We start from the raw sequence: 127622 nt of genomic DNA, 5'->3' as shown, positions 1-127622 counted from the left end.
TCAGGGCGATCCGAGCGAGGGAGAGCTAGCGCGGGCTACGTCGGGGGGTCGGTGGGCGGCGGGCGGCAAAGAAAACAGTCATCTCGAATTGTACAAAATTGCCTTTGAAAAGTGAATCTTCCGCAGTTTGTCTCGCGAGGATTCGCTGACACCACAATCACGTTTAGACTGCACCGAGATATTTATTATGCAATGTTATACTTAAATAATAAAGTTAAGCTAGAGCCGGCCCGGGGCGGAGTCGCGGGCGGCCGTCAGACGTCACCCTCTTTAGCGTAAGCTGTCCAAATAGATACGTCGACCGCGGCTCTAAGGTGTTCATATGACAAGCATAGATATATATACATACATACATATTATACTTAATAAAAGATAACATAACATAATATTAGGTAGGGAGAAGACGGAGCCGACGCGCGTAATAATAATAATAATAATTTAGTGAAATAGTAAATAGAGACCTAACGGTGTACTAATGTGTAATAATAATGAGAGAGAGCGAATAGGCGGAAAAGGCAGGCGCCGCCCTCCGTTGGACGACAGGGCCTTATTCATGATAATAATTAACTATACGAGTACTCGCAGGCGGCCCTCCCTTTTTTGCCACCCCACCACCCCCCTTTGTCCCCCTCCCGACTGTCGCATTTCAACATCTCCCGACCCCCCCACCCCCCGACGCCGGTCTGTTGTGCCCGTCTCATTTCATTATATATATATTTGATACGATATATATTGTATACTCTGTCCCTGATCGTTTACAAGACTGACTTAACAATTAAAAAAAATGGTTGACATTATTATTATTACATTATGATTATTATTATTGTATTCACGTTTTGTTGTTACTGCTAACTTACTACTACTACTACTATATTATACTATTACGAGTGCAATCGCAATTATTGTGTATTTTTCTCTTTTAGGTAAATGTGTCGCGGCAGATTCGCCCCCGAGGCTGTTTTCTTAAAGTGTTATCTAGTACCGTTGTCGTTTTGTTATATTGTCTTAAATCCTCTATATCGCATCGCACACTCGGTTTGATATTATATTATATTCCAGTGTATGTTTGTGCCGGCGTACCTCCTGTTTTATATTAATCACTTTCAATCGACAATCTCGACCCCTCCTCGGCCCCTGTCCGTCAACGAGCGCGGCTGCGTTTGTAGTATCATGAATTGCATTTAAAAAATACTTAATTTTATTATTATATCTTCCAAAAGCGTTCGAGTCATTAGTTCATTTCGTTAAGTTTAGATTTATCTTTTATCGTTACCGGAAACTGTGTTTCTAGCGTTTACCAGTCACTATGATACGGCGCAGTCGGGCGTGACGACGGACAGGTCGTTTTCCGTAGTTTAAATTATATTGTAAGCGAAAATTCAATCACGTGTAGTGCAAAATTAATCTAATCAATCCCCTATCGCGTAATGTAGCCCATCAGCTGCATAGTATAGTATTAAATGATAAATGTACTCTTATTTTTACCATATCTACTACGCCGACTTCATCATTGTGGTGCGTTTGTCTGTCATCATCAATCAACTGTCAGTCATCGAGGTGGAGCTCAGTCTCTGATATCAGTGAATATTAATTAAAAGTATCAACGATTCGTATTAGAAGCGTCAGTCAATTGCGGAGAGACGATTCCTGCCAGTCCGCGAGGCCGTCTATCCCCATTCTATTGTGCAATAAGCAAAATCTGCCTCGATTCGTCTCGCTCGGCTATTTAAGAATAATTATTGGCTTTAATAAATTATATTATATTTAATATATTATTATTATTATGTCGATGTGAAATTAAAACAGATTAGAAAAATAATTAAAAAAAAATATTTAAACAATATTATCGTATAGAGAAATTTAGATATAGTCTAAAGAGTCGACGGGATTATATTTTCCTTGATTTAATTAGCCGTAAATGACTGTCTGAAGACACTGAAAAGCGGAACCAAAAAGGTATACGATACCTTGCACAACGTATTAACTGTTATTACAATTATAATTCTGTCGGACGCAATAATATGGGAGGTATGCCTGCACTCGGAGGGGAGGGGAGGGATGAAGGTAACGCGGGGGATCGAGCGGGCGGACGGTCGGCGGGGAGACCTCCCGCGTCACTTACTCATAACAAATTAACTTTTTGTATTAATGTACAACTGTGCTGTGAAATATGAGTGGCTTTTTATTTGTAAAATACCACAAAAATATAAAAAAAAATGTAATTTTATTTAAGTCTCGAGGAGAGAGCTCTCGTTTTGGTAAATTATATTAGAATTACGCCTATAAATATTTATATCATCGGATAGAGCTGGCAGCAGCTTAACTTTACTATGGTGCAAACGGTGGCACCGCTCGGGGTCTGGCGAGGTCGGGCGGGCGGAGATGCGCCTGCGTATCAGCCGACGGCCAAAGTCGCGACCCGCAAGGGCGGGGTCACCTCATACACGGTTCCATTTCTAAAATATCTCTAGTTTTGTATTTATAGAAGACAGATATGAATGAAATGCCAATTTTAGCTCGTAGGTATTAAGATAAATATTTTTGTTAGACTTAGGATTAACTATTCTATTTAATAAATACATAGGAGGAAGAAGGAGAGGAGAGAAGGGATTATTAGCGGGCGTGTCTGCGGTCCGCAGCTCAGTCGATAAGAACCCGTCGGTGGATCTCGATGCACAATAGATATAATCATGTTTTGTGCTTAATACTTTTAATCGCTAAGTTTTCTATTTTTTAAATTATTTTCAAACTACCAAATCTATAAGGTAATATTATTTTCATCTCTAAGTATATATATATTTAAACGTAATTATAGTATAAAAAGAGTACCTTCGGCGAGAGGGGCGGGCGCCTCTGTCCGCTTTTTATTTTGGGCTTTTGTTGTGTTGGTAAAATGATACTTGGACCGGCCCCCCCACCCCCCTACCTCGTCCGCTCGCGCAGCGGTCGACCGACGATTCTCAGTGTTATCTTTTTTAATAGAGTGATATTTTTATTCAGCAATAAAAACAATAAGTGCATTTTGCCAACAGACAAATATTTGTAATTTTAGAGAATAGCGTACGATAGCTCATAAAAGACGCAGTAATTATGAGATTCAAGTGCATTCTTGTAGGCGTAAATTCCTGTTATCTACTACGGTCTGAAATTTTGAAAATTCGTGTATATTGATTAATGAATAATATATATTTATGGACTTGTTTTGATTGAATCGGGGCGCCTCCGCCCCCCTACTAAAATGATTAATGTTATTTTAATAAATGCAAACGAATGAAGAAAATCGTCAACGGGAAACTCGCGCGCGGAACGTCCGCGACGGTGTGACGCGAATCAATATACCTCTACGACCCGACCCGGTGGTCTTGTGATTTCTTTATCTTGCTAAAAATCAACGTACCAAAATTCTCAATTATTTGTTTATATAAATGAAAAAAAAAAAATGAAAAAAAAACAAAAGTATTCCTGAACCGAATCGACCCTCGGCAATATCAATTGGTGTATTTGTAGTTATTTGTATTGGTAATGTGTAATAAAGTAAAGTAACGTAAATAAATAAAATAATAAAATAAAGAGTAATGAGGGGGATGGGATATCAGAAGACAGGCAAGGCACAAAGTATTTGGCGGGCGTGCCGAGCGAGACCTACCGATGAATAGTATTTCCCTAAGTTTTTCCAGTATTTGTGATTCAAGTGCCACTTTATGTTTAACAATATTAAATATAAATAAAAATAAAAGAGAAACAATTATCTAGTAATAATTAACGTAAGGGTAATTTAGAAAAATTATTAAAATACAATGTTTTTATCATTTTAAGACATATAAATCACAAAGAATGTATTAATATAAATTTATTATCAATATACCTTATTTAAATATTGAACATTTAACAGTAATTATTGAATAATTTAATTTTAGCCATATCAGTCGGATATATTGTGTACATGTGTATTTGTATTTGTAAGGTGTACTTTTTAGAGAGACGAGAGACGGAAGACGGGTGCGACTCGCATCGTGAGCTATTTGTATATTCTAGTGCCGGCGATTGTGAGTGTTTTCGAAACATCTGTGAAATTAAGTGATTTAAATAATTTTAAGTGTTGTTTTGTATGTTGAGTTTTTAACGGGGCCCTCGCCGCGCCGCATCTCATGCCGTGTTACGTTTGCGTCTCGACAAATGCCCGTAGGGATGTTTTATCTGTTGTTTTCATTTTTCTTTTCAAAGTAATTAGTGTGCCACATTCAAATCTGCCAAAACGTCATTACCAATATTTGAACTGTAATCTTTTCGACATACTTATTCGACCTATTTATTTTTACTATTTTTAGAGTAAGGCAGTGGCAGTACGCGTCTCGCCCCGAGTCCCGGAGCGAGAGGCGTCCGCTTGCACATATCATCTGTGATTTAAATTTGTCGTTATCACGCGTATTATTTCAATCGTTTAGGGAAGTATTATCTTACGGATTCGTACAATTAGAGAATGTCAAACAGCAATCGATGCCATTTCACACAAAGACTCTCTATTTGAATCTCTACAATAAAGTGAGTGAGTAACCTGTAATAACAATAAGCATTAATAAGTCATAGTCTGGTCCATTTATCCATTTAGGTATTAAATATTTATCGACTAACGGCCGGCCGGCAGACGCGAGGCCGCTTCATTTCAATACCAAAACTGAATTGACAAATTATCTACTGTAACGTTTTATATTTTACGGGCTCCGCCTTTTATATGTAACTTACGATTAGACTTTTAGCAGTACCTTGAGAATGAGGGGTACGCCCCGCAGCTAGCATTTTACTTTTTCACAAAATCAATATTATATGTACCTATGTTTTTAATTTTAGTCAAAACCAGTGTTTCAAACTATTTTTCCCAATTATATAGCATAAAACATATTTGAGAATAAGTATTTTAAGTAAATGAGTGTTTAGATAATAATGTTATGCCTTCCCATTAAATAAATAAATAACTAAGTATGAATGGAAAGTGTCGGTTTGCATGTGATGTGATGTGGGCATGTGTGCGGAGCGCGGCGCCCCTCTAGAGGGGCGTCGTCTTTGCGTTTTCCAATAAAAGTGGGTTTCGGTATTTGTGATTTAAAATGTTTGTAGCTCCCTATATTAATAAATGTGTATATGACTAAACATTGATTATTTACAAAGAAACTTAAAATAATATAAAATACTGTATTGTATTGTATAGTTGTTACACTTAGGGAATATTCATATTCATATTTCACTACTGTTCACATAAATGTGCTAGCGTTAAGAATGATACGATTAGTAAGTGGAGCACGGCGATCCGCACACGCGTCGCGCGTTGCGTTACCTCCGAAACGATTCACATTTCATATATCATTACATTAACGTTGTTGTGTGCTGTACCTTGTATTTTATATTATACTTACATATTTACGCTTTACGCTTCGAGTTGAAATTAAATTGTCTGTGAATTCTTGTCATACATGATTAATATTTAACTTACCTTATTACAAGTGTTAACGTAAAAATCAAAAAAGAAACCAATGATTGTGCCTCCCTGTTGAACTGTGGCACGTTACCTAAAAATGCAGCAGTTTCACTCATTTCTTTTTTTAAGTGTAAGAGTTTTGTTTTAAGAATGGTCTACTTCAATTTTTTATATGAAGCCTATTGATTTACGAACAAAGTAGATAGAGAATTTATATTCATATAAACGTTTTAAATAATTTTTGTAGTAGAAAATACCTGGACTGTGAAACAGAATTGAATCGAATAAAATAAAATAAACCGTAATTAGTATTTGGAATCAACCTGAGGCCTTGCGAGCGACAGTCTAAGACTCCGTTCCGATATGAGCTTAATCATTAATGAGCGCGTCTCTCTCTGTCTTACTAACTATCTAACTGTATAGTTTAACGTTAATACAATAACAATAGCAAACACAACTCGATCGACTCGACATCTCTCAAAACAAATTTGTGTTCTAAATTTTAATATGCTTATGCTTAGGCATTCAGAAATGATACTCATTTATTGCCAAAAAATGATCGATTTCTTAGATTATCAATAATTGTTTTTGGGCATGTTTTACTTTTAGCATTATTTAATATATATATATATATATTTACAGTTAGAATTACTTAGATTATAATTGAATTAGGTGAGTTTCAAGTGTATCTGCATATATTTTGTAAGATACTACTTAACATTACATTATTATAAATGGGATAAACTGGAATCTGGATGGTTTGATAAATATGTATCACGTAATTGTAAAACAAACAAAAAAAAAACAAAAAAACAATAAAAATAGTGTAACCCCATCTTGTTCTTTTATTTCAGTTCCACTTTTTTCCATTCCCCTCTGCTTTTCTCAGCACAAAAGCATAATAAAAATGACAACTCATTTCTGGACGGGAGATTCAATTGCTATGATAACTCTGATTATAGACGGGCTTGGTGTATCAGGTAATGTGGTGTATGCTCCAATGTTGGGAGTGTAATGGGGTAAAGTAAGTAAATGTGTGATTATGGTTACAGTTGCTATCGTGGACTGTACTTGCATCTAGCAGGGATTCCCAACCCTGTATCATGGCCACTATTCGACTGCGACAGATTTCTCAAATTTCAATTTTATTTTGATGAGTCATCGGATGTGTTAAAATCATATTTCAAGTCGACATACCTTTGCGAATCAGTGTTTTCAAACATGAATTTAATAAAATCAAAATATAGATCTCGACTCACCGATAAACATCTTTATGATTGTTTACTGGAATATCGTCGCTTAAGAAACAACACCGCAGAAGTCAATTAATTAAAATTTTCAGGGGCAAACAAAAACCGTCTCAAAAAATTGAAAATTGATACCTTTTAACTTAATTTTTTTTGTGTTTAGTTAAAAAAAATGAAATTTTAATTAATTGACTTCCGCGGTGTTGTTTCTTAAGCGACGATATCATACTTTCCTAATTAGGAGGCACTGGCCATTGAAATGCGATGCCAAAGGTCACACTGACTTTGAGATTGATATTATAATTTTTACATAACGTGAATACTCAAAAAAAGACCAGACTAAAACTTCAGTATCTAGCTAATGTATTTTAATGGCGGCTGGCTGACGGCAAGACTGGAATCTCTCAGTTTCAAAATGTCCGCAAAAGAAACTGAAGAGATGCGGCATGCTAGTCTCCCAGTTTCCAGTCACCTATAAAACAGTGTTACCAATATCAGTAGATTCAATGAAAAATCAAATTTTCTTACCAAAATTGGTAGCACTGAACTGAAATAAACAAGCAATACCAAGTCAAGACACAAAATTAAAATATGGGCGAACCGATTTTTGATTTAAATATGTGGCAGATGTTGAGAAATACTCCTGCCTGTATAATGGTATAATATGATATACAGTCGAACTCGGTTATTTCAATCACATATATAGTGAGATCTCGGATGTAATGAGGAAACATTCGTTGACATTTTAGTTTATGATTTTCTCCATACATTTATTCACTATTATAACGAGCAACGTATCAGATATACCAAGCTAAAATATCGTCAAAAATTTGTTTAAAACCGTTAATGTGCTGATCGTTCAAGAACATTTTGACCCTAAGCAATAAAATCCGACCAGACAGGATGCCGCCGGGATCGCATTATGTTTATGACACAAGTACCTACCTAATTGGTGTTTTCGCCGATAATATTGAAAAAGTATCCGCGCATATGGTTGAAATAAATAAAAAATCCAAGGTTTGTGAAGTCAGTAGGTACCTAGGTACCAGCGTTCATTACAATAAACAACTTCTTTTGTAGTTTATGAATGCCATGCTTGTTTCGGGGATTATTACGATGGTTTTCAGATTTTTTATTTTCGACTTGTGTGTTATCAATATAATCAACGCGAAGAAAACCAACGTCTTATGTAATAGCACCTGTCCTGATTCAGGTTTCCCTCTGATTAGCGACGGACAAAACATCGACAGCTTCAAGTACCTGGGGGTACACATCACGGGAGATGGCATTTTGCAGAAAGAGCTCGCTATCCGAATGGGAATTGCTGGAGTACATTCAACTCGATACGGAATGTGTGGTACTCATGATTGTACTCGGTCAAAACCAAATGACGCCTATTCGACGCTTGCATTCTGACGGTGCTGCTTTAAGGTAGCGAATCATGGTACCTTACGAAGGCTCAGAGCAACCGTATACTGAGCTTCGAAAACAGATGTTTGTAATGGATACTGGGTGTCCGGTGGTATGACTTTAGGAGCAACGAGGAGGTAAGAGAACACACCAAGCAGCCTCTCATCACGCTGAGAGTGAAGAGGCGACATTGGACCTGGCTCGGCCACGTGCAACGAATGCCAGAAGAGAACCTTAGCCTGGCTTACCTGTTCTTCAAGCCGACCGGATTCCGGCGTCCTGGAAGGTCGCTAAATACTATCTATAGCAGGGGTAGCCACACTTTTTTTCTAGGATCGACTTGTTGATAAGTTTATTTATGGCGATCGACTGATCACTTGTAATTATATCATGGAACAATATATACAGTGAAAGTTTGGTTTTATGTATTTTCACTTCACTAATCAAATCAATTCATGACTTTTTTCCCCTTGAAGTTGTAGATTTAATTGATTTAATTTTTCTGTTATGTCAAGGCAAGATCAAGCAACCACGTTTTGTCATCTAATTGATGACATTCTGTTCCCTTCTTTGTTTAATACTGTTTAATTCCAGGTAACATATCGTCTCTGTTCTGGCAGAACACACTAACTGGAGAATACTAGTTTTGAGTAATTTGACTTTGAAGTTGTTAAAATGTTTGAAATGAGTCGTATAGTTCCTATATACGATAAGTCCACTTTGATAAAATGTTGGCAAACTAAATATTTTCATTTAAAACTACTTCTTATGAAAACCTATGATTGAATTTATATTATGGTGGTGTGTAGTTTTTATACAAATATTCACAATAAAATTAATCATTTTCGTAGCAGTAAAGGAGAAATTGACAAAACAGTGATGGACTTATCGGCATTTGGAACTAACTGTCAAATTTATCGTATTTAGGAACCCAGTAGGTGTGACTTATCGGTCTTTGTTTCTCAACGCTAACAATAAATGGTTGACAAGTATAGGGTAAATAAAAAACAATTATTATTTCAATAAATACAAAAATAATTTGTTAGAATGATTTCATTCATTGGTGATCTGAGAATTTTCGTCAGTAAAATAAAAATCGTATTTTTTTAAATTTATTTATTATCATAAAACCTAATACATTAGAACGAATCGAACATAAGTTTTGTCTTCTCTTCATCTAATAGACAAATGATTAGTAAAATAAAATCAAAAAAATATAAGGTGAGTTAGGGTAAGTGCGTCTACGGCAGGGGAGGGCAAATTGCGGCCCGCGGGCCGCATGTGGCCCGCCGGGTATTTTTTTGCGGCCCGCCATCATTAATTGTACTTTTGATTACGAATAACTTTTTTTATAATTTTTAAAAAAATATTGACAATAGATTAAAATTTGAAGAATTAGTTGTTTCGTAAATGTATTATCTCAGTACATCTTCCTTGCGTCTCGTCTCGCACTATGTAAGCACTATTTTCTACGTTGAACATCGATTTCAATAGATATTGATAGTGTACCGACAGAGCTACAACTTGAGATTATTGATCTGTAGTGTGACACTGATTTAAGAGAATTGCATCGTCGTGAAGAAATCTCCAAATTTTACAATGCCCTTAATTCAGACAAATTCGACCAACTTATAGATTATGCAAGAAAAATGTTCGTTATTTTTGGATCAATCTATATATGTGAACAAACATTTTTGATCATGAACCTCAATAGAAATTCTTTACGATCAAATATCTCCGATGCCCATTTACAAGAAGTTTTGAGAATATCAACTACAAAATTAACATCTGAATTAAAAAACAATGTACAACAGTTTCATTCTTCTCATAATTTTTTTTTAATGTTTATTTTTCGTGATAATAAATAGTGTATATCTAAAAATGGTATTTTACTTGCGGCCCGCCGCTCATTTTGAATTCTTGAATTTGGCCCTCCATCCAAAAAGTTTGCCTCCCCCTGGTCTACGGGGTAAGAGCGTCTATAGTCAATAACTTTTTAGTGTTTTAAATATAAGTTGTGACATCTGTGGGTATCTATTACACAAGTAAATACACACACACCATCCAAAGATGGCAGTATAATAGCATTGTTTAAGGTCAGTATGACATTTCAAATATTGTCAGTTATTTGAAGTCAACGGCCGAGATCGACACGTTTTTTTAATCGATCTGTATCTCGACAATCTTTCGTCCTAAACAAGTGATTTTTGGTAAGTACCTTTATCTTAAATGATATTTTATTGTCTAAATTTAATATTTGCGATTATTGCCAATGATTATGTTTTATTAGACTAGACACACTTCCCCCACCAAAAAATATCATTGGGGTAAGAGCGTCCGACGCTCTTCCCCCATGCACTGTTATATTTTTGTATGGATAAGTTTTAGCTAGTGATGTGCCATGCAATCATAAAATATTAATTGTTGTAACTAATGTGTAGCATTTTTTCACAACTTCTAATTTGAGGCGTAGAGTTACTAAACTCGCTCCAGAGACTTTTTTGAGTTTTGAGTAAATCACGAAAAACTGTTTTGGGGATATTATGTTGATTTAAGTGTAATTTTAGATGTTATATTTCTTCCATTACATACGGAAAAGTATAATAAAATGTCAAATCCAATGTATAAGCCGTAAATAAATGCATTTTAATTATCCCAAGATTGGTCTTTGTCAGTCGCTACCAGCTGACAGAGCGGCGTTCGACACGGAATTTTTTAAAAAGAGCGCTGTTTGGTGCACAGTGGTACATTGTCGACAGGAGATGATAGTTCAGTAGAAGTCCGTATTTATTTTAATTAAGTAAGTATGTAATATATTTTAGAACTTACTTTATCTAGAAAATATTTTGTAGCCATTCTTACCTACTGGCAGCTGTATAATTTTCGCATTGCACCTACATATTTAGCTGTTATATTGGTATGTAATATTTTTTTAAATAGTGGTAGGTATGTACTTGTCTTGGAAATAAAATACTTTGTGTTGATACAAAGCATTATTATTTATTTAGAATAGCAATAACACATTTAATAATATCAATAGCATAAATGAAAAAACCTAGCGGAATTAAGTACCTGCCTTTAAATAACTAATCACCCCATTACATGTCACTCAAATTCCATGAATGTGGGAAACCTACCTTACCTACCAACCTATTTATTAAATGTAAAAATAAAATGATGATATTTTTAAGCAATATTATTTATAATCTACTTAGGTATATTAGTTATTTTATAGTATTAAATTCAGAAAACCAAATCCGACAAATAAAAGTCTACTTTTTATGTACAAATAGGTAATATGGGATTTTTTAAATTTATTGTAAAAACGTATTAAGTATAAAAATAACGGAATTTCTACAAGATAGCACAGCATTGTTAACTATGCATCGTTATTACAACTAAGCTAATCTACAAGACAGTACGATATATTAATAAACATAGGTAATTGAATTAAAATTCATTATCATTCATATTAACGAATGATACAATTTCAATTCTTTTTAAATGGCCCAGAGCGGGTTTTGTAACTCTACGCCTCATTTTATTTAGTACTTATTATTTATTTCAAATTCTAGCCTATACCTACGTACAATACTATAAGTAATAATGTACATAACCGATTTCAGTGGGTATATACATTTTTTTTATTTATTTATTTTGTGGGGCGGAGATATTTTTTATCACATTGATTTCCTCGATATGTAATAAATGAATTTAATTTCGCATATGGGCATTTTCGCCAAAGTTTGTACATTGCGTTTTTGGCATGTCCCATGACTTTGATTGATTTTTTGGCAAAGGCTGACTATGGCCTCAATGATGTATACCGATGCCAATAGGTATACTTCTAAAAAATGTTGAGACGCCACTGTCCAAGAAAGTCAGCAAATCCTATCTCTAGCCTCCGCGTGGCGTCCCCCGGGCAATGCAGATAATGTGCTGTATAACGCAACATAATATCTGTAGCCAATAGAGAAGGATGCAAGGCGAAACTCTGGCGCCTTAAAACGAGAGACCTTTGGCTACGGGAAGGATCACCCAGACAGAAAAACCACACACCAACCCGTCTGGACAGCGTGGTGTGTTATGTCCAAAACCTTCATATGAAAACAAAAACTTCTAGAACCCGGCCCTCATTCTCCGGAGGCCAACCTGATACTGATCACGGCAGCGATCAGCGAAGGAAGGCAGAGGGTGCTAAAAATCCCCGGAGACCCGGAAAAGGCTGCCAACAGATGACCATTGCTACATATAACGCAAGAACATTGTCCAGCGATGCCAAACTTGTAGAGTTTCAAGAAGAGCTCCGGAATATCCACTGGGATGTTGTCGGACTCAGCGAAGTGAGGCGTAAAGGTGAGAGTATTATTACTTTACAAAGCGGACATGTGCTGTACTCCAAAGGAACCGATGAAGGACGCACGAGCGGTGTTGGATTTGTTGTCAACAAAGCCTGGAGGGACCGCATAGTCGAGTTCAACTGCATTTCTGACAGGGTCGCAAGCGTGATACTTAAAATCAATGCTAGGTACCGCATTCAGATTTTGCAAGTATATGCTCCGACACAGAGCTATCCTGATGAAAAAGTGGAAGAGTTTTACGAGGAAATAACATCCTTGAAAAATAAAAGTAAATGCCACTTCAACATCATAATGGGAGATTTCAATGCACGTATTGGATCATACCAAAGAGATGACGTAGCGGTCGGACATTTCGGACATGGCTCAAGGGATGGTAGAGGGGACATGCTTGTGGAGTTTGCTGAAACCAACAATCTTCACATCATGAATTCCTTTTTTCAACATAAACCTACACGTAAATGGACGTGGAGAAGCCCGACAGGAAGGACCAGCGAAATCGATTACATCCTCACTGACAGAAAATATACATTTTTAAACTGTAAGGTGATCAATCAGTTTAACACCGGCAGTGATCACCGGATGGTGAGATGTAAGATAAGATTGAACGTCAAATCAGAAAGATCCAAACTGCAGAAGAAGTCAAATGCTCGCGTATACCTGCAGAACAATACTGAATTCCAAAATGAACTCAAAAATGCACTATCGGCTTTCTTAGATGAGAACGAAACCGTTTCCCTATCCAACGCGGAGGATATAACGAATATTATTCTACAATGTGCAGAAAAAACAGGCGTAAAAAGCTCAGAAGTTACACCTTCCACCAAGCTTTCGAAGGCAACATTGAATCTTATGGAGCAGAGAAGGAAAACCAAGAGCGATAGACAGGCGCAAAACGATATGGAGTTTTCATCACTTTGCAAAACCCTCCGAAGGAAGATTAGAGAAGACCTTCGTAAATTCAATGTAAACCTCATACAAGCAATTGTGAAAGCAGGCAGAAGTTTAAACAAAAACAAGCAATGCTTGTCGATAGGAAAACGTCAAATCACAGCACTAAAAGCAAAAGATGGTTCTATCGTCAGAAATTGGGAACACTTGTTAAGCCGAGTTGAAGAGTTCTACAGCGATCTCTACAGTGATGACACTGACAATACGACTATAGACTTAGATCTTCAGAGAAATGGAAATTCGGAAGACCATACTCCCGAAATTACATCCTGGGAAGTAACCCATGCTTTAAATTACATGAAAAGTGGGAAAGCCCCCGGGGAAGACGGTTTAACGATAGATATCCTCAAAAAAGCAGGAAAGGATGCAAATGAAGTACTTGCACAATTGTTCACAGCCTGCATATGCAAAGAGGATGTCCCAGAGGTATGGAAAAATGCCAGCATTGTCATTCTTCACAAAAAAGGTGTCAGAGAAGACCTAGCAAATTATCGTCCAATAAGTCTACTCCCTATTCTCTACAAGACGTTCACAAAAATTCTCTCAAACCGTCTGCAAAATGTACTAGACGAGAACCAACCGAGAGAACAAGCCGGATTTAGAGGAGGATACAGCACTATGGACCATATCCAAGTCGTCAGAGAAATCATAGAGCGGTACCAGGAATACAAACTGCCACTATGCATGGGTTTTATAGACTATGAGAAGGCGTTTGATTCGATAAAGAAATGTTCAATACTCGACGCACTCAGAAAACAAGGAATCCCTGGACGCTATATAAATATTTTCAATAATATATACAGTAGCGCAACAGCATCTGTAAATCTCCATAAACCATCGCGCAGATTTCCTATCAGCAAAGGAGTCCGACAAGGTGATACAATCTCACCTAAACTATTTACAGCTACCCTTGAAGACTTATTCAGGCAACTTGACTGGAATGACAAAGGGATCCCCATAAATGGAGAATACCTGAGTCATCTGCGCTTTGCCGATGACATAGTAATTTTCTCGCAAGACTCAGAAGACCTCCAAAGCAGAATGCAGGAACTCGCTGAAGTAAGCAACAAAGTAGGTTTGAAAATAAATGTAACAAAGACGAAAGTCATGTTCAACTGCTTTGCAGGCCAAAAAGAGATCCTCATCAATGGCACTCAGCTCGAACAGGTGAAAAGCTACATCTATCTGGGACAACAAGTATCTATAGATGGATGTATATTTGATGAAATTGTTCGCAGAGTAAAGCTAGGCTGGAGTGCTTTTGGCCGCCTGAATAATGTCTTCAAAAGTGACCTTCCACTGTGCCTAAAGCGCAAAGTGTTCAACCAGTGTGTGCTTCCCGTGATGACATATGCGTGTGAAACATGGACCCTAAGTAAAAGAGAGATCCAGAAACTTAGAGTAGCACAACGTGGTATGGAGAGGTGCATGCTGGGCATAACGCGAAAGGACAAAAAGAGGAATGAGTGGATAAGGAAGCAGACAAGGGTTTGCGATGTAATAGAGTTTATTAAAAGCCTTAAATGGAGATGGGCTGGACACATAGCTCGAAGAAGAGACAATCGTTGGACAAATCTAGTCATCCAGTGGGATCCAAGAAGTACAAAACGTCCACAAGGTAGACCTAGAGGCCGCTGGATCGATGAAATGATAAAGTTCTGCGGAAGTACGTGGCAACGCAATGCACAGGACCGAGAGAAGTGGAAGCAACTTGAAGAGGCCTTCATCCAGCAGTGGATAGATTCAGGCTGATGATGATGATGATGATATTATAAAATATTGGAAAATTATGTATTTTTAACATGCAAATTTATTAATTTACTCTATTCGATCAGTTAAATACAACTATCTGACTTGTATATTTTTTTAATTGATTATTTAGATCGAAAGGTAGTGTGTTTTTACCATGTCCCACCCCTAAATTCAAATAAACAAAGTCTGATTTCGTCATTAATTTTGAGTGTGTAAAATTAAATTCGTAGTGTCTTCAACAGTTTACATTATATATTTTTGGAAAATATATAGTTTTTTCCGTAAATTTGTACCAATATTGAAAAAAATCACGTTTAAAGTGTGTCCCAGGATATTTGAAAAAGTGGAATTCCACATTCCGTTACCACGATTTTAGCATGAAGGCGAAAAATTTCCACTATAAATATGTTTTTTTTAATGTAGCAACACTTTTGTATAGCACTGATCGCCATTTACAATTTAAATTGTTGGTGTGTGTCGGTATCGCTATCGGAACAGGTTGCTTTCTGGGTTGGTCATTTAAGAAGTTCCACTACTGTTACCACGATTTATAAGGTAAGAAATCACATATTTCTATTTCACATACTATACATATGGAACTTATCTTTCATACTACAGATATATTAAAACATATCGCAGGTTTAACAATAAAACTAAGCTAAATTTTGGCTTCAAACACTTCTGAAACAGAATCCGTTACTTCCACTCCGAAACTATATTGGTGGTAACGTATATGTGGAATGTAAAAGTAACGAAATAGAATGCATAAAGTTGGGTTTACAGTGTGTGTTTAGTTCTTCATAGATTATAAAAAGTTTTATTTTGTCTGTTCGTATGAAAAACAAAAATATTTTCATTAAAAAATATAGAAAATAACCTGACTATATAATAAAGATTAAAAAAGTATGTGATATGTCTGAATACGCAAAACTAGCGCAGATAAAAGTATGGAGATAAAAAAAAAACAACAGAAGGAAAAGAAAAAACACCAGACTGAAATAATTGCGAGACAGGCACTGGCTCTGTCATACTCTTTCTGTTATACGCCACCAAAATTTTAAAACTTCTCCATACATTTTAGGCTGCGAGCACACGGCAAAGCGAAGTTTCGGATTCATCCGCCAAACGACGTTTGCGTTTTATTTGCGTTTTATTTGCGAGCCGATTGCGTTTTAAATGCGTGTCAAATGCGTCAAAATTTCGACAATGCTGTCCAAGAGAAAACACGGTTTTCAAGGGGATTCATAAACGCCTTTTTTTGAAACTGCACCCTGCTGCGAGAGTATTTATCTTTCATTACAGTGGCGTACAAGGGTAAATAAATCAATATAAAATCAGTACGTAATATTGCATTATACCTACATTTATTTTCCCACTATTGCTTCTTTTGGAGCTGGACTGTTTTATATCGAAAGCGTTTTGAAAATTACCTATTGTTGAGCCTATTATATACCATCATCATCAATACTATCGACCGAGGGTACTTGATGGAGTTTGAATTTAAATTCTAATTGATTTAAGTTTTGTACTATTATTATTTATTAATACAATAAAAAAAGATTATAAGTTAATACACGAAGAAAGGGTAAAAACCTTATTACCTAGATACCTACTAAGTAAAGGATTAAGTACAAAAACATAATATTTTGAATAATTTGAATATTTGCAGTATTCTAAAAACCTGTTGTAAATACTATTAATACATTCGGTAGGTAAGCAGTTTTACAAAATACTCGTATAATAAAAAGTTGTGACACAGCACAGCTATGAGAAGAAGTATTTCACGAGAAGAAAGGCTCGCCATATCTATACGGTAAACTAAACTATTATTATTTATTTTGTAGTATGTACTTATTTAATTAATTTTTTTATTAGTTGACACTGTCATCTTCTATAGATACACTAAAATGGAAACGGGTACTAATAATAATATATTGAAGTGAGAATAATGAATACCCACCTACTACTATTGATAGGTATGTGCTTGTGTACTTGTATCGGTACAAGTATATTTATATTAATTATTGTTTTTTTGTTATAATATATTAGTTGCGATTAATTGACAATAAAATTTTGATAATTTATCTATTTAGCCGCTACAGTACCATATTATTCAATTACATATTCAAAAAAAGTTGGTAGTTATGAATTCAAAACACCTTTCATAAAAAATAGATTGAAATATTAGTAGGTACACTAACACGAAATTACCTGATATAGTCTCATTACAATAGCTATCTTTTTAATATGTAGCTATTGAATTCTAAGCAATAATATTCTATTGGAAATATGAACAGATTTTAAGGGGAGATATTTCAAATGTTTATGAATAATATGTTTTAAATGTTTATTTAATAAAAGATACAATAGGTATAATAATATATTACATTGTTCTAACAAATTATATACAAAAACCCTATAAAATATTTTAATTAAATTATATCTGTTTTCCCCATTGCATTAACGCCACTGTGAAATTCTTGATGACACTAAAGGAAGATTTTTTTAATTTTTTCGGACTAAAGTAATAAATTATGTCATACAATATGTGCCTTATTGTGTTCGCCAACTTATAGCTATTATGGATATTAGTACTTTTTGTTTTCACCGTTAGTGTTATTATGTAAGAATTTATTTATTGCACTATCCGAAGAATTAAAAAAAACCTTTTTTTTGTCGCCAGTGGCGAACTAAGATAAATAAAATATAAAAATATAATATGTAAACATTACCTACATAATTATTAAGTATTTCTTTTTTACCATTTTACCTATATTTATTTTTTCCACTATTGCTTGATTTGGAATAGAATTCTGTTATATTATATCGAAAGCGTTTTTTAATTTGATGATATTTTCATAGTGTAGAAATTATTTTTAATGACTTTCATGCGGATTTTTGTTAGCTATACGCAAATGCAGACATAGTCCAAATAAGCATTAATCATTCAAGTGAATCTTTCTGGTTGCAAACAATTCATCATGACTTCGACAACAATAACAATACAGAACATGATAAAACAGAACAGCCAGGTTTTCTCCAGGTGTTCTGTTTTGTCATGTTCTGTTTTGTCACTGTCCTGTTTTGTCATGGAACCGACTGAGATTTAACATTCTTCATATTATTATATATGACAATGTGCTAGGTGCAGATTGCGTAGGCTTAAACCTTTACATTATACCCAAGTTTTTAATGAAAAATACCCACTCATCTGGTCATGAGTTTGTCATTGGTAAATAAAATTTATTAGGCCTTTCTGAACATAATTATGTGGTTAATCAGTAATATTTCTTAATACGCGCCCCCATAAATTTCAGCTTTCAAAAGTTCGGTCCTGGCCTAAATGGGAAGATTTAAAAGAACATGTGGTAGGTAGTATATTCATGGCACGTATTGCATGACATAATTAATTACTCCATTGCTTCAGTGGCGTTCATGCAATGTAGAGCAACAGATATAATTTAATTAAAATATTTTATAGATTTTACTGTAGCGGGTGAATAGATAAATTATCTAAATTTTGTTATCAATTAATCGCAAATAATATATTATAACACGAAAACAATAATTAATATAAATATACATGTACCTACACAAGTACACAGGAACATACCTATCGATAGTAGTAGGAAGGTATTCATTATTCTCACTTCAATATGTTATTATTGGCACCCGTTTCCATTTTAGTGTATCTATAGAAGATAAAAGTGTCAACTAATAAAAAAAATAATTAAAGAAGTACATACTTACTACAAAATAAATAATAATGGTTTAGTTTACCTTATAGTTATGGCGAGCCTTCACGCTTAAAAACAGATTAAATTTAATAAAAATATTTTATAGATTCGATACCTACATAAAGATTCTACTACTAAAACGGAGGCATGATTCTATTAAAGATACATACTTATTTAATATCGAATATAACCAAATGCATACCTACTTGTATTCTTCCCAAAAGAATGGTGTTATTTTAAATATGTATTTCATATAATATGAATAGGTAGGTGGGTAATTCAATACGTATCTATAGGTACTTATATAAATATTTTCGGTATAGGTATATAGGTATTCATCAAAAATTATTTAAATTTGCATATTACGAACTATACCTTAACATTGTTTATTCGTTTTTTTTTATTTAGTGAGTAGTTACAGATGGTGACATCTCTCATTAGTTAATATTATTAAACTCCCAACATATTGCACAACGAGAAAACTATTGTTTACGAGAAATGACATTTTAATACGCTTACCTACCGAATGTATTAATCGTATTTACAACGGGTTTTTTTAGAAACACTGCAAATATTCAAATTATTCAAAATATTATGTTTTTATACTTCATCATTTACTTAGTAGGTATCTAGGTAATAAGGTTTTTACCCTTTCTTCGTGTATTAACTTATAATCTTTTTTTATTGTATTAATAAATAATAATAGTACAAAACTTAAATCAATTCGAATTTAAATTCAAATTCCATCAAGTACCCTCGGTTGATAGTATTGATGATGGTATACCTACTAATATTTCAATCTATTTTTTATGAAAGGTGTTTTGAATTCATAACCACCAACTTTTTTTGAATATGTAATTGAATAATATGGTACTGTAGCGGCTAAATAGATAAATTATCAAAATTTTATTGTCAATTAATCGCAACTAATATATTATAACAAAAAAACAATAATTAATATAAATATACTTGTACCGATACAAGTACACAAGCACATACCTATCAATAGTAGTAGGTGGGTATTCATTATTCTCACTTCAATATATTATTATTAGTACCCGTTTCCATTTTAGTGTATCTATAGAAGATGACAGTGTCAACTAATAAAAAAATTAATTAAATAAGTACATACTACAAAATAAATAATAATAGTTTAGTTTACCGTATAGATATGGCGAGCCTTTCTTCTCGTGAAATACTTCTTCTCATAGCTGTGCTGTGTCACAACTTTTTATTATACGAGTATTTTGTAAAACTGCTTACCTACCGAATGTATTAATAGTATTTACAACAGGTTTTTAGAATACTGCAAATATTCAAATTATTCAAAATATTATGTTTTTGTACTTAATCCTTTACTTAGTAGGTATCTAGGTAATAAGGTTTTTACCCTTTCTTCGTGTATTAACTTATAATCTTTTTTTATTGTATTAATAAATAATAATAGTACAAAACTTAAATCAATTAGAATTTAAATTCAAACTCCATCAAGTACCCTCGGTCGATAGTATTGATGATGATGGTATATAATAGGCTCAACAATAGGTAATTTTCAAAACGCTTTCGATATAAAACAGTCCAGCTCCAAAAGAAGCAATAGTGGGAAAATAAATGTAGGTATAATGCAATATTACGTACTGATTTTATATTGATTTATTTACCCTTGTACGCCACTGTAATGAAAGATAAATACTCTCGCAGCAGGGTGCAGTTTCAAAAAAAGGCGTTTATGAATCCCCTTGAAAACCGTGTTTTCTCTTGGACAGCATTGTCGAAATTTTGACGCATTTGACACGCATTTAAAACGCAATCGGCTCGCAAATAAAACGCAAATAAAACGCAAACGTCGTTTGGCGGATGAATCCGAAACTTCGCTTTGCCGTGTGCTCGCAGCCTTAGGCATAGAAATTTATAAAAATGTATGAAAAAGTATTTTTTTGTCACGTTTAACAGAAATGTGTACTCTATTAGATTTAATACCTGGAACTGTAGGTATTCGCGAAATGTCAGAAAAGTACGTCTTGATTACAATCAACCTGTATAGCTACATTTTATGTTGATGAATACAAGTAAATTTCAAGACAACATACAGTCGAACTTGGTTATTACGAGGAAGATGGGACCGACTGAATTTGCTTGTTATAAGCGTTACTCGTTATATCAGAGAATAGGTATTTTTAAATGAGCATGTCACATTACACAAAAAGTCGAAAATAAAAAATTTGGAAACCATCGTAAAAACCCCGAAACGAGCATGGCATTCATAAACTACAAAAGAAGTTGTTTATTGTAATTAACGCTGGTAGGTACCTACGGACTTCACAAACCTTGGATTTTTCAACCATATGCGTGGATACTTTTTTATTATTGTCGGCGAAACACCAAAGGTAGGTACTTAGACACTTTACTAGTGTCATAAACGTAATCCGACCCCGGCGGCATCCTGTCCAATCGGATTTTATTGCTTAGGGTCGAAATGTTTTAAAACGATCGACACATTAACAGTATTTTAGCTCGGTATATCCGATAAGTTGCTCGTTATAACAGTGAAAAAATTAAATGTATGACGAAAATCATAAACCAAATGTCAACAAATGTTTCGTTATTACATCCGAGATCTCGCTATGTCCGAGATCGTAATAACCGAGTTCGACTGTAATTATTTTCGTAAAAGTTATATACTCCGTGCCGCGCTAGGAACTCGCGTCCGATTCCCTTGCTGATTTTTTTTTTCATATATTGTTAATTTGCTTAAAAATATTTTTTATCTGAGTTACAAATAATATAAATGCCAAATAAAAGTTATGGTAATGTATAGTGTGTCAAAATTATTACCTACCTTATTTTACAAGTATTGTGAAATTTATTATAAAACATGTCTATTTTAGTGATTAAGTTTGATTTGTTTTGTTATTTTGACGCACGTTGAATATATATCTCCCTATCAAAAAATTCAAATAAATTTTATAAAACAAAAATTTGTTTTTATGGTAACATGTAACTTTAGCTTTACAAATTACACTCCGTTACCATTTCGTTCCATTCCGAAAATGTCCCCAAAAAAGTTAAACGTTAACTATTTTTCATTTGATTATTAAATAACGAAACTTATTTATTTTTCCAATAAAATTTAGTAAAAGTGATTATTGTCTTTAAAAAAATAGCAGAACGAACATTGATTGGTTTTTTCAAATACTAAAGGAAAAATGCTCTGCCATTATAGACATAGGGCAGTGGTCGGCAAACTGCGGCTCGCGAGCCACATGTGGCTCTTTGGCCCCTTGGGTGTGGCTCGGCCACAAATGACCACATATGGGCTAAAACAGTGAAAGATAGAACAGTCAAAATATCTTCGAATATAACCAACCAGCAAGTCGGAGATCTTATTGGTTTCAGCTTTATCAATAGCAGTTAACGAATCTTGTGACATAAATGATACGCACAAGTTTCACGTTTTGTACGATTTATTTCATCTACCTACAGGTCCTAAAGAAGAACTTGTAGGATTATTGCCACTCAAATGTCAAACACGTAGAGAGGATATTGCAAATGTTGTAATTGAGTGTTTGGAAAAACATCATATTATTCTAATCGATAAAATTGTGTCAATTTCAACAGACGAGGCGGGCGTTAAGTATGACCGGCGTAAAAAAAGGGGTTGTTGCTGTTTTGAAAGAAAAAAAAATCACGAGATACTACTTGCTTACCATTGCATCATTCGTCAAGAAGAGATTTGTGCGCATACATTTGCAAAGTTATGGAATTGGTGATTAAGATTATCAACTCGATTATAGATAAAGCTTATCGATAAAGAATTATGGAGTTCTAAATTTGAACATCTCTGTGATTATATGGACATATTGGAGAAAAACAAATGTGAACATGTTTCACAGCACAAGTTTGGTAGTCTGCTTTGAAAGACCTGGAGAAGGGAGACATGATGATTTTTAATACCTGGAATAGTATTCCTGACTCATGTGATCAGTTCAAAAAACTAGCGTTTGCTCTTCTTTCCCTTTCCGGATCTACATATTCATGCGAACAATCTTTTTCAAGCATAAACCTTATCAAGAGTAAATTGAGAAGTCGTCTTATTGACGAGAACCTGGAATCGTGCCTAAAATTAAAAACAACAGCATACAAACCTGACTTATCCAAACTTTTCAAGGAGATTCAAGGCCATTGTTCACATTAAGTGTTTGTCAGTCATTGTCATGATTTAATTTTATGGATACCTTACTTACAATTTAATTTTTATCAATAAATTAGATCATTATTAAGAATGATATCACGTCAACAGTGTACCTACCTATATAGTAAGTTTAAAAAAATTGGCTCTCAAAAGAAATCGCAATCGTTGTTCTGCTGATATTTGGCTCTTTTGACTAATGAGTTTGCCGACCACTGACATAGGGTAACGGAGGGGAACGAAATGTGCCCAAGAATTAAAATTCAATAATATTTTTTGACTATTTGTAGTTTTATTTTTAAGTGTATGGTTTTTTTAATCTAATAGAGCTCTTTTAAGTGATAAAAAGTGTCTCATTCATGTTTTATAAGCTTAGTTTCGTAGTCACGGAACGGAAACTTATTATGCCCAATTTCATAATAAAAATGATATAAATATTGTATTAATCAATATTTTGCTAAAAAATTGCTATCACCAATTCAGCAATAGAACAAGAAATCTGCTAGCTATATAAAAATGGTTAATTTGAGTGAAAAAATAATATTACCCAAATTTCAAACATGTACAAACTTTGGCGAAAATGCCCATATAGTCACTATATTTTATATTGATAAATTCACTTTTATCAATATGTTAGTTAAATTGGAGAATAATTTGTTTCAGATTCCAAAATGCCAAGAAATTATGTTCGGAAGACAAACAGGGCTGCTTCGTATACAAAGGACGAACTCTTTGAAGCAGCTGAAGGAGTAAAAAGTGGTCATCTAATTGGTTACCAAGCTTCCAAACAATATAAAATACTGAGGATGACCATTATGTCTCACGTAATTGGGAGGCGAGGTGAAAAGTCAAAAACTATGGGACGAACATCAGCTCTATCACATGAAATTGAAGGAAAAATTGCAGAGAATTTACACGTTATGGAGAAATATGGATTTGCTTTAACGAAAAAAGAAGTTATTGAACTAGTTTCGCAATGTGTTGTAAAAAATTATTTGAAAACACCATTCAAAAATGGAATTCTCGGCCAAGATTGGTACAGAGCGTTTTGTAAAAGATACAAATTTTCCAAAAAAAACTTCAAGCCGTCGAATATGCAAGGAAGAAAATTTGTGATCCCTTTATTATCAACGAATACTATGATCTACTTAAAGGCATACTTACAAACCTGTGCCTTCAAAATAGACCAGAAAATATATATAATATTGATGAAACTAGTTTTTCAAAAGACCCAAGTAGAACGAAAGTTCTGGGTGAAATTGGATTTCCGTCCACAAGGACTATCAGTTCTGCAGGAAAAGAGAATACGACAGTATTATTAGGATGCAATGCGAAAGGGGATAAAATTTCACCCCTGATCGTATTTAAGGGGAAGTATGTATGGGATCAATGGACTGATAAAACCCAAAATTCTGGCACAAGATATGCTGCAACCAAAAATGGATGGATGGAGTCTGTAGTTTTTGAAAATTATTTCAAAAATCATTTTGTGAAAGAAATAGAAACATCTGGGCCTACGTTGTTGATTTTTGATGGTAACAAATCTTATGTGACCATCAACGTAATAGAAGAGGCAAAAAAAAATAATGTAACCATTTTGAAATTGCCTCCTCACACTAGTCATTTGCTCCTATCATTGGATTTGAGTGTTATGAAATCCATGAAATCTGCCTGGGACGAGCCATGTGATTTTTCAAAACTATTTTTATCGATTATGGTAAATTTTATACGACGTGTTATCGTATTAAAATTAAGGAATAACCAACTTATATGGATTTTATGTTGTACCTACACATAAAACGTTCCAGCAAATAAAATATCAAAAAAATATTTGATCTTTTTATTTTACCACAGTCACATCCCTAGTACTAAGTATGCCGCACTTACCCAACTTTTTTGATTTCATTAAATATATTCTATTTCTCAATGAAATTTACATGCATGAACTATCAAAATATTGTACTTCAAACATTCGATAATACTTATGTTGTCATATTTCGTTTATTGATAATATTTTGAGAGATAATACAACTAGACGCTCTTACCCCAACTGGGGGGGGGGGGGGGGGTAAGAGCGTCTATTCGCCTTGTTACATTAAAACGTTTGAATTATGATTAACCATTAAATATTTTAATGTAAAGATTACAGTGATTGAAAAAGGGATAAATTGTTTAGAAGTCAACAAAAATTTCAAAGAGATAAATTACAATTTATTAAGAATCACCATCCACTTAAAATTCACCTAATCGATTTCTATTCCGCACTTACCCTAACTCACCTTAACATGGTTAGGTAACTTAAAAAGATTTTTTAGGTAAGTGATAGTAGAAAAAGATACACAAATGTAATTACCGTCTTCGCTCCTAAGCAGAGCATATGAACCTCCACAGAGTGAAGGTTATATTAACAGACCATTTTTTTCGAGGAATGGTTGTTAGCCATTTGCCCAACCCATTGGGCCCTTGCACTGGATCAAGCATACATTGAAAAAACAACATGCACTTTTACACAAATGTACCTATTATGTAAAATTTTGACACTTTTTTACTATCAATAATGTAATCACAATAATTTTTTTTTTAAATAAACGTATTCTGAGTAATTTTTAACAGAAAAAAATGTTATCAAAAAATCTTATTAAAAAACCATTATTTGAAACGAGGGAAGTTTACATTCACACAGATTTTATTTTGTGCAGGTAGAACAATTACAAAAAAGTACGGAAATAACTAAAATAAAAACAATTGTTTAATTCGAGAGAAATTCTCAATCACCCAGTATTTGCCAACATTTAATGCAAAATAGTCGTATTTTAAATACCTTTCCCGATGATCCACGTTCTTTTTCCATAATTCTTGATTGATGAATCGTTTCCTTGATGTATTTCCTTCCACTTTAGCAACATTCTGGGTAAGATCAAACATTATTTCGTTGTATTTCTACTAAAAACTTGAGACACTTTTGATAACGCGAACTGCTACAACGGCCATGTTGATTTTAGCAAATGCTCGATGCTAATTGGCTGTCTACAAGGTCGCATGGATTTATCGGCCTTTGAAACCAACCGCACCGTGGATTTATCACCGATAGGAATTCATCGTGATTTTGAAACTCTCTTTTCATATGAATTTATAGCTTTTAGGAACCGATCAACTGAACCAAATTGTGGAGCGCTGGCGGTAGAAAAAAATGTCATCATTATCTCAATTTTGACCAAAAGTGCACTTATCGTATATAGGAACTATACGACTCAAATGGTCTATCATGTGAGTTTATTAAGTAATCGTAAAAAGGATGACTTTAAAATAAAGACTGTTTATTTATTAAGAAGGTTTCCAGACGGTAAAGTTTGAAATAAGGAACATTTTGGTATAACTAACTCAATATATAATTTTTTCGAATTAGTGTCTTCTGCCAGAACACTGGCGATATCAAAAACTTAGCCCGACTAAGCCACCTTACATCTGTGTGCAACAAAAGTTCGCCATTTTCCGATCCACATTCTTCTAATAATGATCGAAATTGCCTTATTACTAAAGCTTTACCACAAATTGACTGAAGAGCTGGAACGTCAAGTACTTTTGACTCGTTTGAACAAAAAATAGTACAATATATTATTATGTCCCCGATCGACCAAAAATACCTTCGAGATCGACGCACTGGCCATCCCTGATCTATCTATAGTGTATACGGGATGCTGGTTTGACCTGGAGGAAGCAAAAAGACTGGCGACAGGGATTCTTGGAGGTGCTGCGTGGTGTCCATATGCTCCAATTAAGGGGCGGATATGGTCAAAGAAGTATAATTACAGCAGTGGTTTCCAAACTTTATGTTACTACGCCTCCCTTTAAAAAAATCTAATCTTGGCGCCTCCCCCCCTTTATTTGATTCAAATTTTTCATCATTCACCTTTTTAAATAGTCAACAATGTACTAATGCAAAAATGAAAAAAAATATAAAAATAAACAAGGTTTTACTACTTTACTACTTTACTATTAAATATTAGAAACTATTATTATATTTTATCTCAGTTCTGTCGCTTGCAATGTCATTTACACAAAATACATCTGTGCAGCACATGTATTTGCATTGTTTACCTACCAGATATCGAAACACGTGCTGTATTTATTGATGTCGCGCCGTGTGAAATGCACTAAAGGCAAATTCACACTAACATAATATTTTGCGTTTATATACATTTTATTTTGAACGGAATTTTATCTTACCCTTTTTACTCCATGTTTTGTTTTACAGCAATTTATTCAACTTCAAATGTTGATAATATTTCTTATTGTTGAAAAAGTTCACAAAAAAGACACTGATATAAAAATAGTTGAAATGTAATTTACACTATCACAATACACTACAATATATGATATTACTTTGAAAGAACGTTGGAATGTTAGATTCACATTTGTTTATGTACATTTAAAAAAATCTGTGAAGATACATATAAATCGAGACAAAAAAGTATTATGACTTGTTGTTATAGAATAAATTTCTGATTCACTCTGACAAAAACTAAATTTGTTCGTGATATAGTCGAAAACAGGGTTCTAAACACAACCCAGGTTTATTCGGGCAATCAGGACAATGGAACAACGAAGCTTTTCGCTGTTTGGTAGTATTCCAGCAATGTTTACACCTTCGCCTCTTTGTGTTTCCTGCACTATCTTTTTCGCAGAAACTTGTTAAGTGAATTTTTGTTTTAGGTTGTTTCGGCAAGGTAAGCGGAGGTGGGTGTGACAACCCCGTATGGTCCCCATTTGGGGATGTCTTTGTGTATATTGAGTGGCCCGAATCGGTATCGAAGCCAACAAATAATAACGGCTGATTGCGAAAATAATTGAACAATGTTTAATACCACTAATAAATATCTGACCGGCAACATTGTCCAAAAAAAAAAATACGAATGGCAACGTCGCATTTGGCACGGCTCAGAAAGGTAACCGTTTTTGTTTGAGCGGGAGAAGCTTCCTGCTGGGCAAATCGCGAACACGCCGATTGCGTCCTCCGCAAAATTAAATTATAAAAATGTAACGATTATAATATTAACGTAAATAAACTCGTCGTTTTCCATCATAATTCCGGTGTGTCAATTATCCACCTCCAAATCCCGAACCCAGACGATAAAAAACCATAACTAAAAATAAAAGTGACAGTTGAGAAATTCACACACAAAATGGAGGGTAGTGATATGGGCCAAGTAGTTTTCTAATTACCGATAGTCTGAAATCGTACAAGGACATTTTTGGATTTTCGGAATTATATAGATAATGCACATTCAAAAGTATTGTTCGTAATAAATGAATGCCGAATTTTTTGCACCACCTTATAGTTTTACGTTGACACGGGTAATATGCCAACATCTGATCATGATAGTCGATTCCACTCATATAACGGTTGTACTCAATTACCATCTTCGGTTTTTTACATAACTTTCCAAATCTATTAGACGTGTTAAGTTATATCACCATCGAATTCTGATGATATGGTAACTACATCTCGACGATCTTTCCATTTTGTAACGCATATACCCATATCCGTGTACTGGCTAATACATTCACCAGTTTTAAGTTTTTTATTGACCACCGTATCAGGATTACCCTTTCTATTGCTCCTTAGGATTCCCGTGACAAATGTCTTATCTTGGAGTAAAGCCTCAGTCAGTGGAACACTATTATAGTAGTTGTCCATGAAAATAGAATGACCGATTCCTGTTTTACCTTCAATTAATTTTCGGACAACTTTTTTGGTATGGTCTTTCCCCCCAATTCCGTATCTGCTGATCCGCCATAAACAATAAGTTTTAGAGCCAAACCACCAGTCTCTCCGACCATCTAAAGTTTGATGCCATATTTTGCTTTTTTGCCTTTCATGTGTTGCCGAATAATTAGGCGACCGCGCCATAAAACCAACAATTCGTCGACTGATAAAAATTTTTTCGGCACATATATGGCGTCCATCCTTTCATTAAACAGATCAATCAGTGGTTGTATTTTACCTAAACTGGAACTGTCTTCTTCATTGTAATTGAAATGCAAAGATCTCATTATCAGTAAAAATCAGTCTCGGGACATAAACTGCGAAAATACAGTCAAGTTGATGAGGTAGTCTTTTTTCCAGTAGTCACTTAGACGATTCGAATGTATCGTTCCTGTATGAAACAGAAGTCCATTGAGTGATTCGACTTCTATCGCCCTCTGTTCGAGCTAGAATGTCGACTGCATACGCATTTGTCTGATCTACGATGTAGTTATAAAATTTCTCATCAGCTATAAGATGAAAATAATCGATAGGATCTTTTCCACTCATGTCGATTTTTATGCCAGGCGTAGCCGAAAATTGAATAGATGTGGCTTGTTTTTTTTCAGACGACCACTTTTCAGGTACGTTTGTTCTTGCAATTGATTGTAAAAATATGTCATCATCACTTTCCCAATCCGATTCACTATCAAAGTTTGTTCTTGCAATTGATTGTAAAAATAAGTCATCATCATCACTTTCCAAATCTGATTCACTATCAATGTTATAATCACATACAATATTATCAAAATCACTTCTGTCATTATTGTACATTTGGTCATCGCTTTCTTCTACTCTTTGTCTTTTTGAACACGATGGCCGATCCATTGTCAGTGGGGTAAAAAATGAAAATCACTATGACTAAAACACAAGGGATCACATACACTAAAACGTCGGAAAAAGTTTATATTCACACGGAATTTAGAAAAAAATATATACTCGGTATAAAAAATACATAATTTACAAGATAATAAAAAAAAGTGATAAAACAAAACCAATTTACAACTGCAAACAATATTTCAACAATATATTATAAGTCGTTTGATGTACGTATTCCGATTACACTAGTGTGAACAAGCCTTTACATAAGAATTTCAATGAAATGTCCCGAAACGTCCGAACTGTGGCAAGTACTTACTAACACTGAAAGATTTTTTACAGTGCTAAGGGTGCACCCACGGTGGCCGCCTGGCTTAAGCGCTGGACTATCACGCCGTGGGTCTCAGGTTCGAATCCTGAGTCTGACAAGTACACATATTGTTTTTCAATTTGTGTGTGAGTCAGGGTATGGTCCTAATAGGTTGAGCAAGTGGCTGACATCCATTTCTCGTAAAAAACTAAATCTGTTAATACAACCCTCTACTCTGTGGAGGCCCATATCGTCTCTGTTCTGGCAGAACACACTAACTGGAGAATACTAGTTTTGAGTAATTTGACTTTGAAGTTGTTAAAATGTTTGAAATAATGGTCTATCATGTGAGTTTATTAAGTAATCGTAAAAAGGATGACTTTAAAATAAAGACTGTTTATTTATTAAGAAGGTTTCCAGACGGTAAAGTTTGAAACAAGGAACATTTTGGTACTAACTCAATGTCATTTTTTCGAATTAGTGTTTTCTGCCAGAACAGTGACGATATGATCCTATTAGGATCGGTCTGGGTGGTCTGAAAGGGTGCTAAGACTAAATAACAACAATTGTAGACATGCTGTAGAATATTTAGTTACTAACATTGAAAGCAACACATGAACACGGCTGCCGTGACCGATGCGGGGCTACAATTTTTGTATGGACACGGGAGCCGTGTCCAACACACCGAACGTGTTAATCCAAATTCATCATCGTTCATTGACAAATGGATTCTATCATGGGCCCCAACATCCTGAAGCAGGTCCCCAGGCCAGGATCTTTCAACCACATATTTAAAATATTTAATAGCCCTGAAACTCTTTTTACTACCCATTCACTGCGTCCAACGCAACTGGTGCGTTGCCCATCAGGTGGCCATTATATATAATTAGCATGTTATTTAAATGTGGTAATTAAATATTAATTAAAAGGTCCGCAGTGAATGGTTAATAAAATAATGTGAAAAGTGGATTAGCAAACTAACCGAGAACTAATAAGTAAATAGATTTTTGTTTGCTTCAATATATCTGGTGTAGAAATCATTTAAAGGTGGAGACATGGTGAACTTATTTTTTTTGTAATTTTGATTTCCAAAGCTCCAATTTTTTATGAATGCCACCATCACTTTGTTTTTTTAAATCAGTGAATGCATTAGTGGTCCTTGCATTGATTTATTTACTAAATTTTTTTAAAATTTCAACCAAAATCCTATCGTTCCTAAACAAATTTCAACATTATGATTTGACCTTTTTATTTCATTTTTTCACGAGATAGCCAGCGCGCTTCACAATAGTATAAAGTGAGGTATTATAAAATTAGTCTCCATATTTTCAGACAGGTTTGCAAACAACCTTTTATAGGACTATTTTTTTGTGTAGTTTATAACCAGCGGCCGTTTTATAAACTTTGCAAACTGCAAACCTGTGGCTACATTGTGTTAAACTTTTCGCGCCTCCCTTTGCAACACTCCGCGCCTCCCAGTTTGGAAATCGCTGAATTACAGGCTGCCAGAATATTCCCGTAAAGATATTACGGAAAAAGCTTAGAATGAAGGAGGAAAGACAATGGGTTTGACAGTTTGAAGTTATGAGATTATTAGGTTTCAGTAGCGCCGTGTGGGAGGCATCAGTCACTGGCCAGCTTAAGAGTTCCATCACCAACCGGTTTGTCAGATTTTAATTTCTGCGTGAGTGGATGGCGGCCTTACTTTGTAACTTATGTCAAATTTAACTGTAAATTTCCTTTGAAAAAATAGGTGGTGTCTGCCGCTCTACTGATATTTTAAAATGCCTCTTTTAGGGTACAAAAAGATACCCTAATACTTAGAGACAAAAAATGAAAAACTACTGTCTACAATGGATGCGCAGCCCTAGTTTATATCGAATATCATACCGTATTTGCTCTGATTAGGAGAGGATAAAATAAAAAAGAGAAAAATCAGTTTCAATTTTTATTAACATATAAATACCCATTTTATTCGATACACTCAAATATTATATTTAGATTTAAATACTTACAACTGTAACATTATCTAGCATAACAGTAGATATAAAGTAATATTATTTACCTAGTGACGGTACAAAAATTTAAACAATGAAGAATCTAGTACAAAACAGTAATTTTGAGCCATAATTCAGAATCGACGACTAAAATACATTTGCAACTTTATTAGCCATACATATTCAATTTAAAGCCACAATACAGCACTGTGACTAGGTAGGGATCAGTATTTTTATACTAGATCCCTATAATCCTTTGACATTTTGACATTTTATAATTCTGATTTTTTAATGTAAAAAAGGCTGAAATTTCATCCAAACGGACGAAATATAACAACGGGTATGTATTTCATAAATCAAAATTAACCATCATTCAGTGTCTTATAACTAATAGGGCAGTTTCAGACATTGCGTTGATTCATACCAACGTTTCAGACACTTAATGAAGAGAACAATAGTTTTTTCTGCGTATCACATAACATAGCATTCTCCACAATAAAAGGCATTGGATATTCATATAAATCAATCATCTGACCTCATTGCACCATTTATTAATCAGCTGTTGAGCTGCAACCATTTTAACGTTTAAATGTTGCCCCCAATTTTTTTTTAAAGACAATGGATAGGTGGTACTGGTAATAACATATTATTTTTAGTTGGAGGGAAACAAATTTCTTTTTTAATTCTACAGTTTATAGCTGGTGATGTCTACGGATGATTCGCGACGGATTTCAATCATTATAATAAAAGAAAGTCTGTGAAATATCATTCTAATAATGGATTTATAGCCTGAAACAGCTGTTCAACTCAAAGTTAGTTAGAATTAATATTGAAGTTTGCTTCCCCAAAATAATAATAAATTCCTACCGCATAAACATTAAAGGACTGAACATTTTAAAAGGAAAGAAATACATGAATTCATAATATGAATTTAGGAAACTAATTTGTCTGTTAGAGGTCGTTCACATATGACGTCACACGATTTTGGCTATTTTTTAACCCCTCTCCTCTTCGGCACATAACGATTTACCATCCTGTCTATAATACATCATATTTTTGACACCCCCTAAATGTTAAAAAACAGAAAAAATGTTTTTTTTATATTTATCCTTAACAGGCGTATGCATATAACAGCAAACTGCATTCAAGCTATTTACTGCAAATTTGCATGCATAAACCTAAATGTATCTGACGAATAGTGACGTCACGTCGCCGACGTAATACGCGTCATGCCATGGGTAATGTTACCTAATTTTAAATTTAAATTTCCCGAAAATTAATTTAAAATTGTGAATCGGTGTAAAAATGTGCAAACGGTACCATATAAATTTAATAATTATAAATAAATAATTATCATGAACTTTAAATAATTTATTTGTTATAAAATCATATTCATTTTATACTTTATAATGCACGAAATGATCAAAGTATACCCATTAAATATTTCCATAATATGGCAATACAGCTTCACGGATCATTGTCAATATTTACAAACACCTCCATTGACCCACGATCTCGATCATTTTTACAAGCTTAGCATCATTTTCATTTTCATTTTTTAGCATCATCATGAATCCTATTGTGGCACAACGACGACGGGCAGTTAACTTCACGCAAGATGAAAAGGAACTATTAGTTAGCTGTGCCGATAGGGAAACATTGATAATAAATTCGCGGATAACAAATGCGTTCAGCAACGCGCGAAAACGTGCCGCCTGGGCTAGGATAACAGTCGAATTCAATAGGCGAAGCCAAGGAATAACAAATGTCCATATCTCTGATGTATCTTTTTTGCAGTCGCAAGCGTCTCCTCCTTTCTGTTTCACACACATTTTCGCAATAATTTATAAAACCTACGAAGGTTTCAAGCCTCCTACTAAACGCTTGTTGTGATGAAGTCATTGTGTATTAAAGTGACACTGACAGCTCGCGCAGATCGCCGCCATTTTAAGTTTGGTGCGCATTCCTGTGCGCATCTCGTGACGTATGCATTTTTTATAGTTTCCTTAATCGGCCGATAAACGGCTTACTACGTTGAACGCGGTTCAAATGTATATGAATACGGCAGTAAATCCTGATCCCCATTACAGTACACTCTCAGTAATCGGACTACTATTATAATCTGCCGTTATTTTTACTAGTTGAAAGCACAAAATCAAGCTCTTTTATTCGCCGGTATATTAGTCCGCCGCGTACAAGTATACAACGCAGATGAGACGGGTTTATTCTGCTTCGTAAAATGTACATTCATCGCGACGAAAGTAATGTTGGTACCAGGGAGGAAAGTGCCTAAGGACCGCATCACAATTATGCCATGCTCCAATGCAACCGGGACACACAATATGAAGCTTTTGGTCATAGGAAAAGCCGGGAATCCTAAGCCATTCAAGAATATCTGCCTCACTGTACAATTGGTTGTGTTGTAGGGTGAATACCCTACCATCCAGCAAGACTTGGCAGGAAACCATTAATTTATAACTATATTATATTTATAACATTCCCGGGATTTCACTCATCTAAATTATAATCTGTAAACTTACCTGTAATAATTAAATTGATATTTATTTGGAAGGAGATAGTAAAACCAGGGTTCATTTCATTCACGCACCAAATTCCGAGTTATTCATTTGGGAGTCAAACCAACCTACCCTCCGGTTCCCTATTCCATCTCACTTCCAAAGTGTCAAGTGATTTACTGTTTAACATTTAGTAAATAAACTTAGTTTATAAATATTAAGATTGAAAACGAAATCAGTGGAGGTAAAAATTCGTCGCGGTGTAAGACAGGGGTGTATATTGTCACCTTTGCTATTTAACATGTACTCGGAAGTTATTTTCAAGGAAGCCTTACAAGGTGAATCGGTGGGTATTATGGTTAATGGCAAACATATTAACAATATACGATATGCCGATGATACTGTGCTGATTGCTGATAATTTAAAGAGTTTACATCAACTGGTAGAAAAGGTTAATGAGGTCAGTAACTCTTATGGCTTAAAAATGAACCTCAACAAAACAAAACTATTACTAGTATCAAAAACAGCGACACCAGACACCAACACAAATTTTGTCATTAACAGCGAACCAATCGAACGTGTGACCCATTATAAATATTTAGGCACATGGGTCAATGAGAAATGGGACAAGTCTCAGGAAATAAAAACTAGAATTGAGATCGCAAGGAGCGCCTTTCTCAAAATGAGACGCCTCCTTAGCAATCGAGATCTTAAGCTAGGTCTGAGACTGCGTATGGTACGTGTTATGTGCTCTCAATTCTTTTCTATGGTATGGAAGTATGGACGCTAAACCAAGAGATGTCACGGAGACTTGAAGCTTTCGAGATGTGGCTGTATAGACGCATCCTCAAAATTCCTTGGACTGACCGGGTGACAAATGTTGAAGTTCTCAATCGAATGGGGAAGGACCGAGAAGTTCTACGTAGTATCAAAACCAGGAAACTACAATACCTCGGCCACATTATGAGAGGACAAAAATACAGCAATCTTCAACTCGTCATTCAAGGAAAGATCAATGAGAAGCGTAGCATAGGACGGCGCCGCATTTCATGGCTGAAGAACCTCCATAATTGGTATGAGTGCAGCTCCACCGAACTGTTCCGGGTAGCACACGACAAAGATAAGATCGCCTTGATGGTGGCCGACCTCCACTAGGGGATGGCACAATAAGAAGAAGATAAATATGTACAAATTAGTAAATACTTGATTTTGATTATAAATAAAACCGTAATTTGCCAATACAAATTTATGAAAAAACACTATTTTTACGAAATACCTGTTTTAATTTTTACCATATTGTGTATGTATGCACTATAATCCGCAGCTTTCACTAATTGGACACTTGTCTGGTTTTTGGGGTGGCAGGTTACCGAGAGGGTACTGTATTGTGTTATCAGATACTTTAATAATTTTTGTTTACTTTGTGACGTCACATTTTCTCTGAAAGAGCATGACGTCATATATGGACGGCCCCTTATAGGATTTTTTTTTATTTAACAAAGATACATCCATATCCAACAGATCGCATTCACATACCGATCAGAAATTAATTCACTACTGCACATCCCGTCTAATAGATATACCATCATAAATCGTCAGGTGTTCGAATTCAGAACTAAGCTCATCACAGTATAAAAAGTATTGAATGGTATGTCGAATATTAGCATGTGGCGCCATCACTCAGCGGACAATTTAAAATGGTAGATCTATAATAGCAGAGCGGGGGCAGGACAGTGTGAAATAAAAAATCAACTACATCCAGTCGAGTTCATTACTTCTCTAAATCCAAATATCATTTAAACAGGGATATCAAATAATAATATATTATAATATGAGCACGACTTGTGGACATTTATTACATTATTATAATGTCACAAGACACTATTCATCGGTTAGGTAATCTAGTTAACACAGATAAACCGTGTTAAAATCACAATGGTCCGCAGGAACAAAAGAACCTTCTCTTCAAAGGATATTTGAAGAATATAGTGAACACTTCATCAGTTAGCGAGAAACATTTATAAACAAGCTCTTTGTACATCATTAATAATAATAATTACCTAACATATAATTTGTTATAATACATAGTATGTACAAAATTGTTTGAAAACCGTGAAAGTTACAGCAAAAATGTTATTAATTCAATACGCAAGTATCGGAATACTTTGCGGTTTAATATTATGTAGCACATTTTTCAATTTATTGTAGGTTATGTTATCACAATAACTAGTCATGCCTAGTAAAAAATAATTCAATATTGCATAGCAAAACGAAGCATGAAATGCTATAATTATTTACTTATCTGAGTATAAAAAAATATAAACCTCTACATATTTGTTGGCAGGATTATTGTAGATATTTTACCGTTTCTATTTCGACAAACGCTATAATTTTTTGGATTTCTTTCCTGTAATTTAAATTTAATTTAATTTCTATATAATATCTCATTTTTATATGAAAATAAAACAGTGAAAACCTTCATAACATGTATTATTATTCGTAGCATAGCCGGTGATAAATTTAAAAAGCATAATATATATATTATGACGTCATTGTTCTTACATGTAGCCAAACTATCGATAAAATGTAGCAATTCATTGCCATCGATTGACTCGACTACATTTTAGTCATGGATTAAATCAGCCAGAAACAGTGAGACGAGTGATAAATGAATAAAAAAATAAATGGAAGATATAAATAATTCACCGTGCACATTTTGCCAATGTGCATGCGGATCGGTCAGGGAGACGAGGACCGCCTCCCTTAAGGCACTCGACAACCGTCCGATGAGGAATTAACGATCAACTCACTTCCGCCAAGAAGTTGCCGTCTGGGGAGTCGGAGAGCCGAGGGCGGGGAAGTTAGCCAGCAAATCGTGGGACACCGAATGCGAAGGAACGTCTCCCGGAGTCAATACTTGTCCGCAGATATTACAAACGATTAATTCGCTGTCGTCGCCGTATAACTTGAAGAGTTCCTGCTGCTTGCCTATATCCGGGAGCAGGGATAAGAGTTCGGGAAATATAACCCGAAAACGGTCACCCATCGATTTTTTACAGTGCTCAAAGTATGATTCGGCCGAATACGTACCCTCTCGGAACATCTGCGAGAGCTGTTTGAATTCGTGGATGCCGTCGCGGCAGTCGAGCGCCTTTATGAAATCGGCCACCAGAGATTTATTCCGGCGGTGAAAGTCGGGAGGCTGGACGTAGTCATGGGCGGGAATACGGAAGCTCTCCCCTGAGGAATTGGTGAAGGTGAAGGCGTCACACGGCGGGACGGCGCTGCCACGGAATCCAGGCGGGGGACGAGCTTTAGCAGCGAAACCGGGTGGGGGAGCCGACCCCTTTTTGACTTTACCGAAACCGGGTGGACCCCCGGTCGCATTCAACGATGGATATTCACTCTCTGAAGTATTGACAATCATTATTTTATCGGCTCGAGATTTTTGTTCAGATTCACCTGATCTGTTGCTGAGCTTTTCGTCACTCTTGGGCGCATTCTTTTTCTTTTCTTTTATGTCATCAGGCGGGCGTTCATTGCTATTCTTTTTGTTGTTATTCTGCACGCCACGTTGGCTGTTTTCTTTGTCACTTCTTTTATGTTTGGAAGTGAGGTCGGGGGGGGCGCAGTCGGGTGGTCTCTCCCCGCTTTCGTTATTTTTCTTTTTATCCTTTTTACTGCCGTTATTATTAGTTTCTCTGACGGAGAAATCTTCTACGGATGCCTGTCTGTCGTTTTTCTCAGGTTTTTTCTTCTGTTTCGAGTTGACATTGTTGGTGGGGGCAAGTCTAGGGAAGTCGGCCGGGCTGTCGAGATCATTTTGGGATGCTATCTGGGGGGCAGGCGCCACTTTGCCCGGCGGTTTGGGCTTCTCTTTGGTCTTGTTGACTGTGATCCACTGGGGGCGTTCGGCGGGTTTGGAAACGGCGGGGGGAGCGGCGGAGGGCAGTTCCGGAAAGGCTTCCGATGTCCGAAGCGGAGGCGGGCGGCTTTGGACGACGGGCGGAGGTGGAGCTCTCTGCGGCGGCGGCTGTACCGGAACAGGCTGCAACAAATAAGTGAATTTTCATACTGCATTGCATAACATCTTGATGATTATAATTGTCTTGTAGTACCGATTTAATTACATATGAGCAGTAAGTTCTTCGAGACCTTTGGTTTTGACTGACCTTTTTCAACTGACGCATGGTGTTGGTGGAGACATAGTCATCGGCGAGCAGAGCCATGTCTCGTTTGCTCAGCGATGGAAATTCGTCCTGGAACTTTCTGATCTCGCTACTCTTCTTAGCATTGTCGGCCAGACGCATGGCCAGCTGCTTGTTGGATGTCTCTGTCACGCTGATGCGGTTCGGGGTTGATGAATGGTTGTGTACTTGGATGGATACGTTTGGTTTAGCTGAAACAAACGAATGATTCATTGAACTATGTCGATAGTGCTGCCGCAGCCATATTATCACTCCATTTTTGACTTGCCATGTGTGTGTGACTTCGGTCTCATCTCCAATATGCATTCCCCTATTTTGAAACATTGACTTAAATCTTTGCTACCCAGAATTTTACTCTGGCATACATTAACACAAAACTAATAATTCATACATTACATTAAGTTAGAACTGAGGTGATAATATTATACTGAATAGATTATATTTCTTAAATTTTTATATTCAAAGACAACGATTCCTTGTGACAATGAAAGCTATAACAATGCCACATTGAAAATGAGGTTCGATAATCAATAAAAATCGGAGAGGAGCTGAACGAGAAATGTCACATAAACACTGTCAGTCATAGAGACTATGGACAATATATAACACAAATCTGCTTTCGGCAGCTATCTAGGGTAGGTTTGTATCGAAGTATTAGCACTTATTGTAACATTTTTTTTTTGACCATGTGCGATCCTAATAGGATCATATGGGCCTCCACAGAGTGGAGGTTTGTATTAACAGATTTTATTTTTATGAGAAATGGATGTCAGCCACTTGCTCAAACTAATAGGTCCATACTCCGACTCATACACAAATCGAAAAACAATATGTGTACTTGCCAGACCCAGGATTCGAACCTGGGACCCTCGACACTATTGACCAGCGCTTAAAGCCACGCGGCCATCGTGGGTGTAACAGTTACAATAAGTGCTAATACTTCGATACAAACCTACCTTAGATAGCTGCCGAAAGCAGTCTTGTGTATAGAATAGATGCCCTGGTTGTTTCTTAAAAACCTTACAATCGCTGTGGTCTTACTATAATATAGAGTTAAAAATACATGTAATAGTGTTGTGCTGCAATAATTTTATTGCCACCGGTATGTTTTTATGAATAAATAAATCAAACAATAAACCCACCACTACTTCTAATAATGGCGCTGGAAGGCCCGGGCTGATGAGTGATGTTCACCCGGAAGGTGGGCGCTGACGAGGATGAGGCTCCGGAGCTGCCAGCCTGCCCCTCATTCGATGAGAGCGAGGGGAAGTTCTCTTCGGTTCTGGCGAGCGCCCCTTTGGTCTGACGGATTACCATTCCTGTGGGGTGGTTCATCGAGACGATGGGTCCGCCCGAAGACTCTCCAAGGTTGGGGAACTGCTCCGTGCTATCCGTGTCGATGCCTCGCTTTGTTTTATCCTCGCCATAGTACACTTCCTCCTGCGCCATGTCCTCATAATCGGGAACATTTTCTACTCTGCTAGTGATGAAAAGGACAGATAATTCATTTCAGATAATTCGCATTAATAATAAGACAGCTTATTAAATTTTTTGCATTACAATATTTAATAGCAATTTCAGAATGTAGAAAAGTTAGATGTATCCAGGGTTACGGAATTGACTGTTTGAACGAATCGAAACTTGTGTTGAAATGCTTGCAGTTTTTGACAGATGCGAAGATTAACAATGTGAAGTTTGTAACACATAAATCTGTAATGTGACATGACAGCGTTGAGTCCAAAGTCCATACTTCAATATGTGAGATATTACATTTTTGTGCAACAGAACAACGAACAAAACAATATGCATATTTCTATTTGATGATTAATCCCTTTATGCAATAAATCCATGAAAAATAGAAAAATAATATAGGACGTGTCCATTTATTTATCTTTAAATAATCAGTTTCTGTCATTTGTCGTGTGATTTTGGGGCTTTTTAGAAGTGATAGACCTTTACAGATAGTTTGAAATTGCACATAGCATATAGACATATTTTTTGTTACATTTTACTCAGGGACTCTTTAAGTTTTTGGTATTAGACCTCATTTATTGCACATTTATTATATCTATTCACGATAGTCAAAACTAACTGTGGGCTCTGCACGTTTTATGTATTTATTAAGGGCATTTCCGTGAGTGGCAGTGACAGATCTCCAAAGCTCCTTGCCTTAAAAATCATTTTTTCAGCTTCACCTTTATATATCTAGGCTCCGTCTATATAGAAACCCTTTTCCCAACGTTGTTTCATAAAAATTGTTCTAAATCTAGTGAGAAAGTAGTGTAGTTATTGACCTTTCAGCTCTGGCATGGGGCGGGGGCCCTCGCATGGGTCTACGCGTCAACATGAACTGGACTTCCAGAGTTCTAGCTTGCCGTGATGCTTGCTTGCTCAGACCTTGACCGTGAACTGACGCTCTGTGAGCTGTAATCACATCATCAAAGAATGTGTTAGTATTACATTCAATTATAGGGAATCCAATCCTGGGATCCCGGACAATTTTTGTTACCTATGAATCCCGGGATTAGTAAACATAATCCCGAAACCTGCGGGATTGATTTTTTTATCAATCACAATCAATTATAAGTATGTGTAGAAAATTATGTTAGTGAACTGTATGTACCTGCACATGTCACAGGGGGAATCGCCGGATGTTCACGGATAATAAATAACTATTTTTTGTTGTTATAAGCAATTGTAACATCAGAAAAATAATAAATTCGTTCATTTAACCAGCTAGATGCCACTGACATTCTGGCACGCGAACCGCGCCAGTGCCACGGACGTGCTGGCAGGCACTTGTTTCTACGTCGAATTTTATGAATATTATCTTTTCTAAATAAATAAAAAAAAAACTGTTTTCCATTCACATTATTATCTATATTACAATATTATTTACTCCATTAAACTCATGTATTTCCAAGATTGAACGAACACAATATTAACATTAAATGTCTTACTAAATAGTATAAATTATACTAGACATTTTTGACCGATTTTATCAATGCTATTTGTATAAATAAAAAAAAAAATATATTAACTATCGAAAAAACGCCAATCTTGGGACCAGTCCCGGGATCGTCAAATTGTAATCCCGGGATCAAAATTTTGGCTCGGGATTGGATTCCCTATTCCATGGTTTCCCAAACTATGGGTCGCGAGCGAATATTGAGTGGGCCCTCGCCACTGTATACATTTTTTGTGCGCTATATATGGCAGAACGACGTGCATGAAGATATCTTGTTCTGCAAGCCAATAAGTCGTGGAAAAGCTGAGGTAATTTTAAATACAATTGATTCCCATATAAAAGAAAAAGATTTACAGTGGAAGAACTGTGTCGGTATATGCACTGACGGTGCGCGGGCTATGTGCGGGAAAAGTAGCAGTGTGGTTACGAGAGTTCTTGAATAAAGTCCCTGTGCTTTGTGGACACACTGTAGCATTCATAGTGAAGCACTGGTTTCCAAAGCATTGCCCGATGATTTCAAAACAGTACTTGATACAGCTGTGAAAATTGTAAATTATAATAAAACAAAACCCTAACAAGCCCGCCTATTTCAAAAACTATGTGAAGAAATGGGTAGCCGCCGTACATCTCTTCTTCTGCATACAGAAGTTCGCTGGTTATCCAGGGGAAAAGTACTGACACGATTAGTGGAATTGCGTAATGAAGTTACAATTTACTTGGAAGGAAAAACTGAATATATTAAACATCTACTGGACGAAGAATTCATTCACAAGCTCACTTATTTGGCGGATATTTTTTGAAATTAAATGAACTTAATTTGTATTTGCAAGGATCAAACATTTTTTGCAGTTCACGATAAAATTCGAGCGTTCATGAAAAAGCTTATGTTGTGGAAAAGTTGTATTGAAAATGGCAAGTATGATTGTTTTGAAACACTTGAAACTTTTATTATTGAAAACCAAGTGCAGCCTAAGATGAACGTACGAACGAACGATGAACGTCTGAAATTTCCAGTCATTTATCACTGTTAATAAATAACTTTGATGACTATTTTGGGGAAGAGATGAAAAAGTTTTATTCGTTGCGATGGATTTGTAACACATTTCAAGACGACTTACCAACTAGTATGTCAACAAAGGCAAGTGAAGAACTCATTGATTTATCAGAAAATACGTCACTGAAAAATAGTTTCAATCGTAAACTTCTTCTTCTTCTTCTTTCACCCTGTCACGTCCCAACATTGGGGCATAGGGCAAGCACAAGTTGGCGCCACTTCCCTCGGTCCATCGCCAACTCCTGTGCCTCCCGCCATGTCAGACCTGCAGCACGTAGGTCGCTTTTGTAGCATCGCTGCAGGGTGAGGGAGGGCCGGCCACGGCGACGGAACCCTTGAGGCTGTGCCACAAGGGTACGAAGTGCCGCACTCTTTGGCGGCATCCGGAATACATGTCCCAGCCACGTGAATCATCTCTTCGTGATAACTTCAATCACCGAAGGCTGTTGTGTCTGCTCACGAACTCGGATATTTGTAACGCGGTCGTACCAATGTACCCCTAAGATTCTGCGGAGACATCGATTCTCAAAGCTCAAAAGCCGTGACTCTTGAAGCTTAGTAAGATGCCATGTCTCACAGCCATACAGGAGCACAGGTAGCACGCACGCGTTAAACAAACGACATTTGGTCCTCACAGAATACAGCCTTGACCTCCATGCGACTCCAAGTTGGTTGAACGCAGAGCCCGCCACACCCATGCGGATTCCAAGCTCACTAGAAATACCACCATCATCGGCAACCGTGGCACCCAAGTACTTGAATCTGGACACCAGCTCGACGGGCAGACTAGAAACCCGCAGAGGAGTGTCGGCGTCGATGCAAGCAGCACTGCACATGGATTTGGTCTTAGCGGCATTCAGATGAAGACCCACACGCATCGAGTTCGCGGCTAGCCTGTTCACGGTCACCTCCAACCTCTCGATCGTCGAGTCAAACACGATCGTAAACAGTTAACGAAATTCTGGCTCTCAGTTGCTGATAATTATCCTTGCCTGTTCGATGAAGCTATGAAAGTCCTGCTCCTCTTTACTACCTCATATCTATGTGAGGTCGGATTTTCGTGCGATTAAAAGTAACTAAAGTTGAAGTTGATGCTAAAACTGTAATGAAGAAAAATAAGAAACAAATACATCCTTTTCATTGAAATAACTTTGTAAAAAAACCTTGCAGGTGGAAGTATTTAAGTAATAATTTTTTTTTATTTAAGTTGTGTTTCTTATTTCAACAGTCTTTCATTCATATTGGTAACACTTATAAAAAAAAAAAATTATATTTCAATTAGAACAAATAAGACAGCATAGTTCCACGACTCGCCACTAGGGAATCTGAGCATTACCAATATGTATGCCCTCTTTTCTCTAAGACAGCTAAGAGGTGGGTCCCAAGATTGGAAATTTTTGTTAGGTGGGTCGGAGCCCAGTCAACTTTGGGAACCACTGCCCTATTCAATTAAAATAATTACAGAGAAAATAACCAGATCATAATATTATGTCGACGTGTCCTTTCATCTTATCGAGAATGTTTATTTTGTTAAATAACATTCATTATACAATGAAATATAAAAACTTATAATAATGTTATTGTGTGACCTTGGTCTTGGGCACTGCAGACGTCTACAAATGTAAATGTGCTCATATAAATTGTGTGTGTGAATGTGTTCAAATAAATTGGATTTTTAATTTCAATACATAATTTTAATTGAATTTTGAATATTTCAGACAGCAAATAAAATTATTGCAGGAAATAAAAATGTAAAATTTAATTGTACAAAAATGGAACGAGAATGCAGAAACCACACGCAAATGCAGGACAATATGAATTCCGGGTATGTAAATTCGGGGTTCCACTCCATGTTCAATTCTATCGGAAGACCTTACGGGTCTTCATAAATCAAGTGAAAATTTCAGACAAATAAAAATCAAAATTTCTTTATGCATTTTACCATGTTTTTATTAGTTTGTTCTTGTTTGTCCCGTACAGATTTTTTCTTGTTTGTCCAAGATTTTTAACTAACTTCCCGACTAGCTAGACATTTGAAACTTTTAGAATATATCAGAACACGACGACAATGCATTTTTTTATTACTTTAGGCCATCTTTAAGCAGAATTGAATTCATTTTCAGTTAATTCTGTTTTGTATGTTTCGGAAAAAATTCTTTAAAAGTAATATTTACTACTCACTATTATTGGTTGCTAAGTGGTCCTAGCAACTAAATTATTAATATATAAGTGCGTTACTATGGAAAACAATATGAAATGTCAAAATAACATTTCAGTATTCTATATTTATTCAGTATTTCTATCAAGTACAAAAAAAAGTATTTATTAACACATAGAATTGTCAAGTTTATAGGATTCAACAGAAAATTTAAAAACGTGGTATATAAAAAGTTCTTTTTATCTTGTAATTATTTTCAATTTATTTTTAGGGCCCTGGGTTATATTTAAAAAGAAAAATCAAAATGATTTCGATACCAAAGCATGAAATAGTTTTTTTTATATTCCTGTCTGTCTGTTACATGTTATATTGATGAATCTTGCACAGCTTGTTGAATATATTGTTGGTACTATTTTAGTAAAGTTTCATTTCTATGTCTCATAACGTTCGATAGTTAAAATAAACCTTATCGAAAATAATATACATGCAACAATTCATCACGAGTAAGTAAAATGGTTAGATAGCAGCGGTGGAGTGGTGAGGTGAGTCAGGTAAAAATGTATACAACTACATCAGACTATTAATTGTCAATTGCTTATGCTTGTGCTTGGTCGGTGCAAATAATAAAACTCAACCACCACAAGTAGGTACATAATTTGGACAGATAGCAATGGTGGAGTGGAGAGGTGGAATCAATTACATATTTCACGGAGACGGTGTAGTGGACTATCACTAGTTATTAATAAAACTCATGCAAAGTAAACCATGTTTTCATCACCTTTCAAGTCAATATCCGATCGAAAGACCGACAGCTTCTGTTCGCCACATTCCCCCTCTTCACAAAGGAAGTGGTCTCTCCGCGAGTGCTCATTGAGTGCTTTGTACGAGCCATAGTAGTGGTGCAGTCCATCCGAATCGCACAGATGGCAGTAGAGATGGTCCTTGCGAAGATGCCGATACAGTTCATCCGTGTCCACATATCGTTCCTCGCAGAATTCACATAGCGGATGACCCCTGAAACGGCCGACGTATGAGATATAAATCTAGATCCGTACTTGTAGCCAATTATTGTAAATAATAATTGAACATATTATATTTGGTTTTTTTTAACCGTTTAAATCAGTGTTTTTGCCGTGAGCATAACATAACATCAAACTTAAACTCATAACAACAATTCATAGATACATATGCAATAAGTGTGAGACGGTGGCGAAGGATGGATGTACGCTGTTAAGTAATCATAATAAGTTAAATAATCCACACTAAACTTTCGTCAGTCAAATATATTTGTTTTCATTGAACTAAGCTGGCTCTCACATCAAAACTCGTCTCGTGTGCCAAACAAACCTTCTGAGAACTGAGATCCAGTGTTGCTTGTGAAGATCGCGCACATCTACCTAGCGATAGTCGCACGTAGCCTTCAAAACGTATAGATATTTGAATGCGGTGATCGGCAAGCCGGTATAGGAATGACCAATTCGTAGGTGTTTGTATGTGACTTCGACTCTTTGACTCGGCCCAAAAAGGATGCAACTTGTCGATTGCAACAGCAGATGTTTTTTTCAAACGAAACAGTTGCATTCCACCAATCTGCGGAGCTCCATTCATTATTTGGGAATAACGATGACGTCACATCGACACGTTTTAGGCGAGACGAGTCTTGATGTGAGAGCTGTCTAAGACTGCAATGTGTTGGTTAGTTTTTATTTAGTCTTAGTTCAATGAAAACAAATACATTTGACTGACAAAGTGTAGTGTGCACTATTTATGTCGGATCTTAACAGCCTATTACTACCCTTTCCCACTGGTGTGAGGTTGATAGTTTTGACAGAAAACAAGACGTGGGGGGGTGGCGCCGAATGAGAGAAAGCAATACAATATTGTAGATGTAATTAATACAATTGACAATGGCAAATCACATTCGCCCTGCTTAATTTTTGCACTCTGGAAGAAATCACATCTACGAATGTTAAGTTGTTCGACTGTAGTTTAGCATGACGATTGACTAGCAAACTGTCTGCTCTCATGTTTCATATCCCAGTTGATCGGTGCGAGTCGCACTTTGTTTCGAGGGAACATCATGTTTATGGGAGTTTGACACAGGGTCTTTAATATAAAGGTTGTAAAACACTGATTCAAATTTAGTTTTATAGACAAATGATAGAATGAAAAATAAAGCTTTTTTCTCTCTTTGTTAAAAGGAGACAAGTATTAAACTTGGATTCGAGTAAAAAGCGAACAACCAATATTCGAACATATTCAGAAATTCACCACATCTTTGTCTAATGACCGTTTAGTAGGTTTTCATTCTACAGAATGAAGCGAATCAGCTTGCACGATCAGGAATCCAAATTTTTAGGCTTCTCTGAATTAAGAATAACATCTCGGATGTTTGTGTGCAAGTCACCTTAGGTTTCTGCCGTTTGTAGTAAACACTTGTGGTAGAAGATTTTTAATTCTATTGTTAAAATACTTTTACAAACTTGAATAGACATTTAACTTACTTATGTGACGTATCATCAGGGTCACCTTTTCTTTTATGCAGAGCAAGTTGCTGTCTCGTGTAAACTTTACGCTCACATGTGAATATCTAAAATTATATAACAATGGATATTATTCTTAATTTCAAATTAATAGAACATAGAAAGTTTGAATTAAACTTCCATAGTATTAATAATTGTTTTCGATACATGTTTGTTGAAATATGATGATACATGGCAACACTACAAAATAAACCCAGCTGATTGAAACCTTAGAAATGTATATTCTCGGGTATTAAGTCAATTTACTTTAAATTAATTAGTAATACCTATAGCATAGTGAAGTAATGATAATTGGATTCGTGGAATGCGATATGTTGTTTTTTTTCAGATCAAGTTGGACGCTATCCAATTTTTCTGCATTGAAAATATTATTTATAAATGGCAACCTTGCAAAAATAAGGTCTTAAATTTGTATATCACTATGTATTTGTAGATCAAGAGAAATGCACGCACATTTAAATTAAGTACATCATTTTGACTTTCGGATTCAATTGTAACAAACTTCACACTATTATTGTAACACCTGTATTTGTCAAAAACCGCAGGATTACAAGTCAATTCCAATAATTATTGTTATTAATTTTTTTGTTTTTTGGACATGCCTGATCGTAATAACATCATATTGGGCCTCCACAGAGTGAAGGTTATGACAGATTTTGTTTTTACGAGAAATGGATATTAGCCACTTCCTCAACCTATTAGGTCCATACTCCAAAAATAATGTGTGTATATATTTGCCAGATGCAGGATTCGAACTTGGAACCTACGAAATTATAAGCTGACGCATAAGCCGCTCGGCCATCATGACTTATACCAAAATAAACAATGACGCTTGCATTTCGTACACTTGTAATGGAACCAAAACGTTAATTATGACAATACACAAAACATTATAATGCGAATGTAGCATTGTATAAATTTGTGAGTAAGAAAATCGGGAATGGCAACCATACCAACTTAATAATGCTTTATGCGCGTGGTAAATAATTTCAAATGTCATAACATAAATAATGAATGAGTCTCCTTCCATTTACAGTATAAATTATTTGCAAGTCACATATTTTACTGAAATGTCAATAACTGCTGAAGATAATAGTGGCAGTGGCGACTGTAAACAATATTGCCTTATTTCGAAGCGTCAATTTTCAAAATATTAAATTTCTGCTGTTGGGTACCAATTCTACTTTCTACTGCTCTAAACTTAAAATCTTTTCATTCTGACACGTTTATAGCGTCATGGAAGGCGGCCGTGCACAAATTGCGGCTGCATATAAATGGCCGGTGGAGATGGGATAACTCAAATCATTGCTCTAAACCAGGGGTAGTCAACCTGGTCCGTACCGCCCACTAGTGGGCATTCCAGCTTTCATGGTGGGCGGTAGGGGTTTTAAAACATTTTCATTATGTTTTCATAAAATTCCCCGTGACAATTTAAATTTCAGAAAATATACTATTTGTATCGCCCTCGCATAAGTTTAGTTCACGTTACTAAATGGCGCTATAATAGTGCGAACAAAAGAGCCTCGTCCCAGAATAGCTACAGTTATTATTTGTTTTATATAGATTTATTCTGCCAAACTAAGCGAAAGTCTGACAAAGTATTTGATAAGTAATAATTATTATTATTATATGCTTTATCTTGCTGTAACTCTGCTTTAAAAATTTTATAAAGTAAAGCTACTTCCCTACTTTATAAATCACCATTACTGTGGAACCGGTAGGCGGTTAGAATATTTTACTACTAACAGAGATACAAAAGTGGGCGGTAGGTATAAAAAGGTTGACTACCCCTGCTCTAAACTTTAATCCCAGAGTGCTTCTGGATTTAAAGCATCCAAGGATCGTTTCTTCTTCTCTCAACTCACTGAAGAAACTAATGGAGGTGATATAGATGCCATGAGGGTTTGGTGGATAGAATTTAATATTATGAAAGCTATCAGAAACATCTACGAAGCGTGGAATGAAATCACCCAGTCGTAAAATGTTGTTCAGTGAAATTGTTGAAGTTCACTGCAATATGAAAATGATATTCAAAATATCATCGAAGAGATTAGTCTCATAGCCATATCCGGAGGCATCGAAAGTGTTGATGTACATGATATTCAAACTTTGTTAAAACCCTTAACTAATGAAGAGCTGGAGGAAATGGACTGCAATACGTCCCTAGAAAATGACGTCTCCGAACATGTTTCTGTGCAAAAGTTAATTGTTAAAATCATTGAAAAGGCCCTTTCTCTTCACAATCAATGCATGTAGTTGTTAGATTACGAGCGAGCGAGTGCTGTAATGCATTACTTGACAGTATGTAATCTTAAATATTGCACAATAAACGTAGAGGCCAAACAAGGGAAATTTCGTTTATCGCGACCGTGTCCAGAACGTATCCCCCGCGATGAACAGGGGGGGGGGGGGTTTCCTGTACTTGAAATTTGTTGCACAGTCCTATATAAATATTGTGCAATACTATAATTGTGTTTATGGGTATTACATCCAGGGTGAGTTGAGGAAGATAACATTTACACTGAATATCGTCACTGTTCTGGCAGAAGACACTAATTCGAAAAAATGACATATTGAGTTAGTTATACCAAAATGTTCCTTATTTCAAACTTTACCGTCTGGAAACCTTCTAAATAAACAGTCTTTATTTTAAAGTCATCCTTTTTACGATTACTTAATAAACTCACATGATAGACCATTTCAAACATTTTAACAACTTCAAAGTCAAATTACTCAAAACTAGTATTCTCCAGTTAGTGTGTTCTGCCAGAACAGAGACGAATTATGTAAAAACATTGTACAATAAGAAAATTTGACATGCTTTCATAAGAATCCTGAAATTATTCCATGGAAAGACTTCATCCAGGATGAGTTTAGTAAGATTTACACATAACATTATGATGAAAATTTATGATTATTAATATGAAGAAAAAAAAAAAAGACATTGTGCAATAACAAAATTCGGCATGGTTTCATAATGAGAATCCTGAAATAATTTCGTAATAACAATTATTGATATCAAAAATGAAAACAAGTAATTTTTCTTCACTGATTGATTACGGCAATAATTAGAACTTTTAATTATTGACATTTACAATGTTTACATTACATATATCAATAATTTACTGAAAACACAGGACGTATTTCTTATTGTAATGGCACTAAAGAGAAACATTGTTACGTGCATATGACTTTAGCCATTGCCCACTGAAGAAGGAATCCGAAACATTACACGACTGGTCCTACTTTCCCCCCCTCCCATTGTCTATAGATGACCTGTCATTGTCAGTACGCGTCTGTCGTAATCACTTGTCGGAGTATTCTTAGTTTCAGATTATTTTAACGTATCTTGGAGACCTTGGAGTTCATCTGATTTAGTGGTTATGTGTTATTAATAATTGGAAGTGACGATCAACGTAAGTAAACTTCTTCTGTGTATAATAATATCATAATACACTAAGACGTTTGTCAATGTGACAGTCGATTCTAAACAACAATAACTAATAACTTATTTATACTCTTCAGTCATTATAGAATACCAAACTCTGCTTGCAAGTACGTTATCAATAAATAGTATGGCAGTGGACCACTCGTTGCTTGTGCAAAAAGTTATGCTCAGGCTTTATTAATCTAAAGATGGAGGTGGTTTAGCATAAATAGTTTTGAGCGTATAAAATAAAGATCTCTGAAGATAGTTTACCTTTAAATTCTCCACGCACAAGTCACAAAAATGAAATTCGTGCTCTTTTCTCATGTGTTCCTTGAGCAATCCAAAGTTACGAAAGGATGCAACCGATTGGTCGCATTTCTTGCAGTCATGGTCGAGCAACTTATTGTAAGACCCCCTCACGTTTTCATCTGTGAAACATATCTTGTACTTCCTCTCGAATAGACTGGCTTTCAGAGGTCTACATTTGAGTATTTTGAACAGTTCACAGACAGGTGTAAAAATAACCTGTAAATAAATAACAATAATTTATTAATGCGATGCGAACCTTGCAAATAAATTATTGTGGATCTCGTGAGGTGCGTGTTTCGTGTGGTTATTAAGCTATTTGACAGTTGGGTGAAGAAGTACCTCTGCTAGATCATGCCTGCATATGGGACATTCAGTTTGAAGGCATAAAACCCTCATACGAGTGGAACATTCGTGACACACGGGATGGTCACATTCGCCAATGGAGTAAATGTCGACTGTCTTAAAACAGACGACGCAGGCGTTTTCAGCGCTATCTACGACACTTGACATTTTGAAGTTTCAAGAATATTATTATTGCACAAACGGCAGTAATCAGCGGATCGGACACTTCACTTCGATCACTTTTGCCTGACTTTCGAGCAAAATTGCAATCTTCCAACTTCCAACACAATCAACCATAGATTAGAAAAATATCCAAATAAGGGGATTTTAATTATTTTATTTTATCTTATAAAGTCCCGTCACCACTTGAGAAATAAAATTAAATAATAACATAATATTGCTATAAAAACTAATATATTTTTTAAAATAATTTATTGCAAAAATGGGTGTGCTTAAAATTTTATGATTATTAACTTCACAACAACTTTACATTATAATATCGTTTTTTTAGTGATTAGGATAGGTTTGTAAGAACCCGACGATAGGTATTAATTCGTCAGAATAAATTAGGTAGATACCTATAGATAATAGTCTTTAGGTACGTAGGTATCTAATGTTTACCTATCATCTTTTAATAATAATTGTAATTCTTAAATTGTACCTACCTATAGTGCGAAAACTTTACGGTGATGGGCGGCGGTTTGGAGAACTAGATCCCCTCTTCTCGCATTTCGGTATTCATTCCCCTCACCTAGAACGCATTAATTGACGTTTCTTATAAGTGCGCGGTATCAGTCATTTAGACGTGTTAATAATGGCAAAAGTTTTAAAACGTGACAGCAGGAAATTTATAAGTCATCTTATCTCCTACTGTGAAGAAGAAAAACGACAAAATAACCTCATTCGGCTCTTCAACAACGTTATCGAAGGAGTTGCCATGATACAGCTACAATGCTACAAAACACACACTCACACATCATGTGTGTATATATGTTGCCATATAAATTTTATTTAAGTTAGGTATTGAAAAAAAATGTATACCATTATTTGAAATTTGCGAAAATATACCTGTTTAATCTGTTTGATACATCAGTGAAATGGCAAATAATTTTCAACTATAGGCGCGACGAAATTTTGGTCTTGCTAGTCGCTGCCATTCGGAGAGAGAACATCAAGCTGGGAACACGTCAATTTGTTTCGCAATGGCGACGGGGGTATTAATTCTTAAATCGTGTAAAGATGACTAAAAACACTTACCCATTTACTTTAAAAAGAAAACATGTGAATGAATATATTATTATTGTTACTAATAGAACATGGTGTGTAAAACTGCCACCTCCGCTCCCGTTATGTATATGCAGCCACGTCATACGCGGCCGGCTAACAAACCCTTACGTGTGCCAGGTCAAAGTATTTAAGCCCTCATTTTGTCCCGACCAGAGCCGCACGGGACTGGTGATGCAACCTTGCACCGAAGTGCGAATGCATGATGTTAATTTATATGGCAACTATCAGAGTGACTTTAATTTGAAGAGTCGCAAGGGGAGTCGAGAGTGTCCCGCTCCCCGTACGCTCTGGCGAATTTAGTAAAGGCCGCAAATTTGGCCTCGGTTGCCACCATATCCGCGTGTCCTATTGGGCCCGAATGGGGTCGGACCCGGGCAAACAACTCCGCTCGTTCGGGACCCATAAGTGGACAGTCCCACAGGACGTGCTCTGCGTCCTGCTGGTCGTGTCCACATGAGCAACCCGACCCATGTCTTGCCAAACCAAACCCCTGCAGTTTGGCCGCAAAGTTTCCATGGCCAGTCATGAATTGACTAGTCCAGTGGGTCGACACCAGTCTCCTCGTCATGTGTCTCACCGAGACATCTGGAAAGTATAGAAAAGTCTGGCGGCCCTTAGGGGAGGCCACCCATCTCGCCTGCCATGCCGCATATGCGGTCTTGTAGACCAGCTCAGATACAGTCTTTCTGTAGCTCACGCCCTCCACTCTCGATTGCGGTGTCAGAGGGACATCGGCGAGAGTTGTATTGATCCTCCTCATAAGGAGAGTGATCGATCCTCTAATTTGAACGTGCAAGTCTAGGGGAAAGACCCCCGCAAGGACCGCCAGGGCATCCGAAGATGTGGTCCTATAGGCCTTAGTAAGGCCAATCAGAGCAGCCCTCTGTCCGCTAAGCAGAGCCCTCTTCACAATTGTCAGCAAAGCTTTGGTGTGCCACACGCTGGAGGCATAGTCAGCGATACCCATGAATATAGCCTCGTAGGCGATTCTCAGGGCCCGAGGCTTTAGGCCCCAATTGTTGCCCGCAACCTTCTGATAGGCTGAGTTGGCCATAGCCACAATTACTTTAGCATGCTTCAAAAAGGTCTGCTTCTCGTCCAGAACGACCCCCAAGTAGGTCACCTCTCGAGAAAACCTTATAGCAAAGTCGCCGAAACGCACTGCGGGTGATCGCTTATTTATGTTTATCCTTGAGCTGCCCTTGAGGATAGCTTCCGTTTTGCCAGGTTCAAATGCAAGCTTATTAAGCTTACCCCAGTTTAGGATTCTCGATAATGCGTCCTTAGCTATGCGCTCGAGTGTCGGACGGCTCGACGAGCCAACTAGTAAAAGAAGGTCGTCAGCGTACGCGACGAGCGCGCAGCCCGGTGGCAGAGGTAACGTCAAAACATCGTCAAAAAGAATAGAACAAAAAGAATATAATAATATAATATATATATATATATATATATATAGCAAGGGGCCAAGCACGGAACCCTGCGGACACCCCATGGTGGTCTCCCTGTAAATCAATTCAGTGCTAGAGTCGTATATAACTTTCCTCTTATTAAAATAGCTTTGCACTAGGGCAAAGAGGTCCCCCGGGATCTGTCGGAGCCGAAGCTTAGACAGAATTAATGGCCACCATGCGGTGTCGAAGGCACCGGCTATGTCCAAAAAGAAGCCTGCCACAATGACTCCTTCTGAGTCCTCAACAAATTTCTGTGCAAATCTGATGGTGTCCTCAGTAGACTTGCCGGGTCTGAAGCCAAATTGCTTATCCGAGATAGGGTAGTTTCTCTCAAGGTGGTCCTCCAGCCTTCTGCTGATTAACCGTTCCAATATCTTACCCAGCACTGGCAGAAGAGTGATTGGACGGTACGCTTTTGGGTCATGCGGTGGTCGTGTGCTCATCTTAGGTATAATCCTTAGGAGACCCTTCTTCCAACAGTCCGGGAAGATGCCCCTGCTCATGCAGTCAGCATACAGCCCGACTATCTCATGAGGCGCTCGAAGTCACGCCCTTCTGGCAATCACATTGCTGATCCCATCAGGTCCGGGGGCTTTGCCCGCCCTGAGGCCATCAAAAATTAATCCTACCTCCGACTGGGTAAGCTTAGGAGAATGCTGAGTCTCCAATGGCAAGATTGCAGATAGTCTTAGTTGACAGGTTCTGTCATCCTCATGTGCCGTAGGTATGTCCTGTGGAATTAGAGCTTCCAGCAGTATGGATGCAGACTTTGCGCTGTCCATCGCAAAGGTGCCATCGTGGCGCCGCATAGCCGCCATGACTTTATCAGGTCTTGAGCCCAGCTTTATCACGCGGAAAGGCGGTCCCCACGGATTATAGCTCCCTATTTCAAAGACAAAATCCCACCAGTGCTTTTTCTTGGCTTTATTTAAATCTTTTTTGAATTTTGCCCTTGCGGATTTATAAGCAATCTCCGTAGGTTCGTCATTTCTGGGTAAGTCGTTCTGAGATCTTGTATCATAATTATGTCCGTATTCTGATCCCGAGTAAGTACCGCCTTGCCAGCTATTGTACGGTAATGCAGGCCGAACTCTATGCCATCCATTGCGCTCTGGAGTGGGCAGGCTCAGATCCAATCCAACGTAAGATCACCGAAAACCATAGTATTTGTATTTATTCGGACTCCAAAAGCTCAATCCAAGCAATTGGAGATCCCTTGTCTACTAATCCGATTGTCTTTTCTATTCACAGCGAGTCCGCAATACTGAGACGGCGCCACCCCGAGGTGCACTTCAAGTGGATAAGAGGACACACCGGGATAGAAGGAAATGAAAGAGCTGACAAATTGGCTCGGCATGGTGCCTCTGAACCCAAGACCGCGATAGCTTATGACAAATTTCCTCTGAGCTACGCGAAAATTACAATTTCAGATATGGTGAAAAACGAATGGAACTCACGATACATAAACTCATCGACAGGGGAGTTGACCCGAAAGTTTTTACCTTCAATTTTAGCAGCACGAGACGTCAGGGTGCATAAGGGGCTGTGTTTTGAGATGACTCAGATTCTTACAGGTCACGGAGTCATGCGAGCATACCTGCACCGGTTTAAAATAACATCTGATGGAAAGTGTCCATGCGACGACGGAAGCGACCAGGACGTCCTACATTTACTCCTAGATTGTCAAATCTTTAGCAAGGAGCGGCACAACCTGAACTTTTTATTACAGACGGCAGATGCGGACATTCGAGACCTTCCGGGGACCATGGCAAACGAGGCCGGAAGAGATGCACTTTTTAATTTCTGTATTGATGTAATAAAAAGAATAAAAATAATAAATGGTGACATGTAAAGACGATTCATGCCTTTCAGATCCAGTGACTGCAATCATATAAGATAGGATAAGTATATGTTCAAAATATCAGTCCTATGCGACATTTCTTTTACCAGGGAAAAAAAAAAAAAAAAAAAAAAACTCGACTACAAATCGCAGTCCTCAGTTCCCAATGAATACGACAAAATATTCACGAATCAATCAAGAATTACCTCCGCCTTGCGCTACTAAGAATTTTCCAGGGTTTTTGCAAGGCGGTTTCATAGGCCCTGGCCGAATTTAAATTAGCAATACCCGATGCGGGTAGAAGAACAGTTTTCAATAAGGCATATTCTCTCAGCCGGCACAATTTTCATTTGACTAGCATCAAGTAGAGTAGTTTGCGTGCCAAAGTCCTTAAGAAACCTCGATAGTAAATGCGAGGTATCCATGAAGGCATCTAAAAAAAAAAAAAAAAACCTCAAGCAGCCCAGCAGATGTGGCTCGACCTCTGCCCACGTTAATCTGAGCGAAGGAGATCATTGCGGACAGTAATCAGTGCGGCTTCTTACCTTCGCAATAGCGTGTAGGCGCGCGGCACAGTCGGGATCGGTGGCCAAGTGGCCGTTCGGCTTCTTGTAGCGCGTGCACGCAGGGCACTTTCCCGGTTCGTCAGTGGTGGGGCAGTCTGCTTTGTCATGCCCTTCTCTAGCGCAGTGGCCGCACGTTGTAACCTTAGCGTTGCAACCCTTCGCCATGTGTCTGTATAAGTGGCACTTTGCACACTTGACAACTCCGAAAAAGTCACGCACAGAGAACGAATTCCACCCCATGAAAAGTCTGCCATCATTAAGCAGCGCCTCTCGAGCCTTTGCCGGGATCAACATTATCATATGATAACGTTCGGTCTTCGGTCCCGCCTTGTGGCCCAGTTTGGTTCCAGCGTAACCCTCAGATGCAAGGCCAGACGCCTCCTGGGTATTGTTTATGATTGCCTCCTTGAGCTGCTCTTCTGTCGTCTCAATGGGTACATTAAAAATTATGACGCGGGGAAGCTTTCCCCCCGCGACTTGGGCCTTTAAGCCGGCCTCAATCAGCCCAGGGGCAGCCATAAGCCGATTAGCCTCGTCGTCACTTTTGGGATGCACGATGATCCGCCTCCCCGGATCTTGCGTACCCCGGTGATGTGCACTCCCAAAGATTCAGGCACTATAGTTTTCATGACCGCTTCCTTTGTGGCAGTCGATTCTTGACCCTCCTTAATCGGATAAAACATCAACCCCGGCCTAGCGACAGTTTTCGGAGGAACTGGTGGCCATTCGGAGGCTCTAGTTGGTTGAGCCTCTCTACGGGTTACGTCACTCCAAAGAGCCCTGGGAGGAGCATTAGAAGGAGTCTGAATGATGCTCTCGTTAACGAGGCACGATCCTTCACAATTGCCTTGTGCGCCTCCAGCTCTATCGCCATGGCCCACGTTTCAGTGATTGCCATCTCAAGCTCCGCGGCTACTGCGTTCACGATTGCTCTGGCAATACGACTGTCCTTCTCGAGGGTGGCAAGCGCCCTCTTGATGGCAATCGTCGCCCTGGACGCACTCTCCTGAGACTCAGAGAGAATACTCAAAGCCACGGGACTGATCTCCTCGTAAGATGCTGAGGCTGAACCAGCCCTTGACTTAACGCCCTTGCCCTTTGAAGTGGAAGCGCTCTGCTTGTCTTTCTCTTTTTCTTTATCAGGCCTTTTATCCTTGACCTTGGGGGCCTGCTTGGGGTCACCAATACCCTCAGCCACGTCCGACTTCCGCTTCCTAGTGGACATTCATTCCACTTGCATGGGGTCCCCTTTGTGGTTGACCATGGCGCTAGGTAACACTCGTCACACGTTAGTCACTCAAACACAATTTATCGCACAATAAATATTATTGTTACAATAATTAGGTAACTATTATTAAACGAAGGAATAGAAATACTTATTTTAAAACACCAAATTTTAATAACCAGCTTATCGCTAATTACATCTATTAATAACATATAATGATAATTAAACTAATTAAATTAATGATTTATAATTACACGGGAGCAATAAAATTATTCAAAAACATTCAGTTTTCAGAGTTCATTGCTGGTTGCAAGGAAAAAGTCACAATTCCAGGGAAAGTCTGAAAGGAAAACACACAAAAGTTTCACAAATCGTATTCCAAGGGCAGGCGAAGGTATTAGTGAAGAAACGGGATCAAAAACTTGTAAATAGCAGGGTCAAAATTGAAGATAACGAAAGCGAAATATAAGCGTCAAGCAAAAACACGTCCGCACGGCTCGACAGTTCAGTCTCTTCTCTACTAATAGAACAATAAACAGAACATTAAATGGACGCATTTTGGATTTATGTGACAAATTATATTTCGTTTGGCATGCGTCATTTGCACCCGTGACCTGCAATCCGCGCATCGCCTAGCCACGATCTTTTTAGACCGTGCCTCAACTGAGGTATAGCCTTAAAGGAGGTGGGAAACAATATTATCTTCTAATCCTAGTATTTCTAACAACACTTCGAAATCGAAAACCATAGATAAGATCAACACGAGCGCCGCCGCCAGGTCTCACAAAGTTTTCGGTCTCTAGGTACCTACCTATGTCAATAGTTTAGCATTTTTTTATAAATAAAACGGCCGTATGTCATTTATCTAAAGCTTTTTTTATGATACGAGTAGCTTATTCTAAAATTAATTGAGGTTTCAATTTTAATTTAAAACAAAGACTAGGTATAATTTTCATGAAAAATGTTTTCTCAATAAATAATTAGGTAGGTAGAATAGGTATAGCTGCACTGCGTTATCTTGTGTTGTCTGGAATTTGGAAACACAGTTTGTTTTGTAGTGACATCTGCAAGGCAAAGCGGCGAAGCCACGTCATTTTGTCAATTTTTGGAAGTGTGTAATTGCCTTGTCAGCGGCACTTTAAAATCCAAAAATGAATATTTTTCGTCTTCTCGGTGATTTATCTCACCTCCTAGCCATTGTAATATTACTTATGAAGATATGGAAGACCCGATCGTGTGCAGGTTATTTCATTATTATTACTTATCGTTCCCGGTTCTATCGGTCCAATTTATCGCTAATTATTGTCGATGTGTAATAAATATAAAGTTGTGTTCGGCTTTATCAGTTGTGATCAATTGAGATGTCATTTAGAGATACAACGTTTTCGCCAAAGCTATTATTCGAATTGTGAAGTATTGAAATTTACGTGATGTGTCAAAAACACCGTGGCTCAATGCCCACCATGTTTGCTAGATTGAATAAAACAATATTCAACTGTTGTTATGTTTTTTGACGTTCTGCCGCATTCTTCGGCCGAGTTTTAAATCTATTTGTAATATATAATTCTAATGACGTAGTCTTTTTTTACACCTACATTAATATTCTTCCTTAAACAAGTCACCAAAATTTTTAACCCTGTCTATCTATGTAGGTATCCATAAATAGGGGTTGGGACATTAAGGTACCAAAACCTAAAGTAAACGAAACCGATTTTATCTTTCACACAAACAAAAGAATGCTTTACTTAAATTGTTACAGAAATTTTAAAATAAATTAGGTTAAGTGCCCCAAAAAGAGTATACGCGTTGATTCGATATATCCAAATAGCTTTCCTGAATTAAAAACTGTTGCCTGCTAGGCGTAATACAATATTCGTAAACAAAACTGAATTTAGATAAAGTTAATACCATTTGACGTAATCACAGCTGTCACATGTCAAATCATACCACCATGGAAGGTATTCCGATGACGTTGTCTTATCCGAAATCCTATCAGGGGTATTCGAGAGATAATCAATAGGCTATAGTAATTCGTCTATCGTAGGCCTGAAAATAACATGTTTAGTATCTCCTGTCCTGATCTAGATTACTCTTTGACAATTGGCGGATAGAATATGGACAGTGTTTATATCATAGAGGTATTAAATAAAAAGAGGGGCAAGGAACAGGCTTTCTTATACAACTGAATGAAGCAGGCCAACAATAGCCGACAACTTACAAGCAATAGCGATGCGATAAAAAAAAATGCAGGGCATCACAGAGGATTTACTTTGGTCATTATAACGTACCCATATAATTTAATGTTAACGTGGAAATTTTGCCGCAAATTGATTATCAGCCTGCTTCACCATACTTTCATATAACCTGCCGCCCTTGGTTGGAGTGCCACAGCTCTGGTTGGAGCTTTACTTAGATAATCTCTGCTTTGGATGTGAAGCACATCTTGGTCAATTTATGATAAAGTAAACGAACTAACTAAGTTGCTCGCTCAACATTACTCTTTTTCTCTGGTCATTATCATTCATATGATGCACTTGACCTAGTCAGCGCAGTCTCCTAATATTGATCAATTGAACTGCACTGGAAGCTTTGTACAGGCCGTATTGTTGCCGTCCTTAAGAGCATACATCATTGAATCGGCAAATAATTTTCAACAGTAGGTGCGATGAATTTTCGCACTCGTTGCCAATCGGAGACTGACAGTCGAGGTGTGCGCACATCAATTTGTTTTGTCATGGCGTTAGAGGACTATATTCTTAAATCGTGTAAAGATGACTAAAATACTTTACGTATGTACTTGAAAAAGAAGACATGTCATTGAATATACTATTATTATTAGTAATATAACAATAAACATAATATTAAATGGACGCATGTTGAATTTTTATGACAAATTATATTTCGTTCGGCACTTGTCATTTGCACAATCTGTGCATCGCCTACCCACGATCTTTTAAGACCATGCCTCAACTGAAGCCTTAAGTTAATATCCAGGTTTTCCAGGCAGATAGACGAGTTTTGATGTGCGAGCAAGCTTAATGTAAGAAAAATCTAAAAATTACATGTAGCGCAATGGGCATGTTGGACATAATGTGGAAAGATCACAAAAGAAAGCAATGGATAAGGAAGCAGATAAGAGTATGCGTTGTGATAGAAGTCGCATAGCCGATGAAATGGCAATGGGCCGGATGTGTCGCTCGGCGAGTGGACTAAAGTGGTATGGCCCACAGGGACGCCCTAAAACACGCTGGATAGACGAACTCATAAACCTTAGTGGATGTACGTGGCAGCGAAGAACTAGGGACAAATCAGGGGTTTTTATCGCGTAACAACACTGTGTTATACATATGCGATCTAATTTTTTATTTTGTTTGCAGGAATTTCCGGCAAGTCGCAGATCCTGTTTGCGATAGTGTACACGACTCGGTACCTGGACTTGGTGACCACGTTCATCTCGGCGTACAACACCTTCATGAAAGTGGTGTTCATTGGAGCGTCGTACGCCACCATCTACCTCATCTACTTGAAGTTCAAGGCCACCTATGACCACAACCATGATACCTTCCGGATCGAGTTCCTAGTGATACCCGCAGCAGTATTCGCCCTATTGATTAATAATGAATTTAGTGTTTTAGAGGTGAGAAGAAAATTTTTGATTACAGTATAACCCCTATTTTACGTTTTTTAAGGGACTGGAAAAAAAAACCTAATTGGAGGGAAAATGTAAAAGGGGGGTATTGAAAAAAAGAACATTAAAATTTTATGTTTCTAAAAAAATACCGTTTTATTAAAAAACAACATTCAATTAAAATTTTTATTGAAAAAATCATGTACATGTATATTAGTTTGTTGCATTTTTGTTTTTTTGTTATGTAATTCTCTTTCAAGACTATATAAACATTTAAAAGTGTCATCTTGGATATCAGCAAAGCTTGTAAAGTAGGTTTTTAAACCCTCGGTGAACCTCATTGCTTCTTCTTTTGTTGGAATATCAACCTCGTCTTCATCAGACAGTTCTTCAGAAGCGCGCGTAACTCGCATATTTTGAATATTTCCGACGTAAATCGCGGGAAAGAAAAACGTAAATGCGGGTATTAAATGTACTGAAATACATCAGGACCGAAAAAATTACACGCAATTGCCGGGAAAACGTGAATACCGGGCACGTAAAAACGAGGTTATACTGTATCATTATCAGTAAGGCTACTAAAACTTTCAGGTATCTTGGTTTTGATGTCACGATTTTCGGTGTCTTTTGACCACCGTCTCCCCTATTATCATACGTCATCTTTTACTCCCTTTGTCTAAATTACATTACATTTTTTAATTTCGCATTCGTTAAAAAAACATTCACCAAACAGAAGGTAGTGCGGTGACTATTATTATAAAGGTAAACGTCAACGTGACAGAACTGATAAGGCATGGGGCGAAGGTGAAATCTAATGACTTTGAGGCGACCTTTTTTTTAATTGTCGAGTTGCATTGTGTTATAATAAAAATGTTTCTATGTCACTTTTCAGAGTCTCAAAAAATGTTGACAAGTCTAAAAACATCTATTCTCAGGGCAGCTATTTGTACGTTTGGCTCTCTGTGGTAAATGAGGAATGTGTTTAAATTTTAGTAAAATGTTCAGTTCATGTTTAGTAAAAATTCTCAACAAAATAACCAGCCTTACAATTCACGTCATATATGGAAATAAGACAGATTTGATTCTAGATAGATAGATGATAATATAGTAATAAAAGTGAATGTTAACTGTGTCAAAAATAAATAAAAACACGTCTATTGTCGTCACCCTCTCCAGGGATACTTGTATTAACGGATATGGTTAAATGCAGGAAAAAATAGTAGGTTGAATTTCCACCCGATGAGTTAATCATGTTAAGGGGGATGTCATCAAAAATTGTGATTTCATAGAGACATCTATTACACGATTTGCAAAGCATATACGAAAAATCATATTGGAATATCATTCCAATTCAAAGAACCTTCGAGTCATCTTAACTAGATGTCTCAGTATTAAAAATTGATGAATAAATTGAAAAACCGGTGCTATAATTACAGTTGTTATTTAAACAATGGTTTTATACATTTATATAACGTATTGAATTTTATTTCAATCGAACTGTCTTCATATTTTTATAAAAATTGTGACAATCGACCTAGTAATAATAATTATATGAATGTAGCTGAATAGTCCAGATTCTGGATTTTATAGTCATTCTAATGAATATATTATTTTACAATATCCTAAAATTATACAATATTATGGAATAATATTTAAATTTAATATTTGATTGACTTATCAAGCTGGTGATAATAATATTTTGTTATGTATATTGTCTATGGTATTTGCATGACATTTGGTATCGGCATGATAATACTCTATACATAACCTAAAATATTTCGTGTTTCACTTAATTTCAAAGTTTGACTTAATATTGTTCTACTATCATAACTATTATCCATGTTGTACATATTTTCAGAAATATTAAAACCAACAAAATCTTGAATTTATTTTCAGGTAAGATTAATTCATATTATTAATATTATTGTGTTCAAAATGTTATGAATCAAATTTTTACGTTTGTTTGTGAGTTACCAAAATACGTTTAATTTTTTAAGGTAGGTAGCATGTTAATCGTGTATTAATATTTCCAGGCAACGAGCAGCTAAGTGAGTTATGCCCATTCGAATGGAATAATGGAATTGAAATCGATGAACCCTTTATTGATTCAAATTTATCATACAAACCAAACTCTTGTCACCGATGAAACATTAGACATGGTATCATAAGATCAGATACCTCCTACTTCAGGTATGTTCAGAATCGTTGAATTTATTTATATATTGCACAGTAAATCACTATTATGCTCACAATGGCCGAGCGGCATATAATATTGTGGGTCCCAGGTTCAAATTCTGGGTCTGGCAAATACCCATGCGTATTGTTTTTAATTATTGGAGTCAGAATATGGACCTATTAGATTGAGCAAGTGGTTAACTTCCATTTTCTCGTGACAACAAAAAATCTCTTAATACAAATGTCCATTCTATGTAGACGTATGTGATCTTATTAAAATCGGACATGGCCAAAAAAAGAATAGTATAATGTCGCAGTTCTATTATTATTTATTTGGTATTATGTATGAGATAAATTAATTGACAATGAAGCTTTGTTACAAATATATTACTCATAGGTACATATACTTAATTATAATAATATATTTTATGATTATTTATTACAATTTAAAATTATGTATCATTTATAGGTGGATACCATTCATGATGCTGCGGAATGAATGCGGAATACAAAGCCATTCAGGACAAAGGAAAATAATAAGGTGTTTTTTGCAGTTGCCGGAATCGAATCGTACCACGATTTTAGATAGGAATTCAACAGTAATCCACAGTGGAGACTATAAGTACCTATTTACCATGACTGATAATGATAGGAAGGCTTGAAAGAAAAAGAATCTTGGTGTACAATGTTTTTTATTTATTATAAAACAATTTATATCAGGACATAATTTTATGTTACATTCGTCATTGCTTATATTTTAATAGACAATCATTCTGTATATTATATGCATTCATAATGAAATATATAGATAAATTCGCTTCATTACAATTTACATAATTTGCCTTTATTTCTGACTATCGCACTGTGTACGTAATACGTCTACAATTATTTATAATGTCTGTATTATGCCAATATGTTTGATAATTATCAACCTATTCAGTTCTTCACAGTAACTGTTCACACTTATGGGTAACTTTCTTGAGATTTCATCACTGTTGTCGAAGAATAGCTGAATTTTAGAGTCAGAGGTAAGTTGTTGCCAGTGCTGCGTCAGTATTCATGAATCTTTGAAAGAAGCGGTTGGCAATTTTGGCGACTATGGAATCTGCTATCTTGAGTAGCCCCCCCCCTCTGGATTGGGGAGACGAAGATGATGATAACTGGCATGATGGCAATTTGCAGAACAGATTCTATACCAGAAAAAGTGCAGTTCACAATGTGATCCATGTCCCATTGATGTTAGGTTACAATTGAAAACAGTTGGACAAATTAACAATCCGTTGTGGGTTGAAGCCAGACTCAAAAGAATGACAGAGTCCAAATTTGGAAACATTTACAAAATGAGAGATTGTACTCCGCGACACAATACTGTCAAAAATTTACTTTTTCAAGGTCATGTTGTAACCAAAGACATTACATATGGTATAAATAATGAACGTGTGGCTATTCATTTACACGAACAGAAAAATAATGTAAAAGTTGAGGAATGTGGCTTTTTCATAAGGAAAAATTTACCATTTTTTGGCGCAAGTCCAGATGGGTTAGTAGGTAATAATGGAATAATTGAGGTTAAATGTCTTCCTTCAATTGGCAACAAACGAATTTATGAAGCAGCTCAAGAAAATAATATTTGCATCAATGTCGTTGATTCCACTCTTTGTCTGAAAAAGACTCACATTTACTGGTTCCAAATACAAGGTCAACTGTATATTGCAATGAAAGACTTTTCCGATCTAATTTTATATGCTGACAGTGGAATAGAAGTTGTAAGATTAAATCGTGATCCAAGTTTTGAGCAAGAAGTCATACCCCACTTGACTTACTTTTACATGCACTCATTTCTTCTAGAGCTGGCAGATAGCCGTATCGAACGAGGTATGAAAATACGTGAACTTCAATAAAAGGTCCGCATCCAACGCTTTTATTGGATGACCGTTGAGTGAAAGTGCGCGAGCTAGCAGACATGGTCTTTTTTCTTCTTCTTTTGCCCCCCCAGTCTCAGCTCCTAAAGTCATACCACCGCACACCCAGTATTCGTCACAAACATCTGTTTTCGAGGCTCAGTATACGGTTGCTCTGAGCCTTCGTAAGGTGCCATGATTCGCTACCGTAAAGCAGCACCGTCAGAATGCAAGCATCGAATAGGCGGCATTTGGTTTTGACCGAGTACAATCGTGAGTCCCAGACATTCCGCATCAAGTTGAATGTTGCTCCAACCATTCCCATTCGGATAGCGAGCTCTTTCTGCAGAATGCCATCTCCCGTGATGTGTACCCCCAGGTACTTGAAGCTGTCAACACTCTCAATGTTTTGTCCGTCGCTAATCAGAGGGAAATCTGGATCAGGCAGACATGGTAGGCATTTCAAAAAGTGCTGTATGAGTACATTGCATATTGACTGAAAATTTGGACATGAGAAAGCTGTGCGCAAGACGGGTGGGTGCCAAAATTACTCACAATGGAACAAAAACTGCATCGTGAGGATGTTCAATCGAATGTTTGGCGAAGTTTCACAGCAAGAAAGCCATACTATTCGTACCGTCAATACAGAGCTGAGAGAGATGTGCGTGTGGTAATGGTGCGACGGCCGAAACCTCCGTCATGCACCCTTTTCACCAGAATTATGAAGATTGCTTATCGTTCAGCAAAGCAGTATCACCTAATATAGCCGAAACTAAATAACGCGCGAGACAAATTATTACTATGCAGCCTGTTGACTGTCTCTTTTATGCCTCCGATTTAATATCTATATTATATTCCCACAAGAAACATTTTAAATAATTTAAAAAATATTAGGCACTGGTATCTTTTCAATGTTAAATCATGGAAATATTAAGTATTGTGTTAAATGTGAAGTGCAGAAATATTTTGATGCATTGTAACAGTGAATTGCACTTACCCATAATACATCAGAAGAATTGGTAACAATGCCATACCGGATGAGATGGCACACCCCGATGTTCTAAAGAAATATAAATAATGTTGGTGAACATTTCAACATCATTTATATGCTGTCGAAGCTCAGGATACAGTTGCTCCATACCACCCATAAAGCAATACAATCAGAATGCAAGCGAGAAATAGGAGAGTACAGCTATGAATCCCAGACATTCCTCATCGAGACGAATGTTGCTCCATACCACCATAAAGCAACACAATCAGAATGCAAGCGAGAAATAGGAGAGTACAGCTATGAATCCCAGACATTCCTCATCGAGACGAATGTTGCTCCATACCACCATAAAGCAACACAATCAGAATGGAAGTGAGAAATAGGAGAGTACAGCCATGAGTCACAGACATTCATCGAGATGAATGTTGCACCAGCTATTGCCGCTCAGAGAGCGATCTCTATTTACAAAGTGCCATGTTATATGATGTGCAACCGTAGGAATTTAATGGTGTTGATACTGTCGATGTATTGTCTGTCACTAATCAGGGGGAAATCTGCATCAGGACAGTTGGTAATGCCATAAGGCTTGTTGTCAAGCCAACATGAGATGAATTTTTATGCAGCCTGTCGATTATCTCTTGGTGATCGATTATCGATTGAGTTATTTTATATATTTGACGTCCCTAACATAACATTGCCATCGAAACCATTATGATCAATAATATTATCAATAAGTATATAAGCCTAATGAATGAACACATCTAAAAAAATAAAAATCCTATTTCTGTAACAGTGCCTTCCTATCTGTCGCTGTTTTTTGTGCCGTCATAACGAACGCAGGTTCACGTATTTTCATACCTCGTTCAATACGGCTATCTGCCAGCTCGGGAAGAAATGAGTGCATGTAAAAGTAAGTCAGGCGGGGTATGACTTCTTGCTCAATACTTGGATCACGATTTAATCTTACAACTTCTATTCCACTGTCAGCATATAAAATTAGATCGCAAAAGTCTTTCATTGCAATATACAGTTGACCTTGTATTTGGAACCAGAAATTGTGAGTCTTTTTCAGACAAAGAGTGGAATCAACGACATTGATGCAAATATTATTTTCTTGAGCTGCTTCATAAATTCGTTTGTTGCCAATTGAAGGAAGACATTTAACCTCAATTATTCCATTATTACCTACTAACCCATCTGGACTTGCGCCTAAAAATGGTAAATCTTTCCTTACGAAAAGGCCACATTCCTCAACTTGTACATTATTTTTCTGTTCGTATAAGTGAATAGCCACACTTTCATTATTTATACCATATGTAATGTCTTTGGTTACAACATGACCTTGAAAAAGTAAATTTTTGACAGTATTGTGTCGCGGAGTACAATCTCTCATTTTGTAAATGTTTCCAAATTTGGACGCTGTCAGTCTTTTGAGCCTGGCTTCAACCCACAACGGATTGTTAATTTGTCCAACTGTTTTCAACTGTAATTGTTCGCAATCAGCATCAGAAGAAACCTCCGCTCCCAAAATCTGTAAAATACTATTCATTTTGTCCTGCAATTCAGTTTCAGATATATCAGGCTTAGCGGCGTTAGGTCCGTATTCACAATCTGGCCCATTATACGTATTGAGATGCACTCTTCTATACGAAGAAGTAAAATTTAAACGCCTGGCTTTGAGAGTGTTTTTTCGATGGATCCGTCTAAGTACCATTTTTTTTGTGGTTTCACCAGGTGATTTTCCAGTTATATCTTTGTGTAAATTTGTAATATGAGCGGAACCCATTGTATGAACTATACCTGCACCAAAGCATCTAGCCTCGTAGCTTTTACTTTTAGAAAAGTCAACTCTTTTCCCACCTGTCAATTTACTGACCAACGCCATATAACTCTCTGCAGCGTTTGTGGTAATGTTGGTTGTTAATCTATCAGCTTTGCGTATTATTGCATCTAGATGGAGATGTATGTCTAACATTAAACGTGATTTTTCTAAATACGGTACGTGGTTTATTTCAGGATTTTTTTTCTTGCAGTAGTCTGCCCGGCATTCTGAGTGGCTTCCAAACACATGATTAGGGCCATTTTTTAAATCCTTTTTTAATTGGGTAACATTGCCATTTGCCATCTTAATTGCACAACGTGCGGCGGCCTTCAGACGTTTGATTTCTTTTCGCAATAAAGTGCGGCTGCGAGAGTCATATTTTATATTATTGGCCATTTTGTAGAGTTTACTTGTGTAACATTTCACAATATGATTGGCACATTCCAATTTTCTTATTTTATACCCAAATGGAGCCCTCTCTCGCACTCTAGCGAACACACTTGAATCGCCATCTCCAATCAAAAATTTAACCCATACCTTATGTTGAGCATATATATATTTCAAATCTTCCACTATAATGGTCTGTTCCATACCAGTAGATGGGCCTGAATAAGAAATATTACACTGATGCTCACGTTTTTCATTCTTACTAGTTGAGCAAATTTGACAATATTTGTTCTTCACACCCAAGTATATAATTTTCCCAGTGCGTTTCCCTATTATGCAGGCCACACCAGAATTAGCAGAAAAACTGTGTCCATAACTTCTTTTCGACCATCCTCCATCAACAATTACTGTAATGTATGGGTGTCCCTCATCAAATTCATTATTTTGTACAGCTAATTCTCTCTCCAATAGTATATTTTTGGTCATTTGATCACTTAAACGGCTTTTCCACGACTTCGCTACTTTTTGTTCATGTTTTCGGAAACTGGCACTGCACATGAATGGAATGTTCATCGTACAGCATAATTCTTCTGCCTGACTATGACCAATACCAACATTCAAAGCACCCCATACAAACGACGTATTTGTTGTTGATCTAGGTGGCTCAGAACGTACAGTGGCTGTCTTATCACAAAATCTGCATTCAAAGTGCAATGTAGACAAAAGCCCATCTTTCACTTCTCGCTGCAATGTAAATTCGCCATCGGTGCAGGTTAATGGGTGCAATGAGATTTCTTTCATCTGTTCGATAAAATATGCAATGTCGACAATGCGTCTTCCCGAAGGTGTGTATTTCTGAATGACTTCGTTAGATCGCTCAACTAACAATGGTGGAAGATCGTCATCAGTCATAGTAATATCTAAATATTCTAAATCCTCATCATACAGCACTGGCTTCTGTACCATGGACGCGCTTGGCTTACTCGATTTGGAATACGTTCGAAACACGGGATTTGTAGAAATATTATGTTGAAATAATGACGGAGATTCGCAAACACTATTTTCCATGGTTACATCGAACTCGCAAACGTTAGTTGCCGTGCTGGCATGTTGAAATAACAACGGAGATTCGCAAACGTCATTTTCCATGGTTACATCGACCTCGCAAACGTTAGTTGCCGTGCTGGCATGTTGAAATAACGACGGAGATTCGTAAACGTTATTTTCCATGGTTACATCGAATTCGCGAACGTTAGTTGACGTGCTGGCATTTGATTCACAGGTTACATCGGCATTTAAAGGCAACGTAGAATTTTTTAAGTTTCTAAAATAGCGATCACGCTCGGCGTGTAATCTCTGCATCAACATAGATTTTTTAGATCTCTTACTTCGAAATTTTTTCCTGGCCTTTGTTACAAGAGAATCTGTAAACTCCATAGTTAAAAACCCTGCCTATCTACCTAGAAAAACCGCAAAAAATATGAACTGAATTCACGTTACAACACTTGGATTAGACACTGTTACAGCCGCTATCTACCCAAAAACTTTAGATTCTTAATCTAACTATTCCACCAAGCAATATCAAACCAACACTAACTAAAACTATTCTACCAAGCAATATCAAACCAACACTAACTAATCTATCGACACAACTTCCGTACCTAACTGTCCTAACTTTCGAAAGCAATGGAAAACTGTAAACAATAAAAATCAATGTCAAAAAAAGTGCGATGTTGCCAGATTAGCACCGTTGCCACATCTGCATAGATAATAAAATATTCTGTGAATGCTTACTAACCGCACGTATCTACATACGAGGTAGGTACCTATTATTCATGCGAACTAGAATCTAATACAGATGACAGTTATTTCGGTATCGCACGTTGTTGCCGCTAGAGGCAGCACGTCCTTGACGACTGTATTTAATTGGAAATTAGTAAATAACATAATAAATATAAATTAAAATATTACGTTAAATATATCTAAAAAGTAAGAAAAATATATTGAACAGGCCCACGTTTTCGCTTGATGCAATTATTGAAAATTGAACATTTTCATTTTTCGTAAAAATCGATTGTTTTTAGATTGAAAAAAAAACATTAAAACTATAATTAATTGATAAAAGAGATTCACTAGTTCCAAGAAAACTTATTAAACAACATTAATTCGATAATTTTGTTTCAAGAAATTACTTGGAACAATCAATATTTATTTTAGTAAAACCCTTATTTTTAGCCGTTTTTTCGAATTTGTCGCTTTATCTTCGAAATAAAAAAATATTTTTTATTTTTCCCATTGTATTTAGATAGGTATCGATCGATTAAAATATGTTTAAAGCTTTAATTTGATAATGAATTTCTATGCCTCTCCCCCTTAAGAGTGATCCATGGTAAAGTTTCACCAGAATTTCTATCTCTAATTTCGTGGGTGTGGGCTCGAATAAGATCATAATATTGTTTTCATTGTATTTTATCCAGATTAAGGACTATATTATTATGGGCTGGACCAATGATTGCCAATCATCGTTTAGAACAGTGCACCTCAGTTTTGCATCACACCACACTATCCAAATTATACTTTTTGAAGGTATACTTCTTTAGTCGCATTTGGAAAATCAGATCAGAGTGTATTTTTGGCGTGTGACATGTAACACATAATTTATTTTCTCACACAAAAATAAACGCACTCGATTGGATTCGAACCACCGATTGTTTGGTTATCAGCCGAACGCACTACCATTACGCCACAGTATGATACACCAATCGTGACTATAATACAGTATAATATTATATTTAAGAATTGTTCCGTTGCCTAGGCAGCGAATTTATTATTGTCGGCCATTTGCAATTCCTTACGTAAACAAACTATTAAACGACATAGTGGCAGTTGTTACTTTAAAAATAAAAACAAAGATAAATAATTATATAATTTAGTAATATAGGTTAAAGTGTATAGAAATAAACCAACGGCGTTCCAATATGCGGTCCTTTTGCTTGAGTGTGTAATTTAACAAGATAATTAAGAGCTAGTCGGAGAATCTAGGTTATCACAAGTTTTGTTTTTGTTTTGTTACGCCAAAGAAGTATAACTTCTAACGTGCGTATATAAGTACACACGCCAATTTTTTTTTTGTAGCAATTTGTGTATTTTACCTGAAAAACATCATAATTCTTAGTCAAGAAATTTAAATGATAATATTGAATTTTTGAAAAGTGATAATACAAGATTACATAGAAATGTGGTTAACACTAGAGATGAAAACCAATCATAAGACGTTAAGTAGATCGTTGAATTTTACTGTGCGCAAAAATAATATGATACGGCACTCTTTCCGATCGGTCGCGGCACACTGGTAGGGAAGCTCTGGTTCTGACGACACATAAACATAATGAATCAATTCAAAAAATCTTAATTGACTATTTTTATAAAAAAATAATCACGCTATTGAATTCAACCAGGCATGTGATAAATCTTTGGCACCGTGTTCTTATTTGGCCCCTCAAAAACTATTTCTACCGTGGACGATTCAGTTCTGATGTTCAACAGGTATTTTGGCCAAGCTCTCTTAACCGGTTCTATGCCTTCAGCGTGTTTTATTGCCCTATGAGGCCGTGAGCGGCAGGCAGCACGTACAATTTTTGCGAGTTATCTCGTCCGACTTTAAACTTAAATTACTAGCCACTGTCGATTGATTTACATAATCTAAAAAGTCACATCTGTTTGAATAATTATGAAATACTAAATCACAAATTATCGGTATTACAGCGATTTTAGTAAGAGCTTCGCTCTACATTCATTGTGTATCATTAAAAATCTGAGGCCTGTCAGATACTGCCATAGTAATATCGTGAGGCATAGAAAAAGGTTAAAGTATGTGGCCTATCCAGTGCAGTCTCTGCAATCTTTTCACTCCCTTAAAAAATCCCAAAGATACTAGATATCTTTCCGCTTTTCACTGTGTTCTAATACCTTTACATTACAGAAACCCACGTTCTAAAATGTATATACACCTCACAGTTTAATCGAAGCGTATAAACGTATCATACTGCATACAGAAAAAATCAATGATTACTGAAATTGTTTTAGCGGTGTTAAATTTAATTGATTTTATCATAGCGGCACTTGTTTTAACATTGCCCATCTGGTTGCAAACAAACATTGTCAATAATATACCACATCAGCTGTACACACAATTGATTATTTTAGATTATCGTAATATATAATACGAACATATTATACACCGAGTGGATAATGTGTCGGCCTATAATTTCATGGGTCTTAGGTTCGAATCCTGGGTCTGGCGACAAAAATATCACATCTTGTTTTTCAATGTATGTTTGGGCCCAGAGTGTGGACCTATTATGTTGAGCAAGTGTTTAACATCCAATTCTGGTAAAAATAAAAATCAGTTCATACAAATCTCCACTCTGTGGAGGCCTTTATCGACTGCTTAATCTGCAAACCAGCTAACTCCACTTTTGACCGAAAATAAGATTTTGATGGCATTTTGTTATAAAGCATGTTTTCTATACTCACACAAAACAGCCAACTGCTTTAATAGTAAAATTATAAAAACATAACTGATTAAAATAAGGGTAATAAATTGCTGTTAGTTTGGAGTTGGTACATACACAAAAAATCCTTATTTGACAAATTATACAATGTGAAGCTTGCTGGACCAAAGTAACGCATTGTACACATGCGTCGGCGGAGGATTTTGAATCTTTCTGCAAGTGAAGTAGAACCTTAAAAAACTGATTAAAAGATGCATTCGTGATAGTGAAGATATAAAACAAATCATTGTCTCACTGTATGACATAATAAAATGCAGTATGTGTTGTCAATTTTTTTGATAAAGCAATTGCTTTTTAAATCTTATTTATTATCTTCTTGATACTTGTAATGGGCCATTTTGCTGATATTTGTTAGTACATAATTGCAATGTGTAATTATCTTGCTCTCAGAATTTGCATTGAATGACATTTGACATCTGAGTAATGACTTTTTTAAATGTATTTCATGATTGCAATTATTGATTGATAAGATTTTCACGAGTGTACCACATTCTAACCTGTGATGGTTACTTTGTTGAATGATGATTAATTGTGACATAATATAATTAATATGTGACATATAATTAAAAATGAGATATCACCGAATACCTATTCATGCATGAAACAGAATTCAAAGGTGTAACTGCTTTGTTTAAAAAGATATAAACATTTGATTCCCAACATTGTAGTATATAATATACCCTATGGAATCGGTTTATAAAATATTATTATAATATCAGCAACCCTATATATTTTGAATGTTTTGGTTTGACTCGTATTCCTAACAATAAAAATACAGTATAACCTCGTTTTTGCATGCCCGGAATTCACGTTTTCCCGGCAATTGCGTGCGTGTAATTTTTTCAGTCCCAATGTATTTCAGTACATTTAATACCCGCATTTATGTTTTTCTTTCCCGCGATTTACGTCGGAAATATTCAAAATATCGTCGCCGTAGATGGTCAAGGGAGCCAAGCCACAAATTTGGCGAAAATGACTAAAGTACACAAAAGCATTTTAAAATCATCAAAGATGCAGTGGTCAATGGATTTAAGCCACAAAACTCTTTTGACTACATTTTTTGTTCATTTCAATATTCAGTGGTCAAGAGATATAACACACATAACTTCTAAGATACTATTTTTTTTAGTTATTTGTACAAAATAATAAAAAGGTAACACCACAAAGTATATTCTATGTTCAAAATTTCACCGTTATATCTTTAAAAACAAATAAGTTCAATAAAAAAATGTCATTTTTAATTGTCGCACAAAATCTCTGCATGCCTGTTTCTCAGCATTATGATTTTGTGGACTGGCTCCCTTGACATCTATGGCGACGATATGCGAGTTACGCGCGCTTGACAATGATTGGGTCGTAACATTCGAACGGCGTAAGGTGTTTGGAGGGAAAACTCCGTGTCTTTAGAACGGCGCACGGTGATTGGTCGGCGAGCGACGCTGTGATTGGACCGAGTTCGGCGCATAACAAGGTGATTGGTCCACTGGTCGCCATCCAGGGTTTAAAAACCTACTTACTTACAAGCTTTGCTGATATTCAAGATGACACTTTTAAATGTATATATAGTCTTGAAAGAGAATTACATAACAAAAAAACAAAAATTCAACAAACTAATATGATTTTTTGGTACTGTTCGGTTATCAGAAATACAGCGGAAAACACATTTTGAAAATAGCCGATAAACTGGATCATTTGTTAGGTTAACCTAACCTAAACTAACCCAAACTAACAAATAATAGCTAAAATATATATATATATATAGCTAAAAAAGTAGCTAATAATATTTATAATATGTTAACATATTTAAAATAAATGTATCATATGAAAATATATAATAGCTGTGGAGGGATGTATCTCTTAAATTTCAGCTTAGCTGAATATATTTGTGATGCATGATTTACATCGCAATTGAATATAACGCAGGTAGCTTAGTTGGCAGAGCACATTGGCGCGAATCCAGTGGGCGCAGGTTTGTATCCTGCTGGGCATCGTATTATTTTTTAATAAGATCTTTTCAGTTTTCTTTGATGTGCTTTCAAACTATGTAGATATCTTCAATTAAAAATGTTACATTGTCAAATCTTGTGAATTATTCGTTGAATAAAAAAATAGTTAATTGGATGATTTATAATTTTCTAAAGCTCTTATTGTACATTTCGTATATTTATTTGTTGTATATTAAATATCTACTTACTCATACATAGGTATGTAATATTATATCTTTGAATTCCTTACTTATTAATATGATAACAAGGGCTGCGCGACTTATCAATACTCTGACTAGAGACGTATACATGTTGCTTTTTATTAGGTATACTTATAAATTGCTTCACTTACTCTTATTTAAATTACATATCATTTTGTGAACGTCGTGGATTAATAATTCTATATGTACGCTATGGAGCTATTATGGAGCTTTCTATATTCTGTTACGCGACTGAATTGTCTTAAACAACTGATTTAAGAACAATACGCATACATAAAATAATGATAGTTAGGTGGATACAATTTTCAGTCCTAATTTGAAAACATATATCTCTACGAAGTGCAAGTTATACCCACCTATTAACGTACCCTTCTTTACGAGGAATAATTATTATTGTTAGTCCATTCGCCCAACCCACTAAATTCATTCAGTAGATCGAGTAGGTACACGCTGAAAAAACAATATGCATTATTTTTGCCATCTGCCGGATTGAACCCGCAACCCACTGTTTCGTAGATGGCTACGCTACATCAGCCGCCGTGTGTACAAAATCTTGTATTTCGATAAAAAATATATACTATATTGGTGTATACCACAGCTGATGATGATAAATAATATTGTATTGAAAATAATTCATTTTAAAGTTGTTCACTTTCTTCATTTATGAAGCGATTACAAGCAATTCAAAATCTGTCATCGATAGAGAACCTTTTTTGACACGTACAGTTGATGAATTTTAAACAAGCAAATTTTTCAGTGATAAAGTTACCCCATCTCATAACGTACCTATCTATATAAATCAGTCATTTAATAAATAAGTACAAATATCACCAACCAGTTAGTTTTTTATTAAAGTTAATTTTTATGTACGCAACAATATGCACCTATATTTCGTTATTATTGTGTTATTCAATTGAAAATGTCTGTTACGATAAAATATGTTGTATATCAAAATTACAAAAGTAGAAAAAAATTTTTAACTTTCATATTAAGTGTTTATTAAAGGAATATGTGTCTAGGTACCTGTCGTTTTATATCATGAATAGTTTTTTTTTACTCTTTATGTGCATTTAAATCAAATAATAATACCTAAATACATGAATAAATGGGCGTGTCTGGAAATCTGTAGGTACATATACAGTTCGCCGTATCCGAAATATTGTATCGGTAATAATATATGGTCGTATATTAAAGACTGTTCAACCTCTTTAGGTCGTATAGTACTGAGATAAAATTCATGTCTAAATAAAACACGGTTCTTGTCGGTTTACAGGAAGCCAGTGGCAAACAAATTTTGAAAATAGCCGATTACTGGATAATTTTTTGTTAGGTTAGGTTTTCATTATTGAATTTATGAATTTTGCCACAATCGGCTATGAAAATTGAATTAATATTCATATTGAATCTAATAAAATTGGATACCTTATCTTATAGTATACGGTCATCTCTTTCCGATAGAAAGCTCACCGTAAACTGTGCCACGGTGAAATGTATTACGTACAATTTACATGTAACCTTAAATGGGACGGGCGATGAGTTTTTTTTAAATTAACGGTAACCTACATTTTATCTACTTAAGGTTTTATAACTAATTTAATCACGGTAAGTAGTAAAGTGTGTGGCATTGCGGATAAGTAGCTCTGTAATATTCTAAATCTAAATGTATTAACGTAATATTTATATTGAACGTAAGTGCAAAACCTTTAGAAGAATGTAATTACAGCTGACGCAATACATAATATTATATAAAAACATAATATATTATAATTATATAATAATTATTCAAACGAATATTTCCAGAAAACCTATTGTTTTGATACTATACACATACTTGGTAATGGTATCAATATGATACTTTTAGAATATTTCAAGGTCCACGGACAAAATCTTTCAATATTTGTAGGTATCAATTAATTGGTATTTGTATGCATAGTAGTTGTACGTACCTACGTACCTAAAGTTCTTAGAAATATAATTATTAAAACATGTATTTTATACGCATTGTATTAAATGGTTCACTATTGCTTACAATAAAATTGTTGCGATAGAAAGAACTATAAAAGTGGTCACCCGAGAATTTTAATTGGTACATGTTATTATCAATTGTTTGCAATACGCCGCTCAGCTAAAATTATTTTCGCAAGATAATTATGATAAGTACCTTCGCACCTGAGCTGGCAGAAAAAACAACTGACAAATTGTAGAAATCCATACTAAGAATAATTTGGGCAAAAGTCTCCTTAGGATATTGGATTCGTCCACCAATTTAATGTGTTTTTTTTATGGGTTGACGGTTAAAAACGTCAACAGGCCGGTGTTTACTGATAACCAAACAGTAGCGATTTTTATAATAAAATTTTTTTTTTTTTTAATTGAATGTTGTTTTTTTAATAAAACATTATTTTTTTAGAAACATAAAATTTAAACGTTCTTTTTTTCAATACCCCCCTTTTACATTTTCCCTCCAATTAGGTTTTTTTTTTCAGTCCCTTAAAAAACGTAAAATACGGGTTATACTGTATATAATTAACATGAAAAAAATATTAGTATTGTTTCATTGAATAGCAGTAAAAGACCATTTGAAAATTAGGTCTGATTTACAAAATATTGAACAGTTATGTAGAATTTTCAATCCCATATTTAACTTCGAAGTAACCCTTTGTTGCACTTGTATTACTTTAATCCTCAGCACCTCAATTATTAAAATATGTATGAATGTATATTCATTTTAACACTACAACAGCACATGAGACCCATTGACAGTGTAGCGAAATAGTAGTGTGGTTAGTAATATAAGTGAAACAAACACAAACACACAGACTTTGAGAAAATCACTTAAATATATTGTGACCTCACCGGGTACAGAGCTTGGGGCTCCTGGATGAAAGGCCAGTGCCTAACGCACTGGACTATCAGGGCCGACTGGTTAAACACAGTGGTGGCTCTATCTGAGGGGGTTCAAGGGAAGTTATATGTGCAGTCTGCTTTAGAAATGTAATCCCGCAGCAGGTATTTTATATCGTACAATAATTGCTTTTTAAGGACGAGGATTGCTCACGACTGTCAGCACGGATCGTTGGATCTGGTTGAGTCTGCGAATCTGCCGGTGTTATTAGGTCTTTGTGGAATAGTTATATACATAGTGACATTATTTTCTAAATTCTTGTTAATGATTATTAAAAGAATCTTGTGCTTAAAACTTAACAAACCCATTTTTTGCTCATTTTCTGAATAGGCAGATATGATTTGGTTCCTGGTCATTAGTCTATTTTGCTTTCGTAATAAACTTGTTTGACCTACATAGTGATGTATTTTAAGTGCTCACTGTTGTTTATGTTTGCTTCAGTGCGATATTTTATATTCTAACAATACTAGATATTAATTTATGGCAATACTAACAGATTTATCTACCTTTAATAAAAATGTTCAGAAATGCTATTAACAATAATTTTGTATGGTTATTAAATTAAATATAATATTATCGTTTAAGAATGGAAAATCTCCAGTAATGCCTGCCGGTATTAGATTATAAAAGATCTTTGACAAAATGTCTTTTATGAACTCACTCACTACTAGTGCACATCAACCAAGGTCTTGGGAAGTTGCTTTTGGGACATGGCTACATGTAAATTGTACATATTACATTTCACCGTAACACAGTTCACCGTGAGCTTTCTTATCGGAAAGAGACCGTATACTATATTGCATTGGCATCTCTATAGCACCGAGATGACTAACAAATAATCCAGTATATCAGCTATTTTCAAAATTTTGTTTGCCAGCGGGCTATGCTTCCTGTAAACCAGCAACAACCGTAAAAGACTGAAAACATAAATATACATTTGTTGTCCATTTTTTAAAATTAACCTTTATAAAATATTTTATGTAGCGTAATAATTAATGCCCTCTCGTGTTTTATAAAAGAAAACCGTGCTATAAAACATTTTTTATAGTCTATTACCAGCCTGTTGACATGATCCGAGTACACTCGTACGAGACAGCTTCATACTCTGACCGCGTTCTCCTCTTCCGAGCTAGCTCGTATAGTAGTAATTAGTGTGAAGCTGTCTCGTACAAGTGCGCTCAGTCAGAGTGTACTCAGATTGTGTCAACGCGAATTAAGAGTAATCATATTATTTTTCGAACAATTTATTAATTACCTACTAGCTGGCTGAATGTGTAAATGTTTATTAGCCATAAATTTATTGTTTATGGTTATATTGAAAATGTTCTATTTTCAAAACCCTTGTAATAAAATTATGATCAGCTATCTTAATAAGTATAATATTTTTTAATTCATTTTTTGACTGTCATGTTATAGATTTTGTGGACGTTCTCAATCTATTTGGAGGCGGTGGCCATCTTGCCACAGCTCTTCCTCGTGTCCAAGACCGGAGAAGCTGAAAGCATCACCTCACATTACTTATTTGCACTCGGATCATACAGAGGTCTCTACCTACTCAACTGGGTAAGAAATCGCATCTTGTTTTCACGTAAATGGATTCGACGTAGAAAATAGAACTTGTTAAAGTTAATAACAGTGTGGAACTTCTGTGCAACTTGTTACGCATGAATCTTCTGCAATGCGAAAAGATTGCAGTTAATTTATGCATTACTGTCGAACAAGATCTTCTTGTCAACGTGTTAAAACTGTGAGCAATAATACTATTTTTTATATCACAAGCGAACCAATATAGGGTAACAATATTCATAGCTAAAAAAAGCGTAGATTTGAATACCAATGACTGAGTGAAATGCATTTATTTGACTAAACGATTAAGTGCAGCGCGCATGAGAGGGATGCAAGATGTAATGTGCATGTTCTATTTATGCGATCGTGCAACAACGTGTGTCAAGAGACAGCTTATGTGTTGCAGACAGGAAGATAGGACAGATAAATCAAGACATAATATTATTCGTTTATAAACGTGCTCTTTAACCCATTCGCTGCGGACCTTTTAATTAATATTTAATTACCACATTTAAATAACATTATATCTAATGACCACCCGATGGGGAACGCACCAGTTGCGTTGGACGCAGTGAATGGGTTAAATTACAATCTATATAGTTTTAGTTATAAATGACAATGATGACATTGACTCATAATAATAAAAAAATGCAGTACATAAAAAATTACAATTAGATGGTGGTATTGAACATGTCAATAGACAAAGTATTAGAAAGAGAATGCATTTTCAGTATTAAAATGTTTAATTTAGCAAAATCAACATGAAGTTATTCACATGTCTAGTGAGGACACGAAACCGACGTAATTTTACTTTGTGGTAATCATTTTATGTTTGATTGTAGGTATACCGCTATTGGGTTGAAAACCACTACGATCTGATTGCGATTGTGGCCGGTGCCATGCAGACTATTCTCTACTGTGATTTCTTCTATCTCTACATTACTAAAGGTAAGGAGTCCTTCGACCATGTCCGATCCTAATAGGATCATATGGGCCTCCACAAAGTAGAAATTTAATGAACATAATCGTATACCCGTGTCTGCCCAGCCTTGATTTACCAGTTAATATAGTGAATCCACAGAAGATATGCATATATACTAATCTACAATTTGTAGTCTTAGTTCAATGAAAATATGTAAGTATAACTGACAAAGTTTAGTGTGCACTATTTATGTTGGGTAATAACAACCTACCTCCACCCTTGATTTTGCATGCACGCTTAACTCATAGATAGTGGTGTTCACATAATTTCATGTACAGTAAACTCCCGATTATCCGTGTGCACATTATCCGATTTGTGGATGAACGCCAACCGCTCACGTGAATACTCAAAAAAGACGAGACTGAAACTCGAGTATCTAGCTAATGTATTTCAATGGCGGCTCGCTGACGGCAAGACTGGAATCTCTCAGTTTCATAACGTCCGCGACCGAAATCGAAGAGACGCGACATGCTAGTCTCCAAGTCTCAGATTCCAGTCACCCATAAAACTGTGGTACCGATATCAGTAGATTCGATGAAAAATCATATTTTCTTACCAAATTTGGTAGCACTGAACTGAAATAAACCAGCAATAAAGATGTCAAAATTTAAAGATGGGTGAACCGATTATTAATTTAAGATATGTGGCAGATATTGAGAAATACTCATGCCTATATAATTACAGGCTGCCAGAATATTCCCGTAAAGATATTACGGAAAAAGCTAGAATGAAGTAGGAAAGACAATGGGGTTATGAGATTATTAGGTTTCAGTATCGCCGTGTGCGAAGCATCAGTCACTGGCCAGTTTATGAGTTTCATCACCAACCAGATCGTCAGATTTTAGTTTCTGCGTAGCGCATGGCCTATCCGTGCACAATTCGGTGTATACAACGATATAACAGCTCTTAGGAAAATTTGAACTGATATTTGAAGATTATTAAAATATCCCTGCAAAAAAACCAAAATCACAGATTTTCTTAATAAATAATGAGTATAAAACATGTTAAAATAATTGTCTGCTTTAGTTAGTGGTTTTTTTTAGTTAGTTTTAGTTCTGCTATAAAATGTATTTTAAAAAAAAAATCCATAGTTCGGATTATCCGTGTTTTCCGTTTATCTGTGCCGCACCTCTCCACATCATTAGCCCGGATAATCGGGAGTCTACTGTATGTAAGATTACATTTCCGACCATGTCCGATCCTAATAAGATCGTAATACTGACCTCCACAGAGCGAAAGTTTGTATTAACAGATTTTGTTTTTACGAGAAATGGATGTCAGCCACTTGCTCAACTTATTAGGTCCATACTCTGACTCATACTCAAATTGAAAAACAATATGTGTACTTGTCAGACCCGGGATTTGAACATGGGACCCACGATGATATAGGCAGATGCTTAAGCCGCGCGGCCATCGTGGGACTATACATGGGGTAGATTACAGAGTAAAATTTTACTTATGCTATATAAATTATTATTAGTGCTCAATGGGTAAAAAATTAATTTCGAATTACGAATTATTAAAAAAATATAGGTGGTGTTTTGTGAGATTAAAATTTCGAATTATGTGTGCTTTAAATCATCATGTTTTATAATCTGGCGTTTATTGTTTTCAGTGCTTAAAGGAAAGAAACTCCAGCTGCCGGCATAATCTCATTAGATGCGGTGTCAGCGTCCAGCGTCACGTCACATCGTTAAAGGAACCTCGTGTGACAGTGTTTTGAACAATTAACGGGAGAACATTCAATATTAAACAGAATAAAATGATTAATCTAATTTTGTCCTTTGTTTACTGAAATAATGTACCTATTTTGATTATTGTGTATCTGAATATTTAGAATTGTCTTTTTTTGTAATAATTATTAACGGAATTCGTTTGATCCACATTACTTCCAACAGTTTTTTTTTGTGACTAAATGATAGTTCTTAGTATAATTATGAGTAAAGAGATGTATTTGTTTCCATTAACGGAGAGAGCATCTATTGTAGTAAAAACGTATGAATATGAAGTAGTTTTTTAATACGGCGTGCTATCAATTATTATTATATAGTTTATAGTCTAATTGGGCGCATTTTTTTACTTATTGTTATATTATTAATGCCAAATAATTAGAGTTTTGAATAATTATTTAACTTTTGGACGTAGCTTTTGTTTCATGAATTACAAAATGGCGAGTCAATTTTACATTTTCGGTAAATATTTTTTTGAAAATCTGTAAAGCGGCATATTTTTTTTTTGTATAGTTTTGTTTAATAATTATTAAGGGCAAATAACATTCTTCGTTAATTTGTTAACGGCTAGTTTCTATGCATTCGCTCGCTGTGGCATTTTAATTTTTATTATCACCCGACTAAATCCATTATTTAAATACAATTTCAGTCGAGGCTTAAAGTTGAAGTCACTACAGTTATTTCAAGATGTTTATTTAACAACTGCACTGCACATAAAACAATACATTTCCAGCGATGGCAACTCCTTGTCAATCAATATTATAATATTACTATGTATTACAATCATCGGAATGGAATTGGTACAAATATGTTTTAGTAATTAATTAATCATATAAAAATGCATTGATATTGTTAGCAAAACAGTAGTTAAACAAGCTTTGGTATGTAGCGTTTTGTTGACTTGGTATTTTTTCTGTTTCCATAGACATAATTTGGCCAGAATTTTCTCTATCTAATATTATGCAAGAATTTATGTTGATTTTAATATTTCTTATATTAGAGCTTCTACGAATTGGTAATCAATAATATGGACAAAGAACTGTACAACTTAGCTGAAGTGTACCGCTGTAATGACGTCCTAGAAATGTAATTTTTTCTGGACTAGGTCATCAGTTTGCTAAGACCGTATTGAAAATTTGTTTAGTACAACATTGCAAAGACACTTTCGGTACCTACGGATCCATTATTATAGAAAATGTTTATTAAAAACCTTCTTTCGCAGAAATGGACTCATTCTATATTGATGTAAAAGTTACTAAAGATATAAAGAGATCTCTGAGATAAAGACGTCTTTTTTATATTGTAATGAATTATATTTAGATGAATAATTGAGTAAATTCTATAATAACTATACATATCTAAGTAATTAAAGCAAGACAGTCAATTTGCTCGCAAATAATGTATTCATTGTTGCCAACATCCGAGTTTTCTATCGTTACCAATTGAACTACACTAAAAAGTTTAATAGAATCCCTCTTTATTAGTTCAAACTTTGCATGTGTTTTTTTTTAATTTCTTATTAGATGTGCAAGTTTTTGTTTCAATAAATAAAGACATGTATTACAGAGAAGATAATATATTTAATCAGTTGCATGTTTGTGGTGTATCGGCCAGTATATAAATATTGAAAATCATGGATGGAAACAGATGTAATATCAAACGCTGATAAACGCTTAATTAACGCAATGTACTTGGTTTTGCAATTAATTTATCGTTTGGCTTAGTTTAGTTTAGCACCGGGAGATTGTTATTTATTCATTTCTTGATTGTATGATTCGTTTGCATTAATGAAAAGTATTACGAATTAAAAAGAAATTGCATTTATTTTCTCACAATTGATTTTGCGTCATTGAAATGAGTTAATTGAGCACAATAAACATATTAGTGACGTATTGTTAAGTTTTATTTCCGACCGCTGCAATCTAATTATGTTTCAAGGTGTAAATCTCTCAAAATCAGTTTTAAAATAATCGATATCGATAGTAAAATATAATTATTAATGAAAAATGATTGATTGTAACTAAATTACACGAATAGTCTTGAAAACACGCAGACCGTCGTAAGCAACTATTACACGCAATGATACAGATACCAATTGGATTGTCTCAACACTGTGATTGATTTATAATATACATTTATGTTGGTAGTGTTAAAAAATATAATTAGACCAAAAAATAACACTGTTGGACAAGTAACAAGTTACTGAATGTATGGATGAAAATTTTATTTCGTATTATTATTGCCTGTTCAAATAATGAATTCCGAGTGAGGCAACACTCAAAGGCAGTAAGTTGTTGACATTTTGTCAGGTCAGGCAAGAATAGAAACGTTTCTATCTGACTTTCCAAACAGATTAAAAGTGACGTTGATTGTATAAAGCAGACAGTTAGCGAGGATTGCGTCGTTTCGTGTAATTTGAGCATAACAAGAAATTAGATAAAAATTATACACACTCAAGTTGTCAGCATTTTAATTTGAAATGAACACTTGCTGAGATCGCAAATTTTCATCAAACATGCAAATTTTTAGCAAGGTTAGAAAAATCATTTAAAAACAATTTTAACTTTATTTGGATTCAATCGATAATTGTAGGATTATTCATTAAAAAATCTATACTGAATGTGGAATGTTCCAATTTATAGAATGTTCCATTTTATAGATTGCTGAATGTTGCATTTTACAGAATTTGGAATGTTCCATTTTATAGAATGTGGAATGTTCCATTTTATAGAATGTTTTATTGTATGTCACACGAAAAGATATCATTGTACAGAAAACTTACCAATTTTATTATAATATCATTATAATGTCTTATGGGACGATGAGGACATTTTTATGTTTTTTTCTTCAATGTAACGTGAACAATAAAGTACTATACTTATATTATAAATTAATATATTATGCATTTTGAATAATAATTATTATTACCAATGTAAAAAAATTGTCAAATAAAAGTGTTACATGAAAATATTTTACTTTATCCATTTGTTATCTTATGTACCATACTGACCCGAATACAAAGATGTCTCTTATTATACTAATAAGAAACGTTTATGACATAATATCAACGTTCTATTTTTACAAACATTTTAATAAAAAATATTTGTCAGACACCAAAGGATTGGTATAATGATAAATGACATTCAGTACGAGTACGCATTTGAAACTGATTGTTTCATATATACACGGTAGAATTACATTATGATGGCAATATTACTTCTAGACTTGCACGATTCTTCAAGATTTAAAATTTCATGTCCTGGAATAATGTCTACATAAGTGAGAAATTAACAGAATATTTGAATTGAAGTGTCTTGGATGAAAGCAGTGTCAACCGTCATATTCTTGGTTTCGAGACTCGATAAATAAATCGGAACACAAAATTCGATCAATTAAAAAATTAGTTATTAAAAGAAACTTCTTTATCAAATTTTGATGCATACAATCTGGCATTTCACCTGTCATCAATAATTTGTCGTTGATATTAATTTATTTATCGAAGTATTTTTTGAACAAAAAGACAGTTTAGTAGCTTAGAAAAGATTCTCATAGATGGCATACTAATTTTAACCTAAGTGAAGGTTGGCGCTATTTTGCTCTGGCTCTGCATAAAACACGTTTCAAATGATGACGAATAAAAAAAAAATGGACATTTATAGTGGTTTTGGAAAATTGAGATAATCGGCTAATTATTAAGGCTGGCTAAAAAATTTTCTCAATTTATACAATCGGTACGTAACAATGGTGCTTAATTTAAAACTCTCTCAAAGTAATACCTAATGGATTGTTTATTATTATTGGAGTTTTAATTTCAAATTATTGTAAAATGAAATGTTTTTCTAGCAGTTGTCTTTTATATATACATTATCCTTTTTGGAAATTTTATTTGTAGATCACATCGATGGTTGAGTGCACAGATATTGTATGTCCAGTTAAATATGTTTTGAGAAAATCAAAGTTTTAAATTTGAGATGCATGAGAAATGGACATATTGTGTATTTGAATGATACAGTATCTTCTGAAATGTTATCTTCTTGGTCAAGCTTAAAATATTTTGGACACGTGCCATCATTTTGTAGGTTAGTCAATTGTCAAAGTAACAGCAATACATCAAGAATCAGTGGCATTGCGTAATCACACCATTGCTCAATGGATGTCCTAACTGTACCAGCTGAAATTTTCTCCTAGTGCTATTATGCTGTTATTTTTGATAAATCTCGTACACTGTGCATAAGTAACACCAAGTTGTTATCTTGGATCATCATAAATAACACTTTGTTGTTAAGGTGTTATGTATTTGGAATAGTAGTGCCTGTACACGTGCATGGATTTACTGGCAGTAATAGTATGTAAATTCAACTATCGCGATAATAACTGTCTACACGTAAAAGTGCTGACTCCTCTCGCCAATTTCATTCTTCAAGTGTAAACGAGACGCGTTGTTGTCATTTTATGGTGCTATTTGACTGGTTGTGAAAATTGGTAAATATTAAAAATGCCCTGTGCGATTTAGTTGGTTTTTTTCCGGCAAGTTTGCCTAGGCATCTCAGTTTCAACTATCGTGTGAAAATTCAGAAGTTGCTGAACTTTTTTGATCCATGCATGCAATCTTGCAACATGATAATAGGTTTTTACACATGCGTTTTTTTGTTATGGCCACGAAAATACTTTCTGTCTGCAGTAAATCCATGCACGTGTAAACAGGGTATAAGTCTTCGGAGATTAGCAGTTTGTAAAGTTGAGATTAATTGTTCTAAACGACTTCATAAGTTTCTTATATTCGGGTCAATATGGTAATTTATAGTTGTAGAACTTCTATGTACTGTAATTATTGTTTAAAAGAGAAATAATATTTTTTCATAATATAATTTAGGAGGTATGTATGTAATAAAAATTCTTTAATAATGTAACAGTCACGTCTCGTGATTATTTCTTAAAAAAAGCTTTTTATATAGTGAAGTATTAGAAGTGTACTTTTGCATTTGCCATTTTTAACGAGGATTTGAACCTGTCGCTTGAAACTTGCCGGTCCGAGTGAGTACGACAGAAAATTGCGCAGCTGCTTCGAAGCAACAAACTTCGGTTTGTTACTTATGCACAATAGTGTTGATTCATTACGCATCTATGAAACGTTACATGTTTATAACCCTTAAAAAATCATCACCGTACAACAATTAAGAATAGATAGATATTGCTAACTTCACTCATGTTATTCAGTGAACTGAATATAATTGTATAAGCTCCTGAAATTCCTTGTCAATGTTTTTATCAGTGCATTTTGTGTCTCACACTTCACCGCGAAATGTTGTATCGGAAATATACGCCCGTATATTAAAGACCGTCCAACCTCTTTGGGTCGTATAGTACTATAAATAAAACACGGTTCTTGTCGGTTTACACTTTACAGGAAGCTAACAGCAAACAATTTTTGAAAATAGCCGATATACTGGATTATTTGTTAGGTTAGGTTTTTATTCTTGAATTTTGCCAAAATCATCTATGAAAATTCAATTAACGTTTAACTAATAAAATTGGAGACCGTATTCACGGCGAATTGTGCCACGGGTTATTTGTTTTACGTACAATTTACATGTAACCATTTAAAAGTATGTTGACACTTCATAATCATCCTATTCTATCATAACAAACTATAACATCAATAGATTGATCTATTATAGCACCTATTCCACGGTCTTTCACGTAATATTCTATAGCAATATGATAACCGATTGAACTATGTGTCGGTATAGTATTTTCATGCCAACTTTTTGTTTTTGATTGTTTCATATATGCGTAATTTATAAATACAATGGAGACATTATTATCTAATGAGCGATTTGATTCTGTTCAAATTCTAATATTTTATAAGTTTATTGTTTGTCTTGGAAATAAAATAAAATGTACTTGTATCATATTGTGATGCGTTATATTCCATATTGGTCTTATTATTATTACTGTAGAGTTTTTTTAACCTCCTTCAAAAACCATTTTATACATATTGGTTAAATATGTGTTAGGTGTTTGAAAACACCGACACACTCTACCAGTGTTTCCCAACCGCTGGTTCACAGAAAATTTATGCAGGTACATTATTATGACCGCCACGCCATATCCTGAAGCGGGCCCCTAGACTAGTTAAGACGGTTAACTTATTGTAAAAATTAACAACTCAATACATAAATATGATAAACTACCCTCGATAGCCACCAATAGCAGTCTTGTGTATAGAATAGATGCACTGATAGGTTGAGCAAGTGGGTAACATTCATTTCTTGTAAAATAATCTGTTACATAACCTCTTTGTGAGACGACCAAGATCCACATTGCATTGTAGAGCAAATTTTAAAAAAGTAGTAAAATAATCACAGGAACACACTCAGGCTTGAGAAAATAACATACTAGACTAGATGTATTGTGACTTCTCCGGGTTTCAAACCCATAATGTATTATGCATAGCTTCAAAGGATACTGCTTACCTTATACAGTAGAACCTCGTTAATAAGAACACTGATAATTCGAAATTTTCGCGAAAAAAAAGTCCCTTGAACATTATTTTCATATAAAACCATACCTATAATTCAAATTTATTTTAGAGTCCTGGCATATAAAAATATTCAATAAATCGTAATAAAGTACACTATTTCATGAGCCAGTCATTGAAAATTGTGACAGACTTTTCTTAAAACATCATAAATTACTTATTTTAAGAAGGTAATAAAAATAATCCTGACGTTTTATGATCCATTAACACACACGGAACCGGAAATTTGGTAGGCACATCTATGATCGTAAACGATATTAATGAAAATCATTTTTTTTTTCAAGATTTTAATATTTTTCCCCATACATTTCATAATTCGTAATTCGAATTTTTTTTCGATGTTTGGTCCCGTGGAATTCGTATTAACAAGGTTTTACTGTAGTTAATTATATAATATATTAAAACATGAAAAAGAAATAAACCAAAACATAAGTGTGGATATTATCTAATATCGATACTAATAAAATACACTGTCAATTTCTTTCATCAATTTATTTACACATCTCTAGTTTATAAAAAAAAACAAACAAACAATATTTGAAACAATAATTTCAACATAATATATCATGAAATAATACAAAACTTATATAATCGAGACGCTCTCCGACACATACAGTGGACTGGGGACATTACCACAAATCGCAGGAAGTCTAGCCATCTTTATGTGTGAGGAACCCAAGACCTCTGGGTAGTTGATATTAGCATTATAATTTGTTATTTTGAACGATATTAACTTCCTAACTTGTGTTGTCATTTGGTATTCAATAACTTGACAAACCTAATTAGCGTAATGTGGTCTTATTATGGAGCATAAGAATGGAAGCATTCGGCCTAAGGTTGATCAGGATTTGTGTCGTTAGAAGTTTTTGAAAAGCTGTGATAAGTACGTCGTTAGGTCAGATATGTGGACATCTTCCTGAAAGATAAAAAAACATAATTCTCAGTAGGTATGTATATGGAAGTATAAAAGTATCTACATACTAAAAAATTCAATATTTGAATTTAAAATTGTCATAAAGGTTTGTTTCTTTTAATCAAATTTAATCGGATACGGTAGAGGCTCTCAAAGCGTGCACCTTGGCGTTATTATTAGTTCTTGGTAATGCCGTATAGATGTTCCTAATGTTTCTTGGTGTAAATACATCATTTATTAATTTAACAGAAGGTCGCCTTTGGTGCGTGTGTGTGACATAAGGGATTCGGCAACATGCAATTTGATGTGATCTTATGATTGATAAAGTTAAATGATAATTGTGTTTCCTGACTAATAAAAATGTCTATTTATCAAATATGGCTACCACAAAAAGGGGTCGAGATGAGTGCTTTATAATAATCATATGAATACGTTTATTAATTAAGGCGCTAAGTACCAAAAACAAAAAACCTGACATTTTTATAGAAAAGTCTTCTACATACTAACGCCAATAACTTCAACTATGGTCTAAGTGCCTCAAGCAAGTCAAAAAAATACAGCAAAATATTTAAACCTGTCGACGTTGTAAGTCCGTTGGCCTGTTTTATTTATAATGGTGTAAATAGCACTACAGTGGTCAACCTCATTCAATATGAAAAGGCTGACGATGGTGTGTTGACACCTGCGAGTTTTTAATAGCTAAAATTAAAGAAGCTGCCGTGATTGCTTCACACTGTAAAACCACATTTTTCATAAGATCTGCTTCATGAAATTTTACTGCAATGACTAGGTATTTTGTAACTACAGGCAATACTACTTTTTGGTACTTAGAGCCTTAATTAATACATGTATTCATATTATGATGCTGTGCTGACAACCTGATATATCAAGTAGATTTATTTAAAAATACAAAAAATTGCTGAAAATACACGGAATGCCTTTAATTTTATCTTACGAAACCCTTGGGATCCACAGAACACCATTTAAGGAACACTTCTGTAGAACATCGCACTGCCTTTAACCAAAGCGATAGGTAGGGGGGCCTGCTAAACATCCTGCCTGGGGGCCCATTTCAGGATGTGGTGGCCATGGACGATATACCTAGTCATAGTCTTCTCCTGTTGCCAAGCACCGGTGTGACCTTCTCAGAATCGGCTCACTGGCAGAGCAATTATCTGAGCAAGTAGTTGGTTATATTTTACAATTCCTAATTAAATTGGTATAGGAACAAAATACAACTAAATATTATTATTACTATATTTCAGTTAACTCTTACAGCCGTATTCATACAGTTTTGAAGCGCGCTCAACGCAGTCAGTGGTTTATCGGCCGAATAAGAAAGCTAGAAAAAATGAGATGCGCACAGGAATGAAACATGGAGGCCGTCCACCTCTTGTCAGTTTGACACATGACAGGAGCATACTTATATACCTATACATTACGTAAAGAGTTGGCAAAAATGAATTCATTACAAGTTTTTGTTGGTTAGAATTGTCATTATACTATAATAATATGTAATACATATAATTATAATTGAGAACCCATCAATTTAGTAAATTCGGTAGAGCATTTGCGAACTTTAATAAAATAGGTACTACATAATAATATGAGCCTACTAGGTAGTTACTGCTTTATTTAAGATATTATTATATATGCAATTGGAAGCAGTCTGCATTGTTTCAAAATATCACCTAAACTGTAATAAACAAGATTAAAATCTCAAACACACTGGTAAGACTGTCATAGGCTGATTGGTATATGATAATAATTAGATCCTTTTTCATTTCTGTATGGTACATTAGGACGGATTCTCGCAGTCAATAAATGTCATCTGATAACATAAATGAAGTTAGCTGCGAGACAAAAGTGTGGCCACTCGATTCCTAAATAAATATTTATATTGTTAGAAATATAAAATAAATATGATGTCATAACTAATAAATTATTTAAAGTACATGATAATTATTCATTTATAATTATTAAATTTATATGGTACCGTTTGCACATTTTTACACCAATTCACAATTTCAATATTTTAAATTAATTATCGGGGTATCAAAATTTAAAAATTGGTAACATTAGTCTCGGCCAGTGGCGGCCGGTGGTCTTCAGAATAGCATTTTCTGGTAGTGCGCAATGGTTTACCTTCTATACCCAGCATTGGAGTATAGGGCAAGCACAAGTTCACGCCACTTCCCTCGGTTCAACGCCAACTCTTGCGCCTCCTGCCATGTCAGACCTGCAGTACGTAGGTCGCTTTTGTAGCACCGCTGCAGGGTGAGGGAGGGCCGGCCATGGCAACGGAACCCTTGAGGCTGTGCTATAAGGGTACGTAGTGTCACAATCTTTGGCGGCATCAGGAACACTTGTCCTAGCCACGTAAAGGTCGTAAAGCGTCTCTCCATGATTACCTTAATCACCGAAGGCTGCCGTGTCAATAAGCTAGGATAATATCTTATTGTAAAAAGACCAAAACGTTGAACTTCTCGAAAGGTAAATTAAATATGTCTTTGTTTATTTATTATATTTTTTAAAAGAGTTTTTAAACAGTTCAAATGATTTAATATCAATAAAGAAAAATAAATGTCACGGTTTACGACTTTACGCTCTGGGCAAACAATGCTTCAGCCAAATAAATAACCGCTGATGTGTTTTTTTGTTTACTGAATATATTTGAGTGGTTTAGAAATAAATGCGGTAGTTTGTATTTTCGTAAAAGTTTGGCGATTCATTAAATCTTAAATGTGAAATTGTTAAAAATTAACTCGCCAACATTGTTATAAAACAGAAACTGGCGTTTTTGTTTCTAGAGTCCTAATTTTGTGCGCCGATCTAAAAGTGTATAAAAAATTCTATACAAAACGTCATTACTGGACATTCGACCACGGTTTTAGAAGTATATAATGACCTCATTGTAATCCTGTGCAAACTGAAAATCTGTTTGGATCGTAATCGCTTTGCGCACAAACGGAGTATTGTTCATAGTTCGCGAAGTGAGTGATACACGTATGAATAACAATGAAAAGTTGACCGATGTCTTCAAAGATGCAGGCGGTGCGTAGCACTTGGATGGTATTAGAGGAGCCGCCGCTGGTCTCGGCATGACGCGTATTACGTCAGAGATGTGACGTCACTATTCAACAGAGTCTGTTTAGGTTTATGCATGCAAATTTGCATTAAATAGCTTGAATGTAGTTTGCTGTTCTATGCATACGCCAGTTGGTATAAGACTACCAGAAGACTGTTACAGCCTAATTCCAGAAGGGGGATCAATTTAGTAGTTAATAGTATTTACCTTTAGTGTAGTGTCTCTGCTACGAAGTTGTATAATGCCTTGTTTGAGTGATGTATCGTCCAATATGATTGTGTATGGTATTCCCCATTCATCATTCCTACGAAACTGCAACAGGAAATTAGATTCAATATTTGTACTATTTTTTCATCATAACCATACAGTTAAAGATCTGAAGATGTCAACGAGTTATACCGAGTCGATTAACATTAATAAGTGATCATAATAAATGATTATTAACCTGATCTTTTAAAGGACTCTTTGTACAGTCAGATAGCAACATGGTATGGATTCCAGCTTTTCGAAACTGCTTTGTCAAGTAAAAAGCCAACTGTGCCAATTCCTCGAGTATTACTGGATCTAAACAAATAAAACATAAAACGTGTATAATCGACAATCATAATAATTATTTAGATTTACACATTATTATTATTAAAAGTAATTCATATTATTTACAGCTGGCTTTTGGTTATCTTGTATTGGACTAGCTTGGGGATGGTTCTGCGTTTGGAGCCATTATGTGTTCTTAATTTTGTTTGTTTATTATTGATAGCAACTTGATCAAAAATCACAAAAGATAGTAGCAAATATTGAGAGCGTACTTCAGTGAAACGGTAAATAATTTTCAACAGCTTGTGCGACGAAATTTCTCACTCGTCGCCTGGACTAGCCAATCAGAGAGTGACAGTCAAAGTGTGCACACGTCGATTAGTTTTGTCATGGCGTATAGATAGCGTAAAGATGACTAAAAAACTTTACGTCATCATCATCAGGGGCGCGACAACCCGGTGTGAGTCCTGGCCTCCTCCAACAGCTCCCTCCACCTGTCCCATTCCAGTGTGGCCGCTTTCCAATTTGGTACCCCCAGAATACGGCAGTCACTGGCAGCTCCATCTAACCAGCGAATCTTTGGCCTCCCTCTTCTTCTACGTCCAATTGGATTGCTGGACATCACTCTCTTTGCCGGTTCATTGTCATTCATATGGTGCACATGACCTAGCCATCGCAGTCTCCCAATCTTCATTGATTGAACTGCGCTGCAATCTTCGTACAGCCCGTAGAGCTCAGCATTATATCTTCTCCTCCAATTGGTGCCATCCCTGATCGGTCCATATATACGGCGAAGAATTTTTCTTTCAAAGATGTTCAGGGCTCGTTCATTTCGCAGAGTTAATGTCCAGGTTTCCGATGCGTAGGTGAGCACTGGCTTTACAAGTGTCTTGTAAAGAGTGCTTTTAGTTCGGCGAGATAGTAAGCGGGACTTAAAATGTCTTAACAGACCAAAGTAGCATTTATTCGCAGACATGATTCTCTTGTTGATTTCTTCTGTAATATCATTATGTCGAGTTACAAGAGATCCAAGGTATATGAAACTGTCGACCGTATCAAACTTGTATGCACCAATATCTAACTTTGGTGTGACTTCTCGTGGTGTGACATAGACAGGTATGTATTTAGTTTTTGCCTCGTTTATTTGTAAACCTATTCTTTTGGCAGAGGCTTCTAGTGCTGTGAATGCCTTTTTCAGCGCCAATTCTGATATGGCAATGATGTCGATATCATCGGCATACGCCAGCAGCTGCACAGGCTTAGTAAATATCGTGCCGCTGCCTTGGGCATCAATCTTTGCATCCCGTATCGCCTTTTCTAGCGCAATATTGAAAAGAAGACGTGCCAGAGCATCACCTTGCCTTAGGCCATTCAATGATACAAATGGCTCGGATATTTCCGCTTGAAGCTTTACCCGGCATTGTACTGGTGTCATTGTCATCTCTACAAGTTTAATTACTTTCGTCGGAATTTCAAATTCTCGCATTGCTTCGTATAACCGGTATCGATTAATGCTATCATAAGCTGCCTTAAAATCGATGAACAGGTGATACGTGTTAATATTGAATTCAGTGGTCTTTTAACCTCATTTAATGTCGGTGGTTCTTCGTTATCATCCATGCCACTTTGTACTGATTCCTGGTCATGAGTATTAATGTTAGTGTTGCCGGCATCATTATGGGGGGTATTTAAATGTTGATCAAAGAAACCCACCCACCGGGCAAGAATACGGTGCTTTTCTGTGAGTATCATGCCATTGTCATCATTGCACATTGTGATACGAGGCTTAAAACCGTTCCTAACATTATTTATCTTTCTATAGAACAGCCGACTTTCTTGGGCTTTATAGTGTTCTTGGAGTAGGATCATTTCCTTTTTTAAATAATAATAAATAATAAAAACTTTACGTATGTATTAAAAAAGAAAACATGACAATGAATATATTATTCTTATTAGTAATATAACAATAAACATAACATTAAATGCACGCATGTTGGATTTTTATGACAAATTATATTTCATTCGGCATGCGTCATTTGCACAATCCGCACATCGCCTAGCCACGATCTTTTTAGACCATACCTCAACTGAAGTATAGCCTTAACAGAATTTATGTTTTGACCACTTGACCATTGTTAAACAGTGTTACCAGAATATTGTATTCAATACAATATTTTTGCCAGCATGTAGGTATACTATAAATGCTGGCAAGAATAAGGTTTTGTTGAGAATATTTTGCGACCCACTAAATATACCAATCGACGGTTGCGACCCATAGGTTAAGAAACGCTGTTTTGACTCAAACACAAATTGAAAAATGTATGTGTATTTACCAGACCCAAGATTCGAACATGAAACCCACGACGTTATAAGCCGACACTTAAAACGCGCGGCCGTTGTTGGAAATTGTGTTGATAGCTACATCAGTAAAGCACACTGATGTGGGTTCAAGGCCCATTTTTGTGCAAAAAGGTGTGTTCCTGCACTTGTTCCAAATTGTGGATAAAATGCAATCATTATAATAGCGTTCAGTCGACCAATCGAAAGAACCATCTATACATATTTAGACATTATTAATTTTTCACTTATCATACATTGATCAAAGCGTACACAGTTATTACCTTCACCCCCTGCGGCAAAAATGCACTTGTGTGGTGTAAGTTTTCTATGAAGTCTGAGAACACAATTCATGGGATCCGAACTGTCGTCCAATCCATCGAAGAACAAACCAACGATTGCATTTTCCAGTGACATTTCACTGCATATCTTTGCGGGCACTATATCTTTCAAGCTGTATTTTTTCTACAATAGAGAAACATTCAAAATTACATTTATTATCAGTCCAAAAGTTTAAACTATAACTAAACTTATAATCATTTAATGGTTACTTCATCAGTACAGGTTAATTCATGATGTTGAATCAGGTTGAAGGCAAGGAAGACCTACTTCCAGATGGAAAGACCAAACCAAGAATGCTATAAGTTTTACATTGAGAAAGGCCCAGTGTGCCACTGAATGTCAGGAGGGATGGGGCAAAGCTGTGAAGAAGGCTGTTTGACGAAGAAGAATTGAATAATGGCAGATACAGTATACCTACTGTCTTAATTTTCTATATATTTTAATTGACATGGCAATGTAAATAAATTTGTATATATTCAAGAAGATAATATGATACATATGAAGGGTACATGGCAAAACACGTTCATTGACAATATTATGATAATTGTGCAGGAGAGCAAAAAGAAGAATAAAATTGTTATCGGTTGGAAAATGGGTTTAATATTAAGTAAAAGAATTTATATATTGATATCTCATTAATTTTGAAATATAATAAAGTGAAACAAGTAATAAAAACATATCCTACGTTTTTGTACAGTTTCATACACAATGAACTGATTTTTGTCTTGACTACACTTTCATCTTCCTTAATTTATGAAGCAATGAAATCGATTTTGGTAGTTCTTATGATACCATTCCTGAGCACTTCCTCTGTTGAACAAATTGGCATTTATATTTAAAAAATGCTATGAGCCTGTTTTTGCCGTCGTGTAGGCTTCATATTTTAATACCGGTAGTCTTTCGTGTTTGTGTATATAATTGATTCTTTCGACCATGTCCGATCCTAATAGGATTATATGGGGCTCCACAGAGTAGAGGTTTGTATTAACAGAATTTGTTTTTTACGAGAAATGGATGTCAGCCACTTGCTCAACCTATTAGGTCCATACCCTGACAGACACAAATTGAAAAACAATATGTGTACTTGCCAGACCCAGGATTCGAACCTGGGACCCACGGCGTTATAGTCCAACGCTTAAGCCGCGCGGCCACCGTGGGTGTTATTACCATATAATTGATACTTAAAATAAATTTCCTTTGTAGGAAACAAGTAAACATTTTAAAATATTTACATACAGTCGAACTCGGTTATTACGATCACGGACATAGCGAGATCTCGGATGTAATGAGGAAAAAATTCGTTGACATTTTAGTTTATGATTTTCTCCATACAATTTTATTCACTTTTATAACGAGCTACTTATCGGATATACCGAGCAAAAATATCGTCAAAATGTTTCTTAAAACTGTTAATGTGTCGATTGTTTAAAAACATTTCGACCCTAAGCAATAAAATCTGACAGGACACGATGCCGCCGGGGTCGGATTACGTTTATGAGACTAGTTAAGTGTCTAAATATCTAATTGGTGTTTTCGCCGACATTATTGAAAAAGTATCCACGCATATGGTTGAAATTTCATGTAAAAAATCCAACCTTTGTGAAGTCAGTTGGTACCTACCAGCGTTTATTACAATAAACAACTTCTTTTGTAGTTTATGAATGCCATGCTTGTTTTGGGGAAAAATTCTAATTGTGTATTTTTGTTTGAACTGCGACTTTTTGTGTTATGTGACGCTCATTTAAAAATACCTATTCTCTGATATAACGAGTAATGCTTATAACGAGCAAATTCAGTCGGTCCTATATTCCACGTAATAACCAAGTTTGACTGTATGTAAATTCTGGTTAAAAAAATTACAGCTGTCGAATTAGCAAGTTATTCGTCGTGTACGTATATCCACATTCAAATCACTAAATGAAACAAAATTATAATTATTCAAAATTTTTTAAAATTACGATTAATGCACCGCCCAGTTAATACGATTGGTAAATCGAGGGTTAACTATAATATTATGTAATATGTATTCTAATAATCTATAGACATTAATTACCCGGCTTTCCAAAATGCCATTATCGTTTGGAGTTATCGATATGGTTTCTAAGATTTGATTGCCCCATGAGAATTTGGCGCAGATATTCACTGATGCATTTGATGTAGATGAGTTTATTTCATCAAGATAAAATCTTCCAGGAAATGCTGACATCTAAAAAAAAATACATTCAATTTTCATCATTATCGTCAGCACTACAACCCGGTTACATGTAAATTGTACGTAAAACATTTCACCGTGGCACAGTTCGCCGTGAGCTTTCTTATCGGAAAGAGATGACCGTATAATACGCTCTCCAATTTTATCAGATTCAATATGAACATTAATTCAATTTTCATAGTTGATTTTGGCAAAATTTATGAATTCAAGAATGAAAACTTAACCTAACAAATAATCCAGTATATCGACTATTTTCAAAATTTGTTTGTTCCTGTCTTCCTGTAAAGTGTAAACCGACAAGAACCGTGTTTTATTTAGACATGAATTTTATGTCAGTACCATACGACCCAAAGAGGTTGGACGGTCTTTAAATTCACGGTGAAGTGTGATACGGCGACCTGCATACGTACAAGTTTCCGGACACACTACAATCCAACTGGAGTCTAGTCTGCCTCTAGGAAACGGTCACACTCCCCTCTGCCTATTGCTAGCTCCCTACCATTCCTTAACCTTAGGGATGCAGTATGTTTTTTTAGTCTCTGAATACTCAAGGATATTAATAAAAAATATTATCTGTTTAAAATGATGCGAAGTCACTAGCATAGGGCAGTGGTTATCGCATTCAGAAATCCTGTGGCTGGGTCAATTTTAAGTGTTGTTGTTTTTAAGAATATTATACATAATATGCTGGCATTCAGTGTAATGGTGGTTTATCAAATAACTAACGACCGATCCATTCTGTTAAGATATCTTCACACTGTAGAGGTCCATATTTCTGTCTCCATATACACTGGATGACCACTATATTTATTAGGAAAATTGATTTTAATCCACGTCATGCAGTGTATTATAAGACATAACATGTCATATTAATTGAACAATCATTATAATTATGAAAATCTTCACAACGCTAGGAATTGAATCCAGGATTTTCTGGATGCAAGTTGATGCTTTGTAAAAATAGTCAGGAGCATCTAAAAAGGCATTGTTTAATGAGTCAATAGCAGTGGCAAGGGGTGGAGGTAGGCTGTCAAGATCCAACACAAATAGTGCACACTAAACTTTGTCAGTCATTCTTATTTGTTTTCATTGAACTAAGAGCGGAATGCAGAAACATTTGTCATAACTAAAATTTCCTTAGCAGAAAACACTATGCAGAAACATTGTCCTTAGTTAAGATCATTTCTATTGAAAATAATACCATATTTAAAAATTCTCTTTCCTATAGTTTAGGTTAATTATTTTATAATTTTTAAACGATGACAAAAATATGACAACTGCATTTTATAAATGCAATAACTATAAATACATTATTAATATTTAATTATAATACTCTTATGTTTCCGTTATAAGTCATTATACGTGATTCCACAGGCACTGCAAGATATTTTTTTAACATGGTAACACTAGCGTCAAGTGTCATTTTATCATCTGTCATCTTGTATTTCTGCGGGCTGGCGTATACAAGTAAAATAATATTCTGCAAGTACATGCCAAACGAATTAACACTATCAATATCCATATTGAGATAAATTGTTAAATGAATATGAGTGTATGGACTGTTTTATAGCACGCGAATTTATTTTGACAGCAGCTGTCAATGGTAATACAGAAAGAGGAGTGTTCATAACAAAAGTTGTCTATGGTTAAGGATTCCTTAACTCTATACTCAGTATAGTCTATAGTTAAGTCATCCTTTTCGGTGACGTATCCTTAGGACCGAAATCTTAGATTGTGCATGCCGCTCTAAGAATACAATTTGCAGATGGTACTGGTTAGTTCTTAAAATCCAATTAAACCCTGCCTAAACCAAACCAAAATAGTTTATGTATGATATGGGCGATCTGACAAAAATAGTGCACATTTATTCAGTAAATAGCGGGAAAATGTGAATGTTCTGGGCGTGTAAATGTATAAATAATGTACCTTTTTCCACCACAGCTTCCGTTGTCTCTGCCAGTAAAAGAAATACTGCATGCCCTCTTGCGGAGGCAAATACATGGTTGATGAAAGCTTTGTCGAACAGAGGCTATTAAAATAACTACCTTCTGAAAGAACACCATCTTTGCTATCTTTTTTGATAACATTAAAAATCTCAGCTATACCAAATGGTAGCTGTTCATTAGATATATCACTAGCTGTTTTATAATGCTCTTCATGTAATTTGATGCTTGTATCTTTTGAATTGAATAAAAATACATTACTATCGCGATTAGTAACATTTGAATAAATCCATTCAGATTTTATATTTTCAAGGAATAGTCCGCCGGACGGTCCAAACTCATAATTGAGCACCCACTTTCCAGATTTTGAAATTACGGGGTGAAAAAATAAATACTTTTTGGCTAACGACAACATTTGTTCAAAAATCATCTTGTTGTTTATGCTTGAATTCGATATTGACGGTTATAAAGATTCTTTGGTTTCTTTAGATGGATCTTCATGAAGTAAATCGTCTCGGGCTTCGAGGGGAATGTTGCCAGGGGGTGCGACGAAGTAGTCCTCTTCTGTCAGGACGGCATTCTGCAGAATGTCTTTCTGGCAATTTCCATCGGTCACTTCATCGTCACGCAGTGGAAGTGCTCTGAAAATAGATACATTTGAAACAGGAAAAGGCTAAAACCGTTAAGAAACCTCACAATAAGACAGGCGTTAAATTCAACTATTTAGTCAACCTAGTGTCCATTTAGCAGCAGAGGTCTGAAGTAGCACATAATTCTAGAAGTTGGTATATTAGTTTACACAGCAATTATTCAGAAACAATGCCTTTGATTACTTTTGGAAACAGTATTAACATCCTTGCCTTTAGTTTAAAACAGGTTATTAAATAATAAAATATTAATGCTATCGACCAAGGATACTTGATGGAATTTTAATTTAAATTCTAAGGCTAAAGCTACATAGGTAAATGCTTCGCTAGTGCTGAGCTAGGTGCTATGCTTGTCTACTAAAAACACTACTGCCACATTGCACGCTACGTGCTTAGGTACAAATTCATTTGACATTTGGGAGCGCTCAAGTCAACAACGATGTCACTCTCAAAACTAACCAGAAAGCTACTTTTCACAGAGAATTTAAGGTTAAAATTTCGAAAGTCTCAAATTTGAACTTGTTGCATGTTGGGTGCATAATGTCAATTCATCCCAGGCGTCATTATTCATAACCTCAAAATATACGGTATTTGACTTTTGTCATACTGAAGAAACGTCCGCCATCTTGCAAAATTACTAGGTGACGCAATGAAAATAACCAACACGTTTGTTCGCCGGGAGACTCACAAGGTGACTAATAATCACGTAGCGAGGCGCGAAGCATGCAGTGTGGCCATTGCGATAGTATAGTGTGCGTCCGTTCGCTAGGATATGTCACCTAGCACGTAGCCACCAAGCAAGGCACCTACATGCCTATGTGGCCTTAGCCTAACTGATTTGAGTTTTGTACTATCTATTCTTTTTGTAGTTTTTTTCAAAACGGGTTTCGCCTTTCGACATCTTCAGGCACTATGCACACTCACCGAAGGCAAATGCACACTGACAACGAATACGGTTAATTCTCACTTATATAATAAATTTATTCAATAAAATAGGGTAAAAACCTTATTACCTGCTAAGTCAATGATCAAGTATAAATGCAATTTTTGAATATTAATTTGCAGTATTTGTAAAAACATCCATTTCTCGTAAAAACCAAATCTGTCAATACAAACCTCCACTCTGTGGAGGCCCATATGATCCTATTAGGATCGGACATGGTCGAAAAAAGAAGAATTTGTAAAAACCAGCTTGACCAACCGAGAACTGGACCATATAAGATCTTTTGAAAATGGAAACACCAATGTACTAAGATGATATCCAACTTCTGGTAGGAGAGGAAACCGAAGAAGAATATTACTTTAATTCGCAGTTACCTGTCTTCTAGTACAGTGTACATGGGTTCAACATTGTCCGTATTGATGTGCAAAATTCGATCAGCGAACAAAATTGCATCTTCCAACGTTTCGATTCCTTGCTTATTGGCGCAGTCCACGAGAGACAGCTGCTCCAGAAGTGAGATGGTCTCCTTGTCTATTTTAGTTTTGGTCAAACTAAATTCGCTGTCTTTTATACAATCCACTGGTACTTTAGTTTCAAACTTGAGGGATTGAGTTTTGGATGGTTTAGGATCTAGTAATGGAGCTCGCGAACTTTTTAAGCGGTTAAATGCTCTTAAATTATAAATTAAACATACTTTGTGGATATTTCTTAACATAATTTAAGTAAATTTTAATATTATTATAAGTTGAATGAATTCTAATATTAATCTAGAATTCAAATTTGACAGCTTGATTTGTAGGTTATGCACAATATTAGTCTATGGCATCCATTGGATTGGTTATGCATGACCATAGACACGTATATTAGTCTATGGAGACGAACACCATGATAAATAATTTATATTTTAAATTTATATTAATAAAATATTAAATTATTATTGCCCTTGATAAAAGTGGATATTAAAAATACCTGTGTCTACGAAAAATGAATAGGTAACCAAAAATAATTTGTGGCGAAAGAAAAATTAAAACAAGTCATAATATTATAATAATTGAAAAAAAATTATTAGGAGAACATACCAGCTTTATCATTATGACTGTATATTTGCGTCAACGAGAAAAGGGATAAATTGAATCAACGCCTCTGAAATACAAAATTTCACACAGAAGCATAGGAGTTTCAATAAAAAGTTGTCCAATCTTAAATCTTCTCTTGACTCTCCCGAAAAATAGTGATATTATAATCGTAACTTTACAAGACCTAGCGAGGCAGCTGGCTCTGCTAGTCGTAACTTTATTTTCCTTTCATACTTAGATTTTCCCCCTCAACATAAGTTTTAGAAGAGGATATTTTAAAATAACATGTTCCCTTAGGCTGCCTTGAGGTTTTTTCATGTACAGTACTCTCTCAGTAATCCGCCGCACGATTATCCGACAACTACCTACTATAATCCGCCGTTATTTTTACTAGTTGAAAGCACAAAATCAAGTTAAATAATTCGCCGGCATTTGATTGTCAAATTCAGTAGTCCGCTGCGTAAAAGTATACAATGCAGATGAGACAGGTTTATTTTGGAAACTTCTACTTCGTAAAACATACGTTCATCACGAAGAAAGTAATGTACCAAGAAGAAAAGTGGCCAAGGACTGCACCACAATTATGCCGTGCTCCAATACAACCGGGACATACAAAATGAAACTTTTGGTCATAGGAAAAGCCATTCAAGAATATCTGCCTCACTGAACAACAACATAATTTATTAGTAAATATGTAAGTACTTGATTTCGATTACTTATAAATAAAACTGTAATTTGCTAGTACAAATTTCTCAAAAAAAATGTTTTTACGAAATACCTGTTTTAATTATTACCAAATTTTGTATGTATGCACTATAATCCGCCGCTTTCACTAATTGGACACTTGTCTGGTTTTTGGGGTGGCAGATTACTGAGAGAGTACTGTATGTATTTATTTTTCAGGCTCTGGGGCCCTTACCAATTCAGGAGGCCTACGGTAAAGATACATTCTGAGATCACACATCAATTGAAAAAACGACAGGTGATTCCTGAGTACATTAAAATTATCGCCATAGATTTATGGGTTGCCACCGCGTGTTCTTCCTCCTTGTTTCCTCGCTTGTTGCAAAGGCTATTCTCAAAACTTGATATTACATTAACATTGATCCTTCGACGTCACGGCATTTCTATACCCAGCTTGGTTTTCTACAACTCAATTTCCAGATCTTTTTATTAATCATTAAGAGCATACATAAGTGAAACGGCAAATAATTTTTAACAGTAGGAGGAACGAAATTTCGCAGTCGTCGCCAATCGGAGACTGACAGTCGAGGTGTGAGCACGTCAATTTGTTTTGTGATGGTGTCGGAGGAATATAAATCGTGTAAAGATGACTAAAAAACGTTCCGCATGTACTTGAAAAAGAAAACATGTCAATGAGTATACTATTATTATTACGAATATAATAATAAACATAACATTAAAAGGACGCATGTTGAATTTTTATGACAAATTATATTTCGTTCGGTATAGCCGAAGTATAGCCTTAATACATAGCCACATACTGTCAACAACAACTAATGATAATTATTTGATAATTTCTTAATTTTATTCTTCTAAATACAGTTTTTATATAAGGTTAAATATTTGTTCTATTTCTACATTTGAGCCCCAGCCAAAATCCATTTTCTGAGTGCATTATAAATGTGTTTCTCGCTAATTTTAGAGGTATAACTGTTGTGGGAGTTGTAATAAAATCAAATTGTGACAGAAGATGAAAAATCACCACTTTGGATTCGAGGACAGCAAATCTTGCACCTGAAAAATTAGAAGCAAAGCAAAAAAATTGAATAAAACTTATAATTAACTATTTATTTTATTCAACGAATAATTCACAAGATTTAAGAATGTACTATTCTAATTATTGAACATACATAATTCTGAAAACACTCATGAGAAAATATAGCCAATAGAAAAAATCTTTTTTGAAAAAAGTAAGATACCCGGCAAGATCGAACCTGCGTCTCTTGGGTTTAATTTAGAGAGTGCGCAGTGTGAGCAGTGACGTTCCATTGAGTGTCGCTTGGGGCGGCAGTTACTCGAAGGGAGGCAAAACGATAAAAATCGATTGTTATATATAGAAATAGCAAAGTACCTAAACTTAGTAATAACGAAAACATCTTTCTTTTAAAAAAATCAGCTCACTGGTTGGAAACAAAGTATTAATTAACATAAAAGATTTATCAGTACTGTATTATTTTGTCGGGTTCGCGGTGTCTAGTTTACTTCCGTTGCCCTTCGACGTCCTTGATGACCAGAAACTACACGCGCACGAATGATAAAAAATACTGTATAAAAAATGGGGCGGCATTTTGGCGGTGCCCAGTGGCGGCGTTTTGTCTCGGGCCGTCACTGCTTGTGAGCAGGTATTAATAAGCTCAATAGTTAAAATTTGTCGCAATTAATCATGTCAGTCGTAGCATAGTGGTAATGCATAGGGCGCGAAGCCCATGAGACGCAGGTTCGATTCCTGCCGGGTGTCTTACTTTTTTCGAAAAAGATTTTCTCTGTTGGCTATATTTTCTCATGAGTGTTTTTAGAATTATGTATGTTCAAATTGAATAAAATAATTTGATTTATAATTCTTGGGGTTGCTGCCAAAAGTTGGTAAGTCGATAGTTTAGGTAGGTATTTAGAGTTATTAAAGGTTTATGTGTCTATCTATGAATATGTATGCTAGAAAAAAAAATCAACGCCATCCAATATATCGACACCTCCTACGTATACTATTGTAACTAACAAAATGACGTTTTTCACTTTTTTTCATTTTTCGTATCCATAGTATGTATTACATATGATGCAATTTACAGAATTTCAAAATTCGTATTATAAGTGCGATTTTCAAACATTGCATATTATTGTATCTCAAATTTCTTGAAATTTTTCCGACGTGAAGTATGGTAACGTATTTAGCAATACTATACGCGGAAAACGCGCGGAGATCTTGCCGCGCGGGTGTATTGTTACTGCTAATTACGATACTTCACTTCGGACGGGAGGTGACAAACCGCTACCACTGTGAACTTTCGGTTATATTGTATTTTTGTATGGTTTGGTAAATATTAAATACCATAATGAAGAGATCTAGACAATGTCAATAAATATTGCGCAATATATCCGCCCCTACAGGACTTTAGTGTCAAGAATACAAAAATTGATAGAAAATCTATGCGTGCACAAAAATGTGTGATTAGGCCAGATGGGACAATTAATAGTACACCGTATAATATTATAGAAATGGATAATAATAGTAAAATAACAATGGACGAAATAAATTCTACCCAGGGAAACTGTGACTTTATGATTCAAGGTAAGTTAATATTTTTAATCTTTTTCTCGTATGACAACAAAAAGTATCGTAAGTTATACTTACCATTGTCTACGTCGTTTCTTTACTTGTAACTATTATTATATGTAATATTTACCATATATTACGTCGGAAAAAACTGAAAAAAAATATTGTATCTATCACTTATAATAATTTACGTCGTGCTTATTTTAGTAAAATAAATTGTATGTAGTACTTATCATATTATACGGCGACATACAATTTTAGTTGCAACATTATACGCGTGATAACTTTTATAAATTCATGTATATTTAGTTGTTTAGCTTTTTACAGAGTCATCACTGCCTTCAGGTGCTGATTAAAATATGATAATGGAACTTTTAGACATTATTTGTGACGATGATGAGACTAGTGCCAGCGTTGCTGATACAAACAGACTACATTCTCTCGAAAAGATTAACAGTAAAAGTAATTGGATATATTATAAAATATAGAGCTATTTTTGTGAAAAATCACCTCAAGAGGTACTGTTATCATAAACTATGAGATTTATAATGCTTTATAATCATTTTTTTTTAAAACCTCAATTATAATGGTTAAGGTTTCGGGTGATCGAAATAAAAGTGGTAATATGTTGCTAAATTAGCGATTAATGAAAAGCAACGCAGAGTTTATACTGAAACTCAGTCGCGGCGAAGTTTTACCATTAAATATCATCTGACGAAATATCAAAATGAAAATAACATGGAGCTGGTTAAGGTCTGCAAAAAAAGTTTCTAGCTACATTCTCTATTTGTGACCAATTCGTATTCACAGCTTTGGACAAGGTGGATAATGAAACCGCCGTTTTAACACCTGATCAACGAAGTCGACATAAAAATTGCAATGTTGTATTAACTGAAGATATGAATACCAGTGTTTCCGACCATGTTAAGTCCATCCAACCGGTCGAATCAGATTATGTTCGACAGCGATCAAGCAAACTTTACTTAGATGGCGACCTGGATTTTACCCATTTATTTAAACTATATAATGAATTGTATGAGCCCATAATATACACACATAAAGCTCAAACAGAAAGGCAGTATCAATTATTATTTATAATCAATGAAAATTTTAAATTGTGTTGTGTCACTATGTCCCTAAAAAGGACCAGTGTGACCAATGTCACATTTTCAAAAACTTACAAGTCTGAGTAGCATCCACGGAGCAACTCCCAGTTTATGGCAAGAACCTTGCTCGTCAGTTAAGATTATTTGATAAAAATGATGTTCAATCATTACACGGCAAAATTGTATTTGCGAATTTTGAATGCCCTTCACGGAAATTTGAGTAAGTACATTTTATTATAAACGTAAATTATCAGTTTGAAATTTCACAGTTTTTCAATTTACATAAAAGGTAGCTACATGATACATATAGCAAGAAGCTGAAGGCAAACGAGGTGCAAATGAGGACTCAAGTTGCTTACTTATTGTGGTCTATAAGCAAAAGAATTCAGGTTTTGCTCTAACAATATAGGCCAGAACAGAAATCGCATTGTTTATGACTTTAACATGACTGTATTTGGTCCATAAATACAATGTTAATGTAAAGCACACATTTTTGGAAAGGGGACGTACGCAAAATGAAGAGGACTGCGTTCAAGCCCTGATTGAAAGATGTTCGACAAACAAACAAATTTTTGCACCTCCAGAATGGTACTGTTTAGTTGGATGGACAAAACAAGAAGGAAAACCTGAGGATGTGGTAGAGATCAATCACGTAGTATGTTTGATTTCAGAGCTCTATTAAATTATCATATATGGAATAATACGAATTAAGGAATAATAGGAATTAAGATTAATTACAAGTGCGACTTGTCCAGCACTGTCTACTGGACCATGGTCGTGAAAAGTAACACATAGCACACGCAACGAGAAACTTCATTTTCGGTAAAGGTTCTTTATTCACAAATATTGCCAATTCCAAAAGCTAAGACAGATGATTTACTGCATATGTGCAGCAATGGAATCATTCCTGAGCGTTATCTTGAGTTTTTCAGTAATTTTATACCTGTTAATACCTACCACTGAAATTCCACCAGCAGTTTCTGATGAAGATTGATTTTATTATTTGTAAATACGAACACCTATAGCAAATTGTGTTTTTGTAGGATGAAAATAAAATCAGCTTAATAATTAATATGTCGGTGTAAAAAATCTCTTTTCGGTTGTATATTTTAAATTGTGCATGCTTCTTTTTTCGCATCATATAATTGAAAATTAATTCCAAACTAAAAATATAGTTGCAAAATGATTTCTTTTTCAGTTTCACTTATATTTTAACCTGAAGTGCACCCTTCCACTTAATCACCCATTGTTATTCTCTTGTCTGATTTTCCTTTGATATTTGATATATTATTTAACCAAAAACGTTGGTTTTAAGTGATTGTAATTTTTTTTTTTGCTTTTAATTTTATTTCAATATTTACATACTTTCTTGAATTGGATTTTTGATTGAAATTATTTCTTCTCTGTTTTTTTCTGTATGTTTAATTTTTATCATGTCATGAAAGTCTTAAATTTATTTAATGTTTTATTAAATGACAATAAAAGCAATTTTATATAGAGTATTTTTCCAACCTACCTATCTGACGACCCATACCATAACTTTTAATTATTGTTATTACCGAATTATGATTTTAAATACGCAAAAAATCCTAGGTGAAGGATTGTATCTAACATATACAATATATTTCACCAAAACCATGACGACGTAAATTATGATAAGTATCACATACAACTAAATGCATGTAAGAGGTTCCGCCGTAAACTATTGTATGTGGTTTATACAATATTTGGATCAAATTCTTTTCCGCACTATAATATTGTAACTGCATTTTATGATTAACCACAGAAAATATTAGATATCCTTTAATGCAAAACAATTCTATTTATAATTTACAATTGACATCCCAAATTTGGTGCAAAACATTCAAAAGGTCGACTTACACCAAGCTTTTGTATCTTTAAACCGCTCTCCTGTAAAGTTGCGATTTTGAAGTTACAATACTCTACGTAGGAGGTGTCGATATATAAAACATACACATACAGCACAAAGGAAGTAGCGTTATGCCCTAATTTATATGGCATTTCAAAATTTCAAATTGCAGTTACTCCATAACATGATTTCCGGACTTACCAACTTTATTAGTTTTATAAATAGCGGGATGAATATGTATAGATGGGGATCACAAAGGCATAACTCCATCCCGCTAGGCTGGATGTGCATAACAAGATTCAAAGAAGAATATAATAGCGCCTGTATACGTGCATGGATTTACTTGCACCAATAATGTGTATTTTAAACTATCGCGATAATAACTGTTAACTCGTAAAAGTGCTGACTTTCTCTCCAATCTCATTTTTCAAGCGTAAGTGATACGTGACGTTGCCATTGTATGGTGCTATTTGATAGGTTAGGATAGGTTTGTGGATAATTGGTAAACGTCAAAATATTCTCTGCGGTGTAGTTCGTATTTCGTTCTACTGTGCATGCGCACCACCATGCAAGTACCATTTATTGCGGGTCCCAAGTTCGAATCCTGGGTCTGGCAAGTACACATATTGTTTTTCAATTTGTGTGTGAGTCAGGGTATGAACCTAAGGTTGAGCAAGTGGCTGACATCCATTTCTCGTAAAAACAAAAATCTGTTAATACAAAAAACTCTATTCTGTGGAGGCCCATATTATGATCCTATTAGGATCGCACATGGTCAAAAAAAAAAATTATATTTACCAATACAAAACCTCGGACCGATTCCAAATGGAAAAAATGTAAATGGTTTGATTTCAGCTTTCCTTTCATCCGAGAATCTGTCAGGATCAAATTTTTCTGGATCCGGGTGATATTTGGCATCATGATGGATGGAATATGTTGGAATCCAAACATCGTGTCCTTTGTACAGCTGCGAGAAGATATCAAACAATAACATAAAATTATCGCATTCAATTTTTATAAATTTATTTCACACTTAAATAATATATTCATTGAAGTACCGACCTTGTAACTTTGAGTACTGGAGTCATTTGGAGGTGGAAGAGTGTACGAATAATTGCACAGTCTGTCAAGGTGTCCATCTGGTGGCCATTTCCGAAGAGTTTCTAAAAGTTGTCAAAAATAAAACATCTCAGAATATAATTTTTTGAAACTTTCTCAATCATACGTATTTGTTTTCATTGAACTAAAATGGTACGTTTACATTTGATACTAATATCGTCATGTTTATGTATGACACCATATTCACATAGTGTAAACAGTAATTATATTTGTATCAGCCACTTATTTTGCGTGTGTCGACACTCACCTGTCACTTATTCTAACAACTTATATACGCAAATGTAAACACCGCGTCTACGACAAGTCCGAACTTGCAGCAATATATCACCGAAGTTGAGCTGCCGTCTACTTTTATGTCAAGCATCTGATACATTATTCGTAGTTTGACAGCTGGTGAAGTTGATATTATTTCGGAAACATTATGCAATAAATTATTATCCATGATGTTGATGAGTGATAAAAAGAAGTGGTTAAAGCCAGTTAAATTCGTCAATACGAATTAATTGATCGATATTATTTAATGTTATTAGACTTCACGGTAAAAGTGCACTATTCGGAGCTATTCCAAACCTCAAAAATCAACTTTTTTAAAAGTAACTGCTATAAACACTAAATATATGGATAGAATGACATTTTGGCGCTTTATAAATATACTCAATTCACAAGGAATAAGCTTCAATTTGACTTAGAAATATAGTTTCTCCAAGTGGACTCATCAAAATGATTGATTTTTGAAGGCCGTTCCAAATAGTGCACTTTTATCGACATCACATTTAAAGTTAATTTAAGTGGGTAGGTAGGTATATAAAACTATCGATTTCAAAAACTATACCTAATTTATTAGTTTTTTTAATTTTATATGTAGTAAGTACCTACCTATAATATTTTATATTGCCAAGATTGAAGAAATAAAAATATTGACAAGAGAATCAACTCACACAATGTTTTTGAGAAGTATACGAAATAAGTGTACGAATAAGTTACAATGCCATATGTAAACACCGCATATATTTATTCAAATGTTGCCATTGAATAAAGTGTAGAGACTTTATTTCAACGAGAAGTATACGAGAATTTTATGTCAGATCCATGCAGGTGTAAACAGTAAGTGAAATTTTATGTCAGACACTTAAAATAAGTATAACGGTATTTATAAGTGTCAGATGTAAACGTACCATGACATGAGTTTTTTAAATTCAATCAAACCCTGCCTAAAACAAACCATAATAGTTTATGTATGCTATGGGCGATTCGACAAAAATAGTGCACACTTTTTCAGTCATAATTAATAGTTTTCGTTGAATTTAAAATACATGTTAGAGATGGTGTTGATTAGTTTTTAATTTATTAAGCCCTGTCTAAACCAAACCATAATAGATAAGTAATATTTTTCTATCTATAAAATATCTAAAATGATCTATGATTTAATGGCATTATTTTAGATATATTATGGATTCATACACAAATATTTTTTGACTATTATCTATTATGGCTTGGTTTACGAATAGTTTAATTGAAATTTTTAAACTAACCAACACTATCTGTAATTTGTAGTCTTAGTTCAATGAAAACAAATAGGTACGTGTGACTGACAAACTTTAGTGTGCACTATTTATGTTGAATCTTAACAGCCTACCTCCGCCTTTCGCAACTGGTAGGTATACACCAGCATTAGAATCATTCTAAAAGTAGTTTGGCAGAAGGTGAATGATGGTGTAATGAGGATTAACTGAAGTATGATTGTTGAGAATGGTTGCGTGTTTATTTGATGGATTGACACAAGTACAGAAAAGATAACAGCGAGGAAGATATTTTAGCCAGAGGCATGAAGATACACAGTGACAGTTCTCTACCAAGATAAAATGCGGAGTGAGATATTCAATTATGATAGCCTATTTATTGAACCCCTCACAATTGAATAATGCTGACACTGCGTATCCCATGCCTTAGGTGAGAAATGTATTTTAACACAAATATTTATAAATATTACTGAGGTAAAACTTATTTGCTATTAATTAGATTCGTGTGAAATTTGTATGCAAAAAATGTATGTACTAAATAATCTTATTTTTCGCCGTCAGTGTTTCTCACTGAGTAAACACTGACCGATACTGCTGACAGCATGTGAAAAATCTATATAAAAATAATATAATAATATTTCCGCGATCGATTCGTATGTCACACATTTTGCTGACTATGCGTGTTCTTACAGGACTCGTTGATCGCCACAGTAGAAAATAATGGGAGATATTTATTAGCAATAATGCTTTTCTTTCTTTGTGTGAACATTAAATGCGAATTACGATCTTAATTAAATTTATAACTCAATATTTTTCTGTGGGTACCTGAGACAACCATGTCCATATATTTCATTTTCATAAGCTGGGCATATGATAATTTTCCATCGCTACTGGCCAAGACTTCATCCACTTCATCCTGCAGCCGTTTCTGTATATCTTTATTTAAAGACAATTCATATGCAACGAAGCATAAAAGAGATGATGATGTATCGAAGCCGGCAAGAAGGAAAGCCATAGCTTGGGCGGTCAGATCATCATTGGTCCACTCTGAAATTCAAACATAATATCGAGTGTTTAAAATCAAACAACGTTATCTACAAAAGTTTTTTTTTTTAGATAACATTATTTTACATTTTCGGCTACATGATAGTCAAACAACTCTATGTCAATCTTTACTAGTTTCTTCTTAAATCGTCAATAAAGTTTAATGTTAACTACATAAAGTTACCCTTGTTATCATATTTTTTTAAAACCATACCTATAAATTTTTTTTAACATCACCATAACCAAAATAAATGTACAATACACAATAAATTATAAAATATGAACATTAGGTTTTAAATAAATATCTACTTTGATAAGTTACAAGAAACTAAAAAAACGTTTTTTGTTTAAAAATCGTTAAAAACAGTTGCACTTTTGTAGATAGTGTAGTTTGACATTAAGCCCTCGATATTGTATTTAGATTTTACATGATTATTACTAAGAAATGAAGAAAACCTTCTCTACTAGACGGAACCTAACTGGTTCTAAGCCTTCAGAAAATTTAATCGCTATATAAGGCCGTGATCGACAGGCGCTACGTACAAATTTCACGAGTTATCTCATCCGACTTTAAACTCAAATTACTAGCCACTGTCGATTGATTTGCATAATCTAAAAAATTAAACAAACAGTGACATCTATTTGAATAATTATGAAATACTAAGTGTCAAATTATTGGTATTACAGCGATTGTAGTAAGAGCTTCGCTCTACATTTAACGTACGTTGATAAAAATCTGCAGCCTGTCAGATACCGCCATAGTAATATTGTGAGGCATAGAAAAAGCTAAATATATGAATGTGATGTATACCCCGTTTCTCTGCTTCCTGTTTCAGTTTTGGAGACTGAATAGTAGCATAGCCAGTGTCATCGCTGATTGTTGTGTCATCATACTTTAACGATCCTTTCTTCGCTAGCATTAAAAGATGAATCATATCTGGTCGTAATACCGATTCTTTTTCTCTGGTTTCCATCGTGTTTTGTATTAAGTTTCTAAAAAACGACGCTACGGGATGGGAAAATAGAGGGATTTTGAATAGCTGAAAGAAGTAATTACATATACAATTTAAATTATTAATGTTGCTTACTGTCAATTAGGTATAATGAAAAAAAGTCGGTGTGTGTACGTATGTACGTGCGTTAGAAGTTATACTTCTTTGGCGTAACAAAACAAAAACAAAACTTGTGATAACCTAGATTCTTCGACTAGCTCTTAATTATCTTGTTAAATTACACACTCAAGAAAAAGGACCGCTTATTGGAACGCCATTGGTTTATTTCTATACATTTTAACTTATATTACTATATTATATAATTATTTATCGTTGTTTTTATTTTTAAAGTAACAACTGCCACTATGACGTTTAATAGTTTGTTTACGTAAGGAATTGAAAATGGCCGACAATAATAAATTCGCTGCCTAGGCAACGGAACAATTCTAAACTATAATATTATACTGTATAATCGTCACAATTGGAGTGTCATACTGTGGCGTACTTAATGGTAGTGCGTTCGGCTGATAACCGAACAATCGGTGGTTCGAATCCAATCGAGTGCGTTTATTTTTGTGTGAAAAAATAAATTATGTGTCACACGCCAAAAATACACTCTGATCTGATTTTCCAAACGCACCTAAAGAAGTATAACTTCAAAAAGACAGAAAGGAGAAACCATACAAATAATTATCATTGCTGACTTGAGTAGAGCACAAACATTTAATTGACAATGCAATCTGAATTTGAAATCGTGTCACGTTTGTGTTTTTTTACGTGTTAAAAGGCAGTTTTTTGATGTGATTGCAAGGGCAAACAAATTGATATAGTAAAAAATGTTTTTTCACAAATATAGGTACTTCCAAATAAACAAGCCAATTGATGAGCATGATTAACTATATTTGGATATAATTATCTCAAATGAAAGTCCTTTGTAGAATTCAATTAAATTCTTATCGCGATAATGGCTCAAATAGACTCTATGACGATCGGTCATATAAATGCCGAAAAACCCGTTTCTTATGTCGGTGTCCTGTGTCACATGGTGTCACAGAGTGTAAATACGATGTCATAGCTGTCATACAATATGTATGTATAATATGTCGGAATGGCATAGATATGATCATAGACACTAAAACGCTCTTGGCACATATGTGCCCAATCGTCATATAGTCTATTGCATCCGCATACAGAAATATCAAAGTGTCTGACCATTCATGCTTGCCAGAGGATATTAAATTTTAAATGTAATTTTTAATATTCGATATGAAGAATAAAAAATAATACAGATTTAACATAAATCTCGCGGGACACACTTTGTGAACCCCTGGTCAAGTTAGATAAAAGAATTCGATAATGCAGCCTTATTACAATACTAATTTATAATGAAATACTAATTTATGGACTATTCTATTACCTTCATAATTCTTGGGAACGATCCGTAGCCGAGAAACTTCAAAAATTGTATTCCACTGAAGTCAGTAGCTTTCTTGCCCATGCGGTAAAATTCGTTGCTTTTATCTACTAGCGAATCAACTCTAAGTCCAAAAGCGGTGGAAGCTATCACGTCATTCGTATACCGAGTGAATACATCTTTCATTTCAACTTCTACATAACCAATTTCTGTAAAAAAAAATTGGCAGTATATCGATGAATGAATCATTGGGATGTAAATGTTTAACTTATGAAAATCAGTAGATTGAGTGTTAAAATACAGTCAAACTTGGTTATTACGAGGAAGATGGGACCGACTGAATTTGCTCGTTATAAGCATTACTCGTTATATCAGAGAATAGGTATTTTTAAATGAGCGGTCACATAACACAAAAAGATGCAATTCAAACAAAAATACACAATTGGAATTTTTCCCCGTAACAAGCATGGCATTCATAAACTACAAAAGAAGTTGTTTATTGTAATGAACGCTGGTAGGTACCTACTGACTTCAAATACCTTGGATTTTTTACATGGAATTTCAACCATATGCGTGGATAATTTTTCAATATTGTCGGCGAAACAACAAATTAGGTAGGTACTTAGACACTTAACTAGTGTCATAAACGTAATCCGACCCCAGCGGCATCCTGTCCAGGATTTCATTGCTTACGGTCCAAATGTTTTTAAACAATCAACAGTTTTAAGAAAATTTTTGACGGTATTTTAGCTCGGTACATCCGATAAGGAGCTTGTTATAAAAGTGAATAAATGTATGGAGAAAATCATAAACTAAAACGTGAACGAATGTTTCCTCGTTACATTCGAGATCTCGCTATATCCGTGATCGTAATAACCGAGCTCGACTGTATAGACATTGAGATATTATATTATCACCTTTGGCTGGGCTTAGGTCTGCTTGTTTAGTGAAGTAGGCCACGCTTTGTTCGGCACATTCTACGATCATGGGAAACATGTTTTTCATTTTCGAACCGGTGTACGCAGGACTCATTGTCACTCTCATGTCCCTCCACTTCTGACCTGATAAATAAATATCAATAAAATATGTTTAGAAGATCAATTTAATCACCATAATTGTCGCTGCGTGTTTTACCTCTTTCTTTCCTCGACGTTTCCGGCTCATTTCAAAGGTCATTCTCAAGAGATAATGTATTGAAGTGTATTGTTAGGTTAGGTTAGAATGTTGTAGTGGCGAAAGTGGCAGTCAGCTGTTAAGATCCGTATACAAAAATTTGTACGTATGCAGTTCGCTGTATCACACTTCACCGTGAAATCTTGTATCGGAAATAGATGGTCGTATATTAAAGACAGTCCAACTTCTTTGGATCGTATAGTACTGAGATAAAATTCATGTCTAAATAAAACACGGTTCTTGTCGGTTTACAGGAAGCCAGCGACAAATAAATTTTGAAACTAGCCGATAGACTGGATTATTTGTTAGGTTAGGTTAGTTTAGGCTCTAATAAAATTGGAACATTGTTGTCTGCAATGCTCTATGAACAGCTCTAAATATTTTCATCTCGGTGCCAATAAAGATGACCGTATAGTATACAGATATCTCTTTCCGATAAGAATGCTCACAGCGAACTGTGCTACGGTGAAATGTGATACGTACAATTTACATATAACCATTAAAATCTGCCATAAATAGTGCACACTAAACTTTGTCAGTCATACGTATTTGTTTTCATTGAAATAAGACTGAAATTTACAGATGGTGATGGTTAATTTTTCCAATTAAACCAATTCATAAACATAATCCACGTATGATTTTTTATGAAATTTTTTACATATATTTTACTACATGTACTCTTTTAATCCTCAGCACTTCAATTGTACGTTACGAAGACCATAATCTAATAAACATTCATGCTAAGAATTAGAATTTATTGATTGGGTAGATAATTAAGAAGTGAGAGTATGGTACCTCGTAGAAAGAAAAGATTTTTTCCAAACAGTGGATCGGCATCTTCATCCATGAACACTCGATGGTCAACAAATTGATCAAAATCTTTGACAGCCACTTGCTTGATCAACTCCAAGTCCTTGAGAATAATGATGGGGTTTCTAAATCCATAGAAACCGATGTATCTGTAAATGAATAACATTTTAAATGCAGGCAATACGTTTGTGGTTAGGTAGTTTTTTCACACCGTATTCTCTTGAATGCTTCATATTTCTTGGACAGAGTACAGGATGAATCCGTCAATCATCCAGAGACTAACCAGATAAAGGAACGGCTCTTGACAATATGTCTGAGACGCAATCTGCAGTTTTTTTTTATGTATTATTCGGCGCAGACCGGATAACATGGGAAGGCGAAGCAGAGGAAGAGCATTGGCACACCGGAGCAACTAAGTGAAGGAGCTTACTCTTACTCTACTAGTTACTGTGGGCAGCCCTCACTCTGGTCTGAGAGAAGCATAGGACCGAGAGGGGTGGAGAGTGTAGGTCGCTTAGAAGAAGGTGGTCACAAACCTCAGCCATGAGGGAACGAGATAGAGTACCTCTTAAGAAATATAGGTTTTATTGACGTTAACAATATTTGGTGAAAATACTAAAACTAGAGGCGAATTTGAGATGCATGACAGGGCTGATGTGATTATTGTTACAGTTGCAATTGTTGACTATTCACTGAAATCCCCTTTTACACGATTTCGAAATAACACGGTGCAAAGCCATCAACTTTGAATCCATGTTGGAGACCAATTTGGCGAAAATGTGTTAAAACATATTGAATAATTTTTATTACCTTTGATTTTTTAAAGTATTTTAGTGTATACTTTTTTTACATGTTATCGCGTGGAACGTATCTATCGTGTAAATGGGGAGTTCAGTGTACTTACATCTGTGTTTTTCAAATTTGTACGTATGCAGTTCACCGTAAAATGTTGTATCGGGAATATTATGGTCGTATATTAAAGACCGTCCAACCTCTTTGGGTCGTATAGTACTGAGATAAAATTCATGTCTAAATAAAACACGTTTCTTGTCAGTTTACAGGAAGCCAGCGGCAAATAAATTTTGAAAATAGCCGATGTACTGGATTTTTTGTTAGATTAGGATCTAATAAAATTGGAACATTTTTGTCTGCAATACTCCACAAATAACGCGTAATATTTTCATCTCGGTGCTATAGAGATGACCATATAGTATATCTCTTTCCAATAAGAAAGCTCACGGGGAACTGTGCTACATTAAAATGTAATACTTACAATTTACAGGTAAAGTCAATTAAATCGCTTTTCCTCACTCGGCGCCCCTCCGACTATGTCTTGTTTTGCGCCAAAACTATCGAAATTTACGGAAATGCAGTGTGTTTTCAGTTTCACTGTACTAGCACTGCGTGAATGACTAAATCAACCATTTTCATGAAAAGCATAGTTAAAAACTGTATCCTACATAGTCTATTTAATACCTCTATGGTCTACGAGTATCACAGTTTGAGCAACTCTGCTTGAGACAATTGTTATTTACAAGATTCTTAAAATAAAATAAAATAGAAAACAACTAAGAGGAAGAAGAAGTAGAGAGAATTTAATAAATTAATAAGAAAAGTTAATAAACAATTAATCATTAATTTCTTAATCAAAAAGGTAGAAACTAGACTTAAATATTTTTACTTACTTTTCATCTTTATGCTGATTATAAGTTTTATATACAGCTTCAATAAAATGTTCCTTTCCAAGAAAAATGTTCCACATGTGACCGAAGAACGGGACGGTAGATTCAATATGTTTCACCCCCTTCCTTTTAAAATGGCCATTCAACCACTTGCCATAAAATAGCAACGCCGTTACGATTCCCAGAAACACCAAAATCCAGTCACTTAACGCCATGTTTATAATCTATTCCCAATAAATATTGACAATTATTCAAAGTGTGTACAAGTTTCTAAATATTACATACTAATTTTGTGTTAATTCTACAATGTTTGTTTATTGACAATAGTTGTTTCCTCAGAATGAACCTTTGTTAACCTACAGTCAAGTCAGAGGTAAACTCATTAAGTGTGATGTTAAATTATTGAACTTAATGAGTTTTACTTATAATATGACAAATGTAGTACATATGTAACTTATTTATTTTAATAAGATAATAAGAACAGTACTTACCCACTTATTCACTTATATTAAAAATCGTTTATCTATCACATAATATATTTATTGAAACAATATGTTAAAGCAATCAGGACATCTCAGAAAAACTATTAACTGTCACTCCGCATCTATTTTTTGGAAATTGAAATTGTAGCAGATGTTTTGTTATAATGTAAGACAGTCAATTAGAAACCTAATTACAGTCTAAATGAGTGTTGCTAGTCAAATATTTAGCTATCTCTGTATATCTATTCTGTACTTAAATACTGCATATTATAGCAGTACCAGCCAAAGTTTAGTGGACTGCACAATTAAAATTTAATAAACACGGCATATTCAAGGCCTATCCAAGCAATTGCGAGGCTTCATTGAAGAATGTGTGCATGAGGCGCTTTGTTAAGCATTTTTTCTGATGCGGTAAATTCTAAAAGAACCTTTCTAAATAAACGTGAGAATCTGTTTTTTAGGTTTCAATAGATAAAAATTTAATTCACAGATTTATTTTTGTTCACTTTTGCAAATTTTACAAATTACCATTTTACTATAAAGCCATGAATGCTCCTATTGTTTCAAGTGTTAAATCAGGGGTAGACAACCTTTTTATACCTACCGCCCACTTTTGTATCTCTGTTAGTAGTAAAATTTTCTAACTGCCCAGCAGTTCCACAGTAATGGTGGTTTATAAAGTAGGGAAGTAACTATACTTTATACAATTTATAAAGCAGAGTTAAAGCATAATTGATGATAATAATTACTAAATTTGGCAGAATAAATCTTTATAAAACAACTTAGGGGAGAGCAGGTAGGATTCGTACACTTTTTACTCTAAGCCGTATAAAAAAAAACTGTAAGCTATTTTAAAATAACTTCAATGCTGCTATATACCCGACATATTTGGCTTTAATAATAGTGAAGTGTAGTTTAGATACAAACCAGCATGGCGAAGCTACGGTAACTTTTCTGAAAAATGGAAAACGTACGAAACTACCCCACACATGGGGTAGTTTCGTACATAGTGTGGGGCACATTCGTACATATTGGGGAACCTTCGTACAGTCAAAGAAAATGCTATTTATTCAATGTAATATAATCATGTATTGAGATCAAAGTTAACACAGAATCAGCCTTCATGTAGTAATAATTAACACTTCATCTTTGGTAGTGGGAAAGACAAATTTCCAGGTATGAGGCTTCTTCCTCAAAAATGAAACTTTGTATTCAACGGGACTATATTTTTTAAGCACCTGCCCAACATAATATAAAACGGTCTTTTTTTTTCGAACTACACTATCACAAAGCTTTCTTCTTTGATGTTCTCTGACGTAACTGGAGTTTCATTCTCAGTATCCGATCCTTCAGACGTCTATTCGATGGGAGAATAAGAATTCTCTCTTAAACTCATATTAGCCTCATCCTCACAATCAGTCTCATCCTCACAATAAGTTTCATCCTGACTATCAGTCTTTACAGTTTTATTTTGCCTCTTTGGTTTAGTTGTCCCTGAAGTTTTCTTCTGTCTCTTTGTTTTGGTTATTGTATCTGATAGTAAATGTAATGCTCGTTTCATCTCCTTAGCCCTTTGTTTCCTCTCTTGCTCTTGCTTCTTCAACTTTTTTGCTTTTTCTATTTCTTCTAGTCTATTTTTTTCAGGGGTATCTGTATATATTCTCGATTTTCCTGGCAGTTTTCCTTTCTTCGACTTTTTTAACGCATTTATGTCCACTCTGGAATAGGGCCGGATAATTTCTGGAGTTATTAATCCAACAGTTGATGAAGATGCAGGCGCAGTTGTAGTTGATACTGGTGCTGAGCTCCGTGGAAGATCTTGTTGAGCAATCTCTGTTTCTGCAGGTAGAGTTTCTGGCACATTGGCATCTTGGCCCGCTGTAGAAGTTGATTGTCTACCTTGCGTGGATTCTAACGGCTGCATCTTGCATCATTGCATCTTCATCAACGTCTCCTGTTCTTGTCCCCTTTTTCACATATATTCGCGGCATGGTTCTGTAACAATAATATTTTTGGTGAACAATCTTTCTACTACCACGCAGTTAGGAATGGGGAGCATTTGTACAGTACGAATCTACCCCACTCATAACTGCACGAAGGTACCCGAAACCGAGAAATCAACAAATTAATTGAAAATAAAAATAACCATTATAGTTAGCCTAAAATGACTATTTACATATTAAACGAAGTTGTCACTTCATAAACTATATTAAGTCACTTATATCTTTCGTGCAAAACTTATAACAGCTAATTCAAAGCTAGTTCAAAAGTGAATACAAAAAATACTTACGTAGGGCGAAAACATGTATCGGCGTGCTCCGTCGAAGCCGTTGGTCACACTGACGCCCCGCTCCGCTGTTACACTATGCGTATGAGCGGGAGTCACGCACACAAACGCGAGCACGCCAAAGAATTGGATAGTGAAGATATCACCACTGTACGAATGCTCCCTGTGTACGAATCCTACCTGCTCTCCCCTACTGTAGTTAAATCTATCTTTTTATTTATACTTTGCATACATAGAAGCATGAAGTCTGATGAAATAGTATATTTTCTGAAGTGTAAATGGTCACGGGGAATTTTATGAAAACATAATGAAAATGTTTTTAAAACCTCTACCGCCCACCATGAAAGCTGGAACGCCCTCTAATGAGCGGTAGGAACCAGGTTGACTACCACCGTGTTAAATTATGTTGTTTTATTTCTCACTCTACTAAAATAAGTACCGACCTACCTGGATTAAGTATCTGAAATTTTACGCGCATGAAAATAAATAAACTAAATATCTAGCTTATTTTCTGAATATTTAAAGCCGTCGGAGGCATCAAAAATGCTAGTAAAAACGCCACAAGCCAGATGCGTTTTTTCGCAAGCTAGATGCCTATCGAAACATGCTATATCTGGCAAGAAAAATGCTAAATTAGCAACGCTGGGGGGAGGGCCACGATTCTAACAGTTTATCTTATTTTTTAATTTCAACTGCAGGGTACCACTAAACTATGGCTGATACTACTATATCTTTGTGATTATTATAATTTTAATATTTGTTTTTGTTATCGTAACAATAAATGGAACAAATTTCTCGTGCTTGTTTCATTGTCTTGTATAAACAAAATATTGTTTGGAGAGCAATATCTGAAGCAGACAGTGATAAAATAAAATATTTACACTATTGTTTACTGTGTTAAGTACAGAATAGTGTAATTTTGTATTTCTGCTGTACTATATTATTACATACTATCATTTTTCCATATCTTCTACAAGAAAGTTATAAATTAATAATATGATCCCGCATAAGTGGGGTCATCTCAAAGTCATTAGCGTGTTATTCAATGGCCTATGATTGGTGTTCAAAGCAGATAGGAATACTGTTGTTGAATATAGGCTGGATGCGAAGGGTGGAGGTAGGCTGATAAGATCCGCCATAAATAGTGCACACTTAACTTTGTAAGTCATACGTATTTGTTTTTCATTGAACTAAGGCTACAATTTACAGATGGTGTTGGTTAGTTTTTAAAATTCAATTAAACCATGCGAACCAAGCCATAACAGATAATGGTCAAAAAATACTCGTCCATCTATAGAATATCTAAAATTATGCAATTAAATCATACATAACATTGGATATTTTATAGATATAATAATATTGTTTATAAATTACAGTTTGGTTTAGACAGGGCTTATTGGATTTAAACAAATTAACCAACAACATGTGTAATATGTATTCCTAAATCAATGAAAATAAATAAGTATGAATGAAAAAGTGTGCACAATTTTGTCGGATCGCCCAAAATGTACCAAAACTATTATGGTTTCGTTTAGGCAGGCTTTAGTTGATTTTTAAAAACTAATCAATATCATCTGTAAATTGTAGTTAAGTTCAATGAAAACAAATACGTATGAGTAACAAAGTTGAATGTGCAGATTTATTTATGTCAGATCTTAACAGCCTACCTCCACCTTTTGCCACTGGCTGGATGTATGTTTCATTCTTGCTCCGTGCCAATCAAAGATGTAGAGAAAAACATTATTCTATAGATGGATGAAATTGAAGCAAATAAAAGAACCTCTGGTTCACTGATTAAGTTAGTTTCAAGTGACTTTGTATCGCAGGTTAATTTGCAGAGAACTTTACACTATCTTTATGACATTTATTTGTGAATCGCAGGGAGTATAAAAAGACAGTCTGTCACACTGCGTAGATAAACACCCAATAATACTACACTTCGACATTATTATTTAGTTGTAAAATTTGTGTAAAGTCGTTATAACTTCACTCGAGTAAGTAATCACAATGAGCATTAAAAAAATGGCAGCCATTGTGTCTGTCAGAAAATCAGAATGACGACTGATAGATGTTAATATTTGTGGAGTTTATCAACTTAACATGCTTCATGCGTGTGCTAAATAATTTCAAATGTCATAACAGAAATAATGTAATATGATGGCGCCTATACACGTGCATGGATTTACTGGCAGCAATAATGTGTATTTTAAACTATCGCGATAATAACTGTTTACACGTAAATGTGCTAACTGTCTCGCCAATCTCATTATCTCAAGTGTAAGCGAGACGCAATGTCATTTCATAGTACTATTTGACAGGTAGTGAAAATCGGTTAACCTCAAAATGAGTCTCTCCGCGGTGTAGTTCGTTTTTTTACCGGCAGGTTTGCCACTATCGTTCTACTGCGCAGGAGCAGATATCGAATAAATCTAACTGTCGCGTGAAAATTCAGAAGCTTTCGAACTTTTTTGATTCATGCATGCAATCTTGCAAGATAATACATGTTACACGTGTATTTTCTTGTTATGGCCGCGATAATACATACCTACTGTCAGCAGTAAATCCATGCACATGCAGCCATTGCGTCTTTCCAAAAATCAAAATGACAACTGAAAGATGTTAATATTTGTGGAGTTTACCAATTTTACCATGCTTCATGGGTGTGCTACATAATTTCAAATGTCATAACGGATATAAGAAGGCTTCTTCTATTTAAAGTCCAAATTCCTTGATAAAAACACACTTGTTTCTTCAATTGCCTTGGAATGATTGAGAGTCGAGTTGTGGCCCCGTCATTTGTGTTGGACGTATTCTACTACATATTTCATTTCGTGACACTTACCGGTCTCTATTAGGACTTTTGATTTTATATTATAATTTCATTCTTGCATGTTTCTGTTAGATGTCTTGTGTTATAACTAACTACACAGTACAGGATACAAAATTATTTTGGTTGCCAATAGGAGTTCATCCAGTTTAAAAACTGCAAATGCGTGATAGTGCAATTAGTGCCAGTTCTACATGTTGTCTTTGGTGCATTGAAATTATGATCAAACTTTTGGCAGCACATTCTACATAGTAACAGCCGTATCTGTATTTATTTATGGTTTTTTTAACACAAAGAATAGGCAGCTTATAAGATAACGGCAAATCAAACATTCATTTTGATATACGGACAATTATTCAGAAATTAAACTTCCGTTAAATGCGAGTTGTACAGAAAATAATCAACAAACAATACCTATATTATTTTATTGTTTTTATTTTGGCTCAAAATAAAATTGAATTTATTCATTCATTGTTCCAAATAGCAGTGGCGAAGGGTGGAGGTAGGCTGTTAAGATCCGCCATAAATAGTGCACATTAAACTTTTTCAGACATACATATTTGTTTTCATTGAAATAAGACTACAATTTACAGAAAGTGTTGGTTAGTTTTTAAAATTCAATTAAACCCTAAGAAACCAAGCCATAATAGATAAAAGTCAAAAAATACATGTCTATCTATAAAATATCTAAAATTATGCAATTAAATCATACATAACTTTGAATATTTTATAGATAGAATAATATTTTTCATTTATTATAGTTTGGTTTAGGCAGGGCTTAATGCAATAAAAAAATGAACCAACAATATGTGTAATATGTACTTTTAATCCAACGAAAACAAATAACTATGAATGAAAAAGTGTGCACAATTTTGTCGTATCGCCCAAATTAGACCAAAACTATTAAGTTTTCGTTTAGGCAGGGTTTAATTGATTTTTAAAAACTAACTAACACCATCTGTAAATTGTAGTCTTAGTTCAATAAAAACAAATACATATGACTAACAAAGTTTAGTGTGCACTATTTATAGCGAATCTTAACAGCCTACCTCCACCCTTCGCCACTGCCAAATAGGTACAGTAATCAGTAATCCACTACCCCAAAAACCAGACAAGTGTCCAATTAGTGAAATCGGCGGATTATAGTCATTGATTATAGTGCATACATACAAAAATGGTAAAAATTAAAACAGGTATTTCGTAAAAATAGTTTATTTATTGAGAAATTTCTACTAGCAACTAACGGTTTTGCGATTGCGATTTCTTCTACTGCACACAAATTACATGAAATACATTTAATTATTATTTCCATATGCTCTTACATGAATCCTATTGGATCGTTTTCTCTCGCTCTAACTACGTCATATTTTCTGTCAAAACTATCGAACTTCTTTATGTGGTTGTTATATTGGCATATTAAACTCATTTATCAATTTATATGACTTATCTCCCTTTTCATTTTGCATACAGAATTAGGTGCAAACCATTTTGCAATGCTTTGTAGCACACTTCACACTTGTGTGATATAAAACTCTCTGATCTCTGATATAAAACTGCCTAAATAAGGTTTCTTACATAATGAACTAACATTATATTTAAATTAAAAACTATGTAAAATCAGAAGCGGTCAGTAAACAAATCAAAATAACAGCAGGTAGCAATTTTTATTTACAAATTATGCATGCAATGTTATTTGTATATTTTTATAACCAATTTAACCATATTAAAAACATTCTGGGATCTGAATCACTTGCCGTAATATAAGAAGTTCGTATTGCTCTTTGGTTTTTACCCATTTTAAATAAATGTGAATTCCGACAAAACTTATCTGCAGAGTGAAAAATGAAAATACATGTGTATTATTTTTCTTTCTTTCTTCTTTCACCCAGTCATGCCCCACCAATGGACCATAGGGCAAGCACAAGTTCGTGCCACTACCCTCAGTCCATCACCAACTCTCGCGCCTCCCGCCATGCCGGACCTACAGTGCTTAGATCGCTTTAGTAGCAGCGCTGCAGGGTGAGGGGGGCTGGCCACGGCCACAATGGTACAAAGTGTCACACTCTGGCGGCATCCGAAGCACATGTCTCAGTCATGTGAAGCGTCTTTTCGTGATTACCTCAGTCACTGAGGGCTGCTGTGTCCGCACGAACTCGAGTGTTTGTAATGTGGTCGTACCAATGTACCCCTAAGATTTGGCGGAGACGTCGATTCTCAAAGGCCAAAAGCTTAGTAAGTTAAGTAAGATGCCACGTATCACAGTCATACGCAAGCACAGGTAGCACGCACCCATTGAACAAACCACATTTGGTTTTCACAGAATACAGCCTTGACCTCCATACGACTCCAAGTTGACTGAATGTAGACACCGCCATATCCATACAGATTTTAAGTTCACTAGAAATACCAATCGGCAACTGTGGCACCTAAGTATTTGAACCTGGTCACCAGCTCTACGGGCAAACCGGAAACCCGTACAGGAGTGTCGGCGTTAATGCATGCATCACTGCACATGGATTTGGTCTTCGCCGCATTCAGATGAAAACCTACATGGTTCATATAATGTGTGTAGCAACATCATATTGAATACATTATTCTGCTGTCAGATTTTG

At 35.3% G+C, this 127622-nt stretch overlaps 5 protein-coding genes and 1 long non-coding RNA gene across 7 annotated transcripts; 2 read left to right on the top strand and 4 right to left on the bottom strand.

Annotated features, from left to right (window-relative positions):
- Positions 1-37241: 37241 nt before the first annotated feature.
- Positions 37242-51874, bottom strand: LOC147070337 (uncharacterized). 2 transcript variants are annotated; one of them, XM_085949439.1, is made up of 8 exons: positions 51575-51874; positions 51197-51451; positions 47458-47543; positions 45732-45967; positions 41068-41197; positions 39916-40253; positions 38738-38964; positions 37242-38613 (listed from the first exon to the last, which is right to left on the bottom strand). In XM_085949439.1, the coding sequence occupies exons 1-8, from the start codon at positions 51743-51745 to the stop codon at positions 37372-37374; spliced, it is 2685 nt and encodes an 894-aa protein (XP_085805565.1). In that variant the 5' UTR covers positions 51746-51874; the 3' UTR covers positions 37242-37371. The 2 variants fall into 2 exon arrangements, with proteins under 2 accessions (XP_085805565.1, XP_085805566.1); XM_085949440.1 differs by having other exon boundaries at positions 39916-40250.
- Positions 51875-58991: 7117 nt separating this feature from the next.
- KdelR (ER lumen protein-retaining receptor) lies at positions 58992-84982 on the top strand. The gene is made up of 5 exons (XM_085949423.1): positions 58992-59188; positions 61324-61583; positions 79952-80098; positions 80944-81049; positions 82699-84982. Exons 1-5 carry the CDS (start codon positions 59098-59100, stop codon positions 82731-82733), a joined length of 639 nt encoding a protein of 212 aa, XP_085805549.1. The 5' UTR covers positions 58992-59097; the 3' UTR covers positions 82734-84982.
- On the top strand, positions 63292-64584 carry LOC147070336 (uncharacterized). The gene is made up of 3 exons (XR_015070968.1): positions 63292-63470; positions 63608-63764; positions 64219-64584. It is a non-coding gene; the product is annotated as an uncharacterized LOC147070336 (long non-coding RNA).
- A 4846-nt stretch (positions 84983-89828) lies between the features above and the next one.
- Positions 89829-101319, bottom strand: PolG2 (DNA polymerase subunit gamma-2, mitochondrial). The gene is made up of 6 exons (XM_085949422.1): positions 100707-101319; positions 98622-98774; positions 96511-96691; positions 93801-93919; positions 93563-93667; positions 89829-90270 (listed from the first exon to the last, which is right to left on the bottom strand). The coding sequence occupies exons 1-6, from the start codon at positions 101151-101153 to the stop codon at positions 90211-90213; spliced, it is 1065 nt and encodes a 354-aa protein (XP_085805548.1). The 5' UTR covers positions 101154-101319; the 3' UTR covers positions 89829-90210.
- GatC (glutamyl-tRNA(Gln) amidotransferase subunit C, mitochondrial) lies at positions 101187-103130 on the bottom strand. The gene is made up of 2 exons (XM_085949424.1): positions 102688-103130; positions 101187-101364 (listed from the first exon to the last, which is right to left on the bottom strand). The coding sequence occupies exons 1-2, from the start codon at positions 103026-103028 to the stop codon at positions 101187-101189; spliced, it is 519 nt and encodes a 172-aa protein (XP_085805550.1). The 5' UTR covers positions 103029-103130.
- A 1694-nt stretch (positions 103131-104824) lies between these two features.
- On the bottom strand, positions 104825-120151 carry LOC147070332 (cytochrome P450 9e2-like). Its single transcript, XM_085949421.1, has 10 exons — positions 119906-120151; positions 119418-119638; positions 117718-117881; positions 116667-116810; positions 115753-115958; positions 114155-114383; positions 113125-113346; positions 110723-110823; positions 110459-110627; positions 104825-105147 (listed from the first exon to the last, which is right to left on the bottom strand). The coding sequence occupies exons 2-10, from the start codon at positions 119627-119629 to the stop codon at positions 104969-104971; spliced, it is 1626 nt and encodes a 541-aa protein (XP_085805547.1). The 5' UTR covers positions 119630-119638; positions 119906-120151; the 3' UTR covers positions 104825-104968.
- Positions 120152-127622: the final 7471 nt, after the last annotated feature.

This window comes from Rhyacophila brunnea, unplaced genomic scaffold, assembly GCF_057557595.1.
Source record: "Rhyacophila brunnea isolate RB1 unplaced genomic scaffold, BYU_Rbru_1.0 scaffold_22, whole genome shotgun sequence".
Taxonomy (NCBI): Eukaryota; Metazoa; Arthropoda; class Insecta; order Trichoptera; family Rhyacophilidae; genus Rhyacophila; species Rhyacophila brunnea.
The sequence above is the reverse complement of the archived record's forward strand: the minus strand, read 5'-3'. Positions and strand labels throughout refer to the sequence as shown.

Bases quoted from the DNA above. Each gene is read 5' to 3' on its own strand.
- LOC147070337 (XM_085949439.1), bottom strand. From the start codon at position 51,745: ATGTCAAGTGTCGTAGATAGCGCTGAAAACGCCTGCGTCGTCTGTTTT. The intron at 45,968-47,457 runs GTAAGTTAAATG...CGGCCGTTTCAG, and splicing joins CCTGATGATACGTCACATAA to GGGTCATCCGCTATGTGAAT. The intron at 41,198-45,731 runs GTGATGAAAACA...ATGTGATTACAG, and splicing joins ATCGGATATTGACTTGAAAG to CTCACAGAGCGTCAGTTCAC.
- KdelR (XM_085949423.1), top strand. From the start codon at position 59,098: ATGAATATTTTTCGTCTTCTCGGTGATTTATCTCACCTCCTAGCCATT. The intron at 59,189-61,323 runs GTTATTTCATTA...TTTTGTTTGCAG, and splicing joins GAAGACCCGATCGTGTGCAG to GAATTTCCGGCAAGTCGCAG. The intron at 80,099-80,943 runs GTAAGAAATCGC...GTTTGATTGTAG, and splicing joins GTCTCTACCTACTCAACTGG to GTATACCGCTATTGGGTTGA.
- PolG2 (XM_085949422.1), bottom strand. From the start codon at position 101,153: ATGATTTTTGAACAAATGTTGTCGTTAGCCAAAAAGTATTTATTTTTT. The intron at 98,775-100,706 runs GTACATTATTTA...ATTTTTTTTTAG, and splicing joins GGAAGCTGTGGTGGAAAAAG to ATGTCAGCATTTCCTGGAAG. The intron at 90,271-93,562 runs GTAAATACTATT...TTTATCTTTCAG, and splicing joins GCAGAGACACTACACTAAAG to GAAGATGTCCACATATCTGA.
- GatC (XM_085949424.1), bottom strand. From the start codon at position 103,028: ATGTTAAGAAATATCCACAAAGTATGTTTAATTTATAATTTAAGAGCA. The intron at 101,365-102,687 runs GTAACTGCGAAT...ATCTATTTTCAG, and splicing joins TACACTGTACTAGAAGACAG to AGCACTTCCACTGCGTGACG.
- LOC147070332 (XM_085949421.1), bottom strand. From the start codon at position 119,629: ATGGCGTTAAGTGACTGGATTTTGGTGTTTCTGGGAATCGTAACGGCG. The intron at 117,882-119,417 runs GTAAGTAAAAAT...ATTCATTTACAG, and splicing joins AATCAGCATAAAGATGAAAA to ATACATCGGTTTCTATGGAT. The intron at 110,824-113,124 runs GTACCCACAGAA...GACAACTTTTAG, and splicing joins TATGGACATGGTTGTCTCAG to AAACTCTTCGGAAATGGCCA.